The sequence below is a fragment of the Vitis riparia genome, chromosome 6 (assembly GCF_004353265.1).
Source record: "Vitis riparia cultivar Riparia Gloire de Montpellier isolate 1030 chromosome 6, EGFV_Vit.rip_1.0, whole genome shotgun sequence".
Lineage (NCBI taxonomy): Eukaryota > Viridiplantae > Streptophyta > Magnoliopsida > Vitales > Vitaceae > Vitis > Vitis riparia.
Genome location: NC_048436.1, coordinates 20,933,325 through 21,053,704, shown reverse-complemented (window position 1 = coordinate 21,053,704; position 120,380 = coordinate 20,933,325). Strand labels below are relative to the sequence as shown.

At 33.0% G+C, this 120,380-nt stretch overlaps 11 protein-coding genes, 1 long non-coding RNA gene and 1 pseudogene across 33 annotated transcripts; 4 read left to right on the top strand and 9 right to left on the bottom strand.

Annotated features, from left to right (window-relative positions):
* Positions 1–1,689: 1,689 nt before the first annotated feature.
* LOC117915615 lies at positions 1,690–10,677 on the top strand. 2 transcript variants are annotated; one of them, XM_034831219.1, is made up of 9 exons: positions 1,690–1,985; positions 2,329–2,410; positions 2,956–3,166; positions 3,251–3,453; positions 3,547–3,994; positions 4,088–4,447; positions 4,524–4,702; positions 4,807–7,782; positions 7,992–10,677. In XM_034831219.1, the coding sequence occupies exons 3-9, from the start codon at positions 2,965–2,967 to the stop codon at positions 10,581–10,583; spliced, it is 6,960 nt and encodes a 2,319-aa protein (XP_034687110.1). In that variant the 5' UTR covers positions 1,690–1,985; positions 2,329–2,410; positions 2,956–2,964; the 3' UTR covers positions 10,584–10,677. The 2 variants fall into 2 exon arrangements, with proteins under 2 accessions (XP_034687110.1, XP_034687111.1); XM_034831220.1 differs by lacking the exon at positions 1,690–1,985 and having other exon boundaries at positions 2,222–2,410.
* Positions 10,678–19,448: 8,771 nt separating this feature from the next.
* Positions 19,449–22,678, bottom strand: LOC117915620 (protein NRT1/ PTR FAMILY 5.7-like). 2 transcript variants are annotated; one of them, XM_034831230.1, is made up of 3 exons: positions 22,419–22,678; positions 22,114–22,325; positions 19,449–20,991 (listed from the first exon to the last, which is right to left on the bottom strand). In XM_034831230.1, the coding sequence occupies exons 1-3, from the start codon at positions 22,510–22,512 to the stop codon at positions 19,699–19,701; spliced, it is 1,599 nt and encodes a 532-aa protein (XP_034687121.1). In that variant the 5' UTR covers positions 22,513–22,678; the 3' UTR covers positions 19,449–19,698. The 2 variants fall into 2 exon arrangements, with proteins under 2 accessions (XP_034687121.1, XP_034687122.1); XM_034831231.1 differs by having other exon boundaries at positions 22,470–22,678.
* Positions 22,679–35,264: 12,586 nt separating this feature from the next.
* LOC117917098 lies at positions 35,265–43,096 on the bottom strand (annotated as a pseudogene).
* A 1,809-nt stretch (positions 43,097–44,905) lies between these two features.
* Positions 44,906–47,108, top strand: LOC117915717. The gene is made up of 2 exons (XR_004651438.1): positions 44,906–45,236; positions 46,857–47,108. It is a non-coding gene; the product is annotated as an uncharacterized LOC117915717 (long non-coding RNA).
* Positions 47,109–50,754: 3,646 nt separating this feature from the next.
* LOC117915716 (protein NRT1/ PTR FAMILY 5.4-like) lies at positions 50,755–53,909 on the bottom strand. The gene is made up of 3 exons (XM_034831367.1): positions 53,659–53,909; positions 53,354–53,565; positions 50,755–52,210 (listed from the first exon to the last, which is right to left on the bottom strand). Exons 1-3 carry the CDS (start codon positions 53,750–53,752, stop codon positions 50,927–50,929), a joined length of 1,590 nt encoding a protein of 529 aa, XP_034687258.1. The 5' UTR covers positions 53,753–53,909; the 3' UTR covers positions 50,755–50,926.
* A 6,965-nt stretch (positions 53,910–60,874) lies between these two features.
* LOC117915714 (ETHYLENE INSENSITIVE 3-like 3 protein) lies at positions 60,875–81,218 on the top strand. 14 transcript variants are annotated; one of them, XM_034831365.1, is made up of 5 exons: positions 60,875–60,911; positions 61,154–61,244; positions 77,361–79,235; positions 79,328–80,657; positions 80,745–81,218. In XM_034831365.1, the coding sequence occupies exon 3, from the start codon at positions 77,362–77,364 to the stop codon at positions 79,195–79,197; it is 1,836 nt and encodes a 611-aa protein (XP_034687256.1). In that variant the 5' UTR covers positions 60,875–60,911; positions 61,154–61,244; position 77,361; the 3' UTR covers positions 79,198–79,235; positions 79,328–80,657; positions 80,745–81,218. The 14 variants fall into 14 exon arrangements, with proteins under 14 accessions (XP_034687256.1, XP_034687253.1, XP_034687254.1 ...); XM_034831362.1 differs by lacking the exons at positions 60,875–60,911; positions 61,154–61,244 and adding an exon at positions 75,956–76,171 and having other exon boundaries at positions 79,328–80,463; positions 80,760–80,809; positions 80,950–81,218; XM_034831363.1 differs by lacking the exons at positions 60,875–60,911; positions 61,154–61,244 and adding an exon at positions 75,956–76,171 and having other exon boundaries at positions 79,328–80,463; positions 80,760–80,809; positions 80,947–81,218.
* On the bottom strand, positions 64,118–67,843 carry LOC117915715 (protein NRT1/ PTR FAMILY 5.4-like). Its single transcript, XM_034831366.1, has 5 exons — positions 67,800–67,843; positions 67,522–67,695; positions 66,399–66,619; positions 65,616–66,151; positions 64,118–65,177 (listed from the first exon to the last, which is right to left on the bottom strand). The coding sequence occupies exons 2-5, from the start codon at positions 67,664–67,666 to the stop codon at positions 64,406–64,408; spliced, it is 1,674 nt and encodes a 557-aa protein (XP_034687257.1). The 5' UTR covers positions 67,667–67,695; positions 67,800–67,843; the 3' UTR covers positions 64,118–64,405.
* Positions 81,219–82,176: 958 nt separating the features above from the next.
* LOC117916444 (lysine-specific demethylase JMJ30) lies at positions 82,177–87,309 on the top strand. Of its 7 annotated transcripts, none has more exons than XM_034832478.1 (7): positions 82,179–82,767; positions 83,391–83,600; positions 83,957–84,091; positions 84,188–84,331; positions 84,863–84,955; positions 86,844–87,048; positions 87,259–87,309. In XM_034832478.1, exons 1-6 carry the CDS (start codon positions 82,303–82,305, stop codon positions 87,042–87,044), a joined length of 1,248 nt encoding a protein of 415 aa, XP_034688369.1. In that variant the 5' UTR covers positions 82,179–82,302; the 3' UTR covers positions 87,045–87,048; positions 87,259–87,309. The 7 variants fall into 7 exon arrangements, with proteins under 7 accessions (XP_034688372.1, XP_034688374.1, XP_034688369.1 ...); XM_034832477.1 differs by having other exon boundaries at positions 87,140–87,286; XM_034832483.1 differs by lacking the exon at positions 87,259–87,309 and having other exon boundaries at positions 82,178–82,767; positions 86,259–86,936.
* Positions 87,310–88,117: 808 nt separating this feature from the next.
* On the bottom strand, positions 88,118–89,840 carry LOC117916443 (UDP-glycosyltransferase 92A1-like). Its single transcript, XM_034832476.1, has one exon. The coding sequence runs from the start codon at positions 89,777–89,779 to the stop codon at positions 88,301–88,303; it is 1,479 nt and encodes a 492-aa protein (XP_034688367.1). The 5' UTR covers positions 89,780–89,840; the 3' UTR covers positions 88,118–88,300.
* Positions 89,841–91,763: 1,923 nt separating this feature from the next.
* Positions 91,764–97,703, bottom strand: LOC117916502. The gene is made up of 12 exons (XM_034832571.1): positions 96,796–97,703; positions 96,272–96,474; positions 95,980–96,177; positions 95,769–95,840; positions 95,010–95,105; positions 94,824–94,903; positions 94,586–94,661; positions 94,106–94,316; positions 93,790–93,986; positions 92,975–93,086; positions 92,768–92,857; positions 91,764–92,659 (listed from the first exon to the last, which is right to left on the bottom strand). Exons 1-12 carry the CDS (start codon positions 97,310–97,312, stop codon positions 91,887–91,889), a joined length of 2,625 nt encoding a protein of 874 aa, XP_034688462.1. The 5' UTR covers positions 97,313–97,703; the 3' UTR covers positions 91,764–91,886.
* Positions 97,704–102,199: 4,496 nt separating this feature from the next.
* On the bottom strand, positions 102,200–103,788 carry LOC117916670 (UDP-glycosyltransferase 92A1-like). The gene has a single exon (XM_034832810.1). The coding sequence runs from the start codon at positions 103,786–103,788 to the stop codon at positions 102,295–102,297; it is 1,494 nt and encodes a 497-aa protein (XP_034688701.1). The 3' UTR covers positions 102,200–102,294.
* A 5,020-nt stretch (positions 103,789–108,808) lies between these two features.
* LOC117915730 (UDP-glycosyltransferase 92A1-like) lies at positions 108,809–110,590 on the bottom strand. Its single transcript, XM_034831397.1, has one exon. It carries the CDS (start codon positions 110,495–110,497, stop codon positions 108,980–108,982), a length of 1,518 nt encoding a protein of 505 aa, XP_034687288.1. The 5' UTR covers positions 110,498–110,590; the 3' UTR covers positions 108,809–108,979.
* Positions 110,591–113,089: 2,499 nt separating this feature from the next.
* On the bottom strand, positions 113,090–115,950 carry LOC117916858 (IRK-interacting protein). The gene is made up of 2 exons (XM_034833055.1): positions 115,379–115,950; positions 113,090–114,774 (listed from the first exon to the last, which is right to left on the bottom strand). Exons 1-2 carry the CDS (start codon positions 115,610–115,612, stop codon positions 113,233–113,235), a joined length of 1,776 nt encoding a protein of 591 aa, XP_034688946.1. The 5' UTR covers positions 115,613–115,950; the 3' UTR covers positions 113,090–113,232.
* Positions 115,951–120,380: the final 4,430 nt, after the last annotated feature.

Below are 120,380 nucleotides of genomic sequence, written 5' to 3'. Positions count from 1 at the left end.
TGAAAGCAAACTGCATTTAATATTAAGTATAAAAAAGAAATATTACCTAAAATCCATAATTTAATACAATAGTAAAATTTTTGTTACTAAGATTATGTTTAGTTTTGAAAAATAATTTTTTTATATTTGGTTTTATATAAAAAAAATTTAAGAAATTTATATATTTTTAAATTATTTAATCTTTTATAAATGATTTAAAATATTTAAAATGAGTTTAAAGTAATATATAAAAATAATTTATTGATTTTAAATTTATTTTATACAAGAGAGATGAGTAAGTTTAAAGTAATATATAAAAATAATTTATTGATTTTAAATATATTTTTTATTTGTTTTGAAAGAGAGTGAGAGGAGAGTAATATTTTATAAGAGAGAGAGAGAGAGAGAGAGAGAGAGAGAGAGAGAGAGAGAGAGAGAGAGAGAGAGAGAGAGAGAGAGAGAGAGAGAGAGAGAGAGAGAGAGAGAGAGAGAGAGAGAGAGAGAGAGAGAGAGAGAGAGATGAACCCAAACAAACAAAACAAATAAATTTTTATACTGTATCAACATTGGAAAGTGTGAGACCAACAAACAAACAAACAAATTTTTATAATGTATGAACATTGGAAAGTGTGACATTGTGACCAACAATGGAAACCAAAGTGTGATTCAAATCCATCCAGTTGTCTACATTACAGAGGAGCCTCTTATTTTCAGAACTACTCCTTTCAGTATCATCTGCTTGTCCATTGCATCACTCCCCGCCTTCAAAAACGGCTGTTTGCATCATGGGAAACAGATGGAAAATTTTATTCATATGGGAAAGTGACACTCATCACCCCATAAAAAAAAAAAGGCTATTTAATTTCCCTTTTGTCGATTTTGGATTTGTCTGCAGGCTACAATCCGCATCAACAATGGAATAATGGGTAAAAATTGACTTTGGAGTTGCATTCACGTCATGTAATTCCAATTTATTTGGATTTTGGATTTGTCCGCAGGCTACAATATTCGCATCAACAATGGAATAAATGGAATAATGGGTATCAATTGACTTTGGAGTTACATTCACTTCATGTAATTCCAATTTATTTTAAAAAAAACGAGAAAAGTAATTTAATAAATTCATTTAACTATATATATTAAACTTTCTTGTACTTATTTATTTAATTATGTGGAATTTTTTAAAATAAAAATAAACTAAATAAATTAAGGCTTTAAAAGGTGAAGGTGATATTTTGACTTTTTTTATTCAGTTAAAAAATACCTTATTGATATTAACTAGTATAATCAAAATAAATTTGTTATCAATAAGTTTAGTTTAATTATATTGGTTGATGTAATGAATTACTTTTATCAAAATAAAATAAAATTTAATTTTTTTTATTCAATCAAAAAATAAGTTGAAATCCACCGCAACGTCAATTGAATTATGACCGTCCCTCAAGTGGGTTCCCGGTAATGAACGGTCCTGGTCACAAACCACTTCTGATATAGTTATGGTCGTTGATGTAACGGTGTTACCCGCCAACTGTTCCCGCTCAACTTCTCACTGTAAAATAAAATAAAAAATCCACAAAAATTAAAAAGAGGCTTGTGATTTCCACCATGAACAACAATCTACCAAAATCCGACTCTCATAGTTCGTACCGAACAATCGGAATCGAAATATTCTTGTCCGATAAAAGGCATCTTAATTCAATTCTTTTATGTTGGAATCAGTACAGGTTAGCTTCCATGGCGGACCTTTCTATTGTTGTTTGGATGGAAGGAGAATCTCTGGAGCGGTGGATGGGTAAAAAGGATCGGACACAACGAGAAAATTCTGAGATTATGAACAGTGGATTTTGTCATGATTTACTTGGACAGACGAAGCATCCTGTGTATTTAAATTCGGGTATGAGATCAGCGATTGTGGTCCATGGAGAAACGGCTTCGACAATATTTTTCGATTATTTTTCGCCATTTGGCATTGAACTAGTACCCCTTTTGCCTGTTCAAGTACTCAGGTATGTTATTTTAAGTTTTAGCTCGATCACTATCTGAATTGTTTTTTCAGATTTTGTAGTGGTATGTTATTTTATGTCTTTGCTGAAGGACTATCTGAATTGTTTCTTCAAATTTTGTAGTGCAACTAGAAGTGGGGGAGAGAGAGAGAGAGAGGGAGAGATTTGAATGTGTTGGATGGGTGGGTGGGTGACAATTCTTCCCATTACTCATTTGATATTTGGTTTGAGAGAGAGGTTAAAGCGGAGTGTAATGTGTTTGAAGCGTCTGGTGCTTCGTTTAATACCTGTCTCTTTTTTCGCTATTTGAACGGTTTCTCAGTGTTCATTGACCATGGCATTGCAGGGGGAAGTGTGTAGTACTGGGTTTTGAGTTTGTCTTACCAGCTTTGAAGGTGGTGATAGTGGACATTCTTTTCTTCCCTAAGGCATGTTTCTGATCATTTTATCTTCTTTCTTATGCATGATTCTTGAACTAGTCTGTATTTGGCACTTAAAAATCCCAGCCTTTCAAGATTCACGCAGTGGTGAACCTCGTTCACTGCTATGTTCTTTTTTCATACGGTTGGCCCCACGATGCCAAATGAAAATAGGGAATTTCATCCTGGTAATAAACTATCAGAGAATGATCTAGTGTCTTGCTTGACTAAAATATTTTGGAAAATCTTTCTTCTTAGTAGCTACATATGAAAGGATCTGCTAGGAGCATTGTTTTAACCGAATAAGCTTTTGTCCGTACACAAACTTCTGTTTTTGATGTTATTTATATTATGGGCGAGCTTTCTGGTTTGTAGAAATCCTTTATATGTAATGTAACAGATGAGAAAACAAATCATAGTTATGGTTTTATAACAATAAACTTCTTCAGGAGTTTGTCTCTCTTTTATTTCCTTGATTACACTTGCATTTTGGTTAGTAAAAATTGAGTCAGAACCAGATGCATATTAGATCTCAGTTTATTATTTGATCTCAGCAAGAATAGATGGACTCGAGAAAATCAATAGAAGATCAATTCTCCAAGCTACATCCATCCCTGCCTGTGAGCACAAGAATTGGGATAGTGGGAGGTGGTCCAAGTGGCTTGTCAGCTGCTTATGCACTCGCTAAGCTTGGTTACAGTAATGTAACTGTGTTGGAGAAATATCAAACTGTTGGGGGCATGTGTGAATCAGCAGAGATTGAAGGTACAAATTGATTATGAATATACTTTCTGTCTAGTTTTCTATGCCATCTACTCGAGCTGCATGTATACCATACTTTCCTTGCAGGAAATATATATGATCTGGGTGGCCAAGTTCTTGCTGCAAATAGTGCCCCTGTTATCTTTCACTGGGCAAAAGAAATTGGGTCAGAACTAGAAGAAATGGACTCCCACAAACTCACCCTTATTGATAGTTCCACAGGGAAGTATAAGGACATAAAAGTTGCAGATGATTACGTATCTGTAATCTCACTGACTTTAGAACTCCAGGTCAGTTTCTAGTATATTACATAGAGCGGTTGGCTTATTCTAAAGCTTAGAATGAGTTTACAGTAGTCGTTTTTTTTTTTTTTTTTCTCACAGGATAAGGCAAAGGATTCAGGTCGAATTGGGGTCCATGCTGTAAGTGAAATTGCTTCAGATTTGACTCCTGAATTTCTTGAGGCTCGTGGATTTAAATCTGTTCCCAAGTCTGTGGCTTGTGGATACACTGCTTCTGGGTATGGGTTTGTCCAAGACATGCCTTATGCTTACATTCATGAGTTCACCCGGACTTCCATGGCTGGAAAAATTCGACGTTTTAAAGGTGGATACATGAATTTCTGGAAGAAGCTCAGTGAAATGCTGCCGATAGAAGTTCGTTGCAACACTGAAGTATTGGCAGTCAGACGCAACTCTGCTGGCGCTAGTGTTGATGTGAAAAATTCTAATGGAGAAGTCGAAGTTATAGAGTTTGATGAGATCATCATCTCTGGATCCTTTCCTTTCAAGAATGGAAAAACTTACAGAGCACCCCCTTCAAGTTCAGCAGGTTTCTAGTTCATTAGTCTCACAGTGTTCTCCTATTTTTCTTTTGTCCTCTTCCTTTTAGATTGACATTTTTATCTGGAAATCTTCTCTGCAGAACCTGAGACTGGGGTAATGGATATGAATGAGCTTGAAAAGAAGTTATTCAGTAAAGTACAAACAATTGATTACTATACAACCGTTTTGAAGATTAAAGGGCTGGAGCATATCCCAGTGGGATTCTATTATTTTGAGGAATTCATGGACGATCCTGCAACTATCGGACATCCAGTTGCAATGCAGAGATTCTACAACAACACTGATGTTTTCTTGTTTTGGTCTTATGGCAATTCTGTTGATATTAAGGGACCAACTGTTACCGAGCTCGCAATCAACACTGCTAAAAATATGGGAGGTGAAATTGAGGAGGTGGTTTTACAACGAAGATTCAAGTATTTTCCTCACATCAGCAGTCAAGGTATATGCAGCAATTCACTTCTGCACAAGTTAACCCTGCCTGCTGAAGGGGACTAATTCTTTATATTTGAACACAGATATGAAGGAAGGATTTTATGAGAAAGTGGAATCTGAACTTCAAGGCATGAGGAACACTTACTATGTAGGTGGCCTTATGGCATTTGAGCTCACAGAGAGAAACGCATCCTATGCCGTGGCTCTAGTTTGCAAGCACTTTGCAAATGACAGTCCTTCACCAACATTTCCATATGTTAAGGTAATTCATCATTATTTATAACTGATCAATGGATAAGTATAACAAATGATATTATAAGATGTGTTTTAGAATGAATCACTTAATCAAAGCATGTGTTTCTGCAGAGGTTGTTTCCATTGCAATCAGATTGGTGGGGTGGGAATCTCAAAAGATTAGATGAATTCCCAGGAGTGAAGTTCCCCGATATTGCTTCCCTTGATGGCTATTTGAAGCACTGGGGGACTCATGAAGTCATCCAAAATAAAACACTCTATACCTGGATTAATGAAGAAGGGGTAGTGGTGAGCCAGAGGACTTACAGAGAACTTCATGCAAATGCTTCTTGCATTGCTCATAACCTCTTGTTAAACCAGAAACCATTGTTCAAGCCTGGTGACAGGGTTCTCCTGGTCTACATTCCAGGTCTGGATTTCGTTGACGCCTTCTTTGGGTGCCTAAGGGCAAAACTCTTACCAGTTCCAGTTCTTCCTCCGGATCCACTGCAAAGAGGGGGACAGGCACTTCTGAAAATTGAAAATGTTGCCAAATCATGCAATGCATTGGCCATTCTATCGACCATTAGGTATCATGCAGCTGTCCGTGCAGGTTCTGTGAAGAGTTGGATCTCATTTACAGGAAAAAATGGGAAAACCTCAGCTCGCTGGCCTAATCTTCCATGGTTGCATACAGATTCTTGGATCAAGTATTCCAGAAACTTGCTTCAGGAAGATATTGCTGATCAATCTGAACCACAGCCAGATGATCTTTGTTTTCTGCAGTTCACCTCAGGGTCCACTGGTGATGCTAAAGGAGTGATGATAACTCATGGTGGGCTTATTCATAATGTGAAGTTGATGCGGAGGAGATACAAGAGCACCTCAAAGACAGTACTCGTGAGCTGGCTTCCTCAATACCATGACATGGGGCTGATTGGAGGACTTTTCACTGCACTAGTTAGTGGTGGATCTGCAGTTTTATTTTCTCCAATGTCCTTCATCAAGAACCCCCTCTTATGGCTTCAGACTATGAGCAAGTTCCAGGCCACTCACAGTGCTGGCCCCAACTTTGCTTTTGAACTTGTGGTTCGAAGATTGGAGTCAGGCAAGGATACAGTTCACAATTATAATCTCTCTTCCATGATTTTCCTCATGGTTGCTGCAGAACCAGTGAGGCAGAATACACTGAAAAGATTTGTGAAGCTTACCAGCCCCTTTGGCCTTTGTGAAGAGGTATTGGCTCCTGGTTATGGCTTGGCAGAAAATTGTGTGTTTGTAAGTTGTGCATATGGAGAAGGGAAGCCCATCTTGGTAGATTGGCAGGAAAGAGTTTGTTGTGGTTATGTGGATACAGAGAATGCTGATGCTGACATCAGAGTAGTTGATCCCGAGACTGGTGAAGAGCAAGAGGAAGTTGGAAAGGAAGGAGAGATCTGGATTAGTAGTCCAAGTGCTGGAGTTGGGTACTGGGGCAGGGAAGAACTAAGTGGGAAAACTTTCAGAAATGAGCTTCAGAATCACCCTGGTAGGAGATACACTAGAACTGGAGATTTGGGACGAATCATTGACGGGAAATTGTTCATAACTGGAAGGATCAAGGATCTTATTATTGTAGCTGGAAGAAACATTTATGCAGCAGATGTAGAAAAGACTGTTGAGAGCTCATCAGAACTTCTTCGCCCAGGGTGCTGTGCTGTAATTGGTGTTCCAGAGGAAATCTTATCACAAAAGGGGATTTCATTGCCGGATCATTCTGATCAGGTTGGCTTGGTCGTGATTGCAGAGGTCAGAGATGGTAAACATGTTGGTAAGGATGTTATTGAACAAATTCAAGCATGTGTTGCAGAAGAACATGGGGTTACTGTTGCTTCCATCAAGCTGATCAAACCCAAAACCATCAGTAAAACCACTTCAGGGAAAATAAAGAGGTTTGATTGCATCAGACAGTTCTCTGATGGAACACTGAGTTTAGTTCCGGAGCCTATATTGTCAAAAAAAGTATTGCATCGGTCTTTCACAACAGGAACATGTAGGGAGGGAAATACGCCTCGACCTGAGCTCAATAAATATCCTCTAACAAATCCTAGGTTGAGTAAAGAAGATATTGTTGAGTTCCTGAAGGGTTTGGTTTCTGAGCAGACAGGAATTCCTATAAAGAACATCTTTGCCTCTGAGAGCCTATCCTCTTATGGGATTGATTCAATTGGAGTAGTGAGAGCAGCTCAAAAACTTTCAGACTTCCTTGGAGTTCCAGTTGGGGCAGTTGATATGTTCACAGCAACCTGCATCGCAGACTTGGCAAATTTCTCAGAGAATCTTGTAATGAAGTCTCACCCTCAATACATGACCACTCCATCCTATGTTCCAGAACCTGAGACTGACTTGTCTGAGTTGGTGATGGAAATTGCACCATCTCACAAATTGGGCATTTGGTTTTTCCAACTTCTGGCTCTCATCTACATTTCTGTGTTGCTGATCATTCCTGCATATCTATCGGTTTCTGCTTTTATAAGTCTGCTCTCTACCTGCTGCAACCTTATAGATGGAACTTCTTGGTTGGATTATTTGATTTCTTTGGCTTTTGCTCCACTTGCATGGCTACTTTGCATATTCTCCACCTGCATATGCATTGCCTACTTGGGGAATTCATTCCTTCAACCGAACTATGCCCTGACCCCAGAAGTTTCTATCTGGTCAAAGGATTTTGTTAAGTGGTGGGGACTTTACAAGGTTCAAGAAGTTGCTTCAAAAGTTCTAGCAGTGCATTTGAGAGGAACAGTGTTCCTGAAATGCTGGTTTGAGATGCTAGGAGCCAGAATTGGATCTTCTGTTTTGCTTGATACCATTGACATCACAGACCCATCTCTGGTTTCAATTGGGGATGGAGCTGTTATTGCGGAAGGAGCACTGATCCAAAGCCATGAGGTGAAAAATGGAATCTTGAGTTTCCTACCAATCAGAATCGGACAAAATTGTTCTATTGGTCCTTATGCTCTGATCCAGAAAGGAAGTGTTTTGGCAGAAGGAGCTGAAGTACAGGCCTCACAAAAGAGTGAAGGAGGGACATCTGTATTCCAATCTTACAAGGCTAATAATGTTCCAAAGGTAAGAGCTCTCCAGATTTTCATTTACATCTTAGCATTGCCAGCTAGAAATCTTCTTTAGCTATTATGTTTCTTTATGGTTAAGTACTTCAATCCCTTGTCAGCACATCATGATTCCATTACTTCTTTAGATTCTATAAGGGATTTTCTTTGCCAGTTGATTCAATTTTGGCTGCCTTTTCATTGCTTACAGTAATCCTTTTACTTCAGGGTTCAGCGCTTCCAAAAGATTCCAGAAATGCTCAGATTGAGGCCATTTACCACTTCTTGGGAATTTACATGGTTGGTTTCCTCAGCTCTCTTGCAGCAGCTCTCTTCTACTTCCTCTACCTTTGGCTGTCTAGAAGTCCCCCATCCTTTCAACACTTTACTTTTCTTTGCATCTCTGGAGCCTTTCACTGGTTTCCCTTCACCATTATTGCATATACTACCATGTTTTCAAGTGCCTCCTTGAGCCCACCTTACTTTGCCATCTCAGTTGCTGTTGCTTATCTAGCTCATGGCTTGATACTTAGCTTTCTCACCTGCACCGTGACACGCTTCCTTGCTAGAAAACCCGATACAAAGCAGAGCCACATGAAAACCTGGCTCAGACACCGAATTATGATTGCCTGCCATCTTAGATTTGCCAAACTCCTTTCTGGAACAGAAGCCCTCTGCATTTACTTGCGGCTTTTGGGTGCAAAAATTGGCAGTCATTGCTCCATCAGAGCCATCAACCCTGTTTCAGAACCAGAATTGATATCAATTGGTGCTGGTGTCCATATGGGTGACTTCAGCCGAATCATTCCTGGTTTCTACTCATCCAGTGGTTTTACTTGTGGGCAAATTAAGGTCCAGGATAATTCGGTAGTTGGGAGTCAAAGCTTAGTTCTCCCTGGCTCTGTCCTTCAAAACGATGTCATTCTTGGTGCACTTTCAGTTGCTCCATTGAATTCAGTTCTCCAAAGGGGTGGTGTTTATATTGGCTCTCAAACCCCAGTCATGATCAAGAACACACTGCATGCTTTGGATCAGAGAATAGAGGAGATGGATGTGAAATATAAGAGAATAGTGGGAAACCTTGCTGCAAATTTGGCTGTTACAACGATGAAGGTTAAATCAAGATATTTCCATCGAATTGGTGTAGGTGGGAAGGGAATCTTAAAGATTTATGACAATATTAAAGGGTTTCCAGATCACAAGATCTTCCGGCCAGGAAAAAGCTACCCTGTCCTAATCCGGCACAGCAATAGCTTGGCTGCTGATGATGATGCAAGGATTGATGCGCGTGGTGCAGCATTGAGAATACTGCCAGATGAGCCTGGCAGTGACTCTCCACTCCTTGACCTGACATTGAAAACGGGCAATGCATTTTATGCCCGCACAATTGCTGATTTTGCAACATGGCTTGTGTGTGGGCTTGCTGCAAGGGAGGAGCATGTGAAGCGGATTCCACGAGTGCGTGATGCTGTGTGGGCTTCCCTGAGGCGAGCAGACTCATTTGCTGAGCTGCATTACTACTCAAACATTTGCAGGCTCTTTCGGTTCAAGGATGGTCAGGAAATGTATGTGAAGTTCAAGTTAAGGCCTTATGATGAAAAGTTCAGTGAGGATTCCGGTAAGATCGAACCAATTGGGATCCTCCCACCAGAAACAGGTGCAATTCCAAGGGATGATACCGACACACGCCCATTACTCTTCCTTGCTGAAGATTTCCAGCAACGTGTGAATTCTGCTGGTGGGGTTCGCTATGTTTTCCAGATGCAATTCCAGCCAATTCCAGGTGATGAAGCCACCTGTGACAGTGCCCTTGACTGCACCAAACCGTGGGACGAGAATGAATTCCCACATATCGATGTTGGGGAAATAATTGTTGATCAGATGCTTACCAGAGAAGAATCTGAGCAGCTGGAGTTTAATCCATTTCTACGGTGCCATGAAGTGGATGTCATCCGGGCTTCATCATCTTCCCAGAGTGCTTCAATTGACCATGGCCGTTCATTGATATATGAGATTTGCCAGCATTTAAGAAACAGGGAGCCACTCCCCGAAGCCTGGAGGATCTTCCTAGAGCAATCTGATTTTAAAGTAGACCTTTCTGGCTGTCCCATGGCAGCAGCATTGCAGAAAAAAGATGTCCAAAATGTGACCCTCTCAAGGACTTGGTACCAGACCTTATGGGTTATTTTTGCTCAACCATTGCTGCAAACGGTTTTGCCTTATTTCATCATGGGGCTAGTAGTCTTTGCTCCTCTAAACTGGGTCTTTTACTGGAAGAACACCAAGAAACTCCCACTTCACTGGTTGCTTCCTTTCTTTTGGTTATCTTCAGGGACTTTGGCTGCCTTGGTTTGCATAGTGGCCAAATGGGGTTTGGTCGGAAAGAAAAAAGAAGGCGAAACCGCACTGATTTGGAGTAGAAGTGTCTTCATGGACACTATATGGCAAGCCTTTAGGACACTGGTAGGGGAGTATTTCATGGAAATGATAACTGGGTCTTTTTTGTTTGCTCTGTGGATGAGGCTCATGGGATCGAATATTGAGCTGAATGAAGGGGCTTATGTGGATAGCATGGGAGCCGTGTTGAATCCTGAGATGGTAGAGATTGAGAGAGGTGGATGTGTGGGAAGAGAAGCTCTTCTGTTTGGGCACATATATGAAGGTGAAGGTGGGAAAGTGAAGTTTGGGAAGATCAGCATTGGGGAAGGTGGTTTTGTTGGGAGTAGAGCTGTGGTCATGCCTGGGGTGAGAGTGGAGACTGGAGGCAGCCTCAGTGATCTCTCCCTCGCCATGAAGGGAGAAATTGTGAAGCCTAGGTAAAGAGTTCTTGATGCCTATATACATATATACTTTGTAATGTTACATGCCTAGCTGGTCGTATAAATAAGACGTCCGCGTCAAGGTTTTGATACAACCCTAATAAAATCACTTCTCACATCTTAAGCTAGAAATTCCAAGATTTTGATGTAAACCTAATTGCACTTGAGAATTAATTGCCCAATTAGTATTAGTAGAGATTGAAACTTAATCGATCTATTTTTGTTAACCATATATAATTATGATACCATATTAAATTATCAACTTTTACATAAATTTAAACAGTTAGGATTGTTTCAAATATGTCGTTAACATATTACTAGTGTTTGGTATGCACCACATATTAGTAGTGTCAAAAGAATTTCCACTATGTGTTAATTTAAAATAAAAAGTTCATTTATGAACTTTCTATTATTATACCAAGGTAGGGTATATGGAGGAATTGCGTAACAAAAAAACGAAAAAATAAAAAGAAGCTATCCGCATTCAAATATTTTTTTATATATTTCAGTTAAATCAATTTATATGAGTGAAGACTATAACACTTAGGTATCGAAAATACAATATTATTATGTGTCAAGATTAGAACTTATTTACATGAAAGTCAAACTTTAAATATTCAATTTTTTTTATATCTAAGTTTGTTAAAATTTTATCTTGAAGTGTAGTTGTTTTTTTTTTTTGTTTGAAGAATTTTGGCCTTTATTTTAAAAAAAAAATGCCTAAAAGCAAGTTTATCTATGCAAGTATTAGAGATTACACATGCATTTGGGGATGATGAGTTTATTTCTTCTTTGGGAAAAAAAATAATAAAAAAAAAGTTAGAAGCTTAAAAAAAAGTCAAAATGGAATTTTTTTTTTAAAAAAAAGCAAAACTTGCAAGTTAAAAGCATTTTATCAACTACGAGATGCAATCCACCAAGGGTAAGGGACCTCTCATGGAGAATTTAAGTTTGGTCTCTCAAATCATTGTTTTCTTTATATAAAAATAATTAAAAAATTGGAAGGGAAGATACCCTGAAAAAAAAGAAATTGATGTTGAAATAGAAAGCTTTCTTATTAACACAATGGTTTCCTTTGATATCAAGTGGAAGGAAAGGAAGAAATAAAGCAATGTTTGATAAGTGGACAAAAATATTTTGAAATAGGAAAATTTCCTATAAAAAAGACTTCTTTAAAAAATAAAAATAAAAATCAAAGAAGATTGAAAACTCAAAAGACTAACTTCAAGTCTCATCTTGTACCTTATAAAAAGGACAATGCATATATATGTTGCACATTAAAGTGAGGACTTTTATAGATATAAAAAATTTGGTGGATTAAATTATCACTTAATTGATCATCAAAATTGTGACTGTTTAGTTCAACAAAATTTGGGTTTGATAAGTGACAAGTCATACACATTGAACACGTGACATGCAATTCAAAAAATAACACATAGCAAAATCTAGAAGGCTATAAGTTGTAAAAATAAAATAAAATAATTCAAGTCAAGAAGAAATTAGAAAAAAAAATACTTTTTTGTTGGAAAATTTCCTAAACAAAAGGAAATAAATCTTCAAATTGAAATAAAAAGAGAATTAAAAATAAATATTCTCTTATTGAAAAATTTCTCAAATAAAGGAATCAAGCTTCCAAAATCAAAGAGCTAAATTTATTCATTTAAGCAATTAAATCTTAAGGATTCTAAATTTAATCCTATAACTTCACCTATAAATAATGGTGGCCTCCTTTAATAAGGAGGATTGAAAAAACAACATTATAAGGGAAAAAAGACTTCATAAGGAGAAAAAAACTTCACAAGACATTTCTATGAGTCAAAGAAAACACATGAAATACTACACATGTACTTTTCACCATCCTCAAACTCATTTAGGAATAAGTTGTGCTAGGCCCTTAATTGATCTTCAATTTCAAGAAACTACACACTGTTGGGAATCCTTGGATTGCTCCATTTCTAGCTGTAGATTGATAGGGGCGTGCAAAAATTTCCAAAAACTCTCTAAATATAATACATATAAGCATACGAGCATAAAAACCTTAGATCAAAGGTTAGGGCTCTTTACCTTATATTTGAATGTTACTATATTATTTTTTGTTGATGAAGAAAAATGCAAATCTCATAGACTAAGTGATCTTCCACTTGATGACTCTCTTTTATTTACTTTTAACACTAAAGGTCGTGGAAGCCTAACACAAATATGGTGATTAGGGTTCTCTTCTCTCTAGAGAGAATGAAAGACTAAACTCTTAAACCCTTAAAGGGGTGCTTCATGTGGTCTTAAGTGACTTAAGCCAATCATGAGCTAATATTACTTAACTTAGCACACTTAGATTCTAATTGATCAATTAGCCTTATTTGGCTCCAATTCATCAATTAGCTTAGTCTACAAAGACCGTTCATAAGCCCTTGTACAACCTTGCATATTTACCAAAATATCCTTATGCACACATGTAAATAGAGAACTTAAATACTCCTCAATAAATATGTCATCAAAGAATAAGAGTTCGAGTAGGAACTAATGAGACTCATAGGAAAATAATAGGTCCATCATAATTCAATTATGAAATTGACTCAATATCCCACTACAAAGAGTCAACTTCACTTTAGCATCTTATGATATTATAACCAAATACAAGAACTTAGGTCTATGAGCTATTATCTACTATATATAGGTTCCCTATGAATTAGTGTTTATAATCTAATGAGGTGAATGCTATCAACTGTTGAGAACCTTAGATTATTTTGTTCCCATGCCCTAGATCATGTAGGGTGCATGCAAATCCATTCTAGGCTCTCTAAATCTATTGCAGCAAATAAACAAATATTTAAAAACAATAAGAATACCATAGAAAACATAGATCTAGAGAATAAAGCTATATACCTTGGATTCGAATGTTCCCGAATCAATTCCAATCGATGTAGATAGTCGTAGTAGATTTCGTAAACACCATGATATTTCGCCCGATGACTCTTTCTTGTGACTAAGCACTGAGATGGTAGAGATCTCAATAGTGAAGGTTAGGGTTATCTCTCTAGACTGAAGGGAAGAATGACAAGACATTGAAACCCTAACCCCTAAAGGGGTATTTATAGGCTTCTTATTGGGCTTAAATGATTTAAGCCCACAATGGGCTTGTGTCACTTAATCTAATCCAAAAAAGTTACTAATTGATTAATTAACCATACAAAGCCCTAATTAATCAATTAATCCAGTCCAAAGATGTCACTCACTTGTCCCTATGCAACATTGCGTAATTACCAAAACACTCTTATTCACAAAAATGAACTAAAAACCCATCCAACCCTCATAAACTGTGTCATCAAAGAATATGAGCTCACAGTGGAGACCATTAGGACCCATAGGAGTGCTGGTTCCCTTATAATCAAAATTTGAAATTGACTCAACATCCCATTATAGAGAATCAATTGTACTTCAGTACCTTATGTAAATTACAACAAGACACCAAGTGCTCAAATATGTGACTTACTATCTATTACATGCGGACTCCTCATGAACTAGTGTCCGTAATCTAATAAGGTATTGTTATCACCTATCAAGACTACCTCTTAAATCATTGAGTTATAGATCCTACTTATTATATGATCAACTGATATACTTTAGCTCCAAGGAACATATATCAAATTCCATTAAAGGAATTATAGTGGTCATAGATTTCATGATCACATTTCCTTTGGATCACCCAATGGGATACACTGTCTCAATCCCATGAGATATCATGGTGCCTCTATTGAGAATACTTGTTGTCACTAGCCCCCATCAACAGTGACCAAATCCATAGGGATATATGACCACTTTAGGATCTCACCCATAGGTTAAAACCTCATGTTGATTTTGGCATATGCTCAATATCCTCTTAAGGCTGAGAGTCCATGCAGTTTAGTAGCTTGGTGAATCATGACAATTGATAGTCTTGCGTCATGATTCACCATAGGTCCTGTCCAATGTGCATCACATACACTAATATACTCACCATAAGAAACTCATCCTGACGGTCAAGACAAGTCATCCTTTCAATTAGAAGGTGGTGCACTATAATCTCAACTGGATTGCCCAAATCCATGAACTAATTGTGGACAACTTATCTACTTACAAGGAACCCGTCACTTGTATCTTTTGTGTAACTCCTAATGCACCCAAGTCATGTACAATGTAAGAGATATGAATTGAATACTTAAATCAATGCCAATATATCAAGGGGATAGTTAAGTCTAACTTTGTTACATCATGTCTTACTTTTTGAGGCCCAATCCCAACATCAACCTTGTCAAATATGTAAGAAAGTTGGTCACATAGCTTCTAATTATTTTTATTGTTACTCCTAACAATTTTGAGGCATCCTTTGTTGGACTAAGCTTAACTTCAAACTCCTCCCAAGGTGTTGGTTCATCCACAAATAAAATTACTCATTGGATTGCAAACAGAAGTGCAATAATCCATGACATCTAAACCAAAACTTCTATATAATGGTGTGCATATAATGGTTTAGATCACGTTCTTCTGGGAAATAGTAAATCCTTATTAATTTCTAGTGTTGGGAATTCTCAGCTTTTAACCTTACCTTCACCGTTGAAACTTAATAATGTTTTTTTTGTTCTTGAGTTGAAAAAAGAATTCGTTATTTATTGGATGATTTGTTCAATATAATAATTGTGTTTTTGAATGTTTTCCATGGGGATATTCCATCAAGGTTCTTACCATAAGGAAAACCATGTTGTCAAAATCAATTATAAGTGGTCTTTGTCTGGTCTCTTCATATGATGTAGGGAATCAAAGAATCCAAGAAGACTTTACTTGTTCAATTCAAGTAGAAGGCTCAACCAATAATGTCATTTGGCACTGTAGATTAGGTCATCCATCAGATAACACTTTATCTTTGCTTACTAATAAAAAATTCATTTCCATGTCTAATTCCAAGTTAAGAAAACAAGTTTGTGATCGATACTTGTTAACCTGGAAAAAGCCATGAGACTTCCATTTCTTCCTTATGAGAACTCTACTGAGTATTTGTTTGATCTAATACGTTATGATATCTAGGGACCATCTTCTACATTATCAGTTTCAAGATTCAAGAATTGATGATAGAAGTCTCTATATATACTTGGCTATATCCTATGAAGTAACGATCAAATAACTTAGGTTGTTTAAAAAAATTTCATAATACATGTTCTAATATATTTTCAACTTCAATACAAAGTTTTTTCAACTTGATGGAGAAAATGAACTAATGGAAGACAATTTCAAACATTATCTCAATGAATGTGGCGTAGGGCCACAAATCTCGTCCTTATACACCTCAACAAAATGGCTTGATTAAAAGAAAACAATGACATCACAGAAATGGGACTCACTTTGCTATTTCAATCTCATGCTCTACAATTATTATGGTATGAAACCTCTTCTACTAGGGTTCTACCCACATCGGTTTTGACAATTTATCTCTACATGAAGTTGTATTTGTAACACCTCTTATTCTCATATGTGAATTTTCGGATGTGTTTGTTATCCAAATATTGAGCTACTTGTAAGGATAAATTATCTCCCACGTAGGAAATGTGTTTTCATAGGATATAGTTGGGTTCATTGTGGCTACAAATATTACAATCTCATCACCAATGTTGCCTTTATCGCCTGTCATATGGTATTTGATGAATCCGCCTTTCCTTTTACAGAAAATAAAAGCATGCCTTCAACTACTCTACATCCATCTATTGTTACTTATATACTGAAACCATGTCCTTCATCTTCCATTACTTCCTTCCCAAACAATGATTCACAACTAGTAGTTCAGACCACTTTTCCTTCAAAATCTTCATCTAGGTTCTCCTGAAAAGAAGACTTGGATTATATTCATTCTAATAACTCTCACTAATTTTTTTTTTTTCTAATTCTACTGAACTTGATGTCGGAATGACTGCTCCCTCAATATCACTTCTTGTGGTTTAACAACTTCATTTGATAATGCACAGCAGGAAATAGCTCCAACTAGAACCTTTACCATGACTAATTCATCTTATCATCCTATGATTACACATTCAAAGGATGGTACAAGCAGTCTAAGAGCATTTCTCTCTACTCCTTATCAATTACTATTATCTACAGCTACTTCAATCAACAAACCTACATCATACATACAAGCCTCAAAGGATACACGATGGGTTGCTACCACGCAAGGAGAATATGATGCTCGTATGCAAAATAACACGTGGACCCTTGTTCCCCACTCTCCTTCCATGAATGTTGTTACAAATCGATGAGTGTATAAACTAAAGGAATGTTCTTATGGCTCCATTTAGTGATTTAAAACATGTTTAGTTGTTAAGGGTTATAATTAGAAGGAGGGGATTCATTTTGATGATACATTCAATCCTATGGTCAAATCTACAACTAAATCTTCTGTCCTTGCAATATCTACGTTACAAAACTGTCCTTGCAGGGTGTCCTAACACCCTCCATTCTACTATGGGTCATTGTGTGTTTTTGGGAAATAATCTTATTTCTCGAGCCACCAAAAAAGAAACATTCTATTGCTCAATCTTACACTGAAGTTGAATATAAAGCTCTATCTATTCTATGGCTTCTTCTTACATTGTGTGGATTACTTATTTTCTTTCCAACATAGGGTTTTAGGTGCATTACCCTATTACTCTTTATTTTGCTGACAAGGGGACCATTCAACTTGCTACCAATCCTATCTATCATGCTTGTATGAAACATATCGAAGTCTCTTCTCAGTTTGTTCAAGACTTGTTACCAATGGTGTTATTCGTGTCTTATTTATTCCTTCAAAATCTCAAGTTGCAAATTTCTTCACCAAAGGACTTCTACCCATTTCTCATCACCAAATTTGCTCCAAGCTACTCTGGCTACCTCCCCATCAACTTGCAAGTGTGTGATATGAGATTTTGCTGAATCCTATTATTGTGCCTTGGAGTTTTCTTGTTAATTGTTCTTGTGATCTTCTTAATTTTCTTTTATCACAAAGATATTGTTTAAATCTCATAAAAGGAGGATATGATATCTTTTTTCTTTTTATATGGTGTTGACCCTATGTAATCTCTATTTAACATGATTTGATGAATGAATGAATGCATGGATGGATGAAGGTACGTAGTTCTTCTCTTGCTTCACTTTCAATTATTGAGCTTCAAAGTCATGCTGCCAAAAGACAACTTCATCACCTCATATTTACAATTTTCAAGAGTATTAAAGGTACCAAAGGAATGACCTCCCTATGATTAGGAGCTTCGGATCTGAACTACTCAATGTAAGTTTGGTGTCTAACACAACCAAATAGTATAACTTGTTCACTTGTATAAGGGCATCCTCAACTATTCCCTTAGGAATCTTAAATTGAATAATTAGCTAATTGAAATATAGTAATAATTGATTGAATCTTAGCATTCCCTATGACACATGAAAATGTAGTGTTGATTGAATCCTTATATTTAATAGGCACTTAATGATTTCACGTGCTTGCTTGACTAAAAATGCTCTCTTTTTTACATTAAGCCTATTCTTAACCATATGCAATCCTTCATGATTTGGGATAGGATAGAATTTGTCTAGTGGTATCTAAGAAGGGAATACTAACTTTCACTTATTTGGAAACATGTAGGCTATGTGTAGTTCTAGAAAGCCCTAAAAAAAAAAGTGAGGAAAACGATCGATTTTCTCATGTTTAGTTTTATTATGGAAAATAGTAAACAAAATCAAATATAAATTAGTTAAAATTTCATGTAGTACTTTTAAATTATTTAATCTTTATACGAAAAAATTAAAATAAGTAAAATGAGTTTGAATTAATATATTTTTCTTTTTTATTGTCTTTCCTTCAAATTTTCTAGGAACAAACATATCCCTAAAATTTTAGGGTTCAAGTATCTTCTTCCCTTGCGCTGGAAGGCTAGGGAGGAAGGCACATGACAAGGTAACTCAATAGGATCAACACTTTCGTAATTCCCTCTTATCAAAGCTAGGTTTATCCTTCTTTATCTTTTTTGAATTTTTCTGTTCATCTTTTTACTCCCCATTTTAGGTCTCAATACGAACTCCTCAAGGGTAGGGCCAGCATGAGCAGTAGTACCAGAGCTGCAGCTACTGGGCATTTCCCTACTTCTTGCAACCTCCTCTGGGTATTTTCTAGGCAATATTTTAGATATATGTTTCGCTGCACTTTCCAGGCATTTTGTCGCGGTTTGTCCCAGTTCTGCATACGTCTACCAGTTTGCGACGTGGGCTTTTAGGGAGGGTCCCGGTCCGTGACAATTTCCTCAGCAGTTACATGCTTGTTGCTGCATTTGCTAGGCCTTTCTTTTGTTTCAATGGAGAATTGAACACCTCCAGATGAACTGGAAAACAAACTAGTAGGTTTCAACTTTGTAATTGACTACGTCTTGATGTTCCAGTTGTTTATTAGCTGATTAAGCATCAGCTACTTATAATAAGTAAATATGATATCAATTGAAATTGTTTTTTTAAAAGATAACTTTTAATTAAATTTTTTCAAAGTGTCGGAAATTTAAAAATATTTTTTGAATTGTTATCTTTTAAAAAATATTTTCTCAAATTGTTGTAATTTTTTTGCAAAATCCTGAGTTGGTTAGGTTGATAGGACTTAGACCTCCTTGGCTCAACCACAAATTTTTCCTTCCATTTTTTTTTCCATCTTTATATATTTCCTAAAATATTAACAGACTTTGCTAAGTTTTGAATGGAATTTAAGATAAAATTCCAATAAACTATCATAGGAGAGAAAAATGAATGTACTTACTCTTCCCCCAAAAAATAAACTAATAATAATAATAATATTTTTAACAAAAAATACAACATAGGTCTCAAATTGACAAGGGAATCATTTACCCTACAAGATTGTAATGATATATATAGTGTATAACATAAGAGCAGTAGCTGTCTACTATTTCATCAATGTACTCTAACATTTACAAAAAAAATTAAAAAAAATGAAGATATTCAACATTAACCATGTTGTCACAAAAGAATTAAAAAATAATTTGTCAAAGCTCATAAGTATAGACCACTCTCTTCGAGAGATATCCATAAAAATGGATTGAAGCAGCTAGGAAAGTTCTAAATTAACCAACTCCCGCTATGATTTCTTGTAGCTGTATACCCTCATCCTCCACCTCCTCCTTTGTTGAGTAAAATGTTGATACGAAGAAGAACCAACATAGGTTTATCCAAGCCACGATTGTTATCATCCGGTAATAATTGTCCAAACGACTCTGGTTTAAGGTGTTGCCAAACCACCCCCCACATGCTGAAACACAAACTACGCTGAGGAAGCTACCAATCCCAATAGGAATTGTATTGAATACCTCTGACCCGTAGTCCTCCATAGATTTTGAAACATGATAACCGAAGAACTCGTCCAGCCCACTTATAGCAAGCCCTTCCGCAAGTCCCCACAGGCAGAATTGGGAAGCCAGCCACAAGTCACTCATGGGCACTTTTGTGCCTTCTGACACCCCATGTAATCTGCTTTCGTGAACTATTTTCAATCTCTGAACTTCAACTTGCCATGCAAAACTAGGGCATAATACAGAAAACGTCATTCCAAGACAAATTATCATTTTGAGAGCAAGATTTTGTTGGCTTCTAGAGATCCTTCTTGACACCAGGAACTTACTCAGACAGGCACTAACTACCTTTAACACGTCCTTAGCTAAAAGGAAATAAGAAGTATCGATTTGATCGTCCATGATGTCATGTTCCACACTAAAGAAAGTGTCTGCAGTTGACATTACCAGACCAAACACGATAAAAGCACTCCACATAGGAATCATTCTTAGAAGAAGCTTTCCTACATTTTCTTGTTTCACAGAACAAAGTGATGGGCTTTTCTGTTGTGCTTCTGCACCAGCAGTCGGTGATGATTCAGGCAATTGATTACCATCGTTGTTGAAGGGCTGATCAGGAGGAAGAGTTTGATGATCATTTTTTAGGTGATACTCATCAGAAGTATCAGGGTACTTGCGATGCCTTTTGGTGCTCTCAGTTTTTGTGTTGGGATGATGTCTCTGATGGGAGAATAAGCTGCCACAGAAGGACAAGAAGGAAGCAGCTCCTACCATATACATTGAATTCAAAAACATTCTTGACCAAGATTCATCGAAATTTAAGGGAGTGGCAAACACAACCAAGACCCCAGCTGGGGACAACCATATATTTGTTCGCCGCTGTGCTCGATTGTAATTGATATCTGATATGTTTTCATGGCCAGCTATTAACTCATCCAAAAGATATGTTTTTAAGAAAGACACACCTCCAGCTTTACCAACTGCTATTAGAACAGAAAGAAACATGTATAGTCCAAAACTGGTGTTTGGAATTCGGTTTGAGGCTGATAGGTAAAACATCACAAGACCCTGTAGCAACAATTTTCGAGTTCTTTTAAGAATAAATGATCAAAACAAAATTACAAAGCAACATTCTTGACAAAACTAGACACAATAAGAGACAAAAGAAATGGATAGTAATGGGACTGTTTCCAACAGAATGAATGGGTAATCTAATATCTATTTTCTCCAATTAAAACTGTACGATTTCTCTTATATTTCATACAATCATCACCCTGAATGTTCAATTTCTAGGGTTTCAAATCCATTACCCTGACACCGAGATAGATGGAAGAAGAAAATAACTAAATCCATTACAAGCTCACTACCCAAAAATGAAAACACTAAGGACTTGTTTGGTACATGAAATAATGAATAGAAATGAATATTTTGTTTCTATTCCTAAGAATGAATTTGGTAATTCTAATTTTAATATTTGGATGTGTGTACAAATGTAAAGTTGAAAAGATAATTTGTCTCTATGTCAATGTTAAGTAAAATTAAGAATGAAAATGAGAAAAATAAATAAATAAATTGTTAATAATATTTATTCACATGATTTAAAATAAATTTTTTTTTATTTTTTTATTTCTAAAAAAACTAACAATATACATAGTTTGAAATAATATTTTATTTTTATTTAAAAAAAATCCTTGAGAGTTTTTTTTTTTTTGCTAAATAATAAAAACCTATTTGGGCATATGATTTTAAAAACAAAATTGTTTTTAAAAAATTTATACCATTATTGAGTTGTTGTTCTTTAAAAACAATTTATAAAAACAAAGTAAAATAGAGAATTGCTCTTCCCATTTATTTCATTAGAGAAAATTAATTTCAAATCAAATGATACCTTATATTGAATTTATCAATAAGTTTAATAATTTTAAAAATTAATTTAAAACTCAAATTATATATATATAATGATCATAAAAAATAATAGACATAATTAATGTTTTAAATTCTTTAATAAATCTTATAATTTTTAAAAATAATTTGAAATTAAAAAAACTGATTAGTTAATCATAGATTAAATAAAAGAATTTAGAATGTCATATTGTAATTAAGCAATAAATGTTTGCAATAACAAGAAGATTCTACTTTTTCCTACAAAATCTATGCGTTTGACTTCACTACCCACCAGAAGAAACTTACCAGAATGTAGGCAGCAGTTGAGAAGATAATGATCTTTCTAAAACCAGACCTTCTGGCATAGGCCCACGCTTTCACCTGTATTTCTAGCCCCTCCCGCACATTCTCAAGTAGTGCTGATCTGCGTATGGTGTCTTTCTTCAAATTAAGAGTGAAGCATGTCACCAAGACACCCAGTACGTTGTAATTCACAACGTTGTGGCAGTAAACCGCAGCTGAAAGAAAATTTTAGAAAAATTTCAAATTAATGAACTCCCAGGACTTGATTTATGTAATAGTCTAAAATTAAATAACTAGCTGGGAAATACCTGTGACGAATAAGGCCACCCTACAGAAGCAAATGTAATATTTCACCTTACCCTTGATCCATCCTCCCACCCTCTTGACAATATCTTTCTCCATTTCTGCACAGCAGCAGAAGCTTTTCTTCGTTTGCTCTCAACTGCTTCAACTATTGACCACAAAGAAAATTAAGGAAGAAACAGTAATGAGAGAGAGAAGATGAGATGAATCAGAAGGACTAAGGACCACGGACTAGTACTATTGATGGAAAGAAAATGAACGAGAGTACATAGTTGAATTGATCGAGTTATAGTTTCTTCTCTCTTCTTGTAGCTACTTCTATTGCAGAAATGAATGTGAAGATGATATATATGGGAGCATGGAGTGGGAAGTTACTGTGCTGCTTCTAATCAGATGAATGTCGGGCGCCTAACCTTAAATGGAGAAAAATGCAGTCAGTTGTAGTATTTGTTTTGGTTTCGGAACCCAAAAAAGCCAGTTCCTTGGCCGCGTAAGATTCCATCACGTTGACCATAGAGGCGAGCGCCGAAATTAGTAACAGTACCATGCAGTGGCTGGCGTTTTCCCCTGCTTTTCTTTGCAGTTTCCAGGATGTGAGAGCTGGGTCAACTTCATGTCAACCCGCGTGATTCATTAAATAAATTGGATTCCATGGTCGAAAAGTGCTTTTCGTTACCATGCCTCCACTTTTTTGACCAATGAAAATATGACACATGTAAAGTTTACATGAATAAAATTGAAAACAAACCAACACTACAACCGTGTATAAATCTCACGTTCAAATTATCTTTGCAACAACCAATTATATTATTCAATAAATTATTTTACAAAAGCTATAAAATATTTAAATTTTTCTAAAAATAAAAATTTTATGAAATAAAAGTTGCCACTTATTTTATGATGTAAAGTTATAACACTACGATGTTGTGAAAAAACCATTTATAAATAAATTAAAATAAGTATTTATTGTTAAAAATTAGAATAGTGATTGAAAAAAGTGTAAAATATCGAGGATACGAAATTCCTTACATTCCTCGTACATTTGATTGATAAATTCAAAATAAATAAAAAAGTCACTTTTATTGATAATATATTTTGGAAAAAATAATTCTCATTTCATGCACTAGAAAAGTAACTTTATACATGTTTCAAAGAGTGTCCTCTAACCAACCGAAAGTGGATTGCCACCTATATAAGATAAGTTAACATGTACATTTGATTGGACCTTCTTATTGTAGCTGTCATATTATTCATTACTACTTCAACCTCTACATCAAGTATACCACTGAAAATAGTAATATAATTTTTACTTAAAAATAATTAAAAGTACCATTGTATATAGAAAGATATACTAGCCTTTTCCGTCAAACAAGCCACTAGATATAGTAATATTATTTTTTCCTAAAAGTCACAATGTTAGTGATTAAAAGTACTACGGTAGATAGTAGGATGTGTTAAGCCTATTAAGTTTTTTTATTATCGTTGTTATGAATTTGAGAGCAATTATTAAAAAATATGCCCAAAAAAATACACATATTGTACTTTAAAAAATATTATTTATAAAAATAAAAAATTTTAATGTTTTACATGTTTAATTAAAAAAATGTACCTTTTTTTTTTTTTTTACATATTTAATTAAAAAAAATCAATGGATTATGATGAGAATTGTGAAATTTATATTTAAAAATTTAATGGAAACACTTTTAAAATTTTAATTTTACATACCTTCAAATATTGCTTTTAAAATTAAATACTCTTAAATACTAATCATTACTAATTTTGTGTTGAATGAAATTAGAGGTAAGTTAATATTTTTTTAATGTTATTTATTTGTTTTATTTTGAAGAAAACAAAAAATTTGGATGATGTTTTTTAATTTATTTATTTTTTAAAATTTAGGTTTAATATCATATAAAAATTGAAAATATAAAAAATGAGATCCATAATATCCAAATTATAAAAATTATAAATATAAAAATATTATGAATACCAAACAAAATAAAATATTATATACATATATTTGAAATCAATATTATTTAAAATATTAGTATTTATTTATTTATTAGATTATTAATTATTATAGGTGCCTATATTTTTATACTAAAAATTAATTTATTTTAATGCATATAAAGAAAATTAAAAACATAATGAATAAATGAATGGTACTTTAAAAAAATAAAACTTGCTTTTTTAATTAAGTAGATTTAAAAAAAATAGTGACAATAGGTGAGAATTATTTTATAAAATTAATTAAAATCAAAATATTAAAAAAGAACAAAGCTTAATTAATATAAAACTTAATTTAATTGGTGAGAAGGTGGGAATGGGAGGGAAAAAAAAGTGAAGAAGAGGGTAGTGTTGAAAATACGTAGAAAGTTATTATTCTAGTAGATAAAATGAGAATGATTTTCTCTGAAATGTAGTCTTAATAAAAGTGATTTTTTCGAGTTTCGAGAAAAATGCAGTCAGTTAGTATTTGTTTTGGTTTCGGAACCCAAAAAAGCTTAGTAACAGTACCATAGAGGCGAGCGCCGAAATTAGTAAAATTCCTTGACCGCATAAAATTCCATCACGTTGACCATAGAGGCGAGCGCCGAAAGTAGTAACAGTACATGCAGTGCTGGCGTTTTACCCTGCTTTTTCGCAGTTTCCAGGATGCGAGAGCTTGGTCAACTTCATGTCAACCCACGTGATTCATTAAGTAAATTGGATTCCATGGTCGAAAAGTGCTTTTCGTTACCATGCTTCTACTTTTTAACCAATGAAAATATGACACATGTAAAGTTTACATGAATGAAATTTAAAAAAAACCATTACTACAACCGTGTATTTTTAAAGGGAATGAATCTCGCATTTAATTTATCATACAACAACCGATTATGTTATTCAATAAATTATTTTATAAAAGTTATAAAATATTTAAAATTTTCGGAAAATAAAAATTTTGTGAAATAAAAGTTGTCACTTATTTTATGATGTAAAGTTATAACAATGTTGTGAAAAAACCATTTATAAATAAATTAAAATAAGTATTTATTGTTAAAAATTAGAATAGTGATCAATTTAATTACCAATAGAAAATTGTATTAATATTTTTTTTTTACTAAAAATTCTTAAAATTGAATAAGTGTAAAATATCGAGGTTACCAAGTTTCTCACATTCTTCATGCTACTCTCTACATTATTCGTACCCTCTCTAATTTTTTAGTGTTTTTTTTTTCTTAAAAAAAATATGATACTTTTTATTATTTATAAGTCTAATTAATATGGATAAATAATATTATTACATTTTCAAGTGGAAAAATATTCTTGAGATTGAAAAAAGTGTAAAATATCGAGGGTACGAAATTCCTCACATTCTTCATATATTTTATTGATAAATTCAAAATCCAAAAAAGTCACTTTTATAGATAATACATTTTGGGGAAAATAGTTTTCATTTTATGCATTAGAAAAGTAACTTTATGCATGTTTCCAGGAGTGTCCTCTAATTAGCTTAAGGTGGACTATCACCTATATAAGATAAACTCACAACTACATTTGATTGGACCTTTTTGTCGTAGCTGTCATATTATTCATTACTACTTTAACCTCTACATCAAATATACCACTGAAAATAGTAATATAATTTTTACTTAAAAGTAATTAAAAGTACCATTGTAAATAAAAAGATATACTAGCCTTCTACATTAAACATGCCACTAGAGATATTAATATTATTTTTTCCTAAAAGTCATAATGTTAGTGATTAAAAGTACTACGGTAGATAGTAGGATGTGTTAAGCCTATTAAGTTTTTTTATTATCGTGGTTATGAATTTGAGAGCGATTATTAAAAAATAAGCCCAAAAAAATACATATAATGTACTTTTAAAAAATATTATTTATTAAAATAAAAACAATTTTAATGTTTTACATGTTTAATTAAACAAAAATGTACTCTTTTTTTTTTTACATATTTAATAAAAAAACATTAGTTTTTTTTTTATAATATCAATAGATTATGATGGGAATTGTGAAATTTATATTTAAAAATTTAATGGAAACACTTTTTAAATTTTTATTTTACATACCTTCAATACTAATTTTTTGAAGACTAATCATTACTAATTTTTTGTTGAATGAAATTAAAGGTAAGTTAATATTTTTTTAATATTATTTTTCTATTTTATTTTGAAGAAAACAAAAAATTTGAATGGTGTTTTTTTATTTATTTACGTTTTAAAAATTAGGTTTAATATCATATAAAAATTTTTTAAATTAAAAATATAAAAAATGAGATCCATAATATGAAAATTATAAAAATTATAAATATAAAAATATTATGAATACCAAACAAAATAAAATATTATATATATATATATATATATATATATATATATATATATATATATATATATATATATTTGAAATCAATATTATTTAAAATATTAGTATTTATTTATTTATTAGATTATTAATTATTATAGGTGCGTATATTTTTATATTAAAAATTGATTTATTTTAATGTATATAAAGAAAATGAAAAATATAATGAATAAATGAATGGTACTTTAAAAAAAAATAAAAGTTGCTTTTTTAATTAAGTAGATTTTAAAAAATAGGGAAAATAGGTGAGAATTATTTTATAAAATTAATTAAAATCAAAATATTTAAAAAGAACAAAACTTAATTAATATAAAACTTAATTTAATTTGGTGAGAAGGTGGGAATGGGGCGGACGGGAGTGGGGAGGGAAAAAAAAGAGATGAAAAAAGAAAAGAAAAAAAGAGGTCGAGGGAGGTCCAAAAATTGTGTCGTTCAAGTGAGGAAAAAAAATAATAATAAGGTAAAAAGGAAAAAAAAAAAGTGATGAAGAGGGTAGCGTTGAAAATATGTATCAAGTTATTATTTTAGTAGCTAAAATGAGAATGATTTTCTCTTAAATATACTCTCAATAAAAGTGACTTTTTTGAGTTTTGAATTTATTGGTACTTTATGGATAAGAAATTTTACCTAATTCCCCTTTTAAAAATTATTATACTTTTTTTCAAAATCTTAAGTTGGCCAAGTTGATGGGACTTGGCCACGTTTGGCACAACCAAAAACTTCTACTTCTATTTTGTTTTGTATTTTTTTTTTCATCTTTGTACATTCCCTAAAATATTAGCAAACTATGCAAAGTTTTGAATGAAATTTAAGATAAAATTCTAATAAACTCTAATAAGAGAGAAAAATCAATGCGCTTACTCCAAGGAAGAAAATATCGCTGAAATTAGGCGATATTTCGGTGAAATATTGGTGTGTCGGCACCCACCGACACGATATATAGCACGGATATATCGTCTGGTCAACGTTTGGTTAACACGGGCGATCAACGCTTAAAGCTCAAAATTGAGCCTTTTTTTTCCTTACTGTCGGGGGTTCGAATCCCCCTAACAAAAGGTTCAAAGTGCATCCCTAGCTCCACTAGGGCAAATGTGCCATTTGATAAATAATATGTACTAAAAAAATATATATCAAAACTTAGGATATAAATAAAATATTAAAAAAACACTTTAAATAACAAATTAATTATAACTATTTTATAATTAAATGAAAAATTTTCATTTAATTGATTAGTAAAAATATATCATAATTTTATTCATAGTGTTTTTAATATAATTAATATATTAAAAATTTATACATTTATCATCATTTATTTTATAATATATCATAATTTTAATATTAAATAGATTTTAAAATTAAACATATTATAATCACAATATTATCATCAAATAATATTTTATATAATTCAATAATCAATATACACTTATCAAATTTATATTTTTTATTAACGTGTACAATATTATATATATATATATTAATTTATTTGAAAAAAATAACTTTAAAATGTATATTATGTTTTTAATTTCATTTCTAAAAGTTTTATTTTATATTTTTATAAGTTTTGATCAATTTTAGGTTTACGGATATTTTGTGTCAAAATATCCACCAAAATATATTATAATCAAATATCACAATATAATGATCAAATAATATTTAATATAATTTAATAATCAATATACACTTATCAAATTTATATTTTTTATTGACACGTACAATATTATATATATACATTAATTTATTTAACAAAATAACTTTAAAATGTCTATTATACTTTAATTTCATTTCTAAAAGTTTTATTTTATATTTTTATAAGTTTTGGTCAATTTTAGGTCTACCGATATTTATGTCAAAATATCCAACGATATATCTCCAATATATCCGATATATCCATAATTACCGATATTTTCATTCTTGACTTACTCTTCGCCCACGAAATAAACAAATGGGGAGCCAACCACTAGCCACCAGTCACTCATGGGCATTTTTGTGTCTTCTGACATGCCTTTTAATCCCCTTTCATGAGCTATTTTCAATCTCTGAACTTCAACTTGCCATGAAAAACTAGGGCATAATACAGAAAACATCATTCCAAGACAAATTCTCATTTTGAGAGCAAGATTTTGTTGGCTTTTAGAGAACCTACTTGACGCCATGAACTTACACATATAGGTTACAACTTCTCCTTTAACACGTCCTTAGCTAAAAGGAAATAAGAAGTAGTGATCATGGTTTAAAAAATCAACCGATATTCCGAGTTAACTCGGGGGAAAAAATTCAACAGATTCTCTACAAAAAGCCCCATCACAACAAGTCTTGATTTTTCAGAGAAATAAGAGATTCCTCTGCAAAAGAAAACCTATGAAAATTTTAAATAAACCCATGAAGATTTGAAACAAACTCGTGACCCTTTCAAAAGCCTTTAAAAAGAGGCTCGGTTGAAGAATAACTTACTTAACCCTAAATCCACCATTGTCGGAGTCTAGAATCTTCATCTTTGGTGTGGTGTCTGGTGGGAAGGTAGCAGATCGTGGTCCGATAGTCTAAGAGCGAGAGGCTGCGTCTTCGTGGTTTGGGGAAGAAGACAGAGGGCTGCATCTTTGTGGTATTGCTGTGTTGGGGAAGAAGAAGAAGAAGGCAAAACGTCTTCGTGGTTTGGGGAAGAAGACAGAGGGTTGCATCTTTGTGGTATTGTTGTGTTGGGGAAGAAGAAGAAGAAGGCAAAACGTCTTCGTCGTGTTGCTGTGTTGGGGGTGTTGCTGTTTTGGGGAAGAAGAAGAAGAAGACAGAGGACAAAACGTGGTGTTGTTGTGTTGGGGAAGAAGAAGAAACAGATGGCAGGGGGTTTGACCGGCAGGTAATAAATTAATAAATAAATTCATTTTCAAATATTGTTTAATATTGTTGCTATATATAATATGTTATTCATTTTCAATTTAATATATGTAATCTCTGTATATGGTTGAATATTGTTGCATAATATAATCTGTTATTCCTTTTCAAATATTGTTGCTATATGTCTTATAAACTAAATAAGACATAATTAATAATTTTAAATTATTTCATGAATTTTTTAATTTTTAAAAATAATTTTGAATTTTAAAAACCAATCTAATTAATTACATATAAAATAATTTTTTTTATATAATATTATGTTCATAATTCAATTCTAAATGAGTACATGGAATGAAAATTTTGACTCATTTTTAAAAAGTTAAATTTTATTAATTATTCAATTTAAATAAAATATCATGAAAAATTATTACTTTAAATATTTATTATTATTTTTTAACCCAAAAAATGATAAAGATGTTAATATTTTTATGTTTCTAACATATACTAAAATAGTATTTTTTTTTATAAAAATAAAATAAAATAAACCTATGATTTTATTATAATATCATATATATAATATATTATTCCTTTTCAAAATAATATATATACTCTCTGTATATGATTTAATATTGTTGCTATATATAATCTATTATTTCTTTTCAAATATTGTTGTTATATGTCTTATAAACTAAATAAGACATAATTAATAATTTTAAATTATTTCATGAATTTTTTAATTTTTAAAAATAATTTTGAATTAAAAAAACCAATCTAATTAATTACATATAAAATAAAAAATTATATAATATTATGTTCATAATTCAATTCTAAATGAGTACATGGAATGAAAATTTTGACACATTTTTAAAAAGTTAAACTTTATTAATTATTCAATTTACATAAAATATTATGAAAAATTATTACTTTAAATATTTATTATTAATTTTTAACCCAAAAAATGATGAAGATGTTAATATTTTTATGTTTCTAACATATACTAAAATAGTATTTTTTTTATAAAAATAAAATAAAATTAACCTATGATTTTATTATAATATCATATATATAATATGTTATTCCTTTTCAAATTAATATATATACTCTCTATATATGGTTTAATATTATTGTTATATATATTTTTAAATTATATAATCTTTATATAGAAAAATAAATAAATAAAATGAATTAAAAGAGCCATAAAAAAATAATTTATTAACCTTAAATTTGTTTAGTTTTCCTTTTTTTTTTTCCTCTAATATTCATAAACAAAATATAGCATTAGTAAATGACTTATTTAATTAAAAAGGTTATTGAAAACCCAATTTTGTAAATCTAACCCTTCATTATTTTTTTTGCATCATTTTAAAAAAACACTCTCATTTTTTCCTTATAAAAATAATTATTTCTTTTAAAGCATACATGTAAATACTTAAAATAATCAAGGTTATTTATATAAAAAAAAAAAAATGAGTTACTCTTCAAATATAAGGATTATTTTCATCATTTTTAACTAATTAGGTTTTAATAAATTGAGTTACTCTTCAAGTATAAGGATTATATAAAATTTTGTATAATGGTACAAAATATAATGTACAAGAAATTGTCTTGAATACTTTAAAAATATCACTCAATTTTCTATTAGTATAAATAAATTTACATTATATTAGTGACAAAAAATTTCCCTATTACTCAATTACATTAATTCTATATTGCAAAATTAAATTACTATACAAAATTAATAATTATTGAAATTTTTTTTCTTCAAATAATCATAAATGATTTAATAATACGGAATGAAGGGTATGCATTTACATGGTCAATTACATTGATTTTAATTTAAAAAAAAACATATAAATAAGTGGAAAACAAAAGATGATGAACTTAGGTGAGATCGTGTTTATTACTTTTTTAGTACAATTTATTTTTATATGGTAACAATATGAAACATATAAGTGAGTGGAAAATTAAATATTATAATTCTTATATAAATGTGTTTATATATATTTAATTTGAAAAGTAAATTGTTTTCCTTTTATACATGGTTAGGTTAAAATTTCCAAATGGCTTCAAAACATGATATTGATTGGGAGCATGCAGAACCTGTTGGTGGTAGTAGAAGAACCACAAAGTGTAAATATTGTGGGAAAGTTATACATGGCGGTATAGCAAGATTAAAGCAACACATCGCACATATATCTGGACAAGTGGAAAGATGTCCACGTGTACCGGTAAAAGTGTCACATAGTGTTAGACAACATATGTCTAATACTTCAAAAGAAAAAACACAGTTAAAGAAAAATAAAAGAACGAATTTTGAATTCCTTAAATAGAGAAAATTTCTATGAAATTGATGAGGGTGATTCTGATGATGAAATTGAGGAAGTTGTTATGGCTGATTTTGAAAGAAGACAAATGAAGCAAGCAATGAAAGAAAGTCGTCGAATTTTTTAAGAAGATGGACAAGAGTATCAGAAGGGTGGTAGTTCCTCACAACCTTCTAATGCTAGGATTAAGCGCGGACTAACACTTAGCTTCAGTGTAAGAGAAGGAGCTAGCATACCTCTAAAAGGAATTGATCCCTACATGTTCCCATCAGAGCAGAAATCAATAAAAAGCTTGTTTTCTACTGAAGGCGTGAAGAAAGTGGGTAAAGCTATTTCTAAATTTTTTCTCTTTAATGCAATACCCTTTAATGCAGCTGACAGTGGGCCTTACTATCAATCAATGATTGATACCATAGCAGAAGCAGGTCCAGGCATCAAGGGTCCCACGGGATACCAAATTGGAAATACATATTTGGAAGAGGAGATGCAAGAGCTTGAGGTATACATAACAACATTGAAGGCTAAATGGCCTATATATGGGTGCACAATCATGTGTGATGGTTGGAGTTCTAGGACTAGAAAGCCTATCATCAATTTCATGATTTATTGTGATAGAAGTATGATATACCATTCTTTAGTTGACACTACCAACATACCTAAGATAGCAGACTACATCTTTTCCCTTATGGATAAAGTTGTAAAGGAGGTTGGGAAGGAAAATGTTGTTCAAGTAGTCATTGATAACGAGGCAAGTTTTAAAGCAGCCGGTATGTTGTTGATAGAGAAGCAGAAGCATTTGTTTTGGTCTCCTTGTGCAACCAACTGTATTGATTTAATGCTTGAAGATATTGGAAGCATGAAGTAGATTAAGGAGACATTAGAGCAAGCTAAGATGATCACAAGATTTATTTATAATAGCTTGAAAGTAGTGAATTTGATGAAAGTGTTCACCAAAGATAGAGATCTGTTAAGGCCAGGAATAACCCGTTTTGCCACTAAATTCATTTCACTTGAGAGTCTTATACGTTATGAGGCTGATTTGAAGAGAATGTGCACAACAAATGAGTGGCGTGAATTCAATAAAGATAGGAGCAAAAAAAGTGTAAGAGATAAGGTATCCAACCTCATCTTAACTGATCAATTTTGGAAGAAGGCATGAGAAGTTCAAACCATCATGGAACCTCTCGTCAAAGTATTGAAATTGGTTGATCAAGATAAAAAACCCACACTATTAATCATTTATGAAGCAATGTATAGAGCTAAATTGGTTATCAAGGCATCAGTCAAGCAATGGGAAAAGTATTGTGAAGTCATTGATAGAAGGTGGGAAGGTCAATTGCACAGACATTTGCATGCTGTAAGTAATAAAAAAATTCTTTATATATTTTTTATCATTTTTTTTTTTTTCAAGTACAAATTATTATAAACTGATCATTATTTAACTTATACCAACATATTTTTTAAATCCAATGTTCCAATATTCAAAGCATTTCTCCAACCATCCGAAAATTAAAGTTGGATTAAAGGAGATTATCAAGAGATTAGAACCAGATTTGGATAGACAAGCAAAAGCTATTAACGAGGTATAATAATAGTTTGTGACCTTTATATAATGCATTTTGCATATGTAATGTGCATTAACAAAAAAAAAAAATGTTAATGATGTAGGTGAAATTATTTGTTGACGGCCAATGAGAATTTGGAAGTGCACTCACAAAGAAAGCAATAAATCAATCTCTTCCAGGTACTCAATACATTTATGTCTATTGCAAATAAGAAATTATCATCATTTTTTGTTAAATATATCATAATGATTAATAAGTATGCATTTTCTTTATTATAGCTTAATGGTAGAACCACTATGGCGACGAAGGTCCACATCTACAAAAGATTACTGTTAAAATTTTAAGCCAAACTTGTTCTTCATCAGGTTGTGAAAGAAATTGGAGCACATGGTCATTGATACACAAAGTTGCGCAACCGTTTGGCAATAAAAAAGTTGCATAAGTTAGTTTATGTGCACTACAATATGCGATTTCGAGTTAAGAATTTGATGCAAGAGCGAAGCAATGAAGATTTATACAATCCAATTGATTTGAATCATATCTTTAATGATGATGATATATTAGATGAGTGGATACGAGAAGGAGAGGAGCCTATTTTATCATCTGATAATTTGGATTGGTTGGATAAAGGTCTTCCCACTAATGAAGAAGATAGAGAAAGAGATGTTGATTCCTGTCGTAAAGGTAAGGCTTCTAGAACAATTTCTTCAAGTTCTAGTAGTGATGATGGTGACAATAGGGGTAGTAGGCAGGGTGGTGGCGCTAGTGGGGGCAATAGAGGAGTTGGTGGCACTAGTGAGGGTACTGGAGGAGATGGTAGCACTGGGGGCGATTATGTTAGTCAAGTAGATCCTAGCCTGTCATGGGCACAAGGAGGTGAAAATTACTATGCCACACAAGATACAGATCATGGATATCGACCAAGGATATGGGAACAACAAAAGCATTTGGAAAGACTAACTACATTTCCCAGCGATGATTATTCTAGTGGGCATGATTATCATAGATCAAATCATCACCGTATTGATGAGCACTTACAAAATTTGGGTATAGGATCAATGTCGTATTTCAGAGGGGTAGACGATAGATCATATCACAACTTTAGAGACCGTGATAGCTCTTCCAGTACTTTTAATAGAAATGATTTTAATCAATTTCCAATGATGCATCTAGATGGATATTCAAATACTGGAACATAAGCTAGTGACTCATATGGATATGATCAATCTTCTAGCAACAGTAGCATTGCTTATTGAGGTTTTGGATACTATCAAGCTGGTGTTGATCCCGAACAGCCTTCAAGACCATATTTTCCTGATTATGGATAATCAAGCCAATCATCTCACCCACCATATTCGAGTTATGAACAACTCTTTCAATCATATCCTCACTACGGGAATTGCCACCCCAATTTGTATGCTCGTCGTAGGACTGATGATGATGATTTTGAACCCCCTCGTCATTCCACATGGAATTGATTGTTGTATTGTATGTGTTGTTAGTAAAAATGTTATTATATTTGAAATAAAATAACTTTCTTTTATTAGCATTATCATAAATAACTTTGAGCAGATACTTTTATAACTATTTAAATAATGTTAAATGTGAAATAATTTTATTTTATTAATTTTTTTGAGCTTATTTAATTGTATATATTTTTCTGATGATTTACATAATATTTTTATATATTTTTTTGAATTTTCTAATTAGCTTATTTTACGTATCGCCTGATACTAGACCGATACGCCTCGAGACCCTCCGAGTCAGTGACCGATACCGCGACTTTGAACCATGCCATTAGGATGTGGTAGGCTCAATTCAATCGCCAGGGGCTTCAAAGTTCTGTCGTCTTTCAGGAAGAGGAGAGTCCTTGAGGCATAAGTTTTCGTGGAAGTTGTGTTTATCCTCCTCAGGTATGGCATGAAAACATCATGGTGATCTAATATGAATAGCCTCTTCTTCTTCATTGCCTGGCACAAAGCACCATTTTCAGTTACTATGGTTTGTGTTCCAATACAAAAAATTAGCATGTGGACGTTGAAAAATTTAGTCTGAAAGAAGGGAACCTAAGAGCGTTACCTTGTTTATAGTAAGGCCATCTAGGTGATTCTCTATGTGTTCTTTGGTTATTGAACTGTTTTGGTTGCCATAAACTTCAGGATCCAGCTTGCTTTTTGGAGGAAACTCCTGCAAACAAAGTAGAAAGAGCCAATAATTATCAGAAAAGAGCAAGAACAGTAGATGGAGGGAAAGAAAACAAAGTCTGGAAGCCTTTCCAAATTCCATTTTCTAAGAAAACAAACAGGGCATTTAAAAATATTTGAAAGGAAGCTGTAGTTTACTTGGAGTAGACGGATGACAACTAGCAAATTCTTCATCAGTCCTCCATGCAGACTTATCCTCTGCTCCAGCATGATAAAAACGTCATCAATTATGTGAAAAATAAATATATAAATCTGGCTTGAAAGATTGCAAGATGTTAGATGTATGCAGTACCTTTGATGACTTGGGGCATTGGGAACTTGAAGAGATGTTCCCCATCAGTACGAACAAGTTCCTTGAGCATCTCAAGAGGGATGTTGTCCTTAATTTTGTCAAGTGCCCTCTGGGACCTTGATTCCTCCTTCGTAGAGGTCTAATACATCTTGGAAGCTGTCAAACTCATTGGGGGTGCTGTCACATAGAGCCTCAAACTCAGGGAGAAGGAATTGAACTATGGATTTCAGGGCATAAGCCAGGAAGTCTGACATCTTGAGGTGACTAAATCGTTCATCTCTTGGAACATATATGTTTAAGCTCATCAGAAGTGGCAATCTGCTCTCGGTGTTGGGATCTGTTAATTAAAAGAAGAGCAGAAATCAATCATATTCATCCTTTTATGATAAAAGCATGAGAAAACAATATGAATTTGTGTATCAAATATCTACCTTTTTCAGATGGTGGTCTACCAGTTCTTCCCCTCCTGGGATAAGGATACTCTGCAGATCCTCCCAGCACAGGGCGGGCGTATTTGAGATCCCTGTCTCGATTCCCTAAATCATTATAGTAAGCATAGTCATACACTCGATCCCATTCCTTAAGCTCTCCGGTTCCATCTCCCCTCAGATTCACCAGTTCACCTTCTCTGTACTTGCGTAGTGGCCCTGGTGTTTCACTTGGAAGATATGTCTGCAGCAGATAAAATAAACACATTCCTTGAGCAGACAATTCTCCTTGCCTAAGCTCAATGAGCCACAATGCCACAGCAGACTCTCCTAGTATCAAGCAAATTAGTCTTACCTGATTAGTGAAGAAAACACGGTCAGTTTTGTAGTGCTCAGCAGGGTAGACCCAGGAATTACAAAGAAAGTGAATTCTGCCACACCCAGGAACATCTTCAAGAGTGAGAGTCCTGAGGTAAAACTCACTGTGGTGATTGTTTCTAATTATGAATGCCCCTGGCTCTCCAATCTGGTCATCCCAGTCGAACGTAACCTTGAATGCAGATTCGCCAGCGGTCAAAGAAGTGATTGTGGTAATCCAGTCTTCCAAGTATGCTGGTTTCCCAAGTTTCCCCTGTAACCCATTTGCTACAAAAGGCACACAAGTTCAATATCATCACTAACAGATGGTCACTGCATTTTTACATACATGTTATTCTCAAAAATCACTAGGTTGAAAAGGCTTTTATATTTGAGCTTGGACTTGCTACAAGCAGTAGTGGCTTTGCTGCATGAAATTTCAGAAACTGTGGCTGTTTTGGCAGGTATTTGATGATGAAATTTTGAGAAATATTTCACAACAATTCATCTCCTTTGTTTATGGCAATTCTTACTCTTTAACTCCAACAGGAGCCATCCTCAAAGTTTTTATGAATTTCAGTTTCAACTTTTGTGAAATCTGGGGAAATCTAACCCAAGATCTAAGACTAAAAAATCACCCAAGATCTAGTGGCTTAAAAAAAAAAAGAAAAAAAAAGGCAGCTGCATGGGAATTTCATATTGAGTTAGGTGGGCATGTATAGTGGATGATGAAAAGAAATATAAACAAGAGAAAGAAGTAGAAAACAAAAGCACAAAACAAAACACAAAAAACAAAAGCACTTAGAAAAGTGCCCAGTTGAATGGAAGATGTCAAGAAACTCATTGACTCAATTTCTGAGAATAACCCCTCTTGATCTCTTCCAAAAAACACATCTTTTTCCAACTCCCATCATCAAAATTCAAAACCCATCTCACCCCTCACAAAACGGTATCATTCTCCTCCTCTAACTTCAATAACCCCATCATCAAAAACATGAAAAAAAAAAAACACTCACCAGGATCACCATGAACAGCACTGACGAGCTGCAGAGAGACTCGCTGTCCCAACAGTTCATGAACCCGGTCCAGAACCGATGCATTGAAGTCATTAAAAGCCAACACTTTCTTCTTCATCAACACAACAGTTCCCTTGATCTTCTTCTTATCATTTTCGCCAGTAATGGCACCAACAATACGCGCGTAAAACGCCTAAAATCAAACATATGATATATCTGAGAAGCTTCACTTTTTCTATTTAGAAACTTTCCTTTTCCTTTTTTAAAAAATAGAATTAATAATATATACATGGTTGTTATTTTTAGAAACTTCAGTCAAGACAGGTTTTTTTTTTAATAAAAAAAATATGGGTAGTTTCTAATTTCAGTAAAGTAAGATACAGAAGAGGAAAAAAATGATTTCTAATGTTATTTATGTATTTGCTTTTTAATGGATTATTGTTATTTTACAGACAATTAGACTAAAAATAATCATAAATAAAAAAAATAAAAAATAAAAAAAAGGTGCGGGGTGTGTAGGGACCCATCCCTGATGACACGTGGCACACATTCCCTGACGATACGTGGCACGTGATCCTACCCGGAATATCCACATCCGGACCTCCCCAAGAGTATACGTGGCGCACCTTCCTATCCGAACCACCGCCATTACTTATCCGGCGACCTTTCATATTCCACCCGGACATAATCATCCGGATCACTGGCCAAACCAAGCATGCCTCACTACGTCATTCTGACATCCTTTCACAAATCATATTCCGATGCCTGTAGAGTGAAAAGACAGAAGTGACAGCAAGTCACTTCCCACGATCTCTGACAGCCGTTCATAGGATGAGGATGTCCCTGCCACCACCTAGTGGCATCATGGTAAACCAAAAAGCCTTCCATCATTTATGGAGGAGAGAGAATTCCTAAATGCTATATATATGAACCTTCGCACAAAGAGGAAGGTAAGCTTCTCAATACCTAGTAAAAGGCCAACTGTGTCATCTGCTTTTATCTCTCTTTCCATGGCTGACAAAACCATCGGAGGGTGTGTCCGGACACCCTGTCCGGACGCCTTTTTGCAGGAACAACTGAATCAGGAATTTATATAAGTTGAGATCGTATGTTCGTCCATGGGGCAACTACGTGGATCGCGGAGGATACGAGGCCTCAACAGGGTGGAGTGAGAGATTTCAGTACATGAGAATCTAGGGTTTATTGAAGGCCAAAAATGGAGGAATGGACTAGGTATTTTGACTATTGGCTGGTTGGGTTGCCTTTCTTGATCCATGGATACATCCTCCATTCTTCTAATGCATTACCTCTATGTATTATTTATTTTATTTATTTATTTATTTGAATTGGTGTCTTTATTTTATTATTAACGAAGGAGTTCTCACTTATCAGTTATCACATGGTTGCTTTGCAAAGTGGGGTTGCTTTGGTGGGTCTTACATAGTACAGCCCTAGTTGATTGATCTAACAAGTTCCAACTTTAAACCTTTTGGGAATCATGCTTTAGTCCCATGTCTTTGGCATAATCTTTTTTTTTTTTTTTCGGCTTTATGAAACATGTTTGCACATCATACATACCAAATATGAATTTACCTTTTGCTCTAAAAACCTTATGAACACATAATTTCAATCGTTGAAAGTTCATCATTGAAGATATATATTATAAAATTTAGATTATTGGACGGGAGAACAAATATATGAGATCAAGATACATTTAATGAAGTATAAATTAATAAATGAGATTGAAGTACAAAAAAAAAAAGACCGAGGTATTAAATAATGAAATACAAATTAGGTACAAAGCAACGAGACCAATACATGTTATGATCAATTTTCTTTTCACTAGATACCAATTCTATAATGTAGTGAGAAAAATAGTAAAATGGCTATGTGAATTATAACAAACATGATTAAATCTTTCAACCCTTTTGGAATTGGAATCATGCTTTAGTCCCTTGTCTTTGGTATATTCTTTTTTTGATTTGTTTCGTCTTACCAAACATCAATTTACCTTTTGCTTTAAAAATAATGAAAATTCGTAAGTACCAATCTAGTACCTTCTAAATGCATAATTTTGATCATTGAAAACATATGATAAAATTTAAGTGATTAGATAAGAGTATAAATATATATGATGAAGGTACATTTAATGAAATAAGTATAAGTAAATAAGATTGAAGATACAAATAAGAAACTAAAATATAAAATAATGAGACACAAATTAGGTATGAAGCAACAAGACTAAACGCATGTAATTGATTCTCTTTTCACTGGATACCAATTTGGAAATGTAGCGAGAAAAATAGTAAAACAATTATGTAAATAATAAACATGATTAAAAATACTAAAATTATATTAAAATATGCTTTTTATTTTATTTACATCCATGTTCATAATTGTCATTTCCTCTTGTTCATATAAAATAGTATAATAGCACAATATTCAAACAGGGTATGCAATTAATTTAGTATTGGTCCAATTTTAATGGGCCTTTTATAATCTTTTTATTTCCTTCATTTGTTTTAAATTTATTGAATCAAGCAAATATGGTCATGGCATAGCTTGAGGGTAAAGAAATCACTCAAATTCCAAGAAAATCTTAAACCCTAGAAGTCTTGAAATGTGACTTCAAACAAACTATCCAAGAATTTCTCAATTATTGCAATTTTTAGTTAATAACTTAATAATGTCATGAATCCATGATTCATTCAATTAATTCATGTTAAATATGAAAATTTTCTTGTTTCAAAAATATTTTAATATTTTTCATATAACCAAATTAACTTCCAAGCCAAAATTTAAGTCAAAACCAACATTTGTATTTTTTTTTTTAATATGTGAAAAAAATGTGATATATATTAAATGAGCTTATGAAATAATTTGCCATATTATCAAAAGGGTAGATGAGAAAATCAAGAAAATGTGTGAAGTGTTTTTTTTCTTGCTTTGATATACCGAATCAATTAGCAAATGGTGTAGCTTTCTAATTCAACCATTTTAGTTGACTCATTTTTCTTTCTCATGAAAATGTATGAAATTATGTGTGTTTTTTTTTTTGTTTGATAAAATGAATCAATTGTCTATTTTTCATTTATATTTTCACCAAATTAGCAAATGGTATATCTTTTCAATTTGACAATTTTAGTTCACTAATTTTTCTTTCTCGTAAAAATGTATAAAATGAAGTGCTTTTTTTTTTCTTGCTTTGATAAAACAAATCAATTGTCCATTTTTCATTAATATTTCCACCAAATTAACAAAAAGGTATAGCTTTTCAATTCGAACATTTTAGGTAATATTCTTTCTCATACGAATGTATGAAGTATTTTTATTTTTTTTTCTTGCTTTGATAAAACATAGCTTTCTAATTCGAACATTTTAGTTAATTAATTTTCCTTATATATTTATGGGTTATTCAATTAAAAAGGTAATTGAAAACCCCATTTTGAAAATCTAACTAATCCTCCATCATTTTTTTTACTATATTTGAACAAAAATGATCTCATTCTTTTCTTGTAAAAATAACTCATTCTTTTAAATTTAAGACACAAATACTTAAAATTACAATATGAGATGAACAATTTAAAAAAAAACATTAACTATCTAGATATATTTTTATTTCTTATTTTTAAAAATAATATTTTATATAAAATAAAAAAACTCTTAAATAAAAAGTACAAAAATTATCTTATTTTCTTTAAACTCTTTTTAAGACTTAAAAATTTTCAAAATCTAAAAGTAAACTTAGAATTATGGAAATTTTAAAAATGAAAACCCAGTTTTCCACCAAAAAAAAAAAAAAAAAAAAGCCCAATTCCAACACCAAAATAAACCTTTCCATGTAAAGTTAGGGTTCAAGAAACAAATATGCTGTCACTTAATTTCTTGAACACCACACTAAGTGATTATTCCCATAGACTTTGCATCTTCTGAATACCCCCACTTTAAGAAATGCTCCAATTCAACATGAAATCGGCGGTCACTTTCTTTTTTGATAAGCGATTCAGGAAAAACCCAGTTTCCATTTTCACATTGACTTGTCTTTCTCATCCTTATCCTGCAACTTGGGCTAGGGTTTCCAATTTCCAGGCTTGACCCATTCCATAAGACCTTCAAATTGACCCATACCAAAAAGATGAAGTTGGTTGTTAGTCAATTCAGAATGGTAGATAATCATGTAAGAAATCACAACAATCACAATATTTTATTCCTATTAGAACATATGGGTAAAGACATCATCTTATGATTACTCAGTGAGACAATGTGTGATGGCTTTTCTTGACCAATTCAGGGCTAAAGGACATACATGGGGTGCCGAGCCAACTCAAATTTAATTCAATCTATTTAATCTAGAGTTATTGTATGTGAGGGGTGTTAGGATTAAAGCTCAAAAAACAATTAGGATACCTTTTGGCATTTAGCAAAGAGGAAGTAGGATTTGATTTCCATAATAGTGAATTTTTTATTATTCTCCAGCAGCTGTCATGAGAGGTCAGTACTAACCCAGTTCCCAAAGGTTAGATGTCGATGTTGCTGATCTTGAACTTCAATATTCAGCTCAACATAGTTTTAGGGTGCCATGGATATCATCAAAATATGCAGTCCAGCGTTCTCTTGGGAACCAAAGCAAGCATTAGAGGATAAAATGAAAATTCAGATCATATTCCACAGTTCCAGTACCTTTATCTGAAAACCCCAAACCATATTCTACCTCTCCAATGCCTTGATCTAAAAACCCCAAATCATATTCTAAGATGCCTTGCATGGGCACATGGATATCAAGTGGCTGAATTGCAGACAAACCCTGCATATGAGACCAGTGCACAGTAGGCTCATTCATCGAATTAGTTTCTCCCTACTTGAAATCAATTATATTCTCCACTTCTTCAAGCTTCTTACATAATTTACCAATAATTTCCATCAGTTCTGCGTATGAAAACTCATCTACTCCACCCTCCAAAGTCCGCCCCTTCGTGTTGGCAATTTCTTCCTGCAACTTTTGCGGCTCAAGGGCTGCCGTCTTCTTCCTGATTTCAAGAACCAAGAACATCCGATAAATTCAATGCCCTCTTTCCCCAATCTTCCTACCTCTTTCATATATTTCTCAATAATACATTCAACTTCACTGGGATTTTCTGGCCAAAATTCAGACTGAGAAGAACTGGGGCCATCGCCATCAGGACCATTGACCATCATGCATGCTTTAACAGTAAACAACTCATCAAGCTTTTTCTTCAGACCCTTTTCTCTATTTCGGAAAGTTCTAAAACGAGATTTTTTATCCGCGATCAACTCCATTGTTAACTTGTCACGAACCATTCCTTTGAAAGAGAAAAAAAATCAAGATTCAATCATTGGGTCTAAAAAGCCATCAAAATTCAATCACTGGGTCATCTTTGAAAAGAAATAGAGTAGAGAAAATCAGTGGAAGAGAGAAATCCGAAAAGCGATGAAAGAAAGTAACAAGAAATTCTTGAGATTGTCTCCAATGTAGATAGAGAGAATGACTCCCATTGTGAGAAAGGTCAAGAAACTTTTATTACCGTTGTGCCAAAGTCGGTTGGTCTGGGCGGGTAGAATCCCGCCTAAAATTTTAAAAATAATAAAAAGACATATTAATGTCTTTTATAAAATCTTTTATAAAACCAATATGTAGTGAAAAGTGAAAACTCAAAGCTAAACATGAATTCACAAATTTTGTTTTTTTTTAAATAGTTTTTAATTAAAAAAAATGTGTTTTCAAGAAAGGAAAAATAGGAAATAAACATCCATTTTAGAAAATAAAAATAAAAAATATTTTTTAAAAAAATATGTTTTCATGAAAAAAATAGGAAATAAAAATTGTTTTTAGAAAAAAAATGGAAACTAAAAAACGTATTCCAAACTAAAGTAATTTAAAATTTTTATTTTAAATAAAAATTATTTTAAAAAATGAAAAATAATAAAGAATTTATTAAATGTTGATAAATATTAAATTTTGGTAAGTATTAGATAGAACATATGTCACTATTTTTATTCTTATTTTTATTTTTATTTTTATTTTTATTTTTATTTTTATTTTTTATTTATTTATGGAATTGATGTTTGGAAGGATTTTAATAACTATAAAACTCTACGGAACATCAATATTTTGGGTAATCCTAGTTTAATGTCAACCAACCCATTTGATATTTTATAATATTTATAACCTGAATATTTTGTTTATGTTTTTTCAAATAATTGTAAAATAAAAAATGTTAAATTTAATTATATTATGAATTATTTTATTTACTTTTTTTGTTATTATCTCAAAATAATATGTTATTTAATATTAAATTTTGGTATAAATTTACAAAAAATGAATTTGAAAAAGCCATTACAGGTGGGTTCAACTCAACCCAATGGTCCCAACCTCAACAACCCGTCTATTTACTGTGGGTAATTCTGTTTAGCAGTTCTTCCTTAGATTTTTTTATAAAAGTACAATAATTTTTAAATTATTGTAGTAAGAAGAATAATTCTAAATCTACTGTAATTTTGTCCAAATAAGAAAGAGAAAATAACTTGTAAGTGAAAAATCGTCTCTTTAAGAGAAGATTTTCAAAAAAGGTGAGAAATGATCTCTTCAATAAATAGATTTAAAAAAAAAACAAAGTGAGAAATTGTCTCTTAAAGAGACGATTTCCACAATATATATATATATATATATGTGTGTGTAAAAAATTCTTACTTTAAAAAAAAAAAAAAACCAAGTGTGAGAAATTCTCACTTAAAAAAAAAAAAAAAACTAAGTGAGAAATCGTCTTTTGAACAGACGATTTCCAATAAAATAAAATAAAAACCTTCAAAAATCCAATTTTTATTCTTTATTTTATTTATACAATAATACAATTATTATAAATATATATTATAAAATTCATTAATTTTATTTACTAAATTTAATATAAGATAAATAATCTATTATTTTTTTCTTTTACTCTGGAATTAAAAAAAAAAACTATACAAAGGTGAGAAGTGGGAAATCATATCGACGATTTTCACTTACAAGTTATTTGGATAAAGCTTCGATAGATTTAGAATTATTTTTTATACTCTGATAATTTAGAAATTATTTTTTAAAACTGCGGTGCTCTTATAAAAAATCCGTTCTTCCTTATAGTCAACTCTCTGGTATTTGGGACGAGGGATAATTTTTCAAAGGAGGGTGTTTGGGGAGATAGAAAAAACTGATGAGAAAAAAGAATGATTAAATTCGCAATATTCGAGTTCTATGCAAAGAATGCGTTTGGAAAAACGAGTCTCTATTGGCTTTTGGAGTTCTACGGTGTTTGGATGCTAAATTGTTGAACTAAATCAACCTCTGTTTTCCAGGAAAATTGCTTCCACTTCTTTCTGGGATTTCGGAGCTACGCCGATTTCAACTTCCAAACTGGATTTTGGTGGCTTCATCTGTTTCATGGTAAGTTATATAACCGAAATGAATGTAATGATTTGCTTATTTTACTGTTAAAATTTTCTCTGCTGTGATGAGATAAATTTGGAATAGGGATTTTGAATTGCTTGTTATGGAATGATTGGAGGAGGGATTGAAATTATCTGAATCGTATTTCATTTGATTGATGTCTTATTCTCTATTGGAATGATTTTAATGACAGTCAGCAATATAACCTGAGTGAATCTACCTTTCAAATTTCTTAAAAGCTGGAAGAAGGGAGTATATAAGGCTTTAACATTCGGTTGATATGTTGCAGAAAGTAGAATCTTCTAGGTCACTGTTCATCTTTTTTTTGTAGGACTAGTAAATCTAATTAGTTGCAAAAACTTTGACAAATTTGAGGGAATTGGAGTCATGATTTAGAGTAGTAGATCAATTCTTTTCAGATTTTTTTGTTTATATCTTTTGCTAAATTGGCCCTCTAAATTGATTGAGATAATGACTTTTAAAAAGTTACAATTAGGAGCCTTGTTTATATCTTTGGGTGTTTTTTCTTTTTTTCTTTTTTTTCTTTTTTTTATATGTTTTTGTGGTGGACCTTGGGTGCATTGCACTTCTTTTTTTTTTCATTTTCCTGTGACCTAAAACTATAATTTCTAAACCAAGTGATTGAGAAGCTCAATAGTAGGCATCAATCTCTTTTCAGCGACACATCTTGTCCACCAACCCCAAACTCCAAAACTCTTCCTGCTCAAACAGAGTGCCATGCCATCCTGGATCCGATTACCATTCCAAAATTTGCCAAGCTGAATGTCAGAACTTACACATCTGAACTAGATGAATGAAACTTCCAGATTGCCTAATGTGACATCCTAAAACTATGTTGAGCTGAATATTGAAGTTCAAAATCGGCAACATTGACAACCTTCCAGAATTGAGTTAGTACTGATCTCCCATGACAGCTGCTGGATACATATCTTATTTCCTAGGAAAATACAATGCAGCATCACAAAAAATCCATGCAAACTGACACCTAAAACACATATATGTTGTCGAACTGGTCATCTATGTAACCTAAACCCAAAGCATGCTAAGGTATAAAAGATGAAAAACCAAAAGGAAAAGAAAGCACTCCATTAGAACTCTCATTATATAAAACAGGTACTTCTTTTGTGCAATATATTAGTTATGACTAAAGTGAAATCCTTGCCAATGAATCAGCAACTTGAGTTGCCTAACATAATTAAGCTGAATATCTGATCTTTGCTGATAACCAGGAGCTTGATTTACTTAAAATAATTAAGTTGATGTAAACATATAAGACATAATGGAAAAAAATATATTGGGTTGGTTCAACTCAACCCAACGGTCCCAATCTCAACAACCCGTCAATCTATTGCAGGTAATTCTGCTTGGCAGTTCTTCCTCATAGTCAACTCTGTGGAATTTGGGACGAGGGATAATTTTTCAAAGGAGGGTGTTTGGGGGGATAGAAAAAACTGATGAGAAAAAAGAATGATTAAATTCGCAATACTCGAGTTCTATGCAAAGAATGCGTTTGGAAAAACGAGTCTCTATTGGCTTTTGGAGTTCTATGGTGTTTGGATGCCAAATTGTTGAACTAAATCAACCTCTGTTTTCCAGGAAAATTGCTTCCACTTCTTTCTGGGATTTCGGAGCCACCCCGCCGATTTCAACTTCCAAACTGAATTTTGGTGGCTTCATCTGTTTCATGGTAAGTTCTATAACCGAAATGAATGTAATGATTTGCTTATTTTACTGTTAAAATTTTCTCTGCTGTGATGAGATAAATTTGGAATAGGGATTTTGAATTGCTTGTTATGGAATGATTGGAGGAGGGATTGAAATTATCTGAATCGTATTTCATTTGATTGACGTCTTATTTTCTATTGGAATGATTTTAATGAAAGTCAGAAATATAACCCGAGTGAATCTACTTTGCAAATTTCTTATAAGCTGGAAGAAGGGAGTATATAAGGCTTTAACATTCAGTTGATATGTTGCAGAAAGTAGAATCTTCTAGGTCACTGTTCATCTTTTTTTTGTAGGACTAGTAAATCTAATTAGTTGCAAAAACTTTGACAAATTTAAGGGAATTGGAGTCATGATTTAGAGTAGTAGATCAATTCTTTTCAGATTTTTTTGTTTGTATCTTTTGCTAAGTCGGCCCTCTAAATTGATTGAGATGATGACTTTTGAAAAGTTACAATTAGGAGCCTTGTTTATATCTTTGGGTGTTTTTTCTTTTTTTCCTTTTCTTTCCTTCATATGTTTTTGTGGTGGACCTTGGGTGCATTGCACTTTTTTTTTTTTCTCATTTTCCTGTGACCTAAAACTATAATTTCTAAACCAAGTGATTGAGAAGCTCAATAGTAGGCATCAATCTCTTTTCAGCGACACATCTTGTCCACCAACCCCAAACTCCAAAACTCTTCCTGCTCAAACAGAGTGCCATGCCATCCTGGATCCGATTATCATTCCAAAATTTGCCAAGCTGAATGTCAGAACTTACACATCTGAACTAGATGAATGAAACTTCCAGATTGCCTAATGTGACATCCTAAAACTATGTTGAGCTGAATATTGAAGTTCAAAATCGGTAACATTGACAACCTTCTGGAACTGAGTTAGTACTGATCTCCCATGACAGCTGCTGGATACATATCTTATTCCCTAGGAAAATACAATGCAGCATCACAAAAAATCCATGCAAACTGACACCTAAAACACATATTGAACAAGAAGCCCCTGAAGAGATACAGGTACTTGAAAATTATGAGATCTTAGTAAGTTATGTATATACGGGAGAAAAATGGGATCGAAATAATATTATTATTAACAATATTTTCGCTTATCAAGTGGCCTCCAATATCATAAGAAATGATGAAAATCCTGAACAACGAAATGTGGAAGAATGTCAACATAGAAATAATTGGCCAAAATAGAAAGAAGTTATGCAAGCAGAGTTAAACTCATTAACAAAACGAGAAGTTTTTGGACCTGTAGTCCAAACACCTGAAGATGTAAAGTCTGTTGAGTACAAATGCGTATTTGTACGAAAACACTATAAGAATAATGAGATCATAAGATATAAAGTATCATTAGTAGCACAAGGTTTCTCTTAGAGACTTAGTATTGACTACGAGGAAACATACTCTACCGTCATGGGCACAATCACATTTCATTTCTTAATTAGTTTAGCAATCTCAGAAGAACTAGATATGTGTCTCATGGATGTTATTATAACATATTTATACGGGTCCATAGATAATAATAATATATACATGAAAATCCCTAAATGATTTAAATTACCTAAAGCAAATTGTACAAAGCCTCATAACATGTACTCAATTAAGTTACAACAATCCTTATATGGATAAATCACATTTTTTAAGTTCTCCAATGGTTGTTCAATTACTTGATGAGAAAAAGGACTCATTTTGTCATTGCAAAAAAGATGAAGAATTACTTGGTCCTGAAGTACCATATCTTAGTACTATTGGTGCACTTATGTATCTTGCCAATTGTATACGTTCCGACATTGCTTTTTCTGTCAATTTATTAACAAGATACAGTTCCGCTCCAACTCGAAGACATTGGAATGGTATCAAACATATATTGTGTTATCTTTGCAGAACTACTGATATGAGTCTGTTTTACTCAAGGGAATCAAAGTAACAATTGCTTGGATATGTAGATGCAGGATATATTTTTGATCCATATAAAGGTAGGTCACAAATAGGGTATGTGTTTAATTACAACGGTATTAATATTTCATGGATCAAGATATATCAAACAAATAATGGTAGTCACATCATCAAATCATTTAGAAATACTAGCAATTCATGAAGCAAGTCGTGAATGTATATGGTTAAGATCTATGATCCAGTATATTCGGGAATCATGTGAACTCTCCTCTATCAAAGGTGACCTAACAACATTATTTGAAAATAATGTTGCATGCATTGCACAAATAATAGGGAGTTACATTAAAGAAGATAGAACTAAACACATTTCACCAAAATTCTTTTGTACACATGAACTCCAGAAGAGTGGTGAAATTGATGTGCAACAAATGCGCTTAAGTGATAATCTAGCATATTTATTCACACAACTATTGTCAACCTCAACATTCAAGAAGTTAATACACAAGATTGGAATACGTCAACTCAAGGATATCGACATGAGGGGGAGTATGCTCGTAAAAGGGTATTAGTGTACTATACTCTTTTTTCCTTCGTCCAGGTTTTGTTTTACTGGGTTTTACTAGCAAGGTTTTTAACGAAATAGTCTTAACATACCAAGAGCAACTTAAAGAATTATAAGAATATTATACTTTTTTTCCTTCACTAGGATTTTTCCCATAATGTTTTTCCTAGTAGGGTTTTAATGAGACATATTTTTACGATTATCCAAGACTCATATTATAAAATATGAGATTTTATACCACTATAGTAACTTGTGGATGATCATCCATAAATATCTTGTGTAACTCCTTATAAAATGGAAGGACCCCTAATGAAATTCTATAGAGTTTTCCTGTGCATTCTATTCTCTCTTTCTTGTTTTCTTCTTTTCTCACTTTGTTTTACAACATTTCTCAAATTGTTGTATTTTTTGCAAAATCCTGAGTTGGTTAGGTTGATAGGACTTAGACCTCCTTGGCTCAACCAAAAACTTTTCCTTCCATTTTTTTTCCCATCTCTATATATTTCCTAAAATATTAACAGACTATGCTAAGTTTTGAATACAATTTAAGATAAAATTCCAATAAACTATCATAGGAGAGAAAAATCGATGAACTTACTATTCCCCCAAAAAATAAATTATTAATAATAATAATATTCTTAACAAAAAATACAACATAGGTCTCAAACGAGAGAATCATTTACCCTACTCGATTGTAATGATATATATAGTGTATAACATAAGAGTAGTATGTCACGAACTTAGTTTTTGTCCTATGCTTATGCGGCACTAGAAAAGTCAAGACACTTGACCTTGCTAAGTCAACCTTACTCTCGATGCTTAACTTGCTAGGTGAAGATGTACCTGACTTAGAAGCTTTAGAGGGTGTAGTATGTAACACTTAAAGAATGAGAGTTTTATTGATCAAAGGAAGCTTTACAAGTGCTTTGGAACTCACTTGCTTGGTTAGGAAGTGGTTTGGGTGATGCCTTGGTCAAATGAAGGTCTCACTTATTTATAGGCACCTTAGGAAGTTTCTGGAACCTTAGAGGATTCCTTACAAATCAAGAATAATCTAGAATATCCAACACAATTCTATGTACAAGCCTAGGTACAATAATATATAAGAGATCCCTAGAATTTTCTAGAAAACCTTGGACTCCTCTCATACCTTCTACCATAGTATAGAGATGTGTGGACATCTCTAGAACCTTCCACACTCTTCCTACCAATGGCTTAGTGTAGATGGCTCCAGGAGTCTGCACAAGCTTCCTGCCCTCTATATAACCCCCATGAGAGGGTCATTTGAAGCATCTTGTGACAAATAGTTATCTACTATTTCATCAATGTACTCTAATATTTATAATAAAAAAATGAAGATATTCAACATTAACCATGTTGTCACAAAAGAATTAAAAAATAATTTGTCAAGCTCATTAAGTATTGACCACTCTCTTCGAGAGATATCCATAAAAATGGATTGAAGCAGCTATGAAAGTTCTAAATTAACCAACTTCCACTATGATTTCTTGTAGCCGTATACCCTCATCCGCCTCCTCCTCCACCACCTCCTTCTTTGTTGAGTAAAATGTTGATATGAAGAAGAACCAACATAGGTTTATCCAAGCCAGGACTGTTATCATCCGGTAATAATTGTCCAAACGACTCTGGTTTAAGGTGTTGCCAAACCACCCTTTGCCTGCTGAAACACAAACTACGCTGAGGAAGCTACCGATCCCAATAGGAATTGTATTGAATACCTCTGATCCGTAGTCCTCCATAGATTTGGAAACATGATAACTGAAGAACTTGTCCAGCCCACTTGTAGCAAGCCCTTCCGCAAGTCCCCACAGGCAGAATTGGGGAGCTAGCCTCGAGTCACTCATGGGCACTTTTGTGCCTTCTAACACGCCATGTAATCCCCTTTCGTGAACTATTTTCAATCTCTGAACTTCAACTTGCCATGCAAAACTAGGGCATAATACAGAAAACGTCATTCCAAGACAAATTATCATTTTGAGAGCAAGATTTTGTTCGCTTCTAGAGATCCTTCTTGAAACCAGGAACTTACACAGACAGGCACTAACTACCTTTAACCCGCCCTTAGCTAAAAGGAAATAAGTAATATCGATTTGATGGTCCATGTTGTTATGTTGCACACTAAAGAAAGTGTCTGCAGTTGACATTACCAGACCAAACACGATAAAAGCACTCCACATAGGAATCATTCTTAAAAGAAGCTTTCCTACATTTTCTTGCTTCACAGAACAAAGTGATGGGCTTTTCTGTTGTGCTTCTGCACCAGCAGTCGGTGATGATTCGGGCAGTTGATTACCATCGTTGTTGAAGGGCTGATCAGGAGGAAGAGTTTGATGATCATTTTTTAGGTGATACTCATCAGAAGTATCAGGGTACTTGCGATGCCTTTCGGTGCTCTCAGTTTTTGTGTCGGGATGATGTCTCTGATGGGAGAATAAGCTGCCACAGAAGGACAAGAAGGAAGCAGCTCCTACCATATACATTGAATTCAAAAACATTCTTGACCAAGGTTCATCGAAATTTAAGGGAGTGGGAAACAGAAGCAAGAGCCCAGATAGGGACAACCATATACTTGTTCGCCACTTGATACCTGATATGTTTTCAGGGCCAGCTATTTCCAAAAGATATGTTTTTAAGAAAGACACACCTCCAGCTTTACCAACTGCTATTAGAACAGAAAGAAACATGTATAGTCCAAAACTGGTGTTTGGAATTCGGTTTGAGGCTGATAGGTAAAACATCACAAGACCCTGTAGCAACAATTTTCGAGTTCTTTTAAGAATAAATTATCAAAACAAAATTACAAAGCGACATTCTTGACAAAACTAGACACTATAAGAGATAAAAGAAATGGATAGTAATGGGACTGTTTCCAACAGAATGAATGGGTAATCTAATATCTATTTTCTCCAATTAAAACTGTATGATTTCTCTTATATTTGAAACAATCATGTTCAATTCCTAGGGTTTCAAATCCATTACCCTAACACCGATATAGATGGAAGAAGAAAATAAGGAAGGACAAGCTCACTAAACAAAAAGGAAAACACTAAGGGCTTGTTTGTTACAGGAATGATGAATAGAAATGAATATTTTGTTTCTGTTCCTATTCAAGAGAGAATAAGAATGGATTTGGTAATTTTAATTTTTATGTTTGGATTTATATAAGAATGTAAGGCTAGACCGATAATTTGTTTCATTTCAATGTTTAGTAAAATTAGGAATGAAAATGAGAAAAATAAATAACCAAATTATCAATAATATTTATACATATGATTTAAAATAAACTTTTTTATTTTTATTTTTATTAAAAAAAAACTCATAATGTACATAATTGAAATCATTTTTTTATTTTCATTTAAAAAAAATCCTTGGGAGTGTTTTTTTTTTTTTTCTAAATAATAAAAACTTATTTGGACATGTGATTTTAAAAACAAAATTGTTTTTAAAAAATTTATACCATTATTGAGTTGTTGTTGTTTAGAAACAATTTGTAAAACAAAGTGAAATAGAGAATTGGTCTTCCCATTTTTTTCATTAGAGAAAATTAATTTCAAATCAAGTGAGACCTTATATTGAATTTATCAATAAGTTTAATAATTTTAAAAACTAATTTAAAACTCAATATATATATATATATATATATATATATATATATAATGATCATAAAAAAATAATAGACATGATTAATATTTTAAATTCTTTAATAAATCTTATAATTTTTAAAAATAATTTGAAATTAAAAAAACTGATTAGTTAATCATAGATTAAATTAAAGAATTTAGAATGTCATATTGTAATTAAGCAATAAATGTTTGCAATAACAAGAAGATTCTACTTTTTCCTACAAAATCTATGCGTTTGACTTCACTCCTCCACCAGAAGAAACTTACCGGAATGTAGGCAGCAGTTGAGGAGATAATGATCTTTCTGAAATCAGACCTTATGTAATAGGCCCCCGCTTTCACCAGTATTTGTAGCCCCTCCCGCACATTCACAAGTAGTGCTGATCTGCAGATGGTGTCTTTCTTCAAATTAAGAGTGAAGTATGTCACCAAGACACCTAGTACGTTATAATTCACAACATTGTGGCAGTAAACCGCAGCTGAAAGAAAATTTTAGAAAAATTTCAAATTAATGAACTCCCAGGACTTGATTTATGTAATAATAAAAAATTAAATTTCTAGCTGGGAAATACCTGTGATGAATAAGACCACCTTATAGAAGCAAGTGTAATATTTCACCTCACCCTTGATCCATCCACTCACCTTCTTGACAACATCTTTCTCCATTTCTGCAAAGCAGCTGAAGCTTTTTTTCTTTAACTACTGACCACAAAGAAAAGTAAGGAAGAAACGGTACTCTGAGAGAGAGAGAGAGAGAGAGAGAGAGGATGAGATGAATCAGAAGGACTAAGACTAATATTGATAGAAAGGAAATAAATGAGACTACATAGTTCAATATTGACAATATTGACTTAATTATAGCTTCTTCTCTCTAGTCCAATGTATGTCGGCAGGCACAGGCAGTTCCTTAACCGCGTTAAATTCGATCAAGGGCCCGGGTTCTGTTGTGTATATGTACCATATTTAGGTCAAGTTCATACCCACATAATCCATTTAGCTTATGTTTGGTTGGGGAAAATTTTGATGGAAAATGCGATGGAAAATGCGATGGAAAGAGAATAAAGAGGAAATGTAAAATAAAAAAAAATGTGAGGAAAATAAAATATAGATTTAAAATTAATAATTTATTTTTAAATATTACTTCAAATTTTTTCACTGATTTAACTCTTTTATATATAGATTAAATCATTTAAAAATATATAAATTTTTTAATAAATTATTTTTAAATATTAATTCAAACTTTTTCCCTATTGCTTTTCGGAACCAAACATAGCATTAATAAATTGGATTGTTTTAGGGTGAATCTACGTAACAAAAATTTGGCTCCAAATTGATCTATTTAATAATCTTGTTTGATTAACCTAAGTACAACTCTAATCTATTTAACCCATATTTTACTCATTTAAAGTTTAATTTTTAATAAATAGATAATTTAAGTCATACTGTAGAGCCTAAAATTTGTTCCAATTTTATTTTTACATTAATTTTGAACTCAATTTTAAATCCCGATTTTTGTACTATTTTAGGTCCATTCACCCTTTAATTTTTTGCTTTCATTATTTTGTAAAATATTTTTTATTTTATTTTTAATTTTTATTTATTTATTTTATTTGTTATTATTATATTATATTATATATATATATATATATATTATTTTTTTTTTTCTTTCTTGTCTCTCCTCTCTCCTCTTTCCTCTCTCTTCTCTTCCTCCACCTGCCCTCACCTACCCCCTGCTCTCCCACGTCCAAAAGCCCCCCTCTCCACTCTTCATTATTCTTTTTCATTTTTTTCTCCAGCCTCCTTCTTCGGTCAAACACGGCGGGCGCCATTTGGGGGCTTCAATTTTTTTTCTCCTCCTCACAACCCCATTTTTCTTTTTTCTTTTTTCTTTTTTTCTTTCTTTCTCTTCCTCCATCGTACCCGACTTCTAGAGGCCTCCATCGTACCCGACTTCTAGAGGCACGGAATCCTTCCTTCCCATCTTTCATCTCATCTTCTTCCTCTCATTTTCCATTTTTTTTTCTTTTCACTTTATTTTTATTTTCTTTATTATTATTATTATTATTATTATTTTCACAAACCCGTCAATCTCCCACTACCGCTAGCAAGCCCCCCACCAGTCGCCACCGACAACCTCCTCCATTTTTTCTCTCATTTTCTCACTTCCCCATATCACTCATTTATTATTATTATTATTATTATTGTTGTTGTTGCTATTGTTATTATTATTATTGTTACTGTTATTGTTGTTATTTTATTTTATTTTAATAGTAATTGTTGTTTGTGAAATTTGGATTATTAAATTAATATGAAATTTGAGGGTTAATTTGTTATTGATAGATTAATACGTAATTTGATTTAATTTATTGTTAGTGAATTAATTTGAAATTTTTTAATTTGGGGTTGTGTGTATATTGTATTTGGTGATTAATTTGGGGATATTTAGATTATATCAATTGCATATTGTTTATTTGAACTTGAGCCTATTGTTAAGTTGTTATTTGTTTGAGCTTATTGGATTGGGCTTGAAATATTATTTATGTTGACTATGTATTTTTTTTATGTGGGTTTGTTAATTGATGTGAATTTTGGGGCTCATAATGTGGGTGGGATTTGTTGAATTATTTGAATATTTGATATGGGCTTGGCCAATTTGAATTGTTTAATTTGGACATTGGACAATTGTGGTGTATATTAAACTAGGCTTAGATTATGATATATTAAATTTAGGTCTAGTAGAATTTGTTTTAATTTATCCAATTTTAGGTTTAATTGATTGTATTTGTATTTTTTGTTATTAATTTGGATGTTCTGGGTTAAGACACTATAATAATTTGGGCTCATTTTAATTAAGGAAATTTATGGGACTAATTTGAAATTAGAATTTGGGTTTGAATATTTGTTTGAGATTTTATACATCTCTGGATATTTATATTTGTGCTATTTTTATTTTTTGCATGGACTCATTTTGCAATCTTGTTGGCTGAGTACGAATTGATGACACATGGAGCTTGTTGTAAGTTTATTTGGGTACATATTTTATTTCCCACTTTTATTTGATTTTATTTTAATTAGTTATTGTAAATATTTGTTCGTATATATTTACTGAATGTGTACAGAATTGAACATCGAACAAATTAGAATTTTGTTTAAATGAGAGGAAGAATTCAGTAAATATGTTCTAATAAAATACTAATTTTAAAATATTCTTTTTAATAAAAGAAAGTTTTTTTTTATTATTTATAAAAATTCAGAAAAATGCATTTAGAAAAATCCAAAAAAAATGTTTTTAATAGAATTTGAAAAATTGTTTTTAATGACATTGTTCAAAAATTTCTTTGTTTAATAAAAAATGTCCAAAAATTGTTTTGTAAATAATGTTGTTCCAAAAATTAATTTTTAATAAAATTGTCTAAAAATATTTTTTTCAAATGAATTCTTTTTCCTTAATTAAAATGGGGTTAAAAGTGTTTTTCAGAAATAGAGAATTTAAATCTTTGTTTTTTTTTTTTAATTAAAATTTCTTTTGCAAATAAAGTTATGTCGTTTTAAATAATTTATAAAAATCACTCTTTTAAATGAAAATGAATCTAAATACTTTTGTAAATAAAATTATAAAAATTCATTATTTTCTAGTAAAAGTAAGTAAAAATAATTTTTGTGCCCAAGTTGAAATTTTGTAATAAATTCTTTTGGTACAATAAATGTAAATAGCTTTTTTGAAAATTGAATACAAATGAAATTGATTCTTTTTTATATGTAAATAAATGAAAATCATTAATTCAAAATCATTTTTAATAAAATCCTTTGAAATTTCTTTTTAAAAAAATTTTAATATCTTTTATTTATTTAATTCAATAAATAATTTTGCATAATTCTCTTATTATTTATTTTGTGTATTTTTGTAATTAGATTTCATCATTGTTTTTGTACATATTAATTTTTACCATGACTTGTATATTAATTATTTTTCTTAGTATCCATAATTAATTAATTAATTGTCATAATTTCCTCAATTCGTTTAGTAGAGGTCGTACGTATACGGGATTAGAGGGGTACTACGACTCACCACCGTACCTTCTCAATGAGTAACCTGACCCCCGGGCCCAGACTCAGTTTTTCACAGACCTGTTTTTTCCTTCAGGAATCACACTTAGGGTTTTTCTTTCTTATTTTGTTTTTCCTTTTAAAAATAAAACAAAAATAAGTGGCGCCTCCAAATCTTTTTCTAAAAATCAAATTTTCACCAAACAAAATTAAAAAAGCGAGTTTTCGCCATCAAGTGAGAACACATCGAGCAAAATACGGGGTCCACACATATACATGTCAAGTTGAGAAATTAATCACATAGATAGTACAAGACTTAAATAGACCTAATTATTAAACAAAATCTAACTATTAAACGAGTTAAATAGGCATAGATCAGTACACGACATGTTACTTGTTCAATGATTATGTCGTATTTAGGTTTATATTTTTAACCCAATTATTATTTGTCTCATATTTGAATTAACATATTTAGATGAATGTCTAGATTTTAGCACAACACAAACACAACCCACCAACATGAGTAGTCATTCCTAATTTTAACATCTTCTTGTCAATAAACTTACTACATTTGGGTAATAGGGTTTTGAAGAAAAAAGTATGAAAATAAATAAATGAAATATAGATATAATGAAAATTTTTTGAATCTTTTGTAATATATATATATATATATATATTCTTTTATATAAAATAATGAAAAAATTAAAAATCTCCCCTGAGGTTTTGGCTAAATATATCTAACCCTCATATGTTTGAAATTTTATCATACACCTTCCTTATTTTGAGTGAGAGGGGAGGAAAGTGAAAATAAGAAATGAAAAGGATGGGGAAGGTATTTGATGAAATTTCAAACCTATGGAATTAGATGTATTTAATTGAAACCTAAGAGGATGTGAATGAAATTAACCTTAATTTTTATTATATTTGAATTTTTTTTTATCTTTATGTGATGAACTAACGTGTATATATATTTATATCAAAATAGTTTATTTGATTAATTAAAAATATATTATAATATTTTATTAAATTATTTTAAATTATCTCTTATGATCTCATATCATGATATTTTATATGTTAAAAGAGCATGATATATATTGTGAATCTAAATCTTATAGGCTTAAGTATTTAGGAAACATGGTATCATCTGTTGGAATTAAGTCATGGAAAGTATGACGTGATGTAACATATTAAAATTCATTTATAAATTTATTTATTTATGTTTCTTGGTTTCTCTTAAATATCTTATTTGTATTAATTGGTTATTTGAACATACACACCCTATATCACTTACATTGTACATGACTTAGGTGCATTAGGAATTGTACAGAAGATCCAAGTCATAGGTTCCTTGTAGAGTGATGAGTTATCCACAATTGGTCCATGGATTTCGGTTATCCATCTGCAACTATAGTACATTACCTCATAATTTGAGGGATAGCTTGTCTTGGTTTTCGGAATGGTTTTCCCATGGTGAGTGTACTAATGCATGTGATCCACATTGGACAGGACCTACGGTGAATCATGACACAAGACTATCAATTGTCATAATTCACCAAGTTATTATACTGCATGAACTCGCAACCTTGAAAGGATATTGAGCTCGTGTCAAAGTTAACATGAGGCTTTGACCTATGGGTGAAACCCTAAAATGGTCATATATCCTTATGGATTGGGTAACTGTTGATGTAGACTGGTGGCAAAAAGTATTCTTAATAAATGCACCATGATATTTCATGGATCGAGATAGTGTGTTCCATTGGGTGATCCAAAGGACATGTGATCTAGAAGACTATGGTCATAACATTTCCTTTATTGGAAATTTAACGTATGTTCATTAAAGCTAAAATATGTCAATTAATCACATAATAAGTGGGATCTATAACTCAATGATTAGAGAGATAATCTTGATAGGTGATAGCATTATCTTATTAGATTACGAACACCAGTTCATGGGGAGTCTGCATACAATGGATTACTGGTCACGGACCTCGAGCTTCATCTCGTTGTTATTTATGTAAGATACTAGAGTCCAATTGATTCTCTTTAGTGGAATGTTGAATCAACTTCATAATTAGTTTTTGAGGGACGCAATACTCCTATGGGTCTTAATGGTTCCACTCTAAGCTCATATACCATAATGGTTCCACTCTAAGCTCATATACCATAATGGCACGGTTTATGAAGGTTGAATTGACTTTTGGTTCATTCTTATGCATAAGGATGTTTTGGTAATTATGCAAGATTGTATAAGAGATAATAAACAAGTTCTTTAGATTTGACTAATTGATTAATTAGATAATCATATGTGGTTAATTAATCAATTATGACCCATTTTGGGTTAGATTAAGTGACCCAAACCTTGGTGGACTCAAATCATTTAAGCCTAGTAAGGAAACCCCATAAATACCCCCATAGAAGTTAAGGTTTCCATAACTTTTAGAGAGATTTTGTTTTCCACCTCTAGAGAAAGAGAGAGATAGTGAGAGCTAAGAGATCATCCGTTCCAAAGTTCACACTTTGGAGTGTCAAGATCGTGGTTCGAGTCATCAAGAGGTGTGGTTCAAGTCATCAAAAGGTGTGTACGAGACTTCCAAATTCATTGTTCTTCATGTTCTCCAAGTGGAATTAATTTGGGAACATCCAAATCAAAGGTAAAGTTCTCTAATGGCTTTCCTTTTGATCTTAGAATTGTAAAAATATGTGTTTTTCTTTGCTTCCGTTGTATAGGATCTAGAGGTCTAAAGTAATTTTGCATGCACCTACACAATTCAGGGTAAGGGAATGGAGAAATCCTAGATTCCTAGCAATGTATTTTATAGTATATTTATTTCCCTATTTACATATTTATAAGTCTAAAAGGGTATTTCCTTATCTTCATATTTATAAGTTGAAGTATGTTTGCATATTTGCATGTTTATAAGTCAAAAAAGGGGTTATTTATGGTTTAGGAAAATTGGAGTTATATTGATTTTATTTTAAAAAAAACCGTGAAAACTCATAATTAAACAAAAATTCAAAAAAATTATTTTATTTTTAAATTAGTTTTTACTTTAAAAAAAAAAAGTGTTTTCAAGAAAAGAAAAATAAGAAATAAAAACTGTTTTTAGAAAATTATATATATATATGTTTTCAAGAAAAAAAAGGAAATATTTTTTTTAGAAAATAAAAATAAAAATTGAAAAATAAAATCTTATTCCAAACTAAAGTAATTAAAAGCATTTATTTTAAATAAAAATTATTTTAAAAAATGAAAAATAATAAAGAATTTAGTAAATGTTGTTAGGTATTAAATTTTGGTAAGTATTAGATAGAATATATTTCATTAATTTTATTTTTATTTTTATTTTTTGTTATTTACCAAATCTATGTTTGGAAGGATTATGACAATTATTTTTTTTGGACAATCCGAGCACAACACGAACCAACGGATTTGATATTTTATAATATTTATAATTTTAATATTTTGTTTATGTCTTTTTAAATAACTTTAAAATAAAAAAATGTCAAATATAATTATATTATGCCTTTTTTTTTTTTTTTTTGTTACTATCTCAATATAATATGTTACTTAATATTAAATTTTGGTATAAATTTACAAATGATGATTTGAAAAAGTCAGTACTCAATATGCCTTTTTTTTTTTTTTTTTTTTTTGTTACTATCTCAAAATAATATGTTACTTAATATTAAATTTTTGTATAAATTTACAAATGATGATTTGAAAAAGTCAGTACTCAACCCTACGGTCCCAACCTCAACGACCCTCAATCTATTGCAGGTAATTCTGCTTGGCAGTTCTTCCTCATAGTCAACTCTATGGTATTTGGAACGAGCGATAATTTTTCAAAGGAGGGTGTTTGGGGAGATAGAAAAAACTGATGAGAAAAAAGAATGATTAAATTCGCAATATTCGAGTTCTATGCAAAGAATGCGTTTGGAAAAACGAGTCTCTATTGGCTTTTGGAGTTCTACGGTGTTTGGATGCCAAATTGTTGAACTAAATCAACCTCTGTTTTCCAGGAAAATTGCTTCCACTTCTTTCTGGGATTTCGGAGCTACCCCGCCGATTTCAACTTCCAAACTGAATTTTGGTGGCTTCATCTGTTTCATGGTAAGTTCTATAACCGAAATGAATGTAATGATTTGCTTATTTTACTGTTAAAATGTTCTCTGCTGTGATGAGATAAATTTGGAATAGGGATTTTGAATTGTTTGTTATGGAATGATTGGGGGAGGGATTAAAATTATCTGAATCGTATTTCATTTGATTGATGTCTTATTTTCTATTGGAATGATTTTAATGAAAGTCAGCAATATAACCTGAGTGAATCTACCTTTCAAATTTCTTAAAAGCTGGAAGAAGGGAGTATATAAGGCTTTAACATTCAGTTGATATGTTGCAGAAAGTAGAATCTTCTAGGTCACTGTTCATCTTTTTTTTGTAGGACTAGTAAATCTAATTAGTTGCAAAAACTTTGACAAATTTGAGGGAATTGGAGTCATGATTTAGAGTAGTAGATCAATTCTTTTCAGATTTTTTTGTTTATATCTTTTGCTAAGTTGGCCCTCTAAATTGATTGAGATAATGACTTTTAAAAAGTTACAATTAGGAGCCTTGTTTATATCTTTGGGTGTTTTTTCTTTTTTTCTTTTTTTTCTTTTTGTTTATATGTTTTTGTGGTGGACCTTGGGTGCATTGCACTTCTTTTTTTTTCATTTTCCTGTGACCTAAAACTATAATTTCTAAACCAAGTGATTGAGAAGCTCAATAGTAGGCATCAATCTCTTTTCAGCGACACATCTTGTCCACCAACCCCAAGCTCCAAAACTCTTCCTGCTCAAACGGAGTGCCATGCCATCCTAGATCCAATTATCATTCCAAAATTTGCCAAGCTGAATGTCAGAACTTACACATCTGAACTAGACGAATGAAACTTCCAGATTGCCTAATGTGACATCCTAAAACTATGTTGAGCTGAATATTGAAGTTCAAAATCGGCAACATTGACAACCTTCCAGAATTGAGTTAGTACTGATCTCCCATGACAGCTGCTGGATACATATCTTATTTCCTAGGAAAATAAAATGCAGCATCACAAAAAATCCATGCAAACTGACACCTAAAACACATATATGTTGTCGAACTGGTCATCTATGTAACCAAAACCCAAAGCATGCTAAGGTATAAAAGATGAAAAACCAAAAGGAATAGAAAGCACTCCATTAGAACTCTCATTATATAAAACATGTACTTCTTTTGTGCAATATATTAGTTATGACTAAAATGAAATCCTTGCCGATGAATCAGCAGCTTGAGTTGCCTAACATAATTTAGCTGAATATCTGATCTTTGCTGATAACCAGGAGCTTGATTTACTTAAAATAATTAAGTTGATGTAAACATATAAGACATAATGGAAAAAAATATATGAAATATACTAAGAAATTAAATAATTTGGGATTCTAAAAGCACAGTCATAGTTCAAGTGCCCTTTTTCATTCCTTCTGTTGATGTGAATAAGAAACTTAAAATGAATAAAATGATTGAGTTTTCAAGTGAAAAAGGATTAATTACAGTGTTTGTTGATCTGATGGAATTTGTTTCATGAGAAATAATTTGAAGAAATAAATAAATCCCATCAACCTGTCTAGAAATCATTAAAAAGCATGAAAGTTTATTTTGCAGATAGAAAGTATGGTAAGCATGAAAAGAAATAAATTTTGTTCCATTAAGTCTTATTTTAAAGTGAAAAGCATTTGGGCTATTTAACAGATTGTTTCATATCTAGCTATTAAAAAAAAACACGGATTTGTTTCGTTAAAACTTATTTTAGGGAAGGAGATTCATGTATTTCATGACAACAACAATATGATATTGATGATAATGAGATGGGCTTTGGTAATCTGGTTGTGAATGGTTGTCAGAGCAGTGTTGTTGGATAGATTAATAGGAATTGTATGAAGTTTGTATTTGTTATGATTCTATTAATGGAAAATTCTCTTCTAGAGTATTTTTTATGATGTGCTATGCATCATATATGCAATCATATCCATCAAAATGCCTGTTCTTAAAATGGATGTGTGGAAACAAGAAGTTTTCCCTTTGCTATAGTTCAAAGTTCTTCCTCACAATGAACTTCTCTACCTTGAAGTTGGTATTCACCATCTTCATCATCTCCATTATAGTTTCCTACAATCTAAACATTCACCAAAATCTCTTAAACCACTTGTGCAATGAGAACTAACCATATCCACAAGGGAGGAGATCAATTCCACTATGAACCAGTGAATTCATGTTAATTGATTAACAAGTTGAGTTCCCATAAGAAGTAAGTCTTCAAATTCCCAGCTTGCTTTCGTTTCCATCCCCTGCCCCCCGCCCCCCACACTCCTGCTCTATGATATTCCACATTGGATAGGAGAAAAGTTCCTAACGTTGTATATATATAAGCTCCTCTTAACCTTATAGACGTGTTTTAAAGCAATGAAGGCTCATTTACACCAAAACAGACAATAGTTACATAGTTGGGAGCAGGTTATTACAAATGGTATCAAGCTGATCTCCGATCCCGATATAGGGATTTGTTTGGCCCTATGAAGGGTGTTTGTCTGTTTGGTCCGACAATCCCATGGGACACACATTGGATAAGGGAAAAAGTTCTTGAGGCTACATGTGTATGGGCTCCTCTTCACCTTGTAAATGCGTTTTAAAGTTATGAGGGCCCTTTAAGCCCTCTCTCTCTCTCACACACATTTTTATAATGGGGAATGCACCTCATCAATGAGACAAACCTTGGGTCACATAGGCCCATTCCTCTATTCTATCTATGCCACTTAAGTACTGGGGAAGTTTGATAATATCAAGAGAGCAATAGAGCAGAAGGAAAATTTCCATGTTTTAGACTGTTATCCTCATTGCCAATTCTGCATGTGAGAGATGGGAAAACCGAATTGATCATGGAAAGAAAAAGGTCCAGTCCCCTGACTGTATAGTCACTCAATTTTTGCTAAAATTTATTTTGAGGTGAGTGGAAATAAATCTAACACAAGTGTAATGTCCATGCACAAATACTGGACATATAGACAAATAAATAGACTAAGAAAAAAAAACAATTGTAAAATTAATACATAGAATAATGAATAAACCAATACGCAGCAAAACAGGTGTCAAAATAGTAATAGGAAACACTACTCTTTTCAAGGAATACAACAAACTAAAAAATGGATTGAAGCTAAAGCTAAATATGATTTGCTGCACTTTCGGATTTTTCCTTATTGTGCTTTGCTGTAAATGGTAATTGAGATCCACCAATAGTAGCACAGGTTTATAAAAGCGACCACTACTAGCATACGGTAATATTGGTCCAGACGACTGTGGTTTATGGTGTCAGCAAACCACCCTCTAAATGTATAAACACAAAGTCCATTGAGGAAGCTTCCAATCCCTATAACACAGTCATTGATTGCTGATCCATATCCCACCATGGATTCTGAAACGTGATTACTGAAGAACTCGACTAGCCCATCGATAGCAAACCCTTCCATAAGACCCAACAGGAAGAACTGTGGAGCTAGCCATAAGTTACTCATGGGTATTGTGTCTTTTGGCTTGTCTACTAAATCACTCTTGTAAACTATCTTCAACCTGCGAACCTCAACCCGCCATGCAACACTGCAGCAGAATACAGACAGCACCATACCAATCCAAATTCTAAATATTTGACGAAGATTTTGTTGTGCTTTAGGGATCTTTCTGGAGAATGATAGGTTATATAGATATGACATTGTGCCTCTGAATATGTACCTAACCAAAAGAAGAATATAGATGGAGACTGTCTCTTCCATATCATTTCCTTGCTCAGTAAAGAAAGTGTTTGCTGTCGACAGAACCAGACCGAACCCGATGAAGGTACTCCACATAGGAACCATTGTCAAAAGAAGCTTTATTTCCTTTACTTGTGTTACAGTGAAAAGCCGTCCTTCACTTTCTTGTTCTTTTACACTAAGAGAAGAGGATTCTTTAATGGCAGCTTTGTCTAACCATCTGCAATCCAAAGAGCTTATATCTTACATTGACACCAACTTTCCTACTTTTATATTGATAAATATTAAAGGAGTTTACTTGAATGTGTGTGTGTGTTTGTGCATGTAGAGATAGAAATAGATAGATAGATAGATAGATATAAAGAGAGAGACCTGAAGAATTTGATTTGAGGCGCCAAGTAGGGCTGATGTCCATTTTGCTTGAAGAACTAGACTGACAGACAGACAGAGAAAGAGAGAGAGAACTAAAGAATTTGACTTGAGGTGTGAAGTAGAGTTGATCTCTCCATTTTTCTTGAAGAACTGATGAGGGCTAAGAATTTATTTGTACATGTATGTATGTATGTATGGATGTATGTATGTATGTATGTATGTATCTGATGAAGGCTAAGAATATATATATATTTAGAGAGAGATAGAGAGAGAGAGAGAGAGAGACCTGAAGAATTTGACTTGAGGTGCCAAGTAGAGTTGATGTCCATTTTGCTTGATGAACCGATGAGGGCTAAGAACTTCATCATTCATGTGGAACTTATCATGTGTAGAAGGGTAGTCAAGGTGCCTTTTCAATAGGGCAGCCTTAAAGACAAGGAAAACATTGGTAAGATTACTCCCTGTTCGTTCACTGTGATGGTAGAAGGGGATAGCACACAAGAACAGCAAGCCAGCAGCTCCCATCAAAGATGCTGAATAAATGAATTTTCTTGGCCAAGAAGCTCCAAAAAAAATCCAGGGACTGACATATGCACTCAAGCAGGCAATGGACCACCAAAATTTTCTTCGAGCCTCTACACGATCCTCATTAATCTCTGGGTTTGGTTCATGGTTTCTTAACTGATCAACAAGATATCCTTCTAAAATAGGCTGCCCTCCTGCTTTTCCGACTGCTATTAGAACAATAATCATGTAGAATAGTCCAACTTCAGTACTTTGAATTATTAGTTTCAAGGCTGAAAGGTATAACAACACCAGACCCTGCAGGAACAATTTTTTGTTTCATTTCAGAACAAAAGATTAACAAAAATAGTATACTACATGCAACAGATGTTGGTATTAATTATTAAGGGAAGAGGCATTGCTATCCATCTTTCCTACATGAAGATAATGAACTAATAGCCTTTTGTATATAGTTTTTTCTAATGAGGACAAACATAATGTTATTACTCATCGATTATTTCTTCTTAGATGTCAGATTATACACATTTAGACAGAATAAACTCACAGTAATATAGGCAGCAGTTGAACAGATGATCACTTTGAGGCGCGATATGTGGGCTTCTGAGATATAAGTCATGACAATCACCATGGTTGTAGACAGCCCCTCTTGTACATTCACAATGGCTACTGCTTTGAGGAGATTGTCTTCCTTCCAAGTGTCAGTGAAATATGTAATCAGCACAGACACCACTACATATTCTGCAAACTTGTGGCTGTAAACCAAACCTGAAGTAGAGTTTACAAGGTTGCATGACAAACTTTAATCCGCTTGGACTCCCTAATTAGAAAAGCCCCTTAACATTTCCTCATTCCAACAATAACAAAAAGGTCTTTGCAGGTGGAAGTGGCTGCTTCCAGAAGGTCATAAAGCTCGTCATTTGATCATTTTGTGTGGACAATAGAGTCATTATTTGGGAGAAGATTACTTTTTACTAGATTTTGTTGATATGATAGGGTCTGATCTTTATTAGATTTTATTAATATGTTGGGATCTTTGTGTTGTGTGGACACTCTTGTTATTCTTCTTTTGTGTAATGGGTATCCATTAAGCCTTTTATTAGCTTCCTATCCATATCTTGTTAATATTTAGAAGGAAAATACCAATTTTAGGTTTTGAAAGTAGTATGCAAATCAAATGGTTGGGTCATAGGATGTGGCTGATGTTGTGAACAATTTTGCAAGTATTTAGAACAAATCAGACTGGGGTTTGGGCTCTGTTTCTCACTCTGCAACCAAGATTTCATGGGATCTTTTGCCATGATTTCTACTTGACCATTGAAAATATAGAAATGCTGTAGCATGCCCAGATATGTTACATATTTTCACATATGGTTTTTGGTAAACATCTAGGCAAAATATCATCCACAAACTAGCTACTGTAGTGCTACCATTCCTTGGTATTTGCATCTCCATAGTCAGTATGAAGCGAGAAAAGGACTTGCATGCAATAGCTTTTTTCTGCTTTCATTTGACAATATTCAACACCAACGATGTTGATCTTCACCTAGTCAACCCACAAAGTCCAGATTAAGCAACATCTATTTTCATCAAAATGATATAATAGATGTTTGAATTTGTCTCGCACTGGAAATTGCAGGGCTCTAGTCAAGATTAAGCAGTATTAGTACCTGAGACAAATGGTGCAGCTTTACAGAAGCAAATGTAATAGCCTATCCACGCACGGGTCATTCTTGTTGTCTCCAGAAAGGGAAAGCAGAAAAGATAGAAACCGGAATCTACCCTGTGCCGGAGGTTCAAGAATGAACCTTCCATTATTCTGGGCTGCAGGCTGCTTCTTCTGTCTGTAAACACCCAACTGTTAGGAAACCCTTTGTTTTAATTTCTTAGTAAAAAGAAGCGAAAGTGAGAAGACACCAAGTCAGCAGAAGTAGAGAGCAATTCTTACTAGCTTGGAGGTCAAGTTTCTGAGTCCAACAGATACCAGCTTGGAGCTCAAGTTTGAGTCCAGTTTCAGAGTCTAAATAGTTATAGTTTTTTGTCTCGTTTTCAAAGTCACTCTCAAAAATGAAAGCGAAGAAAAAAGCATGGAGTTGGAAGTTACTTGGCTACTTCTTGGATGTCCCTTAACCGCGTTAACTTCCTACATGTTGGGCACCAAATCTGCTGGGCGTTTTCTAGGCAATCCAACATACATTGTGCTGCACTTTCTGGGCATGTTGTCCCAAGTTCAGCCATGGTTGCTGGTAGGGTCAGGCATTGGCAGCAGTAACTGTAGTACAGAGTTACTAGAGTCTTTATCCCTTCAACATTGTCATGTGCAGTTTTTGAAAATTTTGAGAGAAAATAAGACGAGAAGAAAAAAAAAAGTTAAAATAAAATATAGATTTAGGTTATGTTCTGTTCCCATAAGGTATTAAGGAAAAAAATTGTTTAGAACTTTTTTTTTTTTTTCATATTTGTTTAAATTAAAGGGTTATTTGATTAAAATGAGTAAAATTATCTCAAGTTTATGAAACTAACCTTCCACTTTTTTCAATCCTATAAAATATTCATTTTTAACACAAATATCTTCACTTTTTTCTTGTAAAAATAATTCTTTATTTTAAAACATGAAATATTAAAAGGTATTTATATCAAAAATAGGTGATAGTTCTTACAAATTTTGAATTTTTTCATACTTTTAATCAATTAATCCTAAATTAAAATTAATTAAAATTTTATTTATTTTAAAAATATTTAACTTTTATATAAATATAGGAAAAATAAGATGAATGAGTTTCAAGTAGTACATATGAATAATTTATTGATTTTGATTTTATTTCTTTCTTTCTTTCTTTCTTTTCTTTTTTTGTCTTTCTTTCTCAAAATTTTGAGGAACCGAACATGGTCTTACTAATTTTTTTTTTCATATTTTTAAAATTTTATTTTTGTTCTTTTTTTTGTATTTTATGTTATAAATTGAAGAATTTCTTCTTCTTTTTTCCCTTTGTTTTAATGGGGTATTTAAAAAATATTTTCTTGAAATAATATCATTTTGAGAAGGAAAAAAAATAAAATCCTTTCTCCTAGGAGGATAAGGATGGAAAAAATGATACTACTGAAAATATCATTGTTGTGGACTTTTCAATGCTTTTAAAACTACTTATTATGGAACCTTTTACTTGTCCAAGTCTAATGTGTCTCAGTTTAAAATCATACTACTAAAAATAAAAAAGTTTGTTTTTTTTTTTCTTGTAACAAATCAAGACGTTGAAACACACTTTGGCATGATATGTGAAATCATTTCAATAATGATTGTTTTGTTTCCAAAAATGATTTCACATGGTATTAAGTTTGACTTCGAGTGTTGCATCTTGGGGATTAGAATTGTCTATTTCAAACAGGATTCAAAAATAAAATATTTTACGAAACCAAAAATAGAAATAATACTTTATATTTCAAGTGTTACGAGATCAGATCAAAGTATTTTATATTTCAAATTTAATTATATTAAATGTAAAAGTTAGATTATTAATTAAGAAATGCCTAAATTTCTAACAAGAAAACTTAGACTTTATTTTTATATTTTTATACTTTAAAAAAAATAAAAATAAGAATAAAATATGAAATTAGCAATTTATTTGCCTTTTATTTTTATATTTTTATACTTTAAAAAAAAAAAAAAAAGTTGTCATCAAATATGTATGTTTTGTGTATAAGTGAATCATAATTATATTATTACCAAGAATGAAAAAGTATCAGTAATTATAAATACTTTGATTTTACAGGTATTTTGAAGATATATCATTGGATATTTTGACTTAAAATATTAATAAGTCAAAAATTAATATAAAAAAAACTCATGAAAATATTGTGAAAAATTAAAAAAAAAATGATATAAAAACTACTAATATAAATATTGAGGTTGTTTTGTTAAAAAAAAAATTGATATATGTAAAATATAAGTTGTAATATATTGTTTACAATTTGAAAACATACTTCATGTATTTTTATCTTGGATGTGTTTAATGATATAAAATAAATTATTATAATTTGTATAAGTATTTTTTATTTTAAAATTTTGATAAATTTATATTTATTTTGTATTTAGTTATTATATAAAAGACATAATAGCCCAAATTAATTAATTTATAATAATTTTATTCTAATTAATTTATAATATTTGTTGATATACATATGGGTTATATATTTAATGCCGATAATATCGATATATATAAAATATGTTCGATAATGTTAAGAATGGTTGGTCAGTTGGTGATAGAGGGGTCTTGTGAGCGTGAGGTTAAGGGTTTAAATCCCCGTAGTCTCCAATTATCTTCAAAAAGGTAAAAAATAAAAAAAAACAAAAAAAAAAACAAACAAAGGTGCATTTAAGCATAGGAGGTTCCCAAGAACGCAAAGTGTGTTAGGCTAGGCTGGGCTAGTTGGTGCGAGAATGTAGGCTGGAGACTTAGCTCATTGTAAGATTTTTGAAAAAAAAAAAGGAAACTAGATGACGTGGCATTAAAATATCAACACGAAAAATCAATATATCATCGAAAAATAGTTGATTTTATGGAAATATCATGCCTTCGATATTTCTCCTGTCAAAAGTTATTGATACACGATATTTCGTCGTTATATCGCGATATTTTCATCCTTGATTATTACAAATCATCAATACATTAATGTAATACTTTATCTATTCAATTGTTTTTCACAAGATACAAAGGTTGGATTATGTTATTCATAACCAAAAATATTTCTTTATAACAAACTGGCCCTAGCTAACCTATACATTCAACTCCCTCATGCTTGAATTTTGTTGCACATGATCTTCTTCTTCACCACAACTAAATGATTGTATCAAACACAATGAGAAGTTTTGAGGAACTATTAAAGTTGTCTCCTTGAATTGCCTCTTCAAGCTTAACACAAGTTCCACTAAAATGTTTGCATGAGAAGTGTCCATTTTTTCTTTCTTCAAGTATAGTGCACACACACCCTTCAAACATGAGGGGGAATAAAATGAAGCTTGTCCTAGAAATGTTGAAAATGGATGACAGAGAGAGGTTTAGTTCAAATATCAGCAACCTAGTTAAGAAAAGAAACATGTTGAATAGAGCTTATGTTGAACAACCTTGTCACAAACAAAATGCATCTCTATCTCAATATATTTTCTTCAAGCATGAAGGATTGGATTATTAGTAAAGGCAATAGAGCTAAAGTTGTTGCACCAAAGTACCAAAGGTTTCAAAGATAGAAAGCACATGATGAATATGCAAAGTGCAAAAATGTTTCTCCTATGTGAGATATGGACTCTCCATTGCCCATGTATATTTTTTCAAGACCATCATAAGTCGACTTATTCATAAGATTTTCAAGTTCTAGTGTACAATGATTGGTAGCTCCTAAGTTTGGGAACTAACAAGAGTCATTTACTACTTCAAGAGTTGCAATCATAGCAGTCATGTAATAAGGATCAAAGGTATAATTTTAAGCTTGAAATTCTTGATCAAATATATGGAAGCATTGAACATATGTGTGACTTGTTTATGGAAAATTTGACATTGTGGTTTTATGCTTTGATGAGATCAACCACTGGCTCGTCCTCTTCCTGTTGAGGTGAATAGTTTGATCGTCTTCCTCCTATATTGTGATAGAGTCTTCTTCCTTGACCAGATTGAAGTGTGATATTAGAGTTTGATGTGGTTGTATTAATATCCAAAGAACTTGTCTCAACTGTGTTGTGACGATGTTGTTATAGTCTAGTCTCATATACCTTTAGCAATGTTGCAATATCTTCAAACTTGTATGGTTCACTTCTTGAAGTAATAAAGACAATAAAGGCATCATACTCGGGGCCTAAGCTAGCAAGAACGAGCAATATTTGATCTTCTTTAGAGATAACATGATTGGTGGAGGCTAGGGCATCAACAATACCTTTCATTTTGAGAAGGTACTCAACCATGATCAATCCTCCTTTCTTCTTAGTTTGAAGCTACATTCTGTGTTGCATGATTCATGTTTTAGATTGAAAGGTGAAAAGTTTCTCTAACCTCAACCAGATTTCAAAGGAGTTGTTGAATCTATTGAAATTTGAATCAAATTATTTATTTTTTATTTTTAGGAAAGCCAATATTTATGTAGTTTGTGTCTTAGTAAATTACTTTTTAAAATTTGACTAGGATTAGGATACTATTGGTTTAGAGTTAATCCGTAAGACCATAAATATGTGATTTTATGATATATTTAGAGAGAGAGAGAGAGAAGAAGAAAGTAAGAAAAGATTAAGAGATATAGGCAAAGGGTGTATTAAGTTTTGGATAGAGAAAGATTGAGAGAGTTTGAAATGTGTAATCTTAATGTTTATAATAAATTTTATTTCCCTTTTTCTGTGGATGTAGGTATATCGAGCCATTTATTTTATTTTATTTTTTCCTATTACATTTGGATGTTGTAATTTTTTCTAACAAATGGTACCATATATACGCTAGATCCAACCATATGTGGAAGAATGTTTTCGCTCATGAAGGATAAAAGCCAACAAACAAAGAGTTGGATCTTATTGTTGCCATGTGATGAAAGCATGATTAACTTGGCAATTTTTTTTAATCATATTCAATTAGAAATGGTAGAAAATATGATTTTTCTTATAAGATAAAATGTTGCAGACCATGGCCTTAATTGGTTACCATCACTTGTTGACACCATAACAAAAAATTATTTATATCTAATTTCACGGTTAGGGGATGGTTGGATGCTCTTGAGATGAGATTTCCAACCATGGAAAGTTTGATACAAATTATTAGAGGAGATGGACATTTGTAGTGATGTTGCTTTTCCTTTAACCTCTTTGGACTATAGCACTCAACTATGAAAGGGCACCAAGTGCATTTAGGATATGCTACTCTTATACCATGTTAAGAAAGGTAAATAAAAATTTTAAAAGCATATATGGATACATCAATTCTTGTTTTTTATACTTCGAAAAAATAGTAATAACTCTTAATTTCAAAGACTTACCTTAAATAAGATAGAGTTTTTTGAAAAATTGCTTCAAAAAATTAAGGTATCAAACAACTTTTACCATCTCAAAATTTTTAAAAATTTTGAAAGTGATTTTTAAAAACACGAGATAAATACGGATTTATATAGAAATCACTATTTTTTTATTTTTAAATACAAAAAAAAATGTTTTCATAAAATAAATAAATGAAAATATCAAGAATGTATTTAGGGTACAACTATGTGAGTAATAATATGAAAATTTTAATTAATGTTTTTTTTTAAAAAGACCAAAATAATAATGTAAGAAAATTATGACCTAGAAGAATGTGATTGAGGTACGAAAATATAACAAAGGTAAGAAGAATGTTATTCATTCATAAAGAGATGATTAATGTATGAAAATTAAGACCAAGGTATTAAGGTACATCGATTGTAATTAATTAGGGTATAAAATTGTTATTAGGCATGAAGAATGTGATCAAAATACAAAAAATGACTTAGTTACAATAAATACAACAATGTATAAAACATGTGACTAAGATAAAAAAATGTAACTAAAATATAAAAAATGTTATTAAGGTACCAAGTATGAAGAATATGATAGGGTCTGAAAAATATAATTAAGTTACAAATAATATAAATTATGATACAAATAATTTGATTAGAATACAAAAAATATGACTATGATACTGAGATATGAAAATTATAAAAAAGTAAAAAAACATAAATGAAGTACGAAAAAATGAGTAATACATGGAGAATGTGAGTATGGTGAAATTAGTATAATCAAAGAACTACACAAATATGATTAATATATGAAAATATATCATCTAAGTATATGTATTGTGATCAAAATACGAAAATTATGACTAAAGTACTAACAATATGACCACTGTACAAAAATTACGCTAAGATTTGAAAAATATGACAAGGTACCATATGAAAATTAGACCTATATACAAAAAAATAAAACCTAGATACAATCATAAATCAAGGTGATCACAAAAGATAATAAATCAAGTTGATCAGAAAAGATAATAAATCAAGTTGATCACAAAAAGATTTGATAATCATGGATTAATAGGCTATTTGTATGACATTTATTTATTTTTAATAAATCCTTAGATCTTTAGAAATAGATGTGGCTCTTCCCTCCCCTAGACTAGATGTTTAAGAGTCTGTTTGACAGTGTTTTAAAATAAAAAATATTTTTAAACAAAAAAATGTTTTTGAAAAAAAGAAAAGAAGCACTTTTAAAATTTTGAAAAATCACTTGAAATATAGAAAAATTATTTGTAGTATTTTATGAAAAAACATTTGATAGATAATTCTCTTAAAAACAATGTCAAATAAAATATTTTCATTAAAAACGCTTTAAGTAAAACCACCGTAAAACGCACTTTCAGGCTAGAAATTATACTTTGATGAGGTATCCAAAGCCATGCAAGACACGTGTCCACCTCTCCGAGCCTAGGGCATAGAGAATATGATTATAATAAGCAAAACGTTAGTAAGGTACAAAGAATATGATCAAAATACAAATAAGGTGTTAAGAATACTATCAAAGTACAAAGAATACGGTAAAAATATTAAATTATAAAAATTGTGACTCGAGTAGTAATAATATGATCATTGTATAAAAATGTGATGGAAGGGCAAAAAAAAAAAATTACCAAAGTCATAAAGGTAGGAATAATGTGTATAAAATAAAAAAAAAAATTATATAATAATATATGGGTTGACATATATATATATATATATATATATATATATATATATATATATATGTATGTATGTATGTATGTATATGTATTTGTATAATACATACAGTCTAAACTCATATAAACTTTTTCTTTTAGTTACATTCCTTCCTTCATCGAATTTTTAAAATATTTTTATTATCTTTTAATGTATACGTGGCAATAAATGATGTATATCTTCGGTACCTAAGTTTGGGCCGTATCCCATAAAGAAAATAAATTCAAAGTTGATGAAGCCACTTTCGTCACCTTTTGTGGCATATTATGTTACATGCATTGAATATAGCCTTTTTGTTGAAAAATGCCCTTGCTACATTGTATTTTATTTTTATTTCTTTCAATAAATAAATAAATGGCTATATTCAATGAATCTAGGGTTAAAGGTTTTCCTCCTCTTACTTATGGCCTCACTCATCAATTATCCTTGTGACTTTACCTTCTCCTTTCCCTTTAATCTACTAAGAATGTGTGAGGGCTGGTTTAAAAATGCTTTGGAAAATAATTCTTAAAAAAATAAATTTTGAAAATTATTTCTAAAAATAAATAACAAATAAAATTATGGAATGAGTTTTTTTTTTATTCTCTCTGAAAGTATTGTATATTTTTTATGACTGTAAAAGTTTTTACGACATTCTCTATATTTTTAATTATTTCTTAAAATAATGGATCGTGTTTTTTAAAATAGAAAACTATTTTTTTAGAATTAGAAAATCAAACTTTATTTCACAACTTTTTTAAAAAATAGCTTTCTTGTTTTCAAAATAAAAAATAATTTTTATAATTTAAATAACATCTTTTAATTATTTTTTATATTTATTTTAAAAAATAATTATATAAATATAAAAAATAATTAAAAATAAAACATTAAGAATAAAAAGTTATTTTTAAAATATATTTAAAAATATAGAATATTGATAACAATTTGAATGATTAAATGCTCACACTTCATCTTCATAAATATTTTTTTTTTCATTAATAAATTTTAAGGTCATGTTTGACACTCTTTTGGATTATTAAAAAAGTTTTCAAATATGTTTTAATAACAATGTTATGTTTTTATAAAATAGTTTTTTAAGGAGGAGATTTGTGACTTTCTATATATTAAATAAGATTTTTTTTCCTTTTTTATTGCTATTAGAAGTTTTAACTATCCAAACAAGTCCTAATCGAGAATCTAATTAAAATTAAAATATTAATTTAATTAATAATATTATCCATAGATATACATGAGCTATAAAATAAAATCAATTTTAAAAAAGAAAAAAAATACAAATATAGAAAAATTGAAAACTAAGGGTCCATCATAACAATAAGAAAACTGGTCCGACCGGTTTGGACCAGCCTTGTAAATCGGAACACTGGGTCAGCTCTTGTCCATATGTGAACACTATCGGCCGCCTCGCATCTCTCGTTCTTTGCTTTCTTGTTATTTCCTATTTTGTTTTTTAAATTCAGAGTTAATTTTGGTTTTTCAGAAAGAGAGAGGAAAATTGTGAGTTGGGGTTTTGAAGAATTCGATTGCATGCGATAAGATGGGAGAATTTGAAGAGATTGGAGTTGATATTTGGTATGTTTTATGTACTTTTTCGGATACCCTAGGGCTTCAATTTGTAGTCTTTTTTCTCTTTTCATATGTGAGGATTCTGTGTTGTGGGCTGTTGAGTTTTTGATAAAATAAAATAAAATAAAATTGGTGTGTTTTGTTAAATTTTGTATGCCGTGGAACGATTTTGGTCTAATTTTGTGGAATTCGAGCAGGGTTTATGAAATTTTGTGAATTGTTGAGAAGTCTGGGAACTGGGTTGTGTTTGGTATTTGTTTGGATTTTTCCATCACCCTAGACTTCGATTCTTTGTTTTTTCTCTTCACGCTCATATTTGATAGGAATTTTGTGTTGTTTGGTCATTAAATTCTTTGGGTAAAAACAATGGGTGTTATTGAATTTTTTTTTCCCATAGGAAAAATTAAAAGTGAAATCTTGGGAAGCTGGTTGTGTTTGGTCGTGAGGAAATGGAGGGATGGAATTTGAAATTTCATATTTCCATGTTTATGGCAAAGTTGCCCTGGAAAGAAGAAGTGTTGTGGATCCCTCTGATTTAGAATTCCAAGTCAAAGCCAATTCCATGGAACCAAACAGGTCCTTATCATGGTTTCATGGAATTCCGGTTGGGCTTGTGAAGTTATTACGAAATATATATATTTTTTAATATGATAAAATAGATTCATGTTATGAATATTTTGAGAAGTTGGTTTTGATAAAGTTGTAGGGGATTGGGATTTTGGGGCTGGAATTGGAGAACTGAGTTCAGTTTTCACTATTTGGTTGCTTTTAGTACCAATAAATTTGGACATGAGTTTGAATTGGCAATGATTCAAAGAGCTTATGTTTGTATAAGCTTGAGATGGCACTGATTGGATTCGCCTGTCTTTCAAATTTCCAGAAACGAATTTAGGTGACAGAATGAAGCAAAAGTTGCATATCCAACTGTTGCAAGTTCAATGCTTATATAAACATGTGCTTTTTTATTTACCACCTATTTGCACAGAAAAAGGATTTTCTAATACTGGTGATTTGAAATTAAAAAGAAAATTTGATTCTGGGTTGCTCAATGGATGCTAAATTCATTATTATTCTTGAAACTATTTGTGTCTATTAGAAAAGAAGGAATTTTGTGACAAAATGTGTCAGGTATCTTTGGGTTTCTTTTGCCTAAAGGTAATTTGTTTTGAATGGAGCACCTTTTGATTGTTGACAGCATGTTGGGTGACAGCTCTGATATAGAAGTTGATGAGGTAAGGTGTGAAAATATCGCGGAGAAAGATGTCAGTGATGAAGAGATTGAAGCAGAGGAATTGGAGAGACGAATGTGGAAGGACCGTATTAAACTCAGGAGGATCAAGGAAAGTCAAAAGATCACAGCCCAACAGGCAGCCGAGAAGCAGAAGCCCAAACCGAATGCTGATCATGCTCGGAGGAAGAAAATGTCTAGAGCGCAAGATGGGATTCTTAAATACATGCTGAAGCTGATGGAGGTGTGCAAAGCTCGTGGGTTCGTGTATGGGATCATTCCTGAGAAGGGTAAACCAGTAAGTGGTGCATCTGACAATATAAGAGCTTGGTGGAAAGAAAAGGTGAAGTTTGATAAGAATGGGCCAGCAGCCATAGCCAAATATGAGGCAGAATGCCTTGCCATGGTCGAAAATGAGAATAATCGAAATGGAAATTCTCAAAGCACCCTTCAAGACCTGCAGGATGCAACGTTGGGGTCACTTTTGTCTTCCTTGATGCAACACTGTGATCCGCCTCAGAGGAAGTATCCACTAGAGAAGGGTGTTCCGCCACCTTGGTGGCCTTCAGGGAATGAGGATTGGTGGGTTAAATTAGGTTTAGCGAGAAGCCAAAGTCCTCCTTATAAGAAACCACATGATCTGAAAAAGATGTGGAAAGTTGGAGTGTTAACAGCTGTGATCAAGCATATGTCACCTGATATTGCTAAGATCAGGAGGCTTGTTCGGCAGTCGAAATGCTTACAGGATAAGATGACTGCAAAGGAGAGCTCGATTTGGTTGGGGGTTTTGAACCGAGAGGAATCCCTCATCCGGCAGCCTAGCAGTGATAATGGGACATCTGGCATCACTGGAACACCTCCAAATGGTCATGATGGAAAGAACAAAGTCGCTGTTAGCAGTGACAGTGATTATGATGTTGATGGTGTTGATGATGGTGTGGGCTCTGTTTCATCTAAAGATGACAGGAGAAATCAGCAGATGGATATAGCGTCATTTGAAGATGATCGCGATAACAGTGGTGCCCAGCCTGTCCAAGATAAAAAAAAGGGGCGAAAACAACTTAAGAGAAAGAGACCCCATGTGAAATCCAGGCCTGTCAATCAAGAGTCCGCACCATCTCTAGAAGAGAATCTACATGAGGAGTCAAGAAACTCTCTGCAGCATCTACATAATGAGCCAAGAAATTCTTTGCCTGATATAAACCACAATGATGCTCAGTTGGTTCCATACGAGATGCTTGGCACCCAACAGGAAAATGATAGAGTCACATCTTTGAGGCCTCTGGAGAAAGATCTTGAGAGTCAATCCCAGTTACCAGAACCTGAATTTAACCATTTCTCTGCTTTTCCTTCTGCCGATGCAATCTCCACACAGAGCATGTACGTGGGTGGCAGGCCTTTGCTTTACCCTGCAGTGCAAAATGCTGAGTTGCATCATGGAACTCCTTATGAATTCTATAATCCATCATCTGATTATGGGCACAATCCTGATGGACAACAATCCCATATGGCAATGAATGAAACCCAGATGAGGCTGGAGGATGGCAGAATTCACGAACCTGAACTAAATAGAAATGGAAATGATATTTCTGGTGGTAACTTGCGTCATTATGTAAAAGACACGTTTCATAGTGGGCAAGATAGACCTGTGGAAAGTCATTATGGGTCTCCAATCGAGAGCCTGTCACTAGATTTTGGAGGATTCAATAGTCCGTTTGATCTTGGAATTGATGGGACTTCATTAGGTACCCCTGATATAGACTATTTGCTTGACGATGACTTGATCCAATACTTCGGAGCATAGATTGTGAGATTGGGCAAATTCAATTTCAAGCAAATATTGTGAGTGATGCTTCTTTATAAAACTGCTATTTTTTCCATTCATGTTTTAAGATGTTGTGCTATGAATCTTAAATCAATCATTTTTTATTCAGGCTCTGCAAAAAGTTCTGCATCTTTTGCTGACTGGAGTGAATAACTTCTACCTATATTCTTTGGACATGTTACCATAGCTGGTGTAGTCATTTATGGATCTCACAACGGTAAATCATGTGTTTAAATTTTTCATCACTCATTGTATTTAGAAGAAAATTGGTAGAATGGAGAGCTTTGTGTACAAACTTTTGTTATTTTGCTCACTGTCCTTGGGCAAGATGAAATCCAAACTTTGCCCACTGTTTTCCTCCTTTTTCTTACCAGCATGTGCACATGTATATTACTGCATTTGATCTTTTTTCTTTTCCCCTTTTTAATTCAGTTGTTTCTTTCATCTGCAAAATTTGGGCCCATTTGATGGCATAACTGCCCCCTAATGACATGGACGGGCAGTTTTGTATCATATGACAGTGCGGTTTAGTGATACTGGGATTTGTTTTTTTGGTATTACTGAGATGAATATTGATTTTCTGTTCAAGTTTTGGAGTAGTGGGGGGAAAGTGAATGTCATTCCCATTCCCATTTTGCTTCTCTATTGTTCAAGGCAGTGAGTGATGGTAGAAACTGCTAGGTGAAGAAGTGTTTTGAGTGTTAGCTTGTGGGGGGTGTCTCCTAATCTTCTTCTGCTTGCAGAGGAGCTTGTCTTTTGGCTTGGCCGTATTCAAGTAGGGTTTTGGGTTTAGGGTGGAGAAATATTGGAGAAGATCACAAGGTTAAGCATCTGTGTGGGTATTATGGATCCTAATGATGCAGATTTTGAGGTAAAAGAATGATCAATCTGGAAGCTGGTGAATCAGGAAGATGGATAAAGATGGGAGTTTTGTGAAAAATTTCTGTTTTACATCAAGGAAAATGTTTTCTATCATAAAATACGTGGTCAAAATGCCTTTATTGTAATTTAGGACGTTTAAAGGACGGCGGCACGACATGTCAGGGTGATCAATGTGGGGGCCACGGCAATGATTGGAGCCTTTTGGACGTCGTCTTACAAACAGACAAACTTAGCAGCTCTCTGTCTCTCGATGCATCATTCTCCGCGTGTCCGCAGTCGAGCTACCGACTTGGTGAATGACAATGTCACCCCACTCTAAATTAAGCTCCGATGTTGTTGGTGGTCATTTTAGCTTACTTCGAGGTTAGGACTGTCTTTCTAACCCTAATGAGAAAAAGAAAATTTGAAGACTTCGTCAGGATATATGATATATGATAATTCATGTCACCATTTTCTTCTGTATATCGTGAAGAAATTAAGGAGGAGATGGAAAAGAGAAGAGGTCTTGCTAATTTTAATGGTGATTTCACCTCCATTTTTCCACACTTCTCCTACTAGTAAGCCTCTCTCTCTCTCTCTCTCTCTCTCTCTCTGAAACACCCATTTTCTCTTTTCCCAAACTCTGGTGACTAATATATTCACAGCCCTGGTTTTTGAAGGTGGAAGAAAAATGGCAGAAGGTCAGTACAAGACCAGGCAGGCAGAAATGGTAAAATAAAAAGAGAAAAACCCTCTTCCTTGAATACCCATGTCTATTAATTTCAGCTCTGAAATGGGTTCTCTCCATCTTTCTTTTTAATGGTGTTTTTTGCTTTGCTTTTTCCTTTTTCCTTTTTTTGGGGGAAGAAGGAAGTAGAGAGTAGCAGAGGTAATGGTAATGGCGTAGAAGACTATGAAAGGCAAGTTCCAACTGGACCCGACCCACGTCACCACAACTCCAACCCTTCTTCCTATGTATCCTGGGATTCTCACCAGAGCTTTTGTTTTTTTGTTTTTTATTTTTATTTTTTTTAATTTTATTTATGCAGATTAATTATACAGTCTCCTACTGCTAGCTATGTATTAGGGTTTTGTTTTACATGTGAAAGCAAGTTCCATCAATTTTGTTGTTTCTGATACATACAAGCATGTCACCCCCACCATCTGTATTCATTTATTTTCTCAAAAAATGATAGTTGGCCCAAACATATTAAAGCTTAAATTGCCTCTCCACTCTATTAATTTTTCATGTGGTGTGGTTTTTTCCTTTTATTATTGTTTTTTGCTGGATTTATTCTCTTTTCATTCTAACTTTGTTCCTTCTTGACTTAATAATTTAATTTAAATCATTAAATATATTTAGTGAAATAAATTTAAAGTCAAAAATAATTTAAGTAATAAACAAAAATAATTAATTTATTTTATATTTTAATTACTTTTATGATCTTTTTTTCCTTAATTATAATTTTTAAGTATAAATATATCAATTTAATAATTTAAAATAAATTTTAAGTTAATTTTATCGAACGATCTTAATATTTAAAAGTAAAAAAATTAAATAATAAATTTGAAGTCAATAATTTAATTTAAAATCAACTAAAATTATTAAATAATAAATATTAAATTTTATCAAACATCCTTGCGTTTTCTACTTGAACCAAATATATATATATATAATTCTATTAAAATATATTATTTGAATTTCAAGATGTGAAAGAAGTGTTTTATGATTTTTTAATTAAAAATATTTTAAAATACAGAAAAATGTTAATTACCTGTTAATAAAATGTTTAGTAGATTCTCACAAATATAAAAGAATCAATTTAATGAACTCTTCAAAATAATAATTTTTAAAAAATAGACAAAAACCCATGAAATATAATTGTTTTTGTAAGAAATTTTTTATCATAACATTTTTAAAAAAAATCAAACCAAAAGAAAATTTACAAATTATTTTCAGTGACAATTAATATAAAATATGGACGGGGCTGGGCTGCTAGGTTGGAGTTCGGCCCATATGTTTTCAATTTTTCTTGGTAGCCAAACAGCTTCCAGCCAAATTCAGCTGGGTTTACAAACGGGTCCCTTGTTTTAGTTTCCAAACAAACCTGAAGCAACTTAATATCATGCTCACAACAGTACCCAATCAAAACCCTCCATTCCCTCCCACTCTCTTGTTATCTCTTTGGTCTACCACCCAGCACACTCCACAGTCCGTCGACCATGGCCTCCAACACCGCCGGCGATATTGCCTACGACGTGCTTGAAACCCCAACCCTAGACTCCGAATCGCCGAACCTCCTCCACCAAATCTCCGAGCAAGGCGGCTACGCTTACGTCAGCATGTCGGTGCTGGCCGCCGCAGGCGACCTCCGGGCGGCGGAGGCCACCCGCGAGATGGCGTGGGAGCAGCTCCACTCGGGGCCGTGGCACTCGGTCCTGCCGGTGTGGCGCGACGCCTACTCCATGGCCTGCCTCTACGTGGCGAAGCTACACCACCGTGCTGGCGATTTTGGGGAGGCGCTTAAGGTTTTGGACATGGGACTGATCATGGGAGGCACGCTTCTGCGCCAGGATTTGCACGCTGCGGTAGAGAAGGTGACGGCGAAAGCGAGTGAGCTTAGGGTTTCGGAGGAGGAGCAAGGAGAAGTGATTGTTGGAGGGGAAAACGCGTACCATGAAGCGGAGGTGAGGTTTGTTCCTTTTTCTTCATCTTTGTTTGATTTTTCTGGGAAATGATCGTGAATTTTGGTAATTTGTCTTTGATTGGGAAAAAACAATGGTGAATTCTGCACTTGTTATTGGATCAGATACTCTTGTAGATTTGGTCAATGTATGAATTTGAGTTCTAATTTAATTAAATATTTTATTTCAATCAAAAAGCAGTAATTTTTTTGTCAGGGTTTTTCTTTTGAATTTAAGAATGCATACTAAATTGTACTGATGGAGGCCATATTAAATTTGGGTCAAATCCTAATCACAATACAAAATTTGTTTTCGGACCCAAGTTTAGATACCAAATGGATCATGTCTGAGTGTTTGCCTCATAAAAAGGACATGAGAAAGTCGTCTCATCTAAAATTATAGTCATAAGTCATAGCTTCAAACTGAAAGCAATTATATGAATTTACTTTGCAAAATTGAGTGTGCTGTAAAACACAAAGGGTATAAGTGTTGAAGCTTTCTGGGTGGTCCATGAAGGCGAGGACTTCTTGATCTATTGGGTTGTGTATCTTTGCATGGTGAGAATTGAAATGATTCGTAAACTTTTTCAATATTTGAATTTTAATGTATTGCATTTGAAGTTGTAGGTGCTTGGGGTATTACCCATGAAGTCCTTGTCTTCTAAGATCATTGGGAAAAGGTCTGCACTTTCTTTGGAAGGATTCCTATGTGATTATTTCATGTCAGGTTCTCCTGTTATTATCAGTGACTGTATGGGTCATTGGCCAGCAAGGACCAGGTGGAATGACATGGATTATTTAAAAAGGGTTGCTGGTGACCGCACAGTTCCAGTTGAGGTGATTAATCTTTGTGTCATTTCAATAAGTTTCCAACAGAACCAAATGAGTCAATGAGAATGCCCCGTGTTTCTTAGATTTCTTGAAACAGACCTATATAATACTTCGTCCCAAAGTGATTTATGATTTATGATTTTTTTTTTTTTATGTTACTATAACAGATATGCTATATAGATGCGACATGGACACAAGGGGTTATATATGAAAATACCTTCCTTTTTACTGTTCCCTTGGGCACTCCCTTTGTCTCACTTTTTTTCGGGCTTAAAGTTCTCTTGATTGTAAATTTGCAAAAAATGTTCAGTACCTTAGTGCCTTCTTGAACTGAAAACTGGTAAAGTTTAAAATGTTTGCAGGTTGGGAAAAACTACCTATCCTCAGATTGGAAGCAAGAGCTTATTACATTTTCCCAGTTTTTGGAGAGGATTCAGTCCAGTGACTGTACTTCTACACTCCCTACATATCTTGCTCAACATCCTTTGTTTGACCAGGCACGCATATTCTTTTGCATCCATTGTATACTAGTAGTATAGATCCTAATTCTTTGACGTTTCATATGCATCTTATTGAACTTACTTACATGGCAGATACACGAGCTAAGGAAGGACATTTTCATTCCTGACTACTGTTATGCTGGTGGAGGGGAGCTCAGGTCTCTTAATGCTTGGTTTGGTCCGGCTAGGACTGTGACACCATTACACCATGATCCACACCATAATATACTTGCTCAGGTATTTCTTACATGGTGTTATACATTGCATAATCATAAGATGAAGCTTCCTTCTCAATGTTATTCACTTTCGACCTTCCAATGCCATCCTTGGTGACCTTCTCGTGTTATTTTTGCCTTTAGAATTTTGATTTGTGGCCTTAAATGTATTTTATATCAGTTATATGCCTACATTGATCTTGAGTAGACATTAGATTGAAAAAAAATAGAAATTTATATTTTAGAAAGCATAATCCATGTCATCTTTAAATGGTAAAAATTTACATCATGAGGATGCTGTCCTCCTGAAATAGCAAAATATTATGACTTGACATTAGAAGATAATAATGGCATTTGACTTCTTCTCTGATGGGTTGGCTTTAGTAACACCATATCACTCACCCAACCACCATAAAGGGAAAAAAAATTTGGTTTGATGTATTATGAATTTTAATATTTGAGCATCTTTTCAGCCTATCAAAGAAAGAAAATGAAAAAAAACATGTGGACATCTTTTGGCACAAATGACCTGCTTGACTAATTTTTTTTCCAGGTTGTTGGCAAAAAGTATATCAGGCTTTACCCTGCTTCATTGTCGGAGGAACTTTACCCATACACTGAAACCATGCTTTGCAATTCCAGCAAGGTAGTGGCCTCTTAGTTTGCTCAGTAGATTGAGTAGATTATTTACAAGAAGATGTTTATTATTCTGGTGAATATGCGAATCTTAAAGTTGCTTACTGGCAAAGCATGTCCAAGTTACCCATCTTATTTATGCTTTTGCAATGTGGTTCTGCAATTCTAAACTTTTAGATTTTCTTCTAATGGAGAATCTTTTTTTTTTTTTCCCCATATACATGTGCATTGTATCGTTTTTAGGGAATACTAGATCCCTTGGAAGCGGTTCTAGAAAACCCTCATTACCTGCATGAGAAGATTATATTTAAAGAAGAAAATTCTATAGTTTTCAAAAATGAAGAAAGCAGATTCCATTCACTTCAGGGATGATTTCCAGTAAAATATTGTTTTGTACTCACATTATGCAGTCACTTCAGAGTCATGGGATACTAATGTTATAATCACAATGATGCTCACGTTGTGAAATTGAGGCCACCTTATGCTGCAACACTGATTTAGAAACATTGGTATTGCTTACCCCTAGGCTTTGGTAGTCATAATTGGTGTTATTTGGCCTAGATTGCATCCTAGTTTCTTATGGGATGACATTTTTCTGCTAACCATTTGCAAATCCAAGGAAATGCGTGTTAAATATGGGGAAATTGACAGGAAACTTCTCTTCTTTATTTTCTTTTTCTTTTTCAGTGGGGTGAGTGGACGGTGTTGATTGCTGTTCTTTTTCATCACAACTATTGCTTTCTGCGAGAGTGTACATGGGGTGCAATGAATACATTCATTTTTTAAGAATGCCTGTTAGGTATATAAACCCATGCTCTATAATATCTGTTGGTGAAACCAACAGAAGCTTCTAGTACTAACTTTTTCACCCTTGGATTGGACCATGTAACTCAAGCAATCATTGCCATGGTGATTGGTCAAGCACTAATTTCCTTTCCAAGCTGGCTAGGCTTAGCCCATATGCAGTAGGGTTAAGTTTCTCTTGAAGGCAAATTGAAAACTTGCCAAAATCCTGTGAATCAGGAATACTGGTTGATTTTTGTTCCATGCCTTTGTCCAACCTTAGATTTATAGCAGAAGTCATAATCTGCAAGACAAGCTTTTTTGTTCTTGAATTCTTTAGAAGATTAGCATTGATTGGGCTACTTCAACTGGGGTGCTTTAAGAAACCTGCCTGGCATCATTCTTAGAGAATTGCTTTTTCAACTATTATCTGTTTACATGTGTGTGTGTGTGTGACCTTTTTTTTTCATGCAAATGTCTTTTGTTTGAGTAGTGGTTTTGCTCCCTTCTAATTTTTATTTTTTTTATAGGAAGAATAAGTAGACAAGATGCAGCAGAGTTAACTTTTGATAACCAAGTTAACAGAACTTGTTGCTGAATTAGCTTTGAACTTCCGTAAAAGTTTTAGCAGAAAGCCAGATCATGAACTTAACCTTTTACTAAGAATTGCAAAAGAAGGTAGTGATTAACCCAGTAAATGGAAATTGCTTAAATTGTCAAAACAGTACTTTAAGCCATAAGCCATGTCCTTGTGGCTTTCTGCCCAAATTTATTTTTAAATTTTTGGGCAGTTTGGATAAGTGTTGACTGTTGATGTTACATTTGAAGCTAAATGCAACCTAATGAACAGAAGTTTGGTGAAGAAGAGCTGATCCAAGGGTTTTTGGACTTCTCTTAATTAGTCTAATTCTCATCCCTTCTTCTGTACTTCTGGTAATTTCTGGTCAATTAATTGACTGCTTCTTTGAATGCTCTTTCCTTTCTTGGAGTAGTGAATTCCAGATTGATGCTCCTTCTTTTCATGTTGTAGTGAGTTCAATATCGATTCTCATTGGGTGAGGTTGCTAATGTTTTCTTATAAATGCTCTGGTGTTTTCAATATTGAGTGAAAAAAGTTCTCTTTGAAGGTTGATCTGGACAACATAGACGAGAAAGAGTTTCCAAAGGTGAAGGACCTGGAATTTCAAGACTGCATTTTGGAGGAAGGCGAAATGCTTTACATCCCACCAAAGTGGTGGCACTACGTGCGATCTCTCACAACTAGTTTTTCCGTTAGCTTCTGGTGGAGCAATTGTGGAGGTTCACCTGCATCCTGATTTTGTATTCTTCTTCCTTTTTCCCTTTTTTTTTTTTTTTTTTTTTTGGCTTTATGGAACCAGCATACCTTTGCTGATATTCTCAAAACCTGCAGATGGTATGCTGTTTATCATGACAGTAACATTATAATCTCATGTAGCTGATAGACAAAAGTAAAGGTACTTCTCATGTATATAATAACCCATCCATTGATTTATCTTAATATTAATGCAGGAAGGTCTCGGACCCCTCTCTCTGAATAGATATGAGATTAATTTTACACCCTATTCTTTCTTAGTACATAGAGGTTTTTTCTTAGGTCGTGGAATCAAACTATAGGTCCATCAATGGTTATCAAAATGTGATGAAGACAAATTGTCTATTAGTAATACTTGATTGTGAGCTGTGCTTCCATGTGTTACCCTTTAGAAGGCCTCATGCAACATTCAAGTCACTCTTAGTTAATATGGGTTCTTGGCCTCCTACCAAAGCGGATTTTTTGCTTGGGAAGCAGCCTGGGCCAGATCCTAACTATGGATCAGCTCAAGAGGAGAGAATGGGTTTAGACAGGTTTTTGTTGTATGTGTAAAGATGTAGATGAATCGGTGGAGCATCTCATCCATTGTGGGATAGTTAGAATTATGACACTTTCTTTTCTCTTTCTTTGGCATTTCATTGGTTCTCCCCTCTTCTGTTAAAGATTTGTTGGGGGATGACATAGTAGCTTTGTGGGTAGGAAAAGACGGAAGGTTTGAAGAATAGCCCCTCTTTGCCTTAACGATTTGAAAAGAGCAAAATCGAAGCACTTTGAAGGGGAGCAACGCACTATCCAAGCTCTTAAGGATTCCCTCATAACTAATCCATATAAATGGTCTCGAGGGTTCCTTCTAATAGATGGGCAAGAAGGCTCAACTTTTTGTTCGATTTTATAGAATGGCTGGGCTCTTTTTCGTAAAAGAAGGGGTGTAGCTATTATACCTGGTTTTTTTGTTTCTCACTTATACTGAATGCCAGTTTAGTTTGACACCCTTTATATATTTATTAATACACACTCTTGTTTGCCTGTAAGAAAAAAGAAAAAAAAAAGTCACTCTTTACTGAGTTTTCTGGGCTTTCGATAAGAGATGTGTCTTAATAGTTCGCATGAAATTGTCTATAAAGTCGAGACATGCAAAAGAAGCGAATACACCCATTATTCTCTAAAACGCCTAAAGATGACAAACTAAGTGCTGTCCTTGCTTCAGAACCTGACACCTGAAAGCTTCCAAAGGTTACTTCACCTTCTTTGTCCATATTTGTTTGGTCCTCGTTTTGTCTTCTCCCTCGTTGATGATGCAGCATTGAAGAACTCATCCATGGCTTTCACAGAGGAACCCCTGAAACCTTCCTCATCTCTAATGGCATCCTTCATCATATCTCTCACCTCACTAACCTTCTTTCTCATGTCCTTCCTCTTCTCAGTAGCATTCATAACCAACTCAATCTTCTTCACTATCTCTTCATGTCTAACCTCACACATAGGGCCTCTGGCCACCTCCACGCACACCCCCATCTCTTCCTCTAAGAACTTCGCATTGTAAAACTGCTCAGCGCTCATTGGCCAACCCATGATAGGCACGCCATGGCTGACAGCTTCAAACACCGAGTTCCATCCACAATGGCTTAAAAATGCAGAAATGGATCTGTGGGACAGAATCTCCACTTGGGGTGCCCATTTCTGCTCCAGCAATCCTCGGTTCTGATCTTTAATCCGTTGCCCAAACCCTTCTGGCAACCATTCTTTGGCTTTGAACTCTGACTCTACATCCACCCCCAGTGGTGGCCTGATAACCCAAATGAAACTCTTGCCGCTAACATCCAATGCCATCGCCAACTGCATCATCTGTGAAGCTGAGAGGGTGTTTTGTGACCCGAATGCTATGTAAAGAACCGAATTTGAAGGCTTTGCGTTGAGCCATTCCTTGTAGAACTCTACCATGGTTCCAGGTTCCTGTACAGCACCACCGGCGGACAGAAGAACTGGCCCCACTGGCCAAACCGGCCTGCCAATTTTCCTCCTGAAATATGCCAATCCAAGTGTGTCTAGCTCCTCTATCGTATTGAACAAAACCCCATCAGAATTCATCCATTCTGAAAGTGCTTCTTTATTGAACACTGAATAAGGATCTGTCCCATCGGCAGCTCTGAGGTTCTCCGACATCTGTGTTACATGAATCGTAGAAGCTTCTGGAAAATCCAGGAGGGAGAACTCGCCATTGGAATTGGGCTTAGGATGAGGAACATTCAACCAAAGGGAATAGTAACAAGCCATGCCAAAACCGCCACCGACACAGAAGATTGAATGAAACAAGCCAAACTCATGGGCTATTTCAGCAGTCCACCCTAAGAAAATGTCGGCAATGATGCAGAGTGGTGGGGGGCCATGCTGCACAAGGTTGGAGATGAGGTTTCTGAAGGGACTTTTAAGAGATAAGGAGGCTTCATCGAGGCAGGACATGAGAGATTGAGGAAGGACATCAGTGTTATCTGTATTAGGAGGCAGGCCATGATCAGAGCTGCAAAATGGGATTTCAAGGAGGACAATGGAAGAGTTTGAAGGGATGGAAGATTGGAGTTTCTTCAAGTTGAGAGGTGTGGTGACAAAGGTGATGGTGCAGCCTCTTTTCTTCTCTATTTCAAGAGCTAAAGCCAGGAAGGGGATGATATGGCCTTGTGCCATGTACGGAAACATCACGATATTTTCCTTCTTCTCCATTGCTCTTAGGAGAAGTGGTGGATGAGGCAGGAGGAAAGAACACTGAACAAAGGCTGTGAGGCACAGGACTTCAAAAAGATTACATATATGGATATGTTTCTATTCAGTAAAGTCAAAAGAAAGCATCTCATTTATTAGAGCTTTAATTCTTTACTTTGAAGGTTTCCCATATATGACTAAATATTATTTGAAGCTCTTTCTTAATGAAAGTAACTTTTGGACCCATAAAAAAGAACCCACCAAAAGTTGGGGCTTTTTTAACTTGCACGGCTATTTTAAAAAATAATTCTTAAAAAATTATATTTTTAATAAAAATTCTTAAAATATGATAATTACAAAAATATTAATAAATCTATGTCACACTTTTTGCCACTTTGAAAGGTCTCTCTTGAAGAGACATCTTCCATAATTCCATAAAATTGAATTTATATTAAAAGTGTCTCTTCAAAAGACATTTTTTCATAATTTTTTTTATTAGTCATATACGCTAAAAAAAATGAATTTATACTAAAGAAATATCATTTTCACAATATTGTAAAATCAAATTTATTTTTAAAGGTGTCTCTTGAAGAGATATCTTCGATAATTTTCATATCAGTCACATAGTGAAAAAAAAAATTGAATTTACATTGTAGACGTCTCTACAATTTCACAAAATTGAATTTATACTAAATGTGTCTTTTGAAGAAATACTTTTTTATAATTTTTATATTAGTCACCCATCGAAAAAATTAAGTTTATACTAAAAGTGTGAATGAAAATCTTTCAATATAAATTTAATTTTATGAAATTGTGAAAAGTGTCTTTTAAAAATAAACTTTTAGTATAAATTCAATTATTTTAATAGATGTAATTATTGAAAGTGTCTCTTCAAGATACACTTTTAATATAAATTTAATTTTATGAAATTATAGAAAGTATGTCTTAAGAAAACATCTTTAGTATAAATTCATATTTTTTTATTATGCAATTAATATAAAAATTGTGAAAAGTGTCTCTTTAAAAAATATTTTTAATATAAATTCGATTTTATAGAATTGTAAAATGTGTTTCTTGAAGAGACACTTTTAATATAAATTCAAAAAAAATTTAACGTGTATTATTAATATAAAAATTGTGAGAAGAGACACCTTCAATGTGAATTCAATTTTTTTGAACATGTATCATTCATATAAAAATGATGGAAGACGTCTTTTCAAAAGACACCTTTCAAAGTGACAAAAGGTACCGTAAATTGAAAATATTTTTCATGTATTGTATTTTTAAAAATTAATTTTAAATTCATCGTACAATTATAAAAAATCCCCAAAAGTTGCCTAAAGAGTGTTTATGCTCTGCATTGTGAACTCTTCATTTTAGTGGTAGAATCATAATTCATTAAATGTAAGACCAATTGTGGGAAAGTCTCTTATCTTTTTCATTTACTGAATTGGTTTTTGCATTTATGGGTATGGAAATCTGAGTGTTGAATTCACTATACAAGTGCATATGTATTTTGATGTGATGAGTGGTGTGAGCATTTCGAGCCATGCATTTAAGACATCTGAAAAGAGGGGTCTGGGCTCATTTCTCATTGCCATCTGGTTATGAGTCATATAGCTGACATAGGCATCTGCTTTGACTGTTTCTGGGACTTCTGATCCTTTGGAATATGCCATTTTGGGAAGGTAAAGTTGCAACATTTACTAGGTTTCCACCACATTCAAGAGGGCAAAGGCTTTAAATTTTTTGGGTAGGTTTCATTTTGTGTAGTCAAATTCCGTAAGTAATAATCAAATGGTTTTGATTTTGAAAATTTGTGGAATTTTGATTTTGAAAAATTATTTTGATTTCAAAAAGAAATTTGCATTGACATGAATTTTTCTAGTTCCTGTGAAGGTTGTATCTGTTTGAGATTTTTTCTTTTTCTTTTTCTGCATTGATTTTGTGGTTTCTTCAGCTTCTAGGATTTGATTGAAGTTTCGGAAATAATTCAGACCCAGAATATCAGAAAATAATAAGCATATATTTGAATAAAATAGTCTGGCAAATAGCCACTGACAGAATCAAACCTTGTAAATTATTACATGTAACAAGTGCCTAATCTGTTGAAGCTATATGTGTATTCCTAGGCTGCTGACCTTAAACCATTTGAAGCTTGTATGTTGAAATACACTGTATAAGATTCATCTCTCAAGCTTAGCAATGGTGCTAGAAGATAATTCCTTCTCAACCCTTTTGCCACAAAGCTGATGGGATGATACTCACTGATGCCATGTTTCAATGTGAAGCTGGTTGCCTGATTAAAAACAACATCAGATGAAGCCAGTTTGCACTTGAGCTTAATGGCTGAACCTGAATCATAGTTCACACCACTGTAGACGAAGCAACCTTTCTGGGTTTTTGACTCTAAGGAAACTGTCCCATCCTTTCCATCCAATCCTGCAACCAAATGGAACAAAGAAGAGCCTACAACACTAGCAGAATTCGTGATGCCAAGGCTTTCATTTGTTCCTCGCTCCACCACTGCCATTCCAGGAAAGTTAATCGGTTCTAGCATGACGAATTTTCCAATGGCATCTTTTGGTGATGAAATTTTTGAAGAAGTTGAGTCTTCTAGGATGAGTCTAAAAGTGGCATTGAGAGAAGCATCAGTACCCGATTCAGGGTACCTCTCCATTGTAAGTGATTGGTTCGAATTTGTGAAGGCAAAACTTGAGTTTCCAGACTCTTGGGATAGCGAAATCAGATGAGAATTGTAAGAGGCAGGAATTGGAGTTATCCAGTCTGAAAGTGAGGCAGCCAAATCGGTTTGAATGTCCCAGTCATTGTTAGTCAAACCCACAAGAAGGTAGGGGCCATAAAGTATAGCCTGAAGACATGCATACTTGGGCCGGTCATCTGAATTTCACCCAAAATAATTTTTCGGTTACACATCATCCATAAAATTCTTGCTACTTTTTGTTAGAGATGCATACTGATTGGAAAGGTATACTGTTATGAACTTACCTTTGATAGCCTCTGTTCTTAATGCAATGGGCAGCTGTAGGGTCAACTTGTCATCAGGGCTCCATTTTCTTCTGAATGATAGGAAACTATCTGCATCAGGAAATTTTATGGTTGGGTCATAAGAAGTTCAAACCTACTGGGAAGCTTGTTGCTTCAAATGAAAATCAATATAATCTAAAAAATAACAAAAGAAATTGATGGTCGCACTTGGAGCAGGTACAGGCAAAGCCTGGGCATTTATTGCTGCCTTGGCACCACTTGAATATGCCCAAACCGGTATCCGCAAATTTATGGCAGAAGATTGGCCTGCCCCCTGCATCTGAGATGTTAAGCCAAAAATACATCAGTTAGTATTTAAGTGCACGGAGAAACAGAGGACAGCGTAACAGGATCTTGTTTGGTTGGAGAAGAAATATGGAAACAAACGGAAATTATGAAACTTGCAACCACAAGGAATTTTAACAGTGGATCTTGTAGTAATCCAAAATTTTGTTTCCTTTCTCTCCATGTTTTCAACAACCAGATGGAGCATTAAAGAAACAGTGTTGAATATCACTCTCTCTTGGCTTCTTCTGCTGGAAATACCCTTTTCTTTGTAATTGGACTACATCAATTTATGATATCAAAATATTCTCAGTTGTTTATACATAAAGAACCTCAAATATATCACCCTCCTACTTGTTTGCACAGCTCAATCTTAGTTACTTCTTCAAATCCTTTTCACATGTTTTAAGCTGTCCACATTGTTAAATCAAGCCCTCAGAACACAAGGCTTAGCTGGTATTTCAATACAGTACAAGGAGTCATTTAGAAGCTGCTTATTGTATCCTCTCTTCTAAAGATCACTAATTTCAGTCTGCAGGTAAAATAGTTCAATTCTAAGGGGCAACTGCCAAAACTTCAACTCATGGTTCAGAAAAACTTTGATTACATAGAATGTCATCATTACAGCTATAGTAATATTAACTTGTGTTGCTCATAAAAAGAATATCAACTTGTGTAGGCTGATAGGAAAAAAATACCTTCTTTGGAGAAAATGTCAAAGTGATTCGAAGGTAAGGATCCCAAGAAACAACAGTATCTACTTTTTGGTTCAGAACCATCTGTCCAGATTTCCAGTCAAGTGAGCTTGATATGTACTGCATTATGTAAAGCCCAGGAACTTCTCCCTCCTCCTCAAAGTATATGGAGTCTCCTAACTTTGAGAATGACTCGATTCCTACAGAAAGAGCAAGAAGAAAACTATCTAACAGACGAAGCCAACATTGATTATGAAATAACAAGTGCAATATCAGGCTAACAGAAAAATGAAGAAGAAATGAAAAACCAAACTCAGACCTGTCCCATAGCAGCACCAGAAAGAGTGAAACTTTGTCCCCCACCCATGGTAGCTTCGGGCCTTGGAATTTCCATGACCTAGTGGGAGCATGTATATCATCACTCCAGGATCTGTTCCTCTTTGAATGCTTAAAATACCATTTGTCAGGGCACGCTCGTAATAATCAGCATATGCCACTTCTTTTGTCCACCTAAAGAGGTTGCGGGAAACCTACAAAATCATATCTCAGTAAGAGTCCTGCAGAACCAAATTTCAGTGCGTGCATAAAAATGCAGAGCACTAAAAGTTTTATGCTGGTTTGAGTGAAAAACATAGGTCAAAACTAAATTGAAATTGGCCTTCAACATTGGGGGGCCCTCAAGCTCTGAAAATATTCCCATTTACACTAGGAATTTATAAGCCCACTTTGATGCATTTATCTAAATAGTGAATTAGGAAGGAACTCCTGCTTCATCCTGAAGAACTCGCAAATAGCCAACCTTTAGCATGTTATATGTTGTGCATGATTCTGCATTCTCTGTCTTAAGTGTTGTTGCCATCCGCTTGGGATCTGACCTACTCACACATTGAATTAAAAAGATTATGAAGGAAAACAAGCAATGTCAAACTGATATATACATATATATGTTATATTTCTCACAGCACAGAAGATTAAGGTAGTAAGAGTTTTCTTATGAATGAAACGGAAGTTCTATAATCAATAGTTAGTATTAGTACCAGAACTCGTCGACCGATGTCCCTCCAGTTGCATAGCTATGAGAGGAGTTAACAGTGTCTAGGAAGAATGCTCCTATTGTCTGTCACACAATATTATAGAACAATAACTTGTGATCAGGCACAAACATTTTGTCTTTGTTGAGGATTGCAGTCGAGACTGTCCAGAATTTATCCACAGCAATTTACCTTATAAAGTGGATCACCAGTGATTTCATACCGCATTTGAGCTCCAACAACAATTGGGATATGCGTATTGGCATGAAATCCAGATATGTCATCAGCCTACAAGCAGAAAATAGAAACACTTTGCGAAGTAATGTTTCAGTTGAAGGCAGCTAAACAAACAAGAAAAACAACATATAAAATATGAATATACTATGATCGAATTTGACTCCAAAACATATAGGAAGAGTAACAGGGTTGGTTTCCCATACATCATATTCATCCCACCTATAGTGACCAAGGAACCCACAAGAATTTCAATGACAAATAGAAGATAAATCGTCAAATTACAATATTGCTTAACTAGACATAATAGAACAAAATGGAGGCGAATAGTAAACTGCGTTAACTGAACAAAATCCAATCCATCAGCTTCATCTCTCAGTTTTCTCTGTTGTACACAAATCTTAAAATTTAACAATTTTATGCTGCACCATCAGAGACCAGAAAAACAAAAAAACAATTTTGTTTTTTTCCCTTCCTTGAGCATCCATGCCTATTGCATGTGCAGGCACCTCTAGTTTTCTACAAAATTATCTCAATTTTCATCTTTCTATCTGTTTTTTCAGATATTTCTGCAAAATTATTATGATAAATGGGTTATTATGATAGACTCAAAACATGCTTCCTCAAAAGGGAAAACACAACTCTTTGGTCCTATTGCTTTCCAGGGGAAAATTGCGAAACAATTAGAAAAAATCGGAAATAAACAATTATAATTACCTGCATTGCAAGCAAACCTAAAAAGCATGGTTTGTCAAAAAGGTGAGCCAGCACAAAATGTTTTTGATCTCCCTGCACATAGCAACACAAAGGAAAATCATGCTAATGACAAACTAAGCAGATATAGTAGTATGGGACAAGGACTTGCTAAACCGAAACATGATCATTTACAACTTAATTGCTAGGAAGATATCAGATATGTGTTACATACCGTTATGCGGTATAGGTTGTAAAGAAAATCATTCATGCCACCGGTTTCTTCATTAAGTGACAACCAGTGTCTTTCAATACTATAACTTGATATCACATTTTGCACGCGGTTGTAGAAGTACTCAACCATCCATGTCACCATTTTCAAAGCTTGGCCATTACCACCCAACGTATATTGATCCAAAAGCCCTGCCAATATCTATACCTCAACAGCACAAGACCATCCAAAGGTCATCAACACATAACATTGTTATCATACCATAAAAGCACTTATACTTGTAGTCTTTTGGTACCTTGTGAATGGTGTAATATGGAGCCCAAACTTCTTCTAGAGCTTCAAAACGATCAAATAGCTCAGATGGGAAAGCAGATAGATAACCAGTGCCCATTTTCTCTTGACATTCACCAAGAGCGCAAACCACTGCCAACATTTTCTCTTTAAGACTCTCATTGTGAGTGCTGGCCCACATTTGCGCCGATGCACTCAGGTAATGCCCTTCAAATTTTCATTTCAAACTGAGATTACAGATTAAATCAACTATTTCCTCAATCTATGTACAGGATTATGAAGCAAACACGATGACTTGGCCTCCATATAAGTACTATTATAAAGTGACCAATTCCTCAACCTATATACATGATTATGAAGCGAACATAATTGCTTAGCCTCTATATAAGTACTATTATAAAGTGACTAGTTCCTCAATCTGTATAATGATTATGAAGGGAACAAAATGAAGGAGTTCAGTTTTATAGCTAGGCCTCTACATAAGTACTGTCATAAAGTGAAAAGGGTGAGATGATAAACAAAAATTACCTACAAAATGACCCCGGAGTTCACCATCAGGGGACTCCCAACCTCCATATGGAGAGACAGGAGTTGGCAAGCCTGCTGTTCTTCTGAAACTCCACACCAGTCTATCCACATCCAGCATCAACAAATACTCCAAATTGGTCTGCTGTGCCCTCCAATGTAAAGAATCAGAACCCAATCTCACATCATGTAAAGAAAATTCCTTAAGGAAATTTGAATTTGACCCATCATAACTCTTCATTGTCTGATACTTCATAGCCCTACTGAACTCATCTTCTTCCCTTAAAGCCTTCCTGGGAAGCGAGGTCAACCATTCAGAGCCATCAGTGCGAATCAAATTAGAATAGTGGGCCAACGCCTCTGCCTTCCTGGATTCATTCTTGGAGAATAAGAGCTCATATCTGAGGGTGTGTGATGAGAGAGGAGATCCTGAGTTTGTACACTTCTTCCCCAAACCACACCCACATAACACAAAAACAACAACGACAACCAACGCCTGATTCAACACAATACCCTTCATTTTTCCACACAAATTCACAGGGAAAACCCCCCCTTCTAAGCTCAAATTCAGATAAGAAATATCATCAAGCTGCCTGAATATTTGAAGCACAAGGCCCTGCCAACACCATTTACCTTTATAAAGGAATCAAAGCCCAGTGATTTGTTGATTTTCACCACAAAAGACACACGAATTGGGGGCAGAGACTGAAGAAAAAGAAATAGGGAATCCCAAAAAAGTCAAAAACTCAACCAAGAATCATGCGAGATAAGAATCCTTCATAGAAAATTGACCCATATATGAATTTTTATTTTTATTTTTTGGTAAATCAGATTGAAAATAGAAAAAGAAAGGGAGAAATCGATAAAGATTCATGGTATTTATTACATGCACGCTATACATAGCAATCTAAGCAGGATACAACTTTTCAAGATAATCTAGTATGGAAAGATTCATATAAATATCCACCATATAAAAAAGTCATATGATCATTTATTTTAATGGGTATTGTTTCAAATTGTAAAACACCAAATAAAAATAAATAAATTATTACTAAATATAAAATATCAAGTGTTTTTAATTAATTTTTTCCTTAAAATAAATTCAAAATTTGACTATTTCAAATTCTATTTCCTTTTCATAAATAAATAAATAAATAAAACAAAATGAATGGGAGGATTCTATTGAAGTCATTTAGAAATAGATATAGGAATCTTTTACGTGTGATTATCATTTTCTATCCTTTTAGATGATATAGAAGATTATGGTTTAGGAAAAAATGGTTAAGCATACCATAAAGGAACTTAAAACTCTCTATTTCCCTTCCATATTTGAAGTTTTTGTTTATGTCAAATGGGCTATTAAAGGAATTTCCACCACATTTAGAAATTTCTCTGTAACCATAGGGTTTAATAACTTCCATTCTTCATCCTCACCATCATCTCCAAGCCGTGCAAGAGAAAAATTTGTCATTAGTTTCACAGGAAAAATGACGTGAAGCAAAGACCTTAATGAAGGACATGTAGTTTTCCAAACATATCCTAAGCATATCAAAAATGAGGTTTCCTCAAGGTGGAGAGAAAAGTAAGTACGAGATAGGTGGATTTTTCAAATTTAGAAAGGCAATTTTTAACTGTTTCTTAGTAAAATAATTTACCCTTTTGTTAAATTTTATATATATATTATAAAAATAATCATAAACCATTACTAAATGTCTAATGGGCATTTTCCTTAGACTTTGAATTAAATTATAAGACAAACTTTTATACTAAATGGCTACACATTTGCATGAGTTTTTATATAATATATTTTGATATTTTAAATTTATTTACTTACTAGTCATATGAGTTTTCCATGTATATATGATGGAAAATCTTAAACAAATTAGCTTATTAGATATTTGAGCATAATTTATGGTTAATGTGAAAGTGAGTTAATCCAACTTAGTTAACGGGTTGAATTTTTATACTCTAGTCAATATTTCCATAAATCTAAAGAAAATCAAATAAATCAAATATTAATAATATTTTATTTTTACAACATTTGCAAATTAAATATTAATAGTACTTGATTCTCACAAAATATCAAAATATTTTATTCTCACAACAATTGAAAATCAAATATTAACAATTTTTTATTCTCATCATTTTATGATACCTTTTAATATGTTAGGAATATTGTTTATTTCTTTTCTTCTACAACTCATTTATATTTTTGTATAAAATTGAAAATAAATATAGAAAATATAGCTTCCATTGCCAAATTATCCAATTTTGCATTAATTTGAGAAAGCTTACTTGTATAGTTTGTTATATGTGAGGTGACACCAAAATCAACAATAAAGAATCGATTAGTCATTTATTGCAAGAGTAGCAAGGCTTGTGGAAAATCTTCAAATTGATAGGAATAACTGAACCTATACCAATAATTAATAGCAAGATGATTTGGTTTTCTATAAATTTGACAAGTTACTTTACTATTATTATTTGAGCCAATAGGACATTGTTGTTGATGCCTTTTCTTTTGGTTGAGTTGTATTATCATTTAACTGTTTGAGAATGTTGTCATTGCTTTTGAGGATTATGGTTGTCATTATAGCACACAACAGGTATGAATCCTCTTTCCTTTGAGTTGAAATTTCTTCTACCCCATCAACTATTTGAACCACGACCTCATTGTTCAAAAAAAACTTGCGCATACTTTAAAAACATTTTTTTCCTCCTTTTAGGTAGTGAATGATTGTTCATGTCTTGAAGAGCTAACATTTACTGGCTAAAGGAATAATAAGGTGGTTTAATAAGCATAACAAATCGAAAAATTTTATACTTTCATCCTAAACCATGAGCAGTGTGAAAACTTTGTCTTGATTTGAAATTGTCACATATATTTTTAAAGTCTCTTAAATATTCTTTAAGAGATCGTCACCCCTTTTTGAGAATCATCAACATATTTTTCAAATTCCTTTCTCTATCTATCATAACAAGAAGTAATTGCTCTTCAAGAGACATTCATACTTAATTATAATCATACCAAATACATTCATTCATGCACAAAACACTCATTTGAGTTAATTTTATTATTGTAAGGTACCTATGAGTTTGTGTAAGTTTTCCAAAGAAAACAAGATAGAAAAGTAGTGCGAACAAAGCACTCCAAGACCAATTCTATGTCATATATATATATATATATATATATATATATATATATATATATATATTTGTGTTATTGGAGAGCATAGAAAATAAGGGGTTGTTTGGAAAGTATTTTTGAAAACTATTATTTCTTTTCTTTTTTCGGAATAGAGAACATTTAAGAACATCTTTAACAATTGTTGTCCATGCTTTCAACTCCATATTCTCAAATTAGTATTGTTGGAGAATAGCCTAAAGTTGTTTACTATATTTTTTTTATACTTTTAATTGAACAAAAAACACGAAAACAAACACACAAAAAATACAAAATAAAAACGCAAAGAACAAATCCCCAAGCAATACATCCATATAACAAAATTGAACGAGCCACAAATTCATTTAAGTTCATCGCCATTGTTACTCAATTTTTTGTTTTACTTGTTTTATAAAATTGTTTTTATTAATTCAACCATTTAAAAAAAAAAACTATTTTCAAAATTCATTTTTCAAGCATAATTTTGTTTTGAAAATACTAAAAAAATTGTTCTTCATAATTGTTTTGGAAATACTAGCCAAACAAAATTAAATTCAAGGAGAGTCTTGTCTCCTTTCTCCGCTATTAACTTCATTTTTCTATTTTACTTAGGAAAGGAGGTGAGCGTGGTAGGACCATGTGAAGTGTCTGAGGTGCATGTTGTCGGAGGAGATTAATTGTTGAGCCTCATGTGCAGCTCCAATGCTTAGGTGCCCACATTTGATTACTCACTCCAATCTTTGCCATTAGCAATACAAACATCCTCAATTCCTTAACCTACTTTGCTACCAATTCTAATCTCTGTTTGATCCAAGCCAGCAACTTTTGTCATAGTCAGTCCATAGCTTCATTGAGATACATGTTTTGGGCATCGATGTTCATACCTTTCCATTTTTTAATGTTTTCTTCTCAAAAAAAGAGTTTTGTAAAAACAATTTCAAATAAAGCATTATCGTTGAAAACACCTCAAATAAAAATACTATTAAACATATTATTAAAGTGTATTTAACAATGATTCTGAAAAACGTTTTTAATATTTTTAATATTTGAAAATTTTTATCATCCAAGTGTTAAGAATTACTCTCAAATGCACTATTAATCTGAAACTACTTATTTTGCAAGTGTTGTGATAATGATTTTTTGTTTCCTTGTGTATGAAAAAAATATTTTACACGTTGGTTGGTTGCAAATAAAAATATATGATATATTTATTAAATTGATATTATCTATTATGATTTACAAAGTAATTTTAATATCAAATAAATTCACCCATTAACAATTCATTATAATCATTATATTACATTTATTTTAACCATTATAATTTATAGTAATTAATTAATATAAAATTTATGTGAGTTCCATATCATTTTAAAGTATTCTCATTATCTAGCTCCAAAATCCCACCATAAATTTATTGAAAGCCCTAAGAAGCAATTGGATTTATATTCTAACATGAGTGCCAATCAAAAACCATGTGATATAAACATTCTATTAAATTTATGATCTAAAATTTATATTGAGGACTTTGAATTGAATATTAAGTTAAATTGAGTAAAAATCTACATTGAGGACTTTTGGATTGGAAAGGAAATCTTTGTTAATTTCATCTCTACTAGTCAAAATAAATTACTTTCACATATATTTTATTCTTTGGTTATTTAATTGTGAAAATATATATTAAAAAAGTGTTTGATAAAACTTAATACTTATTACTTGATTATTTAAGTTAGCTTTAAGTTAAATTATATTTAAGTTATTGAATCAAAACTTATTACTTAATTTTTATTTTAAGTATTAAGGTTGCTTGGTAAAATTAATTTATGACTTATTCTAAGTTATTAAATTGGCATATTTATCCTCATAAATTATAACTAGGATAAATGAAGTCAAGTAATAATAAAGGTTGTGAAACAATAAATTAGATTATGGAGGCAATTAGGGCAAATGAAGATGTGAACTTAAGAATAAGTTAATTATTTTTACTTATTACTTAAAATTGTTTTTTACTTCAATCATACCATTAAGTTATTTTATCAAATATACTTAATTTACTTAATAACTTAAATAAATTTATTAAATCACTTTAAATTATTAAATTAGATTACCACACACCCACTAAGTCTACACCTTATTTTTTAATTAAAATATTTTTTTAAAGTTCCTTCTTTTCTTGTAGTTTTTCAACTAAAATATTGATAAGGTAGGACATCATCGTCTAATTGTATTTAATACGTATCTTATGGGTTGGTGCAAAAGACTCCAAGGCAATTGATATTGCTTTTGCTAATTTTAAAACGAAGTAGTAGGAGAGAGAGAAATGGTTGAATTGTAGCTTTTTCTTATGTCAAGGGCATGATCTTGTTCTCCTGTTCCAACTTGGTCTTCTCCCTCCTTGACAATGCTGCACTGAAGAATTCATCCATGGCTTTCATTGAGGACCCCTTGAAACCTTCTTCATCTCTAATGGCATCCTTGATGATGTCTCTTACTTCATGTGCCTTTCTTCTCATTTCCTTCCCTTTCTCTGTATCATTCATCACCAACTCAATCTTTTTCACTATGTCTTCATGCTTAACCTCACACCTAGGCCCTCTCGCCACCTCCACACAAACTCCAACTTCTTTCTCCAAAAGCACGACATTGGAGAACTGATCGGCCGCCATCGGCCACCCGATGATTGGTACCCCATGGCTGAGGGCTTCAAGCACTGAGTTCCATCCACAGTGGCTTAAAAATGCAGAAATGGATTTATGGGACAAAATTTCCACCTGGGGTGCCCATTTATGGACAAGTAAACCTCTTTTCTGATCTTGAATTCGTTGTTCGAATCCTTGGGGCAACCACTCTTCAGCCTTGAATTCTGAGTTTATGTCAAACCCTATTGGTGGTCTGACAACCCAGATGAAGTACTTGCCGCTGACCTCCAACGCGGTGGCCAACTGCATCATTTGGGATTCAGAGATTGTGTTTTGAGAACCAAAACATATGTATAGAACTGAATTCAAAGGCTTTGAATCGAGCCATTTGTTGCAGGGATCTGGTGTGATACCGGGCACTTTTCCTGCACCAGCATGGTTTTCCATGGATAGGAGAACCGGTCCAACCGGCCAAACAGGCCTGCCGATTTTCCGCCTGAAGTACATCAATCCAATTTTGTCAAGCTCCCCCACTGTGTTAACCAATAGTCCATCGGAATTCAACCACTCAGGAAACACCTTTTTCAGAAAAACCGCAAAAGGATCGTTACCATCGGCAAGTCTGAGGTTTTCCGGCAGCTGAGTTACATGAATCTTGGAAGCTTCTGGGAAATCAGGCAGGGTAAATTCATCGGAATCGGCCCCAAGGTGAGGCATGTTCGTCCAGAGAGAGTAGTAACACGCCATGCCAAAACCCCCTCCGCCTACAAAAATGGCATGAGACACCCCAAACTCATGGGCAATCTCAACAGACCAGCCAAAAAACATGTCCACGACTAGGCAGAGTGGGAGGTGGCCATTTTGCTCAGCAATAAGTTCAGAAATGAGTTTTCTGAAAGGGAGTTTGAGAGACAAGGAAGCCTCAATGAAGCGAAAGATGAGAGGGTAAGGAAGAGCATTGGTGTTCTCAGTGTTGGGAGGGAGGCCATGGTCTGAGCTGTTGAATGGGATTTCAACAAGACGAATGGAGGCGTTTGGAGGAAGAGAGGATCTGAGTTTTTTTATGTTGAGAGGTGTGTTAACAAAGGTGATGGTGCAGCCTCTTTTCTTCTGTATTTCAAGAGCTAAAGCAAGGAAAGGGATGATATGACCTTGTGCCATGAATGGAAACATCACTATATTTTCCTTCTTTTCCATTGCTCTTGATCAAGATGTATGGTGGTTGAGGTTGAGGATGAGGCACAAGAGAATGAATACATGCTTTTTTGTAGCATAAATTTTCCTTTTTTGCGAAATTTATGCAATCTTAGCTCTAGGGCAAAAAATTAAGATTTGAGAATTTTACTTTTTACTTTTAAATTTTTGTGGTATATGGGAAAAAAATGTCTTTTCAATAGTGATTTTGAAAGTCTTTCACTAATGCCTTCAATAGTGTAACACTACTTAATAGTTTGGATTACCAACTTGCAAAAGTCTAAGTCAGTTGTCCATTTAAACTGATGTCATGGCTTATGTACTAATGTCATGGCTTATGTACATGTCACCGTTGAACTAGACAATCCACATAAATTGGTTTTTTAAAAAATATTTTTTTAAAAAAAAACAAAATGGATATCGAGATTTACCCTAATTTTCCCTTCAATCAAACCCTAACTTCAAAAACCCATTTTTTTTCTCCTTTATTCACAGCTACAACCTCAAATCGATCTATAAAAATTTTGTTAACTCCTCATTTCACCAACAACCACAAACAAACCTCCAAATATGATCCCTTATTTTCTTTCTCCTCCTCACTATAAGGGATATCAATAGCTTCCATCTAACTAGTTACACCTTTGTCACTCTTCATGAATGCATCAATAATTAAATTTTCTAACATATTCAAGAATTATATAAACTATCTTCAATCACAAAAGTAACCCAACAATATTACATGAGGATGAAGTTAATTACATGCATGGCACATGACATTATCGAAGACATTTCACCAAATTCATGTTATATACATAAATTCCAAAAAAATAAAAAAAGGATAAAATCGATATTCAACAAATACATTCCAATTTTATAATTTTCTTTTCCTTCATCCAAGTTTTATCTCCTTGAATTTTTATTTTTATTTTTTTAAGGTTTTTAATGACACAATTCTACTAGTCTACACAGTGGGCCATTTATAAGAAGAGAAATTGTGATTCTCCTTCATCTAAAGATGGTAATCAGTTGACTATATGATATGTTTTAATATCCTACCAACTAAAGCTAATGAATTAGCTGTTTCTAAGGTTCATGCATGATTACTGCAGCACTAGCTAGTTTCTTCGTAATCTGAATATATTATGAATTTTATAAAAGTTTCGTTCAAACTTCAAACGTAAAATAAAGTTAATATCTTTACCTTTTGTATTCAGTGTCTGACATCTGACAAGACTTCAGTCAAAAACAAAATAAACACGGCTCTGTCTCAAAAATTAAGAAGCATGTATTTTAACCAACCCCTGCAATAATTTGGGGAGGAGAATAAAAGCCACCAAGTGATCAACATTAACGATTAAAATTTAAAAGCTAAGTTTAACATTGATTTGCTCCTTCATTAATCTAATAAAAAAATATTTAGTAAAATTTAATTAAGTGGTGTTTTTTTATTTAATGGCAAATCAAATTTAAAATTAAATAATACTTAATAATGTTAAGCATTAAATTATTTACTTTTTTAATATTTTATTTTTTTTAAGTATTAAAAAATAAAAATGACCAATGGGTCATTTTTAGTATTAAAAAATAAAATATTTTAATATTTTTTTCTATTCAATAAAAAATTTAAGAAATAAATAATAATAAGTTAAAAAATAAATAAATAAATAAATAAAGAACAACAACAACAACCTAGATCCAAAAACAATTTACATTTTACAAAAAGTCACCTTATTAACTTAAATTATTTTTAAGTTAAATCATATTTACACTGTGACAAAGAGAGTTTTAACTTAAATAACATGCAAAAGAACCACAGATTTGCCAACACCCTCTAATGATATTTAATAAAACGCAAAATATTATATATTCCAAAAGTCCATGTGTGGGACGATGCCCCTGCAAGATGCATGAATCTTACAGGGGAAAGAAAAAACAAAGTGGAGGAGAAAACTCACTATTTGTCAAGAAAGATGATTTTGTGAATATTTAGTCTCTAGAGGAAAAAATTTTCTATACATGCATTAGCTTTTGAGATGTACTCTTTGTTATTTAATTAATTAATAATATCAAAATCTCTACCATTGGAGCATCACAAGTTAATTAATAATATTTAAGAATGGGTTTGATAGTATTTTTACTCAAAATATTTTTAATAAAAATATATGTTTTTTAAAATGTTATTAAAGATAATCACTTATCAAGTATTTTTTTCATAAAATACTATAAGTATTTTTCAATATTATAAGTAATTTTTCAAATTTTTAAAAGCATTTCCTAATTTCTGTCAAATACCTTATTTTTCTTCAAAAACCATTTTTTACACTTAAAAAATAACTCTTCATCATACAAAAAATTGTCTTCTTCCATGGCATATCCATATCCCCGCTTCTCAAGATTTTTGGTGACTTATAATTAGGTTATTGTTATAATACCAAATATGTATATGCTAAATAGTGAGATCAATCGCATAGTGTCATATATGTATTTGAGGTCACATTGTGTCACCTAGGTATTTAAGCTCACATTGTGTTGCATCCAAACTTTTTGTATTATTTTGTACCTTAAAGTGTGTTTAGTAATATTTTTATTTAAAATATTTTTAGTAAAAGTGTTTTCATTATACAATTTAGAAAAATAATTTTTGAGAATAGTTTTCAAAAATCATCTTATGATGTTTTGTTAAATAAAAGTCTATTTGGAAACCTGAAATATTCTTAATATATTTTTAATATTTTTAAATATATTTTAAAAATAATTTTTATATCTACTATTTTATTTTAATCATTCTATATATTTATATAATTATTTTTTAAAATAGCCTTTATAAAACAAGTAAAAACAATTAAAAAAATATTATCTTAAAACACTATATTTTCTATTTTTAAGAATAGAAAATAGAAACAAATTTTTTATTATCAAACTTATTTTCTTGTTTTTTTGTTCTAGAGAACATAAAACTGTTCTCAAAAATAATTATCAAATAAATGCTTAATATTTCAATCTTTAAAAGTACTTTTTGAATTTTGACCAACTCCTAATTTTTCTTTAAAAATGCTTTTTATACTAAAAGTACTTTTTAAAATCGCTACAAAACGGACTCCTAATCCCATTCTTTTATACTTTATTCTCATTTATTTGTACTCTTAGTCAATTGACCAAATTGTAGAGGTGTCCAATAGGTCAGACCACCCATCTGGCTCATGGCTTGGCATGATCCAAAGGAGTGAGTCGTGTTAGGCCTAAGGAAACAGTTCATCGTGCCATCGTGTCAAGCCACCCTTACTCATTTTTTTCTCCTTATTTTTTCATGTAATTTGTTAAATTATTGAATAAAATAATTATTTTTTTATATTTCATTTCCTTACATATTCCATTATTTTAAATTTATTGTTATTTGGATAAAAAAACAAAAAAAAATTCAAATATAATTTTTTTTTTACTATTTTTAAAAACAAAAAGCTAACATTTCTATCAATTTTACAATTATAACCTCAATAAATATAAATATAAATTTAAAAAATAAAAAGTATAATTATTAGAGGTGTTTAAAGTAACAAAATGAAATTTTATTTAATAATGAAAAAAACTTAAGACAAAATGACCTTAAAAAAATTAAATTAAAATTTTTAATAAAATGAGTGGTCCATAGGCCACGGCCTGCCAGCACGGCATGGAAGAACACGATTAGCCCATGGGCTTATAGATCATGTCGGGTCACCTATTTGGCTTGCATGGGTCGGCCCAATCCTGCATGATTTTTAAGTGGGCCATGCCGACCCGACACATTGGCCCATAATGGCCCGGTACCATTGGACACCTCTACCAAATTGAGAGTTTATATACGATAACATTTTCCTTATTAGTATTCCTTTTTCAAAAGACTGAAAAGAATTGTGGACACCAAATCCATTTCCCTTAACAAGGAAATGCATGCATTCAAATAAAATATCAGCACACAAGTCACTCATCTAAGCCATCCAAGCTAGAGTTTGATTTCATGGTAGCCTCTCTAATCAAGAGCCTCGGACACCCTAAGTTTCAGCTCCACCGGATCACATATCTGTGTCACAAGACTATTCTATCTTTTTTTTTTCTTTCACGTTCGTTTGTGCTTTTAGGTGAAGCCAGATATAATATAATGTGTTCCCATTGTATGGCATTCAACAACTTTTTTTTCCACTTTCTGTAAAATATGTATTTTTTCTGGACTGTACCCATTTGTCCTCATGCCATAAATATAGATGGCTCCAACGTTTTCTCTGCAGGGATTATCCATTGAATCTGCAGCATGACACTGACTCTTAATTTGGTAAAAAAAAATGGAAGCTCTAATTCAATTAAATTATGACTTTCTCCACAAACATAGTAGCATTAATTTCATGTATGCGTGTCTTTAATCATCCTGAGAAAACAGCAGAGGTGAATTTGATGGAAAACGTGGTAATCAAATTTGGATTCCAGTACTGGACACGATCAGCTCAAGATCTAACGGTTGTTGGGCTCATGTTTCATGCTTTCTACCTATAATTTTTGCCCCCATATCAGGGAAGCCCAGTTGACTCAGGAATCAAGGCAGGGAATAGGGCTAGGCAAGTGGTCGTCACAGCTCCACGACTATGCATCCCCAAGTGGGTCATTCCAGCCATTTCTTCCACATCTTGGAAGGAAAATAAAGGTACATAGCAGCTCTTTTTGAAAGAATTTTTGTTTAAGTCAAACATTAAAGTCGATGGCCTTTGTCACTAGGGGACATATTATTATTCCAAGGGGCATGTGAAAGAAACTGATGCAATGCAGGCTTTTGGTGACTAAATGGATTCAACTTTCTCTTCCAAATTCGACTGCCATGGTGTGAAAAGGCCAAAAGTTCCAAGACCAATCCCCTACAAGTGGGTTGTTGAGGACCACCTTTGGGTCACTTTCTGGGTAAGGAAAATTCAGGAGAACAAAGACCAAGAGATAAGAAAAACCATGGAGATGGATCCTAAAAATGCAGCTACCTCTAATAGATTATGAGCTATAGTACAAGCTTTGGCAATTGTAGTCGAGTAATTTGGATATCATATGGATAAATGCTTTTAATAAATTTGGAGACTAGAGAAGTGTGGTGGAGTTCACCAGAGAAGCATCTCAGAAAGCAAAACAGTTTTGACTATAAATTAGTCTACATAAAGTATAAAGATAATCATGGCTGTTAATACTCATGGTTTTGTCCCAACTTGGTCCTCCCCCACTGTGAAAACGCAGCATTGAAAAACTCGTCCATGACTTTCACAGAGGACCCCTTAAAACCTTCGTCATCTCTAGTGGCATCCTTGATCATATCCCTTACCTCACAAGCCTTTCTTCTCATTTCCTTCCTTTTCTCAGTCTCATTCATCACCAACTCAATCTTCTTTGTTATGTCTTCATGCTTTACCTCACAGGTAGGCCCTCTGGCCACCTCCACAGAAACTCCAACCTCTTTCTCCAAAAGCATGGAATTGAAGAACTGCTCGGCCGCCATTGGCCATCCCATCAAGGGTACCCCGTGACTAAGGGCTTCAAGCACTGAGTTCCAACCACAGTGGGTTAAAAATGCAGAAACTGATTTGTGGGACAAAATCTCCAGCTGAGGTGCCCATTTATGAACCAGTAACCCTCTTTTCTGGTCTTGAATCCGTTGTTCGAAGCCTTCAGGGAGCCACTCTCCGGCCTTGAATTCTGAGTTTATGTCAAAGCCCAATGGAGGCCTAACAACCCAGATGAAGTTTGTGCCGCTGTCCTCCAACGCCATCGCCAATTGCTTCATCTGTGAACCCGAAATAGTATTCTGCGATCCAAATGCTATGTATAAGACTGAATTTGCAGGTTTTGCATCAAGCCATTTGTTGCAAAGCTCAGAGGTGATTCCTGATTCTCTTCCCGATCGAGCTTGACCTTCCATGGACAGAAGAATTGGCCCAACTGGCCAAGCCGGACGGCCAAGCTTGCGCCTAAAATACTCCAACCCGATCTTATCAAACTCCCCCGCTGTGTTAAACAAAACCCCGTCAGAATTAAACCATCTAGGAAGATTTTTTCCCTGAAATACTGACCAAGAATCAGTTCCATCAGCATCTAACATATTCTTAGGCAGCTGTGTCACATGAATCCTCGAAGCTTCAGGAAAATCATGCAGCAGAAACTCATCAGAATCGGCATTCCTATGAGGAAGGCTGCCCCAAATAGAGTAGTAGCATGCCAATCCGAACCCCCCAGCTCCACTGAAAATAGCATGAAAGACACCCAACTCCTTGGCAACATCAGCAGTCCAACCAAAGAATATGTCTGCAATGATACACAGCGGCGGACAGCCATGTTGCTCATTGATAAGGTTCAAAATCAGCTCTCTAAAAGCAGGTTTCAGAGACAAAGAAGCATGGAGGAAATCAATGATGCGATAATAAGGGAGGACATCGGTGTTCTCGGTGTTGGGAGGGAAGCCATGATCAGAGCTGCAAAAAGGGATTTCAAGGAGGCGAATGGAGGAGGTTGGAGGGATTGCAGACCGGAGTTTCTTGATGTTGAGAGGCGTGCTGACAAAGGTGATGCTGTAGCCCTTCTTCTTCTCTATATGAAGAGCTAAAGCCAGAAATGGGATTGTATGACCTTGTGCCATGAAGGGAAACATCACTATATTTTCTCTTCCTTCCGCCATAGCTCTCGTCTCCGCCTGTTGAGAGAGAATCATGTCAACTGATCTATGCTGTTCGAGAAGAGGGATTCTATATGTGACCCCTCGCAAACCCCTATAATACACTGACCTAGAGTTGTTGAAATTACATATATTTAAAGCTATTCATTGGGACATGGGTTTGATCATAGCTTGCATAAAATCATATCATATGTTATTAAATATATATGTTAAAAGAAATAAGCGCTTTTTAATTTCAACGGTCGTCTTTGGGGGTTGTCTGCTTGTGAGTTGAAAGTGGGTAGATGAAAGTGAGAGGGTCACAGGAGGCCCAAGAGTTCCACATTTTTTTTTCAAAAGTTGCAGAATACTAATTGAAAGTGGGAGAAAATAAAAAGGAAGAAATGAAACAAGAAAGAGACGTGTTCTACAGTCCAAACATCTTGCCAGTCGTTTCCTCATATTTTACCTTGAATGATTAGTTTCACAAGCGAATCCAACGAGTCTTGGTGTTATGTGATTCCACATTTGGTTATGAAAATTTTTGGGGAAAAGAGTGAGAAAATTAAAGTAGAGAAAAAAATATAAAAGGGAAGAAAAAAAAAGTACGGATATTTAATATTAATAAATTATTTTTATATATTTTTCAAAATTGGTAAATTTATATTTGATTTCCTGTATAAAATTTTAAAGTATACAAAATTGTAAGTATTTTTAATTATATTTTATTTTATTTTTTTATAATAAATCAAATACAAGAAAATCAATTTTTTTAATATTTTTTCCTTTCTGTGGCACCCAACCAAACATAATTTAAAGTGTATTTGGTAATGATTTTAAAAAATATTTTTAGTATTTTTTATATTTGAAAAATTTTATCTTTTAAATATTAAAAATATCAAAAATGTTTTATAAAATTACTATCAAATGCACTCTAAAAATATGTTTAACAGTGATTTTAGAAAGTATTTTTAACATTTTTAATATTTGAAAGATAAATAATTTTAAATGTTAGAAAAACTATAAACATTCACTAAAATCACCGCCAAACACACTTTTATTTTTTAAGGCATTTCAAAACTCTTTTCTATAATACTATGTCAAAAACAATTAAATAATGCATATATTATTATTATTTTTTGATATCTTTTACATATATTTTTTAATTCTTTTTGCACACTACAAATTTTTTTTTTAATCGAAACTTTTGTTTTACTTAATGAGTAATATAAAAATTAAAAGTAAAAAAATAAAATTGATGAAAATATAAATTTATGATGTGTGTATCTATGAAAATGATATATAAAAAATATATACACTATTCTATGTTTGATTTAATATGGAAAGTGATAAATCACATGATAACTTATTTTATCTCATTATTAACCAAATATGAAATAAGATATATTTTATAATGTCTTGCTTTATCTTATGTTATGTTCAATTAATCAAACGTGACTATATTACTTATAAGCATTATTTATGGCATAATTCGTGAACATCGTAAACTTAAAAAATTATAGCATATGTTCCCTCATTGCTCTTTAAAATAGTTTTTTAATTTAAAAAACACATTTGCCAATTTTTTTATTCAAATAGTTGTAAAAAATATTGTTTTGAAAACTTGTATTTTAGAACAAATTTAGACTCCGTTTAATAATGATTTTAAAAAGTGTTTCTAATATTTTTTAACAATTAAAAATTTGTATCATTTAAGTGTTAAAAATATTAAAAATGCTTTATAAAATTACTATCAAACGCACTCATAAAATAGTTTTAAGTATTTTTTGTAAAGTATGATGAGAAACCATTAAAAACATAGAACATATGAAGAATGTTGTCGAGGTGTAATAATATTGTTCGGATAGGTCACCCAAACGACGATAGTTAAATATCATAAAAGGTTTAATTTGCCTTCATTAGATAATCAATTGATTTTCAAATAAGATAGCTAAAGTTCAATCTAAGAATTGGTATTAGAGTTAAGGTCATAGATGGATTCACTCCACGAAAATATATATATATGATTTTAAAACGATCACATTTTATAAATATTTTATTACATACTATTATTAAAATACTCCTTTTAAATAATATTATTTAAATTAAAAAAATGGGTCATGGAGCGTGAATGAGAGAGACATGAACAATTTCATATGCTTTTTATATTTAAAAAGAAGTACATTACGAGTACAATTATTTAGGAATTATTTTTTTAATTTAGGAATCGTTTTATCCCTTTTAATTAAATAATGATTCTTAGATTGAAGTTGAAAGATGGGTGGTATTTGGGGTGAAGGGTCTTTGTATGCTTGTAGCAATTTTATAATTAAGTACAACATATATAATATTTTAAAATTACAGTTATATTAGGGGCAGAGCAAAACAAATATGGCACCTTCACAAGCTTTCAGCAAAAAGTGAGAATGTAGGACTCCATGGGAAGATTGTTTATATGTTCAAGATTCGTGAAATACTATGTTAAGCTACCAATCGACTCAAACCTGAGAATTCTAGTTAATCAGAGCTTTGATACCATCTTACCAATTTACCTAAAAGCTTAAGGTTTGTTTCATAATGCTTTTGAAAGCAATTCTCAAAAATCAGTTTAGGAATCAAATTCTATTTTGAAACTCGAATATTCAGTGGTTACTGAAATCCTGAACGAAGTGATAGAATCTGATATTCAGTTATCAATGGATGAAACCCCCCATTGAACCATATGTTGACATAGATTTGAAAGTTACAAGCTTGTTAAGTTGAAATTTTCTTGGGAGAAGAAAATCTTTAAATTAGGCTACAGATTTGTATCTGCATAGAACCTTACACCTTAGAACCCTGTCTTGAACATAGAAACCAGGCATCACCATGATCTTAACCCGGCTCGGACCCTGTGATCTCTGCCTATCCATGAACATATCTTCCATGTAATGAGGATCAAAGCTTCTGTTTTCTTCAACTCTGAGGATTCCCAGAGGGGGGTTGAATGAAAAAGCAAGCAAATGAAGCAACCATATGCATTTGGCTGAAACAAAGAAGGATTGGAGGAGCTGCTCAGGCCATGGCCTCGTCCAATTCAGAGTTGAAATGATGCAACTCATCTTCTGATCACAGAACTTGCTGAACTCTTCACTGTAGTACTTGGTCCCTTTCCTCAGTACCTCATTCCAGCTTAGGTTTCTCAATGCGACAAAGGATGAAAACCGTGCTTGGCGATCTTGATGAGGGTCTAAGAGCTTGGCCGTGCCGTTCTTCTGGAACACACAGTTCTCAAAGTCTTGGTAGAGTGACTGGTTTATGATGGCTTCAAGATGGTACAGCACTGCCTTTGAGTACTTTGATGTCAGAGACAGTTTATATGGTTGAAGAAGAGAATTCAAGTTGTCTGTTAGGGTATTATCGGATTCTTCAATTTGGCTGATAAGGATCTTGCAGAATTGTTTTACTGATAATCTTGCTTCTGATACTATCTGCAAGAAGCCCTCCACCATTACTTCCTCACTGACTGGAATGAAGTTTTCTCCATTCCCATCAATGGATGATTTCCCCCTCTTTGGAAGACTTCTGAGCTTTTCCGGAGCCTGCAAGTCCTTTGCCTGAGCTGTTTGCTTCAGAACTCTCTTGAGCTCTTCACAGTAAGTCTCCAAGTACTCCAGCTTCTGTTTCAGCTCCCCCAGAGAAGATTTCATCTCTGCAACCTCCATTAAGGCTGCATCTCTACTCTCATTTGCATCCATCAGCTCTTTCTTCAATGTCTCAATGGACATTATCCCCAAGTCTTTGAAAATTTGTGATACTTCCTCGGATTCTGTTCGGTTTGGGGAACTCTCATTCTTGTGCTTCTTCTTTAACCTTGGAAACAACCATGAGAGGCTCACTCCCCGGTTCTTAGGCTGTGATTGAACTGAGGAATGGGAATCAGTCAAGGGCACCACAAAACTAGAACCCTTACTGTTCTTGACCGTATTTTCGGTTTCGGTGCTTATGATTGCAGGTCTGCATTTGTTGCAAGATGAGAGGGATTTGAACTCCCCCAGACTGTTTCTCCTACTGGACTTGAAGAAATCGGTTCCAGGCGATGTTTGAAGCACAGTGATGTGGTTTGCACAGGCACTGGTGACTGACTTCTGATCTTCACTTGGACAAACATGGGGCTCTAAGCTGACTAAACCAGAAGGCAATCCCTTCCTTGAAGAAATCTCCTTTTTGTAATCCGACATGATGGTTTCATTATCATTTCCTCCTAGCCCTTCCACATCCCAACTTTCGGACAAATTTCGATCATTTTCAACATGAAGTTGATGGTACCCAGGTAATGGTTCATCTCCGTAACTCTGTAAGAGAAATTTCCCATATTATAAGTGGACTTTGCAGATAATGAAGAACCCAGAATTTTCATTTCATTGACCAAAGACTAAGCATAGAACAATGCTTTGAAATGGGCCTAGATTTCTGGGTTTGGTTTTACTGAAGCATATAACAAGCAAAATCCAGCAAAAATGTTGCTGGGGTCAAAGAATTTCTCTGTCATTTTAACCAAAAATTCATGGAAGAAACAGAGGACAGAGGACATAATCATTGAAGCAAAAAAAAAAAGAAAAAAAAAAGGAGTAATCTTCTGGAATTAATTTAATCTCAAGCATAACCCTGAAACTCTTCCATTAAAGCAAAACCCAACAACTACAATCATTATATAAGCTTAAAGAGAGAACACAGAACCCATAATCATTGCAACAGATGAGATTCAATTTATGGGTTTCATTCAATTCTAATCATGATGCCTCATAAAGAAACTTGCATTAAAAGCAAATCGATCAAAAACAATAACATAACAGGGGAGAAAATGAGAAGATTAGACAAAAATCTAATTCAATAAACTAAATTGCTATTGAAAAAATCTCAAAAAAAAAGAAAGAAAGAAAGAAACGGAGAACTCACAGGAGTGAAAACAGGGTAATCTTGAGCAGAGAAGTGAGAAGGAGGGCGTGAAACAGGGGAAGCAGTTGGGTACTTGAGATTGGCTGGGCTATTGCCTTGTATCAAAGCAGCATGAAGAGCTCTGAGCTCAACTGCTTTAGCAATGGCGGCCTGAATTTCTTGTCTGCTAACTTCATGATCGCCGTTGCTGTTGTGGCCTTGAAAGACTTGAGTAGCAGGAGTAGCAGCAGCCATGAAATAAAGAAGCAGAAGAGGAAGAAAACAGAGTAGAGATAAAAACAGAGGAGAAAACAGGGGAGAACATGAAAACCAGAGAAGAGGAATATGGAAATCAGATAAAGTTGGGAGGGAAGAAGAGAACAAAAGAGATGAAGAAGTGGGTATCCAACGGTTGGATTTGATTTACAGAGATGAAGATCATATCCAATGAAGGATCTTGGAGAACCAGAGAAACAAGAGAGAGAGTTGGAGGTATCAAAAATCCAAGGAAGCTTTGTCTTTGTCCTCAATGGCTTGATGAAATGAGGGCATGTGAAGCTCTGTGTGTGTGTGTGAGAGAGAGAGAGAGAGAGAAAGAGAAAGATGAAGCGGAGAAGTATTTTTCACTCCATGTAGGCAAGACTGAGGAAGGCCCAAAATAACCAAAATGCCCATTGGTTTCAAAATAATTTTTAAACCTAGTGGTGGGTATTGTCCATATCATCTGTCTTAATTCTAATACCATATCATAGCTTCCAATTTTCTAAAATCACATTGCTTTCAAGTGGTCACATTATTGCTTCACTACAATTGTAATCATTCCCTTATAGTTATTGATAATAATAAATTCAATGAATCCACTACTTCTAAATGTTATGATAAAAATAATAAATATTATTTAATTATTTAAAGTCAGGTTTTAATCATCTTATTTAAAAACCAATTAATATCTTTTAGTTAAAATAAGTCAAATCTTTTATGTCATTTGATATTATACCTCGGGATTCCATTTGAAAAGTCATGAACCATTTTGAAACTTACAAACAATATTGTTGCACCCCCGATAAATTATTTTAAAGAAAATGAATATTAAAGGTATTATATGTATATAACTTTGAATAATTAAGATGGGAATTTTTTTAATTTTTTAATTTTTTTTGTTGATTTTGGGAAATAGATTATGTGTAATATATTTCATGTTACTTTCAAAAGCATGATTCAAGGAACACACATCACCAAAATGGACAAAGCACCATATGTATGATAGTCCATAAATGTAGTTTTGAAAATAAAGCAACACCATTGAGTGTTTCCCAATAAAAGTCAAGAAATCATTTGTTACATACCATTTCATCCTTCCACTAAGACCTCTTTTCTTCATTGAGAATTCTAACCCTACTTTTCTACCTCTTTGAGTGGGGTTTATGTTTTAACATTGAGCCTAGTCAATTCCTTTAATCCTTAAAGCAAAGTTAAAATCTTCCCCTTTCCTAAAAACATTACCAACCAATGAATGAGATTCAAAATAAATCAAATAATATTAATGGCATAAAATATTTCTCTCACCCATTTTCTTTACAAAAAAATTGAAAAACCCATATTTTATACAAATATACTTAATTTTATAATATAAATATATATATATATATATAAGTATTTTTCAAATTTTATTTTCAGAAAGTAATATTATCATATGTACTAAAATTGTTAGAAACCTTGAACAAATAACAAAAATTTGTGCTCCATTTGGGGCACAAGGAGGAAAAATACAATGTTTTTCTTTGCATCTACCATTATAGGACTAGTGCACAATTGGGGTAGTGAGGGCAATTTTTCGTCCAAAAAAATACTTAGCTGGCCAAGGGCAGATTTTGCCCAAAGGGGTAGGGGTGGGGGACAGGGGACTGAGAATCCAATACCTTCCAAACACTCATTGTCTTTCTCTTTTCTCTAAACAGTGAATCTTGTAAGGTGGGGACCAAACAGGGCACTATTTTGGTCACCCAAATTACAAAACAGCCCATCACATACCCCATTTGAGCCACCCCATGTGGAATTTTTGGGGCTTGGTGGAGAACATTATGAGGTGTGAAGGGTATTTTGGAGAAAAAAGTTATATTTAATTCCATTTGTAATTCTTTATTCCTTCTATGGATGAAATGGAATTCCATGTAGGATTATGGGATTGTTTAAAGTGGTGTTTCATTGCTTCCATAACTACTTTCTTGGGAAAATTATTATTCTATTGAAATCTTTAGAGCCAACCACCCCCCCTCCCCTAAGAAAGCTTGGAAGGTTAGTCAACCTCCACATGCAAAAAAGTGCTTCTCCTTTATTTTCTAATCACATTCTTCTTTATCCAAATACCCACCAAATTATTCTAAGAATTAATAGGTTTTTTTAGGTCTACACAAATTCTGATAAACTAATTTTACTAAATCCAACAACAAAATACAATCAAAATATCCAAAACAATTTCACCTCAAGGGCACCCACCATGTCCAAAGTATCAAACAAGTAGGACAAAGGAAAAACCCTTTTGTAGTACCTTCTACATTCCATCACAATATGAGACACCTTTCTCAACAGTTTTCTATGGATAAGTTCCAATTATTTCATCATCAAGATTTAAAATTTTAGATTGATTTGAAGGGGTGGGTCATATCAAAAATTTTGTTTCTATTTTCAATGATATTGTGGAGTAAAGTAGGGTTGACCATACTGAGGATTGTTCTGAAATCAAAACTATGCAACCCTTCAATTTCTTCCACCCCACCCACCCCCCCCCCAAAAAAAAAAAAAAAGAAGAAAAATCTCCTAAAGTAAAGACTTATTAATTGTTGACACTGATTCTAAGGTTTGTAGGGCAAGTGGACCCAAAATTAGGTGTCTTACCCCTAACCAACTTGGAACTTTTTGACTAATAGAATAGGATTACTTACAATTTGCTTTTCCTCTTTTGCTTGCAGCAATGAATTATTTACATTTGCCCATTGTGTTTGTTTAAGAAAGTGTACATTTAAGCACATGGAGACCACTATTTTGTATCATCATGTAAATGTTTTAGGATAAGACTTTGACACAAAACCATAAATTAAGGTTAGGGGTATCCCACTTATTGGTTAGCATAAATAAATTAAATTAAGTTGATAATTTTATCGATATTAATAAAATTAATAATTAATGTTTTCATAAAAAGTTCAAAAATTTTAAGGAAGTTTAAAATCTTATTTTCTTGGTAAATTAGTTTTTCAAAAATCAATTTTTTTTTGGGCCCCACCACCTAAATTTTCTTGTGCGGCTTCACTTATTCCACAACTAGAATCTACCATTTGCCTCTGATCCAACATGCCTCAGGGCAACTCCACAAAATTCACTAAGGTTGGTTTGATTTCACTTATCAAACTAAAAATTATTGGTCTAACACTTGAAGCAAGATGTCTAGGACTAATAAAGGCTTGTCCCTACGACCTCAAATGCATGGACCAAATGTGAGTAAGCTCTTGGATTGGCAAAGAGTCATCATCCCTTGAGAGTTTGTCGCACCCTATAGTTGAATTATGGATCGATTGACAAGGATTCTTGTCAGAAATTTACATTTGTTACTCTTAGGGAAGGTCAGGGACACATTCCATCAGCTATAAACATCCTCCAATGATTTATTGGTCAGCACCCAACATGGACCTAACCAACTAATAATGAACTCAACATGACACCCAATGCATGCTAAGGGCATTAAATAATATATTACTAACCTTAAATTTTTTAAAATTTGAGATATTAAATTTTTTTAATGCCTCAAAAGTTTTTATAGTTTTTAAAAAATCATTTTACTTTCAATATAAATTTTGAAGAATTCACATATTTTATATAGAATTTGTTCATGTCTTTTATTTTTAAAATGAGAAAATAAGAAGCTTATCCAAATAATCACTATATTACATCTTAATATAAATAGGCTAAGTTATTTTCATGACTAAATAATTTCCAACATCTATTACTTAGATTATAAAAGAGAAAAAAAGAAAAAAAAATCCACATCTTTCCAAGAAAAAACTTTTTCTAGTTTAATATAAATACCCCTCAACTTGACGAAAAATAATGAAACATATCACTCCCAAAGATCACAACCATTGTGTGCATGACACATGTCATCAATAAAAGCCATAGAACACTGTACTTGAACAACCCTTCTAAGAAAAACCCATTAGCAACTTTTTGTGACCAACGTTCATCCTCCCAATGCTCCCATCATAACCTAGGAACAGTAGTCACCGACCACAGAACAATTGTATGATTAGGGGTGTGTGGTAATGAAGGTGTGGTCACTTTCATTTACACCCAACAGCCATGGGGGTGTGAGGGCAAAACAAAAGACATGGCATTGCTGTAGCTGTCTTTTTTTCCAGCACAGGGAATGTACAAGCTAGCCCCAGCAAAGCATGGGTGTCCTTTTGGAAAGGAAGGGGCTGTGGTACTAAAACACAACCAGTTTTTCCTTCCCAGAGTGAAAAAGCTGGTTGTCATGGGTGTGTAGAGCTTGTCCTCTTTGATTTGTTTTATTGAAGGGTGAGAGGATTCCAATTAGTTTTTGTGTTTAAATCCAAGTGTTACAATAATGTTCTTGATTGATGATGTTTTTGGCTTCATGGGTGTCCTCAAATGTGGGTTACTCAATGCCCTAAGTAAGCCTATTTTGTTCTTAAATTTTCCTTCTGTTTGGGTACATTGTCTTGTAGAGGCCTAGGTGAAAAGGACAATATACCATCTTTTTGTATGGAATCTCACCTTTAATGGAAAAAAGAGTTTTTCAGAATGTATGGTTGAAATGGGCAGCAAGAGGATTGAAAAGATAATTGGCTTTGATGAATTCAAGTTATAAATACTATATCGTACTCACCCTAAATTTGGTATAGTTTTGATTTCTTGTATTGTATTTTCAAAGATTGATAAGTAGATGGTGTAAACCCTATGTGATAAATCTTCTCAAAATCTCAAAAATATCTTAAATTATTGCTATAAA

Excerpts from the sequence above, each read along its gene's own strand:
- LOC117915615 (XM_034831219.1), top strand. The coding sequence starts at position 2,965 with ATGGACTCGAGAAAATCAATAGAAGATCAATTCTCCAAGCTACATCCA. Across the intron at positions 3,454-3,546 it reads CACTGACTTTAGAACTCCAG|GATAAGGCAAAGGATTCAGG; the intron begins GTCAGTTTCTAG and ends TTTTTCTCACAG. Across the intron at positions 3,995-4,087 it reads ACCCCCTTCAAGTTCAGCAG|AACCTGAGACTGGGGTAATG; the intron begins GTTTCTAGTTCA and ends TCTTCTCTGCAG.
- LOC117915620 (XM_034831230.1), bottom strand. The coding sequence starts at position 22,512 with ATGGAGAAAGATATTGTCAAGAGGGTGGGAGGATGGATCAAGGGTAAG. Across the intron at positions 22,326-22,418 it reads GGTGGCCTTATTCGTCACAG|CTGCGGTTTACTGCCACAAC; the intron begins GTATTTCCCAGC and ends ATTTTCTTTCAG. Across the intron at positions 20,992-22,113 it reads CAACTGCTGCCTACATTCTG|GGTCTTGTGATGTTTTACCT; the intron begins GTAAGTTTCTTC and ends TTGTTGCTACAG.
- LOC117915716 (XM_034831367.1), bottom strand. The coding sequence starts at position 53,752 with ATGGAGAAAGATGTTGTCAAGAAGGTGAGTGGATGGATCAAGGGTGAG. Across the intron at positions 53,566-53,658 it reads GGTGGTCTTATTCATCACAG|CTGCGGTTTACTGCCACAAT; the intron begins GTATTTCCCAGC and ends ATTTTCTTTCAG. Across the intron at positions 52,211-53,353 it reads CAACTGCTGCCTACATTCCG|GGTCTTGTGATGTTTTACCT; the intron begins GTAAGTTTCTTC and ends TTGTTGCTACAG.
- LOC117915715 (XM_034831366.1), bottom strand. The coding sequence starts at position 67,666 with ATGGAAGGTTCATTCTTGAACCTCCGGCACAGGGTAGATTCCGGTTTC. Across the intron at positions 66,620-67,521 it reads AGCTGCACCATTTGTCTCAG|GTTTGGTTTACAGCCACAAG; the intron begins GTACTAATACTG and ends ACTCTACTTCAG. Across the intron at positions 66,152-66,398 it reads CAACTGCTGCCTATATTACT|GGTCTGGTGTTGTTATACCT; the intron begins GTGAGTTTATTC and ends TTGTTCCTGCAG.
- LOC117915714 (XM_034831362.1), top strand. The coding sequence starts at position 76,137 with ATGGGAGAATTTGAAGAGATTGGAGTTGATATTTG. Across the intron at positions 76,172-77,360 it reads GAGATTGGAGTTGATATTTG|CATGTTGGGTGACAGCTCTG; the intron begins GTATGTTTTATG and ends GATTGTTGACAG.
- LOC117916444 (XM_034832478.1), top strand. The coding sequence starts at position 82,303 with ATGGCCTCCAACACCGCCGGCGATATTGCCTACGACGTGCTTGAAACC. Across the intron at positions 84,332-84,862 it reads ACCATAATATACTTGCTCAG|GTTGTTGGCAAAAAGTATAT; the intron begins GTATTTCTTACA and ends TTTTTTTTCCAG. Across the intron at positions 84,956-86,843 it reads TGCTTTGCAATTCCAGCAAG|TTCTCTTTGAAGGTTGATCT; the intron begins GTAGTGGCCTCT and ends GAGTGAAAAAAG.
- LOC117916443 (XM_034832476.1), bottom strand. The coding sequence starts at position 89,779 with ATGGAGAAGAAGGAAAATATCGTGATGTTTCCGTACATGGCACAAGGC.
- LOC117916502 (XM_034832571.1), bottom strand. The coding sequence starts at position 97,312 with ATGAAGGGTATTGTGTTGAATCAGGCGTTGGTTGTCGTTGTTGTTTTT. Across the intron at positions 94,904-95,009 it reads CTGGTGATCCACTTTATAAG|ACAATAGGAGCATTCTTCCT; the intron begins GTAAATTGCTGT and ends ATTGTGTGACAG. Across the intron at positions 92,858-92,974 it reads TTTGCCTGTACCTGCTCCAA|ATAGTTTCCTATCATTCAGA; the intron begins GTGCGACCATCA and ends TTCCTGATGCAG.
- LOC117916670 (XM_034832810.1), bottom strand. The coding sequence starts at position 103,788 with ATGGAAAAGAAGGAAAATATAGTGATGTTTCCATTCATGGCACAAGGT.
- LOC117915730 (XM_034831397.1), bottom strand. The coding sequence starts at position 110,497 with ATGATTCTCTCTCAACAGGCGGAGACGAGAGCTATGGCGGAAGGAAGA.
- LOC117916858 (XM_034833055.1), bottom strand. The coding sequence starts at position 115,612 with ATGGCTGCTGCTACTCCTGCTACTCAAGTCTTTCAAGGCCACAACAGC. Across the intron at positions 114,775-115,378 it reads ATTACCCTGTTTTCACTCCT|AGTTACGGAGATGAACCATT; the intron begins GTGAGTTCTCCG and ends TTTCTCTTACAG.